Here is a 121896-nt window from a genome sequence, read left to right on the forward strand (position 1 = left end):
AGCTCCTGTGCATAAAGCCAAGGCAAGGAGCTGCAGTTGCTTAGGCAAATTCTTCCATATGTATCCTGCTCAGCCATTTATGCATGTGCAGATAAGCCTGGAACTTGCCTGCTGACCTCAACATAGCTCCTTCCTCAATATGGGGCTAGTCCATTTCAAAAAAGATACTGATTTTCATGAAAATCAAAGCATCACTTTTTTAGTACCTCAGGGCACTGCTAAATTTGGTTTAAATGGACTGATGGGTTGAAAAGCCAAACACAGCTCACTGAAGCCTCTTTCTTTAGAAAGCCTGTTTAAAATAGACAACCTGTCTGATGATTAGTTCAAAACTTTTTCACCCTCTTGCTGGGCTTCATCAGTGAGACACTGTCCCAAAGTTCTGTGGTATCTGCCCTGATCCTATGGAGGAGATTAGGTGTTTCACGATTGCTTGCATTAGCATCAAGAAGGCTTCTTCTAACCACTCATGGAACCCCACAATGAAGTTCTCAAGTGATAACCAGGAAAAAAGATCCAAAGCCACTGGAGCAGAACGCGCATTGTTTCATACTCCTAAATGCATGGGGGTGCCCTTCTTCAGGGACACCCTACCCTCAGTCATAGCCTAATGCCTCAAACTTGTTACATTTCCCATCAAAAAGCACCCTCCCTTGATTTTAGGAAAGCAGAGATGACATTTCCACCTTTTTTGGTTTCAGACATTCCCCTGTGCTCTCGGCTTCAGCCGTGTGCCATTGGTTGTCACAATCCCCATGCACACACCAAACTGACAGCTAAAAGAGGCAGGAGCAGCAACTTAGTCTTTCTTTCCTATCATCTATAGAAGTGAAAATAAAGAACCCCTTCCTTCTACATGTTTGTATCTCACTGCCAGGAGACCTTAGAGCCAAAGTGATTCTTGTCCTAGTTTACACTCCTGCTGCCCTCACACAATGCTCCTTCATTGAAGCAAGCAGCTCCAGCTATCTGGGCCAGCAAAAGCATTAGGGACACCACACAAGAAACTTTTGTGACTCATCTAAAGCCACTGAACCCAGCAGAACCCACAGCAGATGTGCAATGATAGGAAAAGTCACTATAAGTACCAGACACAATCTATGGAAAACATACATGCCTATAGGCTCATCCAATTTTCCTGACAACCTGCTTGAAGTAATAAAGGGGCAAATTGCCCTTTTCCCCTAGTTTCAGGAAAAAGCTAAATTGCTCCAATTGTAGTTTTCACTACACCAAAACTGAGTAAAGAGAGGATGAAATAGAAGAAAGGTAGAATATAGAGACAAAGGATTAAAAAAATTAGCCTGAACAAGACATTTTAAGCAACTAAATGGTTGATTTTACACTGTGACGTACCAGGAAACTTAACTAGTAGATAACTTGTTTCTGTATTTTAGACAGGTGCTATGTAAAACAGGGACTTGATTATGCTAGCATGTGAGGACAGCAATCCTTGCTCCCTATGTGGAAAGACACTGATTTGGAGAAACTGAAAAAAATCATACTGTTCCCATGGAATGTTATAACTCTGGAATGCAAAAGAACTATTTTGGTCCAAGGGTATTTGAGGCTCAAGTTGGATTTCTACTTAGAATCCCCATTGAAAAAAACATGGCAACACAAATGGCCTATACACATAGCTGGGGATGGATGTGACCTCCTCAGATCTAGTCCAGCCCTCCTGCAGCAGAGTGCCCAGGGCAACGGCACAGGTTGTCCAGCCAGGTTTTGAGTAACTCCACAGTCTCAATGGGAAACGTGCTAGTGTTTGACCAGTGTTCTACAGTACAAAAAAAAAAAAAAAAAAACCACAAAAACAAAAAACCACCAAAAAAACCCACCAGAATTTCATGGTTTTTAACATGTACCCATTGCTTCTCACGCAGCCAGCTGGCACTACTGAGAAAAATCTGACTCTCTCTATTATTCCCTCCCATCAGGCATTTAGAAACTAGGATAAGAATGCTCTTGAACCTTCTCCCTTCCAGGCTGAATAGTCCCATCTCTCTCAGCCTCTCCATGTATGTGAGATCCTCTATTTCCGTACTCATCTTTGTGGTCCTATCTGATGATCTGGACCAAGATTCCATATTAAATATCTTATGCATGACAGATGAAGGTGATTAAACTCCAATGATCTGTCATGACACTTAGGGTCTCCATGGGAAAACTCCATGGACTTGTTTTTCTTTGCCACTGAATGATGGATATCAATGCAAGACAGCTCCAGTATCACACAAGAACAAAGTCAAGTGTTCTGCAGGACACATTATCTTGTATTACAGCGCTGTAAAGGATTCCTCAATCCAATTGGGAATTTAAAATTGTCTTCTTTTCAGAGAGAGCTGAAACAAATTTTTATATTAAAAAAAAGAAAAAAGACAAACAAAACCTCCTTAAGAATTACTAAGAGGCCTATGCAAAAAATGTGATAACAAAGACTAAAAAAGTTCACCAGGATAAAAAAAGTTTTTTTACAGGTGGGTCTAGTACCATACTGTGCCATTAAAAGGTTGCTATGTATGGGACTAGCTGTAAAGTGTTATGAAGTAAGTGTTGGAGAGTAAATAAACTGCAAAGTTCACTTTTGACACATAACTGCTCATTCACCACAGAATTTACAGCAAACCAACTTGTCAACCACAGGTTTTAAGGAGAAGTGATCATATGTACAGAATGAACCAAAATAATCAGTTCTATAATCTTCCTTTAAGGCATTTTGGAAGAAAGATGGAGGTACTTTAACCACAAAGACATTTAAATGGTCCCAAGCATAGTAAGTTATAATCTTCAATGTAAAATAATCAGCAACGTAATGAGTGAGCCCATATATTCAAAAGCTTTCTGCAAGTATTCTGAATACAAGCTGCTCTCCTTCCCAAAACCAGACTCTTTTACCCCAAGCTGCTACAACATTGCTCTCCCAAGTATGATTGCACAGGACTTCACCACAAAGCTTTTCCAGGAGCTTCTAATGATAGTGTGCCTCTATCCACAAGGCTTTTAATAATTTTATTCCCACCGGCACGAGGGACACAGCAAACATCTGTAGCGAACAAAATCTTAACATTGAGCTTTACTTAGCATGGAAAGAACAACTGATGTGTGATCCAAACCTGATTTACCAAAAAATAAAGCTAAAATTATATAGAGAGATTATAGCTCTTACTAAAAAGGGTGATTTGCTTAAGGGTGATTTTGCTAAATCCCTTAAATGAATGTATTTGATTTTCCCTGTGGGTATAAATTTTACCCTTGAGAAATCCTGCAGTAAAAGCCACCCAAGTCCTAGAATGACAAGGGATCACTACAGATGTTTTTTCTTCAGAAGGTTACCTAGCATGAGCCAGCATGCACACAGAATCCCAAGACAGGAACAGAACAGTTCAAATATCTTTTGACTCTAAATTGATATTAAAAGACTGTGTACAAATGCATGGCAAGATTTCCTCAAGAAACTCTAATTAGTTCAGGAAGAAATTGCCCTTACCCGAAACCACCATTACAAAATAAAAACAGTCTCCACAAGGTTCAACCCAAACTTAGGTAGCCTGATGAAAGCTATTTAAACTAAAACCTCACCTTGTATAATGTCCAAGCAGAAGAACAGAAAGAACAGCTGCAGACAATTACTTCACCTCAATTTGAAGACATCTGATAACAGCTTCTTCACATTAGCTTTTTAACAACCTTTTTAAAGCTGGCAGGAAGTTGAAATGAAATTTATTATAAACCATGCAAGCTGAAATAAGAAGAATACCATTTATACAAATAATGTCAAAAAACCTATCTTAGTAAGAAATACAGGTCTTTTATGCTGTTAGCTATCTTTATATCACTGGATTCTACATGGGAAAGAAGCCTCAGCTGATCAATTAAAACACCTTTTTTGATCTGCACATGGGATCTCTGCAGAGCAACCAAAGAGAGATTGAGCAACAGGGATTTATGTGGAAACAATGACAGAAAAATAAGTCAGTAACCCTTCTTTGGCTTTCAGCTAAGAGACAAATAAACAAAGTATGATACAAAGAAAAGTGTCATGAATTCCCATTTGGTTTACTTTAGGGTAAAAATAAAAGCAATCTCATAATAAGAAGAAATTGGCTTTCAGGAATAATGTTAGCTGATGTTCAGAAAGTTCTCTAAAGAGTGTAGCACATTTGTTTGCTTATATTTAATCACAGGGCAGTAAATCATCAGTAAGATTCCAGCACTAGCTGTTGAACTGTTATAGAAATTTGTGCAACTATTTTGAAGGACTTAGAAGGTGGAAGGAACATTAGATTCATCAGCTAGTACAAACTATAAGACAGATCTGTATCTGACTTTCAGAGGCACCCGTTATATTTTAGCAAGTACATTATGTCTAGACCCACTTGAAGGCTCTTTTCAGCTTGAAATACCTTTGATACAGGAGGTATTTTTATCACATCTTAGTAAGGAACTTTTGTTCCTTAGAGTGCAAAGACTTACTATTGTTATTCAGAGGTTAATACATAAAATATTTTATTTAACAAAAATCTTTGTTCTGATTTTCAAAAAGGTAGGGTTTTTTTTCTCAAGTATTTTAATGTTCTTACTCTTGGACAATGAGAGGGTTTTTTTCATCTTTTTTTTTGAAGTGTAAAATTGATCAGTAGTCTCTCTAGTCACGCCAGTGTAAGATGCTGTCAATATTTGCTGAAAATCTTAAGTTAATCTTAAAAAGGCTTCTAATTGGTTTTAAAAATTTGTATTTTGCTGTAATTGCTGGATTGAGTGATACAGCCTCCTCAAAATATCAACTTAACTTAAGGCTTAAGCCCAAAAAAACCAGCTCACCTCAATTCATAGGTTGTCAGAAATTATTTTTATGCTCCCAAATATGTTTGAGAGAGGGGTGGGGAGCAGGCAAGGAGAGGTAACATAAAGCAGATGTCCAGACATGCACGTAGGCAGAAAACAAGTCACACTGGTGATACCAGCACAAAACAAAGAGCATTTGATTGGTCTCAAGATTTCCGTTTTCTTTTAGGTAACCACTACTTGCACCATCTCTCTGTCTCTGGCAAACCAAGAGTCAATACAGAGTGTTCACGTTATGATGTGCTATAAGGTACGTGACAGCTGAGCTCCTCTTTTCCCCAAGTTCCTTTTGCCATGCAGCAACTTCCACAGATAATAAAAAACAGCTGAGATCCAGAGTTCAATGGTTAAAGTTGAAAGTACAGAACAAACTGCTATTGCACTCCAGAGATTTAATGCTGATGATACCCAAAGCAGATATTTTGCATCTCAAACCCTTCAGAGTACAAGACCAGAGAAAGAAATAGTTTGAAACTATTCCAGACTAAAGGCTCTAGCAAGAACCTATCAATCAAGAAAAGACAACTTTAAGCTGAAAAATTAATTTGGATTTTATTATGGTTGATGCATTTTCATTATTAAAAAGCTGAAAGAATTATAACTACTACAGAGAAATCTGTTTTTTTTCTTCCCTAGGTAGGATTGCTGCTGTCAGAAGATGAAGCCTTTGCCAAAATGAAGGCTTTAAAAACTTAGAGCTTATCAGCAGAAAAGCAGAGTGGACATTCCCAGAGATGAAGGCCAAGTACAGCAGAGTGTTCCAGTATTCATTTACTAGATTTTTATATGAAGAACCAAAACCTTCTGTTTTTAAAAGCAGAAATTAACAAAAAAAAAAAAAATCTGAATGGTGGGTTTGCCACAGTGGCAACTTATTATTTTATAGTAAGATAGTTCAAGACAAACTATGATATCTGTGTTTGGATGTTCTTTGTTCATTTGTCCAAACAAGGAACAAGACAAGGCTCTGCAGACCAACCATGTGCTTCAACCACAAAACAACACGATGCAGGGTTAGATCATCAGCTGACATAAATCACCATAACTCCATTAGCTTCACTGACCATTAAAGACTCAGATGAAATATGGACTAAAAGCTGACCCTACTTGACCTATTACACATCTATTTTAGCTCTGTATGAGAAAAAGTCATTCTACTGCATGTTTTAATGTATTTTTCTTCCCTAGAAAGGTAGGAATATAAAAGAAAATATTAAAAAGAAAATAAAAAATCACTGCTAAAAAATCTGTGAACTAAACAAAACCACACAGATTCCTTCATAAATATACTTAGTTCATCAACCGTACAATAATTACGCATTAATACTAAGTGTTTGTGGAATAATATTAATAATAAACCATGATAATTTGCTCTGAGTCTCTTGTTTACCTTCCCTTTCACTTCTACCAATCATGATAACATATATGACTTTATTAATATTTTCACATAGTTTCTCCCCAATGAACTATGAAATGTCAACTCTAGCAGTACAAATTTCTTTCAGGCAACACTGATTGAACAAGGATGTGGAAGGGTTTGTTTTTTTTTAAAAAGACAAACTTATTCATTCAGCTTCTCTAACTTCCAGGACTTAGTTTCCATAACACAACCCCTTGGATATATCAATTTTAAAAATAGCCTTATCTTTGTGGTATGATCCATTCAGGCATTAAGCAACACAACTGGGATCTGGTACATGTTCATCATCCTACCTTTCTTAATAGGCAAAAGGCCTGTGATGTTAAGTTTGCTAAGGTTGGAATTAAAAAAATAACATTCTGGTATTTTTGTTATTGGCTAATGCTGTTTATAGTGGAAGAAAGACTGTCAAAGCAACAGTCCTTGCACTTCAGGTAGAAACTGTTCAAGACAAAATCATTCCCCAATTTTGGGGCAAGCTGACTGCAGCCCTTTGAGACTAAGAGGAAGTTCCTTTATTTTACACGTACAACTACTGATGCAAGTGTTTCAAAAATACTTTGCCTAGGTAGATTACAGATTTGGAGGCTCTGTCTGCTTTCCCTCCACTGTGGGACCAAACAATAATCCTGAGTGCAGACAAATCAATCAGACAGGATTTGTCCAGTTGCTGTGGGTTTATCTGTAGTTGTAAAATACTTTTTCCTGACCTCTATAGTGTAGTCTGTAAGGAAGCAAAGAATTATTACAGTAACATATATTAAAAAATCATATAGGTGACAAGGACCTCTAGCACTCCTACATTAAACATCCTGCTGAAAGCAAGTATAATGAGAGAAAGCTACACAGCTGAGTTTGTAGTATCTACTACTCTGGGAAACCTATTCCAGTGTTTTACCACTCCTATGGGGTTTTTTCCCTATGTACCATCAACATTTTCCATATTTTTATGTGTCTGTTGTCCATCATCCTTCCACTGTATAACTCTGAGAAGATTTTGGCTTAATCTTTCTGTAATTTAGAGAGTCACAGAGAGCAGCACCACCTCTGCCTGTTCTTCTACAGGTTGAACAAACCCATCTGGTTCTCTCAGCCACTTCTTGTACCCTATAAGCTTCCTACTGGCTTCCTGCTGGACTCATTCCAATATTTCAACATCTGTCTGGTACTTAGGAGCCCAAAAGTAGGTGTTGTGCTCCAGCAGCAGTCTCTGAAGTGCTGGACACAGGGGAAGAATTACTTCCCTCAACCTGCTGCACTGTCCTTCTTAGACTCAGCCTGGTACAGCATCCATCACTGGGTAACTTCTCCTTATGAATGGAATGCACAACTTGCCAACTATGCTGATTTTGAAACGCTTTTGTTCTGCCAAGAAACAATGAAACCTGAGAAGAAGCCAAGAAGTGTCTCAATATTCGTCTCTTCTTCTTTATTACCTAAGTTAAGCATCACTCTATGCCTAATAGAACAGTTTATGTTCAGCAGCACTATAATGCTGCTCTAAGACAAAAGCTTGCTAGGTGCAGGACATAAATGTGTCTGCCAGTGACAGCACACTGATTTATGAGTGCTGAAAAATCAGTAATTTGAGTACAAGTTAGGCATGGATCAGCAACCATTTATGGCCATCTATAAAGGCCATGTAGCAATAAGTGCATTATGGCAGCCATGGGAATAGGTGATTAGGAATTTCCTGTGGAAGTAGCATTTTTATTTTCCACAGTAAGAATTCCCACTTAGCTGCTATGACATTGTTTGGACTCTAGAGAGTTTCCTGCACAGGTGCTCCATGACCACTGGAAGGAACTGCAAAAATGTTTGTGCAGCTAAAAAGCACACAAACATGCTCTGTCAACCATATGAAATCACAATTTAAAAAATATCTCACTACACATGATGAAGACACATGGCCAGAAAACAGTAACCTAATAACTGAATCTCGAGTTTCCCACTAATTTGTTGTGCAAGCCCCATTAGGCTATTTCACTACATGCACCTCTGGGTACCTAACACCTATTAGCTCCATTTGCACACTGGACTACCACTAAGCCTTAAATCAAGAGGCTTTTTTTTGCTTTTTTTTTGCTTTTTTTTTTGCTTTTTTTTTCTTTTTTTTCTGGCAGCTTTTATGTTTTCATGGGCCTTCATAACTCACACTTCCTTGCTCACATAATGTCAAAAATACCTGGCAGTGTTTCCACAAAGTACCTCCTAGTGAAAAGAGACAAAAATCAGAATTATCAGTAAAGGGCAGCAATCCTACACTGGCAGGAATTTCACCATAGGAGACTAAACAGTAACACCTATAATAATCTCTGTAATTTGTAATCTCTGATAGGCTTTCCCTTCTCAGACAACAGAATTTATTCTGTTACAGTAATAATGTTGCGTCAATGATTATCTTTTCCATTGGTTTTCAAATTACTTCAATAAAAAAGATTTTATTTTCACATTACAAAGGAGGTAATGCATAACACAGCTGTAAGACCTGCTGTCCCAGTGAGTTATCACAGATTTGCACACCACTTGCTAGTGCAGTTTGGCTTCCCTGTGAGACAGTGATGTTACAGCCCTGGTACTTCATTCCATAAATAAATGCCTGGTGAAATAAATGAAATTGATGGAATAAATTCCATAAATAATGCCAGATGCAGGATTTGGACTTCCAGCAAGGACTGGTGAACTGAGGCTTATCAAGCAAATGAAAGGAATTATTGCAGTAAGATTTAGAGTACTAAGCCTTGGATGATCATATTGCCTGAATGAAGAAATCGAGCCACTTCCGAAGCACAACTCCAAATCCCAAGGCCCGCATTCCTTTTGGTAGGAAAAAAAATCCTTTTTATTGTGTCATTCTTTGATAAAACTTGACACATTTCATAATACAGGAACTTGATCTGGTATCATTACTATATATATCTGGGTCAGTTTAGCTGAGGATGGGGCTCTATAGCCTGGAGAAGAGGAGGCTCTGGATAGGGAAAGGGTTGGATTTCATCCATGCACACATACACTAGAAGAGAGGCAGTAAAGGTGCTACAGCATGTCCAGCAAAGGGCAGAAGGGCTTGTGAAAGGACTAGAGAATGTGTCTTGTGAGGAACATCTGAGGGAGCTGAGTTTGTACAGTCTTGAGGAGGTTCAGGTTCATCACTCTTGACAGCTCTCTGGGGTTTTGGTGAGGTAGGGGCTGATCCCTTCTACTGTGCCTGCAGTGAGAGGAGCAGTGGAAACAGCCTTAAGCTGGGACAGCAGAGATTCAGATGAGTATAAGAACTTTTTTTTCCCATTGTTCAGGTGGTCAGGCATTAGAATAGGTTGCCCACAGAGGTGATGGAGCCACCATTCCTGGAGATGTCCAAGAGCTGTGTGAATCTGGGTGATGGTTTAGTGGTGCAGGGGTTACAGTGGTGGTGCTGGGTTGATGGTTGGACTTCATGACCTTAAAGGTCTCTTTCAACCTAGATAATTCTATTTGAAAGCAGAGAGAACTGGCTCTTTTTGGTGGCACCCAGTGCCAGGACCAGAGGCAATGGGCACGAACTGAAACAGAGGAGGCTGCTCCTGAACATCAGGAAACACTTTTTCACTTTGAGCTTGACCTAGCACTGGCACACCTCACCCAGAGAGATGGCTGTCCTTAGAGATATTCAAGAGTCATCTGAAGAGTCATCCTGGGCAACCAGCTCTTGAGCCCCCTGGACGGGGGTGGAACACATGACTTCCAGAGATCCTTCCCATATCAGTCCTGTTCTGTGGTTCTCTTTGGACTGCCAGGCTCACAGGGTTCTGATCACTGGCACAAAGTCTGGGGTAGAGGTGAGCTTATAGGGATGTATATGGAGCTGGTACTGGATCTAATACTTCATTAATAATCTGGATTATGGGATAGACTGCATCCTCAGCAGATTTTCATAAGATATAAAACCAGGAGGAGTAGTGGATATGTAAGATTATTGTGCTGCTATTCAGAGGCACCTCAACAAAAAAAGAACCCGTGAAGTTCCCACAAGAGAGAATGTGAAGTCCTGCAGAGAGAATGTGAAGTCCTGCACCATGGAAGCATCAGCAAGCACTGGCAGCCAGCAAGATAGAATGTAGTTTTGCAGAGAAGGCCCTGGGGGTTCTGAAGGACAACGTTAACATGAGCCAACAATATGCCATAGTCCCATGGATAAGACCAGCATAGAGCAATGGAAAAATGTAAGAGACGGCAAAAGAAAAGTAAGGAGCAGCAGAAGGAAACTGCTATACACTGATCCAAACTACCTCTGCCACCCACTACCTCACAAAAGGGACTGGGAGCAACCCTCAGTGACAATGAGGGGAGTGAAGACTGGGAAGATGGAAGAAATGGTATCTGGAGTGAACTTTAACCTCAGAAAAGTGAAATAAAGGTGTTTTGCCCAAGTCTTTCAATACTTGTCTTCTTTCTCAATACTCAAATCAGTCATTAAATGTTTTTGGCAATTAATTCTCCCACTGGAGTCTGCTCATAATAGCCCTCAGTCTCAGCACATGCATAGGTAGTGGGCATATCACTCCACAAGCCTGCCCTTGACATTTCTCCCTGCATGCATACACACAGCAGCTGCCCCCAGAGGCATAGGAGTCTCACCACGTTTTTTCTTACAGATCCTCAAAACTTCCCTTCATCTGCACCCAGACTGCACCAGCATCCCAACAGTGATGAATCCACCACAAATCTATGGCATCAGCAGTGCCCCCAATATCAAACACTATCCCAATCTCTCTAGTCACATCTGCAATTTAGTCTCAGATTGTTGTTCAAAGTGGTAAAAGTGGCTGTCTTATCTCTGTCTTGTTTCACCCCAGTGCTGCCTTTTAGCTGGTGTGGCCTGTCCTGAATTTAGCTCCAAAGAGCTGGGGCAGGGCTATTCCTACAGATTATAGCTCCTTCACTGTTGTGATCCTCCCTGTTTTCTCTCTCTCCCACAAAAGAAAGCAGAATCAATAAGACATCTGCAAACTACCAAATGCCAAATACATCTGCTCTGATTTTAACCCAGAATTTAGCCATGAAAACAGCTGCACTTATGCAAGCCAAAACCTACAGGTTCTGCTCAGGTATTGGCACGGTACCTGACAAACAAAAACAGGACATCTGCTGTGTGATTAAACAGTATGTCACCTAACTGAACAATTCCCCAATCTAAAGCAGCTAGAGAAAGAGAATTTTGTGAAGCAACTTTACCATGAGAAAAATCAGCCTTCAGAATAAAGTGCAATGTCTGGTGTTTTCCCCTGGAATTGCATGTGCAGAAGAACATGCAATTGTTGAGGATCCAAAGAACAAAAATATATGTGAGATCTAACTTATTTCACAGCAAAAAAAAAAAAAAATCCATTATGTATACAGCAGGGAGTCAGTAATCTGATAGAAATCAATCAGAGACTACATAGGAGTGACTGAAACAAGGAAATGTCTGAAAGACAAAGTGCTGTCTAACTGCTTGAAAACACCCCAGTTGGTTCCTTTAGTGAGCTTAGGACACCTGAGGCAAGATAAAAATCCATCCCATTTTTTTTCTAGAATCTTCTTAGAATCTTCTGCCAGAGATCAGATGCCTGGACAGGATCCTGGACATCTGGCTCTGGGTTTTCCTGTCCAGGAGGACACTCTGGACCCAAGGCCATGCAGAAGTCCCTTCCAAGCCCAGCTGTTCTGTGATTCTATGGAATTGCCATTGCAGCAACTCATCATGATGACCAACCCTGCTTTGCCTTTTCAGTCTTTAAAAACTCGCAGATAGAAACCTCTGGCTAGGAGTATGAAAACATGGCATGTCAAGAGTACAGAGACATATATGTTCTCAGGTCCCTTACCAGCCTTAGCAACCGTGCTGTGACTCCCAGGGCTCACTCCATGCTGCCCATTGGGCCAGGAACCCATGTCATCCCCCAGGGCTCCCCTCACCCTGCTCCAGATGTGCAGCCGTGTCCGGGCCAGCTGTTGTCTGTCTCTGCCCAGACAAGGGTGAGATGGGTTTGCTCCTGTCGGGCTTCAAAGGACGAGGCTGGACTCTCAGGTTCGGTCTTCAAGGTTGTTTATTATTTCTTATCTACAAAGTTTTCTTTTTGCTCTGCCTGCCCAGAGGGCAGTCCCATCCTTTTATAACAAACACTACGTAAATCATGTGTATCTTTTGTCCCCAATACTTATCATGTTTATTAGCAAGTGTACCTTCACTAAGAACCTATCAAAAATATCTGCGTCACACAGAAAATGGAAGACAAGAAGAAGGAATAAGAGCCACGAGGTGGGCCCCAACTCCCTCCATCTTGTCTCCACAACCCTCCTGTACCAAAATCTTAAAATCTGTGTTTTGCCCAGTAATTATACTATTTCTATATCCTTTAAACCCCAGTGATTCTCATATCCCCATATACAGGTGGTACATCTCTCGAAGGGTCAAAATCAAGCCAGCAGGTACTTTCGGCAACATTCCAAAGCTCCCGAGCCCCCCAAGGGCTCTCTTGGTAGCTCTGGACATCAGGAGCAATGTGCTGAGTTCCCACTCAACAGGACAGGTCTCCAGCTTCCCCCAGCCCTGCTCTGCCTGGCCATGGGCTTCCCAGAGCCAGGCACAGCCATGAATTGATGACCCAGCCTGGCCTTTGCACGGTCCCATTACCATGGCACTGCCCAGCCACGTCTGACCCTTCACATAGCATCCATCCACCCATCACCATATGTGCAAGTACTTTCCTAAATACATTAAGGATTAAATTTATCCTTGAATGCATAATTATCATCACCAGAGTTAAAATTTCAGCGTTCATCTAAGTGTTTACAGTCATCGCCTTCAGGACAAAACATGACAATATATAACCTGTGTGAGAATAACTTAAGAGTATTTATTAAAACTAATAATTAGGGAGGTTTTAGGCATTAGTAAAATACTTTTTTGCAGACATCTTAGGGTTCCAGAGATTTGGCCATGATTTTTGCCTATGTAGCTCACAAATACATATCCTGAGGATATTTCTAGGAGAGAAGTTAAATTCAACTCCAGCATTAAATTATGTTGGATAATTTAAAACTAAATAAATTGGTCTATACAGTAGCATTATAAAAGTGTGGTCTATATTTTCACAGAGTTATTCTGAATATGTTCATTTTTAATTTGATGGAGCTTTTTGTTTGGTTTGGATTTGGGTTGTGTGTGGAGGCAAATATATTTTCTTTCACAGAATCACAGAATGGCTGAGGTAGGAAAAGAACTCCAGAGGTCATCTGATCCAACATGCCCACTCACACAGGGCCCCCTAAAAGCTGGTTGCCCAAGACCACACCCAGATGGCTTTAGAATATCTCCAAAGAGGGTGATTCCACAAACCCGTTGGACACAACCTGTGCCAGTGTTCAGTCATTCTCACAGTGATTTTCCTATGATGAGTAGCAGAAGAATTATCTCTCTAACTGGGTACAGTTCTGGTACTAAACATCCTTTCTTTGCCCTGTGATTTATCAGCTAACGGGCAAACAGCCCTTCTGATAGTTCAATTACTTTTAGGCTTATTGAAAGATTTGAATATGACTCCCTTGTATACAAAAAAAAAAAACTCCTTGAAAAAAAAAGGCAGAAGCTGATTGCTTCTAATGGCACTAGAGAGTGATAAAAAAGTAGCTTTGAAGCAGAAATTATAATGATCACCACTATGGTTTGCAAACCTAAAAATACATGAGAACTATCAAAAATGTTCATGAGGAACATTTGAGTAAATCACAGAAGAAGTTGAGTCATATTGTAGGACATGACTGGAGGAACAAGAGATCATTGATATGCCACTGGAAAATATGTCTTAAATGCAGTCAATCCACTGCCAATCTTGTAATACTGTTGTAGCAACTGTAATTAGGACAGAATAACATTTAAGAGCATCTAAAGTATTAAAACAAGTGAAGTGGTGATGGTGCCCCTCTCTGGTCATTAGTTATGTATCAGATGCTGTTTGATTACATTTTTCATGGCTTCCAGACTGATTTACATGTGTAGGAAATTAACCCACATTTTAGATATCAATCATCACAGCTCTTCAAAATGTATTTTAACACCATTTGATTTCCCAGTAGAGGAGCAGACACATGCAGTATTTTTAGGTCTTCCAGTGATGTCTAGACTGGGAAATGAACCATCTATTTTAAAAATGTGTTTGTTTTGGTCATATTTCCAAAATAATGACTAAAACATTTTAAATAACTAAATAACAATAAGCTTTTTTAAAAATTTTTTTCTCACCAAAAAAAGCAGTCTCTGAGTTGTGTACAGATGCAAATTAATAACAGCAAGAGTTGAAAAGCAAATAAGGACAGACATGCAGATAAGAAAATAAAACTGCACAAATCTCATTTGCATATTCACCAGAGAATATGGATTTTTATCTGTGATATTGAATTAAGCTTTTAAGTCCACACTCTTCCTTACATATAGCAGTCATGTTTTCAACATCACTGCAAAATTAAATCTGAGATCACATCCTTTCCTCTAATTTATTTTCTTTTTAAATAACTAGGCCAGAGAGCCCTTATTAAGAGTGAAAATGCACGGGAGCTGCAGTGGCTGCTTTCAGATTCTACAGGGTGTGCAGGACCAGGCTGGCCATGGAGCTAATTAACAAGCCAACGTTTTAGCTATTGCTGAGCAGTGCTTGCACAGGGTCAAGGCTTTCTCTGTTCCTCTCTGGACCACAAGCAAGCAGGCTGGGGGTGGGCAAGATGCTGGGAGAGGACACAATCTGGGCAAAGGGACGTTCCTTGCCATCTAATGACATGAGCAGCAACAAAACTGGAGGGTAGTCCTAGGAAAAAGTCAAGATAATATTTCTCATGTGAAAAGTCTGAAAAAAATTGGGGTTAGAGGGCTGGCAAGTATTCAATTTTCCATCATTAATAAAGGAGAAAATTGTATAATTCCCCAGTACTTTTGATTACCCTACATCTTATAAGCATTTCATTAGTCGGGTTTGGGTTTTCCTGATTAAAATTTCAAACGAGAAAAACTAGTAATGTAAGTCTTATAAATGTATGATTTCTAACAGTAATCTTTTGGTAGAAAAATGCATCAGGAAAAAGAAAGAGAAGACTCCAAGGGAAACAAACCACTAAAAACAGAGGAAGCCAAACAACCTATTAAAAAACTGGGTTTTAATTGTAGGTGCTCACTATATTTAATAAGTTTTAATCATCCTTTTCAACATGTACCTTTAATTATTTCAAAGTCACCAAGAAAAGCATCAGGCTAGAATTAAGGAGGAAGTTTTTCACAGAAAGAGTGGTCAAATACTGGAATCAACTGCCCAGGGGGGTGGTGGATTCACCATCTCTGGATGTGTTTAAAAAAAGACTGGATGTGGCACTTGGTGCCATGATCTAGTTGAGGTGTTAGAACATGGATTGGACTCGATGATCTTAAAGGTCTCTTCCAACCTAAAAATTCTGTGATTCTGATTCTGTGAAAAGAGAAAGAACACAAAGAGCAGTTCATTGTTGTATACTTTAAATTTAATCTACTCTCTCCTAAGATTGTTTACAAGAATAATAAAATCAACATTTCTTGGAAAAGGCTGGCATTCTAGTGGGTGTTGGATCCCAAGTTGTTTTTTTTTTTCCTTTGAACTGCTTCCTTAGTATTCTGAAATTATCCCCTGGAAAATTAAGAAACAATGAAGATTTGTATCAGGAAAAGCAGTGTTTTTACCCCATGTGCTGGATTGCTAGCCATTAACAGTAAAAGGAGAATGCAGGGAACACAATGTATATGAAAAATTTCTTTGGTAGCCAAATCAAGGACTCTTTTACCTTCACATCTGTTCCTAAAGGAAGCCTACAAGAGATCTGAAGAGGAACTTTTTACAAGGGCATGGGGAACAAGGGCGAATGGTCTTAAGCTAAAAGATGGCAAATTTAGATTAGATATTAGAAAGAATTTGTTCACTGTGAGGGTGGTGAGGCGCTGGAACAGGTTGCCCAGAGAAGCCATGGATGCCCATTCCTGGAAGTGTTTGAGGACAGGCTGGATGTGGCATTGGAAGGGTAGGGAGTTGGAACTACATGATCTCAAAGGTTTTTTGTTGCCAGCACATGCCATTCTATGATTCCATGATTGAGGCAAGGATTCATTCATCCCATACTTATCATTTACCCATTACACCAACAAAATAATTAGACATTATCCACCAAGTCATAAAACTCCAGACTGGGCACCTAGCAGCACTGCCAGACTCAGCAACTTTATAGCCATTACATGCACCTGTAAGCATATAATAAATACTGTGTGACATGAGCCCCTTACATAGTTTGGTGCCTTCTGAGTACTCTGAGTACAACTTCTCTTAGCTCAACTGAAAGGAGTTCAAATTTACACCACAAATCACAATCGAACAGGCAGAGATTGATTTGTGATGCAGCTTTAAAACACTATTCACTTTCAGACACAGCAACAGAAAAAATCCTCATGCTCAGAAAGGCACACACACATATCTCTATAGTTGAAAAGGCTCTCCTCAGAAAGCAAAACCATCCTTTCCCACATAACTACTGTAGAGGTTTTTCCTTTTTCCAGTCATTTCACTGAGTCTAATCAAATATATTATCTTTCTCTTCAATCATTGCTTCATAATAGGCTTGGCAATCATGAATGCAACAGTTATTAAGAGTATGGCATCATGAGGCTTTGGTCTTACTCCTTTGCTGTTCTTGTTTCCAACTGAACAAACACAGGATTGGTCTTGGCTTCTTTTGGTTATTTTTCTGTTCTTTTCTCTTGCTCAATGTATCTTTTCCATATACAGAAACCATGAGAAAAATAAAACTGTCACCTCAACACATTCACCCCCAGATACTAATTTCTTTACTCACTTCAAATAGGAACTACTTAGAAAAGTTTTTGGTTTTTTGGAACATGGTTCATCCATTCTACTTATATTGTCAATAGTGATTAGGAGAATGATTTCTATCAACAGTCTGTAGATTAAAGTACATGTCTCAAACAATACAATATCCTATTGCTTCTATTTCTATCTGATTTTCATAAGGACTCCTTATATTGACTTATTTCTCCTTATTTAATTCCACTTACTAAATATCACTTGAACAGTTATTGAGGAAAAAGGAAAAGAAGTAAGTGTCATACATAATTTACAGTTTCTTTTGATTAATCATCTTCTGTTGGCAGAACTGTTCATCTTTCATGTAAATGGCTTGGGAACATTCAATAGTTCTACTGGACTAACACTATATAAAAGCTACTGCTCAATTATTCATACACAGATTAAAATGAATTAAAAGTGTAGTCTTGGAACATCAGGAAAATATTAAATTACCAAGAATTACTAATATAGAAACCTTCAAAGAAGTTATAGAAGTCAAATTCTCAGCTACAAACTACTGTTATCTTTTCGGTCCAAAAATCAAAGGAAAACTTCTTTTCTTGGCTTTTTTTTTTAATATGGTCATTATTTTTTTCACAGTTTCAATTAATTGTGTTAAAGATTTCAGAGACTTTTGTTGTTACTAAAGATCATTTCTAAGGCTAAATTACAGGAGTACTTCACAGAATTTATATGATTTTATGGTGACCTCAATGCAGTCCTCTTACAACTAAAAGGACAAGCTGGAGCTGAACACTTCCTTCCCTGCTCATGATGTCTACAAGCTGTAACATTAATGCCTTCAGATTTATCACCTGTTTGGGGAGAAAAAAGGAAAAAAATGAACTTAGCATTGTGGAGCAATATCATTCTGTAATAAGAGTTCCAGAGAGTTGTCAAAGAGTCCAATCATGCCTTTCCCAATAAATTTTGGCACTCATTTTGGGAAGGTCAAGGATATCATTCAGAAAACCCAGGTGATGTACTGCCTGTCTCATACCTTGTTTTGAGCAAAAAGTTGCCGGTCTGTTATGATCCCAGTAAGAAAGCACTTGGACTCTGTAAGGTATCATTTAAAATTCTACTTATTAGAGATAACACTATAAGGAGAGAAAAAGTAAAGATAATTTTATGTCCTGTTTGCTGCTGGCAACTCTGAATGTTCAGCATTGAATTATTCCCTGATGCACATGTAACACATCCTGAAGACAACATCCACAGAATTTTGGTAACTTGGGCTATTATAGGATTTTATTGCAAGAAAACAACTCCATTCATCATTTCAAACAGAGAGGATGTTCACATGAGAACTCAGTGTGCCTTTAGATAAAGGCAAGGCCACACAGGTGGTGTAATCTCTGGTACGTGGTGGGAGTTGCCTGCAGGCTCTTTTTTCACAGGGACTGGGCTGAGTCTGTCCTGGAGCCAAGGGACAAAGGCAGCACAGCACCAGGCTGAAGGCAAAGCTGCACATGCAGCCCAGCTCAGGCTGGCTTCTGTGATGTAATGATATATATAATATAACATTATAATGATATATAATGATATAATGTGGTCTTCTGGTCAGGATCACTGCACGCATCCTTCAGCCAGTTTCCCCTAGAGCTAATGCTGTATTTTTCACAGAGGGACACTGAAAGGTGTTTACATTTCTCCCCAGAAGATATACATAGCCATCCTGAAAGCTCCCACTCTCACAACTGCTGTCCTATTGCAGAGAGAGCACAGGTCTCCTTATGAAGCTCACATACATCTACCAAAAAAAATTCTACTTCCACCATCCCTTCTTCTTTCCCATAACTGTGTGCCATTAAATACCTCATGCAGAAATTAGCATTAAGTTAATCCAATTGCACAAGCACAGCTAATTTTCCCCCCACATACTTGTTCAGTTGCACTCAATGCTTGCAGTTCCTGTGACTTTTTGCTAATTTTTAATCTCTTCATTTGCTCCTTTCTCAAGGAGAACGTGCTCCTTATTTCTACCACTCAGATCTACTTGCATTCACCTCTGCTCATCCCAGCCATGAAGAAGCAGTGGCTTGCATGCATGCACACTTCACATGCCCCCTGTGTGAACACCCATCCTTCTTCCCTTCTCTGTGCAAGACAAAGCAGAGCAAGGGAATATGAGTGAGTGTGAGTGGGTGTGTCTGTGTGCTTTGGTGTTTATTTGTTTATTTATTTGGTGTTTATTTACATGCACTTGGCCGGCTCCTGGAGTAGAAGAGGATGCAAGCAAGCTCAATGGGACACAAACCTACATCCCTGCAGGAAGTGAAAGAAACAGAGTTATTTGTCTGCAAGCAGTGACATGTGGAATCTCTATCACTGCAGCTCTCAGGACTGAGCAGAGCTCAAACTCAAGGATCAATTATACCTTCAAACAGCATAATCAAACTCTGAAAATAAGGCTAAGGCCCTGCACCCAGAACTCCCTGTACCTGATTCCTGGAGAGCGTGAATTTGATATCCTGCCTGTACGAGTCGCTGCTTTCTGTACTAATGTTCAAATTGTGGTGCACCAGAAGCAGCCATAGACAATAAACACTGCTCCCCTCTAAACTGCACATATAAACAATGGGGCCACTCTGCTGCTTGCTCTGCATGGGCTGCTGTGGCATCCACACAGGTTAAACTGGCCACTGCACAGGGCAGCTCCTGGTCAGTGCACACACTGATGTTGTTGCAAAGGCTAAGGTTAGGAACCTCTGGTGGGCATCTATAGAAATGTTTCCACTCTTGTTCTAACTGAAGGTAGACTTCAAGCCTAATGTGTGACAAATGAGGTGTGACTTCTGCCATGGGAAAGAAGAGTGACAGGATCACACAAAAATACCTACTACATCTGTGAAATGCTTAAAAGACCACTTGCCACTTTGGCTTAAATCTGTAGTTTCATTTGTTCACTAGCTACATAATATCCAGAACATCAACTTTTATTAGGAAAGAAAAATTTCAATTAATATGCAGAATTTAAATAATTCAATCAGAAAGATATACTGAATTTTTATCCTCACATCAGGTGCATCTTTTTCATCACCACCTCATTGCACAGCCAGTGTACTATTGTCACCAGCACAGGTGATTTTATCACTAATTAATGAACTGCTGTAATCAGAAATATAGCACAGCAAGCCTTTGGGTCTAAATGAGAAATTATAATGAGATTTAAATCATTTGTTCCAGTTACTCCAATGGTCTTTGTATTCATGGTTTTTTTTAATATTATGAGACAATCCGTGTCAAAAATGCTGTTACCCAAGAACAAAACTGCATGTACTGTAGGCACTTATCAGTTGACTAATTCTATCTTAAGTCTTGAAGCAGCTGTTGGGTTTGTTTTGATAATTTCTTTTCACTAATTTTCACAGGGTTTAATTCACTGTATTTATTTGAGGTTTATATCATTATGGCCACAGCACCTTTAGTATCATGATTACTTTCTAAATCCAGTTTGCTTCAAATTTCAATAATTATACAGAACTTGTAGATGTGAAAATAGGAAACAAATATAAAAAACAGATTTCAACATCAGAAGACAAAGTTCACCTAAAATTACAGTAAATAAAATAATTTTTCCGACTTGACTCCAAATTATTTTTTTAAATACCAAAAGCGAATGATGCTGGGGACCAACATACTTAATCTGACGTTTTGGGTGCTGTTTTTCAGAAAGCTGCAGTGAAATGCGTCTGCATTCCTCTTGCTGTGTACTGCCCTCTCGTGGATTTATCAAAGAAGAAACCCAGAAAAAGAAATCAGACTGAGAATATACAGACACCCAGGGGATTGCTTTCCCAAGCCCTGTAAAGCCTCTGCACATGCCTGACTTTGGTCACAGAAGTGGGTCCACAGGAATTCACACCCAGAAATTTGCATAAGCATTTACAGAACTGATGTCTAATCAGGGAATAAATATATTAACAACACTTTGCTTTCAAATTACAGCTCTTCGTGTATTCAAAAAACCTATTTATGGTTTTTACATGAAAATAACTTATAGATTGGAATTTGATCGTTTTAGCTACAAAATGTTCTTTTTATATCAAATATAATTGAAAAACACTTTAATTAATGAAAGTCTTAAGCTGCTTTAGAATCAAGCCAAGTGTTTTTAAATGAAGCCAAAGTCTGCAGCACTTTTAATAGGCATTTACAAGTAATGTAAATAGTTTAGAACTCATGCAAATTTATGTTACACATATTTTCAGGTCAAGACTGGTAAAACACCCAGATTTTGACTACCAGAAGGAACATTTTATGCAAGCTACAGAAAAGAGAGACTTCAATACAGCTGGCACATTGAGCAAGAGAGATTTGCAAGTATTCTCAAAAAAATCCTTTGAGCATCAACACTGTTGTTTGTTCTGTGTGAAAATATGAGTTTCTCTGCAATTCAGTCTGCTCCCAAAATTCACAAATTCCTGGGTTTTTTTTTAGTCTTCAAAGCTGGGTATATAATTTATCTCTGAATGTGAGATAGTCTGCTGCATTTTTTTAATGGCAAAACTGGATTGATTCAAAGGCATGCCACAGGAAGGGTGCTTTGGTCTCTACAGTGTATAACTAAAAGTGTGTGTCAATAACCTCATTCAACCCAGTCCAAAAACCCACATTCCCTTCCACCTCCTTCCCCAATTAATTGATTTCAACTAATTTTGAGAGGAAAAAGATCAGAAGCCTTCAATTAGCATGGTTTACTACAGCTTGATGAAACAAGCTCTGCTACTGATCAAGGAACATAATACATCCGTTGTTTCCATCCTATTTTAAATTAAGACTTCAGAACAGGGTAAATTATACTTTATTTCCTCTGTATCCAAAAAAATGTGCATTTCAGAGTTCTTTCACAAAAAGCAGATGGACATTTGATGGGAAAATCAAATCCTGATAGTCTAGGATTTTAATCATGTTGTCAACTCTGTTGTCACTCAAATCAAGGTGTCTTGGACCATAACTTTGACAGGAAATAAAAGTATTGGAGATGAACTGTTACAATGCATGACCACCTCCTGACATAATGAGGAAAACACAGTTCTGAATTCAATTCTGTAGTGAAACTGAACATTCAGCTCACAATCTGAATTCATTGCTGGCACGTAGGGGCAAATCAAGGATATGGATTTCTCCATGCCAACAGCAGGGAAAAGTCTCCACCACAGCCCTTCTGCTACCCAGCTGAGTCTGTGCTCCTTTCTTCTGACTCCCAGGAACCAGAATATGCACTGCTTTTCCCTTGCTTCAGTCAGGATTTAGCTTTTGTGGTATCACCCATTTTAAAATTCATGTTGGGAAACAGATGGATAGGATGACAAATTTTGCATGTCTATGCAATGCAATTCCTTATGGAACAAGCTGCCAGATTTTAGTATTTCCAATTTACAAGAACTTTTTATACCTTTTATCAGCATCAGACACTGCAGCTCACTTTCTGAAGCAGCTAGAAGTAAATAGCTATAGATTTTAGAATGGATAGAAAAGGAATGCACTTCAGGGAATTTTAAATTCAATAGAAGTCTATTTGAGTGTTCAGTTCTTTTATCTGGGCACCTTTTAGAGCCAACTGGGAATGCTACAGAATGAGCACAGGAAAGTTTTCCCTCTCTGGTCATCCAATCAAACTGAGTAGGTCAGCTTTAGAAAGGGAAGTGTTCTTCTATTTCCCTTTGAGACTCTTATTCATGCATTGATGTGATATTCTGGTTTGTGCCTGTTCTCTACTATTCCATTAATACAAGAGGACCCAGGCTCAAGAATACTGGTGGTTTTGTTTGATCTCTCTTGCAGTAGTAAAATCAGAGCAAAAGCAGGATTCAGGAGAAGAAAGGGTCCGTAAAGAGCCTTGGAGACTTGTGGATTCCAGCGATTTCCATGGCAGTAGCAGAAAACAAGATTGGCCTCATTCAATTTCCTTTAGTGGTGCATTGCTTTGTTCCTATGGTAGATGGCACTAACGGTAGTTATTATCAAGTTTACCACTTTTCACCTAAAATGTTGAGTTTAATTATTTATATTTTTTCCAAGTACCAGTAGTTTGCCCTTAGATTTTGTTTCCAGGCTAAGTATCATGTCAGCTTGAGATCTGGCAATGAGGGACAAGAGAAAGAGAAGAACATATTTTAAAAAAAATACTTCAGCTGTGCAGTCAGAATTGGTTGATTTTTTTTTTCCTATATTAAGAAGAATGTAATTTTACTTTGCTGAAATTCTAGCAATTTGATTTTTGAAGTAGGGACTTGAATTTCAGGTGGCCAAGGATGGGAAGGGGGGAGTGCCAACCAAGCACCGTATCAAGAATATGGCTTTTTCATCCTTTTGAAACTGTAAGTCCCACTGGGGTGAAAATATGGCAGGGCAAGAATAACTTCATGAGTAAATCAGTACCTATAAAAGATAATCTGGGAAGTGAAAGGTATTCAAAGGGGATATTTCACAAAAGTGCTGGAATACTAATCAGAATAGCATGTGGTGTTCCCAGGAGTTTTGGGGAAAGCAGGCTGTGACAAAAATCTTGAGTGCTTTGTACAGATGAGAGCTCCAAGCAATTTGCAAAGTGACAACCAAAATATGGAAAACAGTCACTGAGTTATTTAATGTGAAAGGAAAAAGAAATGTAAAAGAGAAATGAGATGAACAGATTCACTGAGGCTCTCTGCATTGCTGATCCTGTTTCATTTTATAGGCAGTTCTGTTTGCTCTGCAGTGTTAAATGGAAGGTAATTTAGCAGCATTGTTAAATTATTATATCATACTGATGGCTTTTGAAAGGCAGGTAAACCATGCAAGTCATCTGCTGACAGGTTCTCAGAATCACAGGACGGTTGAGTTTGGAAGGACCCATGGAGGGCATCATGTCCAACCTCCCTGCTCAGGCAGCATCACATAGTGCCCAGGACCATGTCCAGGAAGCTTTTGAACATGTCCAAGGATGGAGACCCACAACCTCCCTGGGCAGTCTTGCCAGCCCTTGGTCCCTATCACAGTGAAAAAGTGTTTCTTGGTGTTCAGAAAATGTTCCTTGTGGTTTGGTTTGTGCCCATTGCCTCTGGTTGTGGCACTGGGCACCGCTGGCTTCTGGGTTCTGTCCTCATTGCACCTTCCCTTCAGGTATTTTAATATTTGAACAGTTTTTCCCTGAGCCTTCTCTTCTCCAAGCTGAACAGTCCCAGCTCTCCAAGCCTGTCCTCACAGGAGAGATGCTGCAGTCCCTTCATCCTCTTTGTGGCCCTTCACTGTACTCTCTCCAGTACATCCATGTCTCTCTCTGTTTCTTTGGAGCCCAGAACTGGAACCAAGCCTTCCCAGTCCTAAGCCAGCACCTCCATTGTCTCTTGGCCCAAGAGAGCCCCATGTCTCCCTGCCTGCTGCTACAGCTTAGCTGTGAAGCAGCCTTCATCCCCAGATTTGCCCAGCCATGCTGCATGTTATTCATCCAAACCTAATTCAGTCTGCACCCCACAAGGATTTCTGCTAAAGACAGCTGCCACAGATGTGTATCACAAAATCACAGAATGATTGAGGTAGCTGAGTGTAAGACAGCTAACACTTTAAGTTTCTTCCTAATGTTGATAATTCATTTATAAATCTTGGCAAAATTAGAGGGAGAGAACGAGCAAAAAAACTATGTAAAAATTTGGCTTTGTAACTCAGCTTCAGTTGAGAAAAGAAAAAATTGTGATTACAAATATTTATATTTTTTTAACATTTTGAGCAGGGTGCACAAGTAAAACCTAGTGAGATATGGAAATTCAAATTAAAAAACAGCGTGATGTACAATTTGCACATATTCTGTGGGGATTTAGATTCTACACAACCCAGAGATACCAGTGACTCAGCACACAGTGTGAATTAAAAATAGGACTTTACCCAAAACAAATAAATATTTGTTACAAAGATCACTGTGCTTCAGTACATACCCCATCTTTTACTGTACAGCTCCAGGCACTTAGGTCTACAAGGTCAATGATTCAGCTACATTGCCAGAAGCCTCCCTTGTGACAAGTCACCTTGTTGCCATGTGGTTATGAAACAAGAGCATTGACACTCTGTCAGAGATCTGTTGGAATTTTTTTTCCTCTCTCTTCATCTTTAGTCAAGTTAGAGCTACACAAAAGTGTGTGAATGACAGCCCTGGTGTGACCGTATTCTTTTGTAAAACCACAAAAGTGTTCAGCCTGAGCAGAACTGACACCAACCTCCCAGCAATATCTTATCAGGCCATCAGCCCTGGCCTCCAGTGACCTCTTCCAGCAGTGAGCTTCACTCAAACCCAGTTTAGACAGAAGTTTCCCTGGTGGAAAAGGTTCACAATGCTGGCAGCCCTCTTCAGACCTTGGCTCAGGCTGACTGAACCAAGATCACCACCACATTTCACATAGTTGTCCAAAGAGCACATAGATGGCAATTGTTGGTCACTATCCAGCCTGGAATGTGTTATTAACTGATTTTTATGTCCATAATGATGGTTATTTGCATATGTATTAGCATCTTTTTAAAGACAGCTTGGGAGCCTATTGCTAGCAAGATTATCGGTAGGTAAATTCATAATGTAATCAAAACTTTGCAAACTGCAGTAATAAATCCAAAGGGATTGCCTAAACCCAAAAATTATCCTGCAAAGACTATGCTTTCCAAGCTCCCTCACTTCTCAGAGTGAAAGAAAGTTTTCTGGGGCACAGAAACTTAAACCAACTTGAGTCACCCTACATCCTCCTCTAGAAAAGTCCCACAGGAAGCCCAGGGTTATGTGTTTTGTGAGGCTGAAGTTAACAGGATGTAAAAGACCCTATATGTGGCACTATGTACAGTAAGAAGAATAACAGGAACTTGTGGAATATTTTTATTTGTTTTTTACTTTATTTTTGACTGATCAAAATATTCTTTAGCTATGCATTTAATTCTCAATGAAAAGCAGCATCAAATTGCTTAGAGCAGAGACTTGTAAGGAAAGTTGTTATTTTTTATTGGCTGTACCTCAGGGTATGATGTCTCTGTGACCTCCTCTGTGATTTTTTTAGTTTCCCAGGCCTAGCTGACAACAGCTGCCTTTTCAGCCTGATAGCTCAACACACCTGCAGAGAAATATAACAACAAGACCTGGAGAAACAGGTAACACCTATTTTGATGTGATTAACATATCTAAAAAAAAAAGGTTCTGGGTATATGAGGTGTATAACTAGATAAATTTAAGTCTAGTGTGGGGAACAAAGGAAAGGAGGAAGGAAAAGCACCCCCTATTTGCATCCACTAATCCCACAGTTATACTGCAGACAGTGGTGGGATCCCCTGTTGCAGAACTCATTCCCAGCTTCCTTTGCTTTGTAGCAGCTTACTACTGGTTTACTTATTGGTTTACACTGTTCCACTCTGCCACTGCTACAATGAACCTCCTATTAAACTGCAATGGCTTAGTCATTACCATATTTTGACTCAAGTAGCATAACAAAATAACACCAGTAAAATTAATATTCTGGGACTTATTCACGGTCATAGCATGGGAATTCCCATATGTTTTGAGGAGGAAAATAATTTAGAAGTTTTCAGTTTGATATCATGATGGTAAAGAAGCTGTATGGTCTATAAAAACCTTTTAATAAAATGCTTTACTCTGCTAGAGTGAAATGTGCTCATTAAACCTCTTAGTGGCCATTTCATGAGTGGGTGTATATATTATTCATAATGTTTTTATTATGGTAAGTACCCAAGATACATTCCCCAAACCTTAAAGTATTTTTTTAATATTATGAAACTGTATTTTTCTACTGCAAGTGCCTATAGGTAAGGAAATTAAGCAGCTTAAAGAACGCAAAATGAATATACTGATTTTGAAACACAGGCACTTCTGATGGATAAGTGACAAAACTGGATGGAAACATTTACAGTAATCTGGTTAATCATTGGATGAAATATAGCAGACCAGGTCCTGATCCCACATATATCACCCACAGGAGCTGACCCATGCAAGCCTAAATGGCATGCTAGCAAATCCATATGCTCCAAACCATGCACTCACATCCTAAGGTACCTTCAACACTTCCCATGAAGGAATTTGATGTGACAGAGAATCAAAATAGCCCTTATTGCAAAGTAAGCAATGCACATTTTTATACCTCTTGTGTTAGTTCTCTGTGGAATGTAAGAATTTTTAGACATGGTCTGAGTGATTTTATGATAATAGCAGAGGTACTTGCAAGAATACCTACATTCATGGGATTGCCTTAAAATATTTCCATGATGCTTAGAATCTCTAATACCATTGCAGTGTTCTCCACAGCCATACCAGAATGCAAAGCAAATGGCACACCTTTGACAATATTTTCTCTTTTGAGTTCCTACTTCTACTAGTCAGGCAATAAGTGGATTCCTAAGATCTCTTAATACATTGATTGCTAATTTTTTTCTTTCTGACAGGCTCTCAGCATGTGATAACATCTGCCTGCTTGTTACCTTGTTCTCCTTTTAAGATCCCTCAAACAGATTAAACAGCTTAGCAAACTGACTCTTCATCATGTTCAAAGCTGAAACCTGCTCCATCACTTTCCATCAAAGAAGATAAGATTACAAAGGAGTCAACACATTAGTGACCCCTGAAAAATCTCTATCATTTCTACTTTCTCTGCTATTACATTTCTCTACCAACCCCTTAACTTCAGTGCTAGTGCCATTTCTTCTGGGAAAAAGCAACCAATTATACAGACTAAAGTGATTCTAAGAAACACTATGCCATTTCAAAAGCATCTGGTGGTCCTGTTCAAATATCACTGATATTTCTTAAGTTAGAATTTCAAGGTCCACAATTCCTGTAGAAGTCTTACTGAAGTAACCCAAATAGCCTGTTTAGTTATAATAAATTATATTTCCCATAAAAAGCTTTGGGATTAATGCAACCATTCTTTGGCAAAGCTTTTTAAGATAAAAAATTAATTTCACAGATACCAGTGAGGTATAAAAGCAGCATGATGTTGCTCCCTCCTCAGTACATTATCTTAGGTTCCTAGAGCAGCTGACAATGTGGTCTCCAAAGCAATTTTGATATTTTCTTTCTTTTGGTTTTGAGGATTTTCCTTCAAAATGGTTGCCAGTGACAATTATTGCAGTTCCAGAAAAACTTTTTACCAACTTATTTCTCCTGTGCTAAAATGTGAATTTCACAAATAAATTGCATGAATGCATACATAGAACTGAAACCAGTCTTCTTAAAATTAATCAAGGACCTATTTACACCCAGGCTAAATGAGCTGCTCATTTGCCATCATTTTAATTTAAGGGAAATATTTATGTGTATGTGCTTGGAAATTAACCAAAGGTTCCGTGGTGCCTTGTCAGAAGCTCACTATGCCTTTTCCATGGAATCCAAGAGGCATATCCTGTTTCTGAATGCCAAGCGTTATTTACATAACTAATAGGGCACTGTGAGTTTTACTTCAAGTAAACAAGTTGGCCAAAAAAGTATCAGTCTGCCTGCTGCTAGGCTGAGGGAATGGACTAATGGAGAGCTCATCCTACGTCCATTTTCAATGGACTTTGTGATTTTGAAGTTTAGTTTTAACACAAACATTTATCCATTTTGCATCTCAGTTTAAAAAAATCCATGCGACAAGTGGAAAACAAAGAGCAGTTTAAAAAGTCACAGACTAGAAGTGTCACTCAGCAGTGATCTTGGGTTTTTCTTCAGTGCTGCTCCTCATCAGTCTTTAGACAGGCTTGAGAAATGAGATGAACGTGAAATACATTGTCCAACTGCAGTCTGGAAAAGACTCTGTGGCTCAGTCTAGACACAAACTTCTTCCAATTTCCTCTTGCTGGAGGAGAAGAATAATTTGTGGGTGATCTTTGCCTGTTACATGTTCCTTCCATCACAAGTGTTGGGAAGATTCGTGACTCTATTAATTCTCTAATTTCCTTCCCACAAAGCCTCCTTGACACAAAAGCACATTGACATGTGCTTACTCATCACAGGAGTCTTACTGACTGGCATAAGTGTTACAACCTACTCTTAATATAGATATTTATCTCTTTGTGCATATAAACCTGCGAAGTTCAAAGGCAGGTAAATTTTTAAGGGAAGTAAACTATATGTTATTTTCCAAATATCTAGGGTTGGAGGAGCTCGTCAGTGCAATAATTCTGTGTCAGTGGGAGTCTGTCAGATCACCTTGCCCCAGAATTAAAATATATTCTTCAATATTATTTTGTGTTTTGACCTCGGACTCTCTGACCTGAAATAAGAGTGAAACAGCGGCAACAAACTTGAAAGGACTGTCAATCCAAAGTTTAGTAAGTACACAAGGAAGGAGCATCCTGGACTATGTTAACAGGCATGTAGTAGTAGATTGAGGACAGTCATTATTCCCCTTGGCACTTGCTATCTTGAATACTGTGTCCAGTTTTAGGGCCCTGACACAGAAAATGCAATAATTAAACCAGTGCACATCCAGGGAAGGGCCAGCACAATGCTGAAGGGCTGGAACATTCCTGTGAGAAGAGACTGAGAAATCTGGACCTTCTGCCTTGAGAAGGAAAGATTTGAAGGAGAGGGAATAATCCCCTGCCAGTAACTATGAGATTACTGAAAAGACAGAGACAGGCTAATACAGCAGTGCATGGTGGGAACACAAGAAACAACAGATAGATGGGCACAAGAGAAGTTCAAACATAGAAATTAAATCTTCCTCACTATCAGGACAGTGACAGTGAAAGAGGTTGCCCAGAGAGGAAGCACAGTATCTGTTCTTAAAGATTTTCAAGATGTGACTGGAAAAAGCCCTGGTGTCACCTCATGTATATGCCCCTTTTTAGCAGAAGGTTAGATTAGGAACCTCCTGAAATCCAACACTCTTAAGAGAAGGGAGTATTCTCTGTGTGCTCTTATCAGGACATCAATTTTTTGCTGCTAAACTTCATGTCATTAATCAGTTTCCTTACTGAGGGATATGGACATGTTATCACACGTACAACTGCCATGACCATACTGTAGAGTTTTAGTGCTGCACAGACATACTAGCAGTAATTTAATTCAACTGTTGCAGGTAATAGTCACACTCTGGCTCAAACCTGCTCCTGCCAGGGCTGGCAGTGGGAATAAGGAGCTTGGAAAACACTCAGTTTGAAAAGATGATGGCAAGACAGTAACTGTACATACAAATATAGTGGGGATAATTCAGATGGTTCCATGGATGATTTTTTCCCCAACAACTTTCTTAATATAACCCGTAAATTTTTACACAATTAAAATTATAAATCCTTATACAATTCATCTGTGTTCAATCTTACTCTCTTTACTTTAATGCATTACTTGCACAAATGGGCCCAGACATGAGGAATACCCATCACACTAACAACTGTATCAACAAATGTTAAAATAAAGAAGTCTAGGGAAGGAAAAGAGTGGAAAACATTATCATTCCCGTATTATTATCTCCCCATGGTTTTCCATTACAATCTTATGTTGAACACTCCCCCACACACTCCCAGTTAATAACTTCCTTGCACAGACATTAATGGGTTTGGATGGAGCCTTAAACTGAACAACAAACCCCTCCTCTCCAAGAAAAGGAGTAAGACAGTTGAATTGCCATTTATCACTGAGACATTGGAAATTGCTGTGTTGAATGGAATGTAATCACCTGAGGTTGAGAGTTCAGGAGGCAATTGGAAAAGCCAGCTAGGATAAAAGAGAGAGAAGCTTGAAAGGAATCTGCAAAGGATTCACTCACTGCAAAGAGTGAGGAAGAAGAGATGTAGTGACAGATAACTAGAGGACCTGAGAACTAATGGACAGTTAGAGGGAAGGAATACACTGAGGGGGGGGAAATTCTAGCAGGATGCACTTTGCACTAAAGGAAGCACTGGCCACACTGAAGGGCTCAGGAGTTTCCTGCCTGCCTCTCTCCCTTTCTGGAGTGCCAGTCCTTCACTGAGGAAGCCAGTCTGCTAGGAGATGATGTAGAAACCTTCCAAAACCTTCATCCAGGCTGCTGCTACAGCCAAGTGTCTCAAGACACCACCAAGACAGTTAAGAAGCTAGCAAAGTACATTTTACTGAGCACTGGTTAATATATTTCAGATTAACCCCCAAAACATACACAAAAATATGCATGCTTTCTTTATTGACCATAGAGGTTTTCTTAAACTATGCCTTGCTCAGACACAAACCTGCACCCAGTTTCAATGCCAAACAGATCCCAAAGACTGAAGCATGGGTTTAGTGCATGATTTGGAATCAATAAATAGAGAAAAGATATTTTCTCATATATGCAAATATATATATATATAAACATACATGGATTTTTATCATGCTAACATGCTAAACACAGACAGAAATTTACTCAGGATATTTTCTAATTTTTGCAATGTACAATTTAAAGCTGTTGGAAGTGCAAATGTTTATTTCTGACACTAGATGGCAGGAGATTGAAGTAAATCGTTTCTGTGGGTAAGAGCAGCCTCAAAAAATCATTTAAAAAAACAAACTCCTGACATTTTGTTTATCAGGTGATCAAATCAAATTGAGATATATAGAGAGGATTTGGAAATAAAGCAGAACAGATTTTTTAATTTTTTAAAGCTAAAATATTTCTCAGAGAATGACTCAGTCATTAAATGGAGTTCACAAAGGGTTAAAAAAAATGGTGGAACTGATTCTACAAATGTCTAACCCCAGTGAATTTCTTCCAGGTGCGCTTAGAAGCTATTTGAGTCTCACTTTTACATTCATCAAGTGCTCTGTTGGTCTCTTTCTTTATCAGAATTACATTTCAGAGCAGTTCCAGCTGCATCCATCGCACAGGGATGTGGTTAGGATAATACAGAGCCAGTAAGGCGAGCTGGCACTGTTCGTTAAGTGCCCTTTAAAAATGGTGAGTATGTCTATACCTCTTTTCTAGACCGAGAAACTTAGGCTGAGGAAGATGATGCAATTTGTGTAGGATCACCATAGGGCTAGCTGCAAGGTCCAGTCAAAACCCCTCAGATTCTTGGCCTCTGGTTCTAACCCCTGCCTTCCAACAGCATGGTTGGAAAAAATATTCTGGCGTCTTTCGTCACCTAGTAATTTTTCTTTCATATCGATATTTTATATGCAAGGGGTGATCATCACAAGCTTCCAGTATCTGAAGGGAACCTGCAGGGAAGCCAGAGAGGGATTCTTCATCAGGCATTGTAGTGATAGGTCAAGGAACAATGAGTGCAAATTGAAAGACAGGGAATTTCGGTTGGACATTGGGAAGGAACTTTTCACTGTGAGGGTGGTTACACTGGGACAGATTGCACAGGAAGGTGTTGGATAACCAAACCCTGGTGGTCTTCAAAGTCAGGCTGGATAAGGCCTTGAGCAACTTGGTCTAGTGGGAGTCCCTGCTTATGGCCAGAGGGGTTGGGACTAGGTCATCTCTAAGATCCTCTTCAGCTCCTGATTCAATGATTGGGAATTCAAGCAGCCTCTGGTAATGGGAACAGGACTAAACCCAATCTCCTACTAAACCAGCTGATGGTTCCTTCCATATTTATTATGGATCCTAGCAAACAGAGGACACTTGTCCTAGATGTTATAAATTATCCATTTACAGGTATCACATTGAGCTGTATCCACCCAAATGATTCTCTTTAATTCATTATTCCTGTGCTTTCTGCACTGGTTCAGTTTAGTGATCAGACTTAATACATATATCTGTGGAGCCTTGCTAAGATGGTTCCCATTAATTTCAATTTTCTGATAACCCCAATTTCCTTTGTTCACCTGTTAAGTAGTCTCTTAACCTGTGAGTTTGCCCTTTAGTGATATTGCATACAACTATTCTTGATCTGTGCTATTCAGAAAATGTGAGCAATATGAAATGGTGTATTGTACTTCTAAAAAGCTGGAATATATTGCACCTACGTGGCAATCAACCCAGCTCCCAGAAGGGTAGCTTATGTTTGTGAACAAGTGTCAAATATACTTGATTTAAATCTTTTGATGTACTGTTTTCCACCATCCATACCGAGATCCTTTCTTTTTACTTCCACTCCAATCCTCAGATTTTTTCTAATTGCACCCCATGTAAACTACTCCTCTGTCTTCCCTAGGACCTGTCAGACCAACAACCTTACCTGGATCAGCTACTCTGCCTTTGTAATACATAATATGGAACAGTGTTTGACTTTTCCATAAACTTTGCAGAGACCCATTGTTTACCTAAAATCATGAAAGTTCAGGATACATCTTCTCTGGCAAGGATGATTAATATTTTCTTTCTCCCTCATTAGATTGTTCACGGTCCTCCTTGATCACTGCTCAAATTATTCCCAGTTCTCTTGAGGTATTAGGTTATAATGTTGCTTCTTACAAATACAGAACAGATTTTGCTATTGAACACTTCTGCTAATTCTGCATTATTATTAATGATTTAACCATCAAGCAGCACCTCTTTGCCACAGCTAGGATTTACACTGTACTCAATGTATTTAAATCCTTTTGTTCTTAGGCTTGCCAGTCGTCATTAATTTCTTCCTGATGGTTTTAAATCCTCTTACAACTAAGAATTTATGAAATATATATGTATCCAGAGTATATATTTGTCTTTTTTTCTTGTTACATATTGCTTTTTCCTTTTTAATCACTGCACCTATTTCACTACTGAACCAGGATGAAGTTTTAGGCAGTACAGTCCTATTTCCTGGGAAATAGAAATCAATGAATGATGTCTTCAGGCCATAAAATAAATTATTCTCAAATTATTCAATTCAATACAGTTTTTATTTTCTTTTATTAGAGATTAATTTAGGAAATAACATTTATTTTTCATTTGATCCTTAATAAATCCTAATCAGTGTCCTTCCTGTGCTTTATTGATATACTATTCCACAAATATTCAAGACTCTGTGATTCTTTTTTAATCAGCTTTCAGACAGGTAATGGTGTGTCTATTGTGAAAGGCCTTGTTGATTTATGCTTTTTACTCACTCTACCCTCACTAGATGAGTCAAAAGTAGTTTTTCTACAGAAGAGTAACAGGTTTTTTGAGGCATTACAGAGGAAGACTCTATTATGACATCAATTATCTGCATTTCTGGCAGGTTGCTGAAGATACTGGCAGAATGTGCCACTGCCTTTAAACACCTGTTGGCATTTGGGACGTCAAAGATGTGTGAAATGCAAGGAAGCATTGTGGCACTTCTCTCCCTCTTGAGGGGAAGAATCCAGCAGTGGGATGGTACCACCTTCAGAGAGCAGGGTGGCAATTTCCTCATAAGTATTGACCTTTCTAGCTGCTAGAGAAAGCTCTAGATTATCAGTTTAAATCCTTGGATTTAATCCAGGAGAACAGTCTCTGAGGCAAGAGATTTTTTGCTATGGAAACAGTTTCCATGGTGCATGGGGAGTCTAATTCTATCAGATATGTCAACCAATTTGACAAAATTTGACCAAAGTATATGCAGATCAATTTTATATTTTCTTTGAAACAACAATACTCTCAGATGCAGTCACTGTTTCTATCCAGTGATAGCTGCATGCCAGAATACAAAATGGTATAACACCAAAATACTTGCATGTTAATGAAGATGTTACTTTGAAAAAGTATACTTGGCAGTTCATATGGATCTTCACTACTAAGTTTTGCATTAATAGAGGGCAGAAAATTGTAATTCATTTCCAGGGAAAAGATCCCAAAGCTCCATTTGGTCTTAGAATAAGGAAAGTTTTTGCTCTATGCATCCCAGATTCAAAAATGTTAATTGCTTGTCTGGTATGTCAGGCACAAGTTGTGGGCAGGAAAGCAGGACACTATCTGGGCTGGAAAAACAAACACACAAACATTTAGACTTTAGCAAGATAATTAATAATTTATAATAGAATAATTGAACTGATAATGAATCTGAATTTATTTTTTTCAATTCAGAACTTACCTACTATACTTTAGCTGCACATATACCTGAGCTAAATGCTACCACAAATGATTATCCCCTTTCTACAGTCAGAGATTGGAGGATGATGTGTAAAACATTTTTAATAGTGTTAAGAAACAACAGAGAAAGTCATCTCTTGGTTAACAAGTTGACATCTGATGACTGACTACTCAGGGAAGAAATACAGTAACAGGCTCCTAGGGGGTAAAGGTATTTTCTGCTTGTCTGCTCCTGCTCTGTTTTCATGTGCTAACCTCTTAGGACAGTAACACAGCAGCTGAAACACCTTTTTTCTTCCCAATATATTGCTTCCATATTGGGGTTTTTTGTTTCTCCAAGAGTGGAACAGCCTATCAAGAGATAAGGACATTTTTACACTGGCAGGGGGTGAGTGGGGTGTGTCATTAGCTTATGAAGGGAATTCTAATCAGTCCAAAGAAAAATAAAGCAAAAGAAAATTGCATATCTTTGTCTCAGCCACTGCTGTCATGCCTGAAATCACCAGATTTAAGAGAGCAATGAGTGAAGACTATGTGCTACCTGAGTTATAAAACACTTGGTACCTGTTCTAAAAGGAAAAAGAGGTACTGCATTCAGATCATGTTCTTTAAGGACTAGCTTGGACGTCACATTCAGATAATTCTGCCTACCAATGACAAAGAGAAAGAGTTAAACTGTAGCCTAAAATGTTCTTTAACTGCATCATGTGTCCTTCCTGCTCTGTCATGCTCTGTGAAACAGCATTACCAACATGGATATCAGGTGAAAACAATGCTTGGTGTGCCTTGGATGAAAACATTAATGGCCATCTTCAGCAATTTTTTCTTTCTTTAAAGAAATTTTCCATACTTCTTCTTCATTAAGAGTTTCATGGGTTGCTCTTTAAAATGGCTAAATTAAATAAGTGTGTCTAAAGGATCACATTTAAAGAAAGAACCCCCCCAAAACATTACAAGAGATGACCTTTCAGTGAAAATATATGTATCCCACAACTTCCATCAGATGATGAAATTACAAAATGATGAAATTCTCATTATGAAATTCTTTCCTGAATCAAAATTCTGTAAAGTCAACTAATGTTAATTTGGTATAATATTGGTCAAAACAACTCAGTGGGTATAAAACTCAAGTGAGGGGTTAATCACAAAAATGTTTTCATTAAATATCCTTTTGGGACTCCCCTTGTTTTCCTCTTCTGGCATATTTCACCAGACCTAGATTTTATTCCTTGGCTTTTTAATGTTTCAGGACTGACAGAATTCTGTCATGCCAGTACTTTTCACCATTCATATTTTCCAGTCTTTTCAGCATTTTTCAGCATTCAAGTTGCATAAAGCTCTGAAGTACATACTACCTAATTATATCATTTCAAGCTATTGAAGCATCCAAATTTGAAGGAGGACAATCAAAATATCATTCCAGGCACAGATGGTAAAATGACCTGATAATTATGAGGCAACGTTAAGGGTGAGAAAGAGAGGAGGAGGAAAGACACTTTTCATGCCAGTGCAGCTGACAGATAAATCAACAACTCCGTAGTTTCTGCTTCACCTACCTCCAGTACAATACTCCACGTAACGTTGCCTTTCCTCCCAGAAGATATAATAATAGTTCAGTGCAGAATGTCTGCAGCCAGGACTTGTCTGGGGAGTCACACAAATCACCATTGGACTGAATGTACTCTTTCAGAAGTACCCTTTCCTTCTCAATATTTTCACTCATATATATATGGCAAATGCTAATTGTTAGAAATAAATATTGGGCACCTGCCATCTTTTGTGGGCAGCAGCTGCTATAGAGAAGTGCTGATTGGGAAGATTTCTAGCAGTGTTTCAAAATAAATATTGTTATCATTTTTCTTTCTTCTCAGCATTGTAAAAACTAATTACTGGGTCTCCAATTATTGCAAATAATGTGTATTTTAAACTAGATATTAAACCTACAATGGAGTTGGAAGTGCTCAGCTAATGGTTGGACTTGTTGATCTTTTCCAACCTCAATGGTCTTTTCCAACCTCAATGATTCTATGATTTTATGATTTTATGACATAAAGTCTTTCATTGGCAATATGTCACCTATCCTTGGAGCAAAAGAAGTGAGATTGTATTTAAGCCCAAGTACACTAAGACGAGCTTGAGACTCTGGGAACTAAAATGTTTGCCTTTTAAATTAGAAGTACAATCAAATACAAATTCACAAATTCCATATGTTTTAGTGGTTATAGTCATGAAATCCATATGCTAGACTTAGAGTAGCTAAAGACTTGCCCTTACTCTTGGGACAAATTATCCAGCCTCCCTATATCTTAGCATGCCCACCTGCAAAACCACTCCAGAATACTGGTTACATAAAGTTAGAGGAAAACTCAGGTCTTCAACTACTGTAAAGTACAGAAGTTCAGAGAAGGATAGAGAAATGTGCAATGTGTTACTACACACAAATCATTTGTACAGAAAGTAAATACACTTGATTTGTGTAGGAGGGACAAGAAATTTTAAAATTGCCATTCTCATATTTCCCAAGCATGAAATTTTCAGCAGAACAGAAAAGACAGAGGAGTCTCTTGCCTAATAAAAAGGCTGGATTTTCACTCAAATAAAAATCCTGTAAGTTCAATATAGGGCGTATTCTTATATTGCTTCTTTAAGTGTGTTAGCAGGGGTAGAGACATCTGAGAAAAAGTCTAGACACTGGAATTTGTTTATCCAGTTATATACATTTCTTATTTGTCATGAGCAATGTTTTTTTTTTTTCAGAATGCTTGGCCAAAAAGATTGAAACCATGTTGCCACATGTGTCTTAAGGCAGAGTCTCAAGACAGAACAAGCTTTTCCTCACATGGGTGCCTGCTGCAGAGCCTTTAAAGATTTTTTTTTCTCCTATGGTTAGCTCTAAAAATTCCATACATATAAAGAAGCAAATGAACAAAAGTATAGCAGTCTTTCCAAGACTAAAACTGTACTAAGGAATGGACTTATCAGGTTTGTAATACTGTGCTCTGATGTTATTTATCAGTATGGTTCCTATGGAGGGTTGATCTGTTGATGAATTGTCTGTTATACACTTATATTCCTTTAGCTGCTTCTAAAGCAAAGCCATATTAAAATGTCCCTCAATTCTACAAAACAAAAAAGGAATATTTAACCTGCATTCCTGTCCTCCTGCAGAATAACAGAATAATAGCAGAAGACAGAAATTCGCTAAGTGCAATTGTTCCATTCTTTCACTTAAGTTAACCGCTTTATAAAAGTTCAGTGCCATTGACACAAATTCAAATAAAATTTTTCAGTTATGGTAATGCAGCATCCCCAAGTAAGCTGAAGACAGAATGTCAAGATTCTTAATTGCAAGTCCATCCCTTCTAAAGATACTTGTACTTCATTTTAGTAAGAAAATTACATCTGAATACCCTCCAAGGTAATGTGAAGCACCAGTTCATTGCAACAAAACTGTCTCAGGTACCAACACAAGCCTGTCTCATAGTGCAAAGCCCAGCACAACCTATATAACCAACTCCTAGCTGTGGGAAATTCTCAGGTTATCAGCTCTCTGTTGCTACTGTAACACTCCTGACTACACAGAGTGGTTAGTTAAGGCTAACCAGCCATGGCATTCATGCATGGATTCTATCACGTTCATTCTTTCAGACCACAAACCTAATCTAGAACATAACCAAGAGGGCCACTTTCACTGTCCTTCATCTGACAAGTTCTCTGTGGGAGTTAAAAGAAATGGAGAGCAGATCTTGAAAAGGACATTGCACTCAATCCACTTCAATATTTTTTAATGAGTTATAACAGAGAAAATGCCAGCATGAATGCGCTTAGTCTAGTTGATCATTAATGAGTGATTTACAGTAGAACATGTATTCCTCTTTTAAAACTCCTGTTTCTGAACTGTTATGTCTCTAACAAATGTGCAGCAAGGTTTGTTTATTCAAGCCAATGCAACCTTCTCATGAAGGTGAGAGTTGGGACAACTCAAAGGTATAAAACATGCTTATAAGAAGCTAAAACATGCTTATAAGAAGCTAATGCCCTTTTTCTGTTCTTCCCAATAAGTGGCATGTTCTAAAGTCTAGGTACCAAATGTAGGCTGCCCGCCCACTAACTTTAAATGAAGCCTTTCTTGTTTCCACACTGTGTAGAATTGCCTGTTTCAGCAGCCTGTGTTCCTTGTAAAGTGTAGGACGCTGTGATAAATCCCACCACTTGATTCATTAAGAGGGAAACCATATCTCAGTTTGCTCTCTTCTGTTCCATCCAAAGCTGTCATCCCTACCAAGCTGCCCTTGGTGTTAGCAATTTCTCTTTTCTGTTCCAAGAGAAGGGAAAGAAACTCTGATTTCTTTGTCTCAAATCCTTTGCTTAGCTGGGTGCAAGTTTGATAGCCCCATTTTGTCAGGAAAGCAGACTTACCACATGTGTAACTTCCAGGCTCGACTGCAGTGTTTCAGTCCTTCCCTAGGTGCCAGCATGACAGAATTCCAGCCCTCCCTCCAGTGTGCCCTGTGACATAGTACAATTTTAACTGATGGATCAAAGAGACAGCAATGTACCTGTATCCACCTCACTATCCCTACCTCCCTTAAAGCCCTTTTCAGCTGTTTTTATCTCCAGCTTCTCCACAGCTCTAAAAGTGTGCTTTAAAATTATATTTTAAATGTATTTTAAACTGCCAGAAGTAGTACATATTAGCAAAGGTAGCTGCAACTTTTTTGAGTCTTTCTTTCCCATTTTCTTACTTTCCTTCACTGTTTGGTTTTGGTGTCGAAATTCCCTTTCCATCTCATACCTGCTTGCATTTTACTTTCAGAGAATGTTGCAGAAAGGCAGGATTTAAGACTGAAATCTAGAGCCACAGAAGCCATAATTACATTCTCCCTAATAAAAATAGAGCCAAGTTTTCTTCTTGAAAGCAAAGCTTTTAGAATAATAGCCAAAGTATTCTACAATCAGATGCCAAAAATAAAATTCTTACTAACTCCAATAGAGTCAGGTTTTCATCTGGAAAGCAAATACTTTAGAATCATAGCCAAACTACATTTTTTAAACATTTAAATAAATCACTGTGCACTTCAGGTGTAGCAAGGTCACACAGTAAGAAAAGTAAATATGTAATAAAGCAGTGGGTTTTGCTTTAATATCATACTCATGCCCTCCAAAAGTCAGTCGCTCAACTCTACCTTTGAAGTCAGTACTGAACAGAGAGCAGAGCTTTTATGAAATAGATGTTTGTAAAGTTGAAATTGCATTTATTATAAGACTGAAGATTCACAGAGCAGATCTGGGGGCTTGCCTATAGTTAATGGAAAGTGTTTTCAACAAGACATGTACAGCATGTAAGCACACACACATTCACCTCTGCATATTCTCACCAGAAATAAATTTGGGATTTTAAGTGGGGCATGTAATGGGGGGAATGGAAAGCTCAAGAACGACAACACCAATACCCAGACCAAAGAGAGTAATCCTGCCTTGGACAAAGTCTTTTCCACCTCCAGACTCTATCACACAACTACTGTCAGATTTGCTGCCAGTATGAAAAAGAGACAAAGGAAAACGCTTGTTTGCCTTTCAGCCAGAGAATACAAAGTGTGTGTGGTTTAATACAGTCCTTTTTCAAAAGGCTCCCTGTGTTTCTGAAACATTAACAGGGATTTAGAGTAGTTCTCACACGTTCAAATGTCAGCTGGTTTTATTTGTCTACAGCCCACATGTTCATTTTGTTCTCAGAGAGGCTGAGAATCAGTTGGGTTCGAAACACTTTTGCTCCTTTTTAGTAAATTCAACATAAAGATATCAAAGGGGCTATCCATTTATTCCATATTGGCATTATATTTTCACCCATATTTTCTTTTATAGCAACTCCATGTGTTTTCTACAAACTACAGTTATTTGCAGCAAAATTCTCCCCATAATCCTTGTTATTCTCAGTGCTCCAATGGCTTATCTTTACAAGGATCTTTCATCCTCACCACTGTGGAAGAGATAGCAAAAATCCAGTTTTAAGAACATGCTGGGTTTTTAATTCATTCTCCTGTATCAGCGTCTCTTCCATTCTCACTACTCAGACACAAGATTTTGACCACACCAGTAAACTGAAATCCCACCTTTCCCTGCCTTTACGGCTCCTAACGGTCTCTCTACCACTCTTTGTTTCATGGAAGTGTGTTCCTGCCTTCTCATCAGCCTCAGCTCTTGCCCGGCCGGGGAAACCATCGATAATCCCCCGATGCCCTGACCGCGCGTTGAGCGGCCCTTGCCCGCCCCGCCGCACCTGCAGCCGAACCCTCCCCGCCGCATCCCTCGTCCCGCGGCCCCGACGGAGCCGCCGCGCCCGCGGGGGCTGCTCGCCACCTCCCGGCCCTTGCCGGCCCCCGGGCTCCCCCCGGGCAGGGCCGAGCACCCCCCGCACCCCCGGCCCTCCCCGGCGGGCGGGCGGGCGCCTCCCCGCCCAGTCCCGTCCCAGTCCCGTCCCCATCCCCATCCCCGTGCCCGGGCGCGGCCGACGGGCGTCCTCCCGCGGCTTTCTGCCCTCGCCGCTGGCGACCAGCGACACGTCCGAGCGCCCCGCTCCTCCCGGCTCCGGGCCCGGCTTTGTGTGCGCGGCACCAGCCGCCACCTGGGGCGGGCGCGGCGGCGGTGCCGGTGCCGGTGTCGGGGGTGGCGGTGCCGGCGGTGGCGGTGCCGGCGGTGACGGTGCCGGCGACGACGGCGCGGCCCCGCACGATGCCGCTCCGCGGGCTCCTGCCCCTTTGTCTGCTCTGCCTCCAGGCTGCGCTACCGCTCCGCGGCCACCGCGGCCGCTACGCCGGGTAAGTCCGCCCCGCCCGGGGCACGGAACCGCGGGCGCGCTCCCTCCGCTCCGCTCCTCCGGCCAGAGCCGGCTGGGGTCGGCGTGTCCGGACGCCCCTCCCGCCGCCGACCTGGTCGTGAGCTTGTTTGCTGGCGGTTGTAGCGTGTAGTTCTTGATAAAGGTGCTGCGAGTCTCTGCTAGCCAAAGGAAGGATGCTACGCTGGGGGAAAAGAAAAAAAGTTTAAGTGTCCTTGTGGGAAAGGGAATTGGCGATTATACAGGGGGGAAATACAAGGTTTTGAGGTTCCACCGTGCTCTGAAATGAATGAAGATCTGTATTTCCTTTAGGATACAATAATACGGGAGCCTAAAATTGTTTCTAAAAAGTTGAGCAGTGTGCTCTCAGAGAATGCATAAGAAGCTCAAGCAATAAGGGGACTCAACTTTACTGTAAGCACTGTAAGCAAGTGGGGACTAAAACTTTCACGTGCATTTCAAACTAGACTTTTCCTTTTTGTTCCAAGGGCAGTTCAAATTTGTGTTAGAAAGGGAAAGATTGAACTAAGTAGTAGTAAAAAGTGAACTTGCCTTCAAAGTGTATGTTCTTTGCCAGTTAAAAGACTTTCTTTTTAGTAAGTATTTAACATAGTAAGTTTGTGATGCAATTGAAAAGGCAGTTAAATATAGGAGCATTAGAAGCCAGTGGCATGTGTCAATGTACCATATAAAATTCTTTCAAAGTGACCAGCAAATTCATCAGGAAAAGCACACCTCTCTGTGGAAGTAAGAGCTGTATTATTCGTTTTATTTTATCGGATTAGCCAAGCCAAGCATAGGAATTCCCCTTCTAAAATTGAAGTTTAAAAAGCATTCCCTAAGCTTCAAGGATTTGGTAATGTGATATGAAGCCATTCACCCCTGAGTCACTATTAGTGATAGAAAATAGTTAAATACTTGACAGCTGTTTTGCCATCTCTGTTCAGTCCCTCACGTTCCAGTATCTGTCTGCGCTGGGAAATCAAACAGGCCACCACAGTCAGGAATGCTCCTGACAGTGCCAAAAAGCAGCAGGACAGAAAACTAAACTGTTCTTTAAAGCCAGGGTCCCGCTGGAAGTTTTGTGCAACAGCTCTGTTCTCTCTGTCTGGAGCCCATAGCACAGGCATGGTCTCCATGGTCTTGAATTTAAATTCAAGATAGCATTCAGTTTGTTTCCAGATGACATAGAGATGAATAACACATTGTCAGGGCTGGTGCTTAAATTTTTCTGAATATTAATCACATAAGTTATCTACTACCTTTTTCTAAATGTCAAAACACTCATTTTACTATCCTCTGGGTTTAAGTGACATCATCAACTATAATCAAGTTGGTTCAAATAGAATAACATGCATAAAAATTCAAATATTGTATCTCTGCTCATTATTGTAACTCAACGCTTGTGTTCAAAGTTTTAAAAATAAAACTTTTCTTGTTTCAGAATTTCATATTCACAAGGTGACATGTAAAAGACCTGTCCAAATTCTCCTTTGTGCATCTCTGTTTTAGAAGATTTTGCACAGACTCTAGTCCAAAAAAATGAGACTTCTCATCAGTTTCCAAAAGTTGGACAAGAAAATCACTGCCCAGAAAAAAAAAAAAAAGGCAAAAAAAAAAAGCTAGAGTTAATTATAAGAACTCTTAGTCAATAGGCAATTGTAGTAGATACATTTACAAGCCTTGCTGAAAATGTGGTCAATATTTGAAACAGAAACCAGAATGTGTACCACATGTGTAACACAAACTGGAAAAACAAGCTAATATTTTTCCTACTCGACTAATATTTTCCCCCCTCTACTAATATTTTCCATTTCTACTATCCTGGCATTATTTGTGTAAATAAAAGATGACGGAAGGTAATTTGAAATGGCACGGAGGTTTCTACAGAATTACAAATTTATCTTGTCCATCTGTCATCATCACAGTGTCCTCAGCAGGATAATTTAAATTCTTCTCTGTGTGCCATTGATTAGAATCAGTTGAGCAAGTATTGCCATTACTACTGAACCTGACTTTCACTCAAGGGGAAAAAAATTTGGTAGGGTTTTTTGGGAATGCCAATTAGGAGGTGAAAAATTTGCTAATGTTTACCATGAAAAGGGGTATCCCAACAAACTGACTTCTTTCTGTGCCAAGAAACATCTTTGAATCCTAGTAATTTCTATTGTGTCTGAAGCTGTACCATAAAGGGAAAAGGCATTAGTATAATTAGGGCAAAAGAATGAGAGGGAAAAAAAAAAGCAATGGAAATGTTGCTCATAAACTTAGGTCAGCACTTGGAGGCACACATAATTGTAACTCTTTAGTTGAGGGCTCAGACCCAAGACAGTGACTAACTGGAAGTGTGCTTGTTTCTCCAAACTATGTCAAGCAGACCAGGTATGCCATATAGGCACATCTTTAAGTAAATGTGCTCCAGATACCTTTGGGAAGTCAGCAAATGTTTGGGGAGTCTCAGCAAAGAGGAAGAAGCACTCAGAGCTCTTGGAAATATTGAGGGACAGTTTTATTTGCCTTCTGCCTCACACATTAAGCAGGAGTTCAGCCTGAAGGAACTCAAGAGGAGCTCTGTAGAAGTCACTGCTAATCAGCCGCCCAACAGCAAATTCAAAACTACACTCACACATATTTTTTTCCTTCCTGCATTTGTATGTTCTGTCCAAAGGTTCCAGGGGAAGTGGATAAGTGGGGGACAAACACACATATCAGGGATTGGACAGAGTAGGTGTGGAATATTCAAGAGGATTTTTCTAGAGGCAATTACCAGAAGTTCACACCGGAGCAACAAGGATACCCAAATACATGGGAATGGTTTAAGTTCCTGAAATAACCAAGTAAACTAGAACTCTTTGGTCTCCAGTAGAAACAATTTAGGCTCTAAGAGATGTCTATAAACTTTGAGTCACATGGACTTAATAGATAGAGATAAGTTATTCACTGTTTCTTCCAGTTGCAGGAAGCAGGAGACATAAAATGAATCTAGTCGGAACCTTTTGATAGTTTACAGAGCAGGGTGCTGGAACAGATGGAGTTTTGTGAGGGTTTTTATCAAATGCACCAATCTTCCTACTCTTGGGAATCGTATGAAGAAGGAGATGGCTTTCCATTAGCAGGTCAAGATTTCTTAGAATAGAAAATCTCTCTCTCATTTGTTCTTTAAAAATCACTACTATGATCTTTTTACTTCAGTTCATCGGCCTTCACTTGTACATGGTGGCTCAGCATGTTGCCTCCGATTTCTCCTCCATTTTTTGTTCTTCCAAAGCCTTTTTAGAAGTTTTCCTCATCTCACCTCTTCTCTCACTTGCAAATGACCAAGTGCAGGCAAAGGCTGAAATAACTTGTACAGTTTTTCTCTGAGGTTTTCGTTGCAAGATTTGGGTCTTTTAAAATACTGGATCAAGATGTTAACTCTTCCAAAATGTTATTGCTGAGTGGGCTGCAGTACTGTAGATAATTATCATTTCTCTTGGTCAGATGAAGGCTATGGTACATGCTTACTGTGTAACAACCACATAAAATAACCTGGGAGTCATGTGGAGGTGGATAGCAAGGAAACAGAGAACAGTAAAGGAATGTGCTGTAATTCAAGATATAATGTGCTGTAGCTACTGGGATATGACATCCAGAAAATTGCATAAACCAACTGTTCACGTAGATAAGGACAGATATCAAATCTGAGAGCATTCAGCAAATTCCAGGTATTTTAATGCCCATTAATACCCCTGCATACCATAACTAAGTACCTCTGATCCCACAGTACCTTGCACACAATGGCTGGCAATTGTTCTGTCTCATGGAAAAAACACATGGGAGTGCGACGAAAATGAGTTGCTGAGGGAATTGAGAAGTGGAAAGGAACTCCTCCTGTGCTATTCCCTCTGCAGATTTTTTCCAAATGTTTTAATCAGGGACTAAAAGCTCTGCTATTTAAAAAAGGTTCTTTCTCCCTGCTGCTCGGCTCTCCCTCCCCACCCCCAAGTAGAAGTAAAATGTCATGAACACAACTGGCAAAAAAAATTTGGAAAGCACACCAACAGCATGAGAGGGAAGGTAATTATATTCATTCAGATGAAAACCAAACTTAGTGCATCTGTGGATGGTGTCAGGGAGCTTCTAAGAGGTGAAAAGCTGTGAGCTCTCTAGCAAAAATAATTTAAGTATCCTTTTTTTAAAATAACCAAAAATTCTGTAGTCAGACACCAGTGATTCCTAAAACCAGCACAGATCAGTGAAATCCACAACAGCTTTGGGACCACTTTCCTATTCTTGTCCCAACACCTCAGCTCTAATGATGTACTTTCTCATTACCTGATATTCCCCCTGCACAATAATATTTATGTTGTCCTATAGGAAAAAATCAATTTTTGATTATTTTTCTCCTTTATGTCCAAGCCTGATAAATTTACCTTTAAAAGTTTTTCTGCTCTCCTCATTATAAGTGAAAAATACGAAGTGTTTCAGTTGCTCCTTCTTTCCCTCTTTTAATTTCTTTTTCAAAATAATTGGAACAGTATGCATATCCTCACTACCTCGGTAAAGTGCATGCCAGGCAAGGAGGCTCCCAATTTATTATGGCTGTGTCTGAACTGGCACACAGGCTCATGTCACCATGTGAGCCTGGTTCCCATGCTTATCCAAACTGGGACACCATTGCCTAGTGCTGTGGCTTCTCTGCAGCTGGAGGAGATGGGGGAAGAAAAGCATGGAAAGCAAGTCAAGATATAAAATATCAAGACATGAGCAAAGCTTGCACCCATCCTTAGGAGCTTTGAACCTGTCCTAGGTTTCATAACTTATATGCAACCTATGGCCTTTCAGTAAGAATGATTTTCTGGAAGTGTGAAAGAAATTCCAGTAAACACACTTTCCTCATTTTTAGAAGTGCATATGTTACAAATGGGAATGTAGTCTATTATTAAAGAAAATTATGTCCAGGGTGCAGTCAACAATCATGTTCTAAAAAAAAAAAACAACTGGGATCCATCTAAGAGGTACTTAGAAAAAGATACTTTTAAAAATAAGGAATTCACATAGAAAATCTGCTTAGACCCTCAGTCTGAAACATCCCCTTTGGATACACCAGCTTCACTGTCTCATGAAACTGAGCAGGAAAAGAAATACAGCTTTTCCCAGAGCTTCTGGTAGTAGTTGCAGTGAACTCCAATGCTCCCAGTTCTACACTATACTCACTTGCAGATGCTGCTCCTGCGAGTTCACACTCATAGGCTACTTAAAATGAAGTTCTCAAATCTGAATGTTTTGTACAGGACTTAGCAAGCACTTAACAGGGGACAGACACTATATAAATTACATATATATTGGGTTTTTTTTTTTAATTAAAGAAAAAAGGAATCTAAAGTATGTGAGCAATTCACATAAGAGACAGTGGAACCTACTTTTAGTCCAGAAGGAAACTCACAGTTCTGAAAGGAGTGATTTTGAAAAAGGGAGATTAAAAATCTGCTTTTCTTGAATACACTGCTGATATTTTATAGGGAACCATTCGCTTCATGCACTGCATAGGACTGTATCCCACAGTGCACAATAAACAGGATCCCAAAGTCTTGTCTCCTGAAATTCTAGTATCTGTAAAAATGTCATCCACACGTCTGAAATGCCTTACATGGTCAAAATGCTGTAGGAAACATTTATTGTTGTATCCAGCTGAAGGTGAATGGACACCATCAATCATCTCTCACTATCTCCTGGAGGTAAACTCTGTCATCTGTTTTGCAGAACGGCTCTTCACTTCTGTTTCCTCCTTAATTTTACTTCTGAATACATAACAGAAACTGTACTCACTCTTGTGTAGTAAAACAAAGTATTTAAGAGGGCACTGTGTGAATAATGTTAATGCAAAATTCAAGAAATAAGCAGTTATATTCATCATATATTGGGCATCTCTTTGGGCATGCATATAGCACTAAAAACTGAGAACAGCAGTGTAGGTCAACATTTCAAGTCAGTATTTTTACTGCTCAGACAATATGATTTGTTTTGCTCTCAGGCAGGAGATGAAAAGAATTTTTCTCAATACAAATAAAAATAGAAAATCATTTAAAAGAAACAGGGTTTTTACTGCCCCCTGTCCACATAACTTACATATTTATGTTGTCAGTATTGTTTTTCATGCACAAAACAAGTGAAATCCATGCTCTCCATCCTATTTACCATAAGCAGGTTTAGTTGGAAAATGAGAACCAGTAATTATGGTTATGAATTAGATCTCTCTCTGAAAACTTGGCTGTGGGTAAAATACCCACATTTTTTGCTGGTTTCAGATTTGCAAGAAAAATCCACAGTCAGCAAAATTCTGAAGACAATTAAGCCTAATTCTAATTTTTTTTTCAGTTAATTATGATTCTGATTTAAAGGCTTTGTTCACATGACTGTACATATGGGTACAAAGTTATGGTTCTGATTTGATGTTGGTATTACAGCAAAATGTGCATGAATTTCAAGGGTGCTACTAATTTGCACCTCAGTATATCAGATCAGAATCAGACCTTAAACAGACAGTGATTTTCAGGAAAATATCTGCAAAGAAACCTCCAAAACTGCATTTTGTGGAAGGCACCTGAGGATAGGTAAGCCAAAGTACTCTGAAATAGACTAACAAGTGGATGGGGACAATAAATTCCATTTTTTAAAAATTATTTTGTACCTTGAACTTGCCAAATTAGGAGAATGGGATGGGAGCTGGAATCCAGCAGGGGATAGGGAGCATGAACTCTCTGCTTCTGTGTCTGCCTGTGCAGGCTGAATGCTCTGGAGAACAACTCTGGGCTCTGCTAAGCCCTCTCTTCCTCTGGGGAACAATGGGACCTGAAGTGTATTTACTTAAAGAGAATCCACACCATAGAGTGACCACACAAAACAATACACAGAACAGCATTTTCCAAAGAGATGTTCTAGGTTGCTTAAATACAGCCGTGGAAAGAACAGATGTATCCTACCAAATCAAAACAGTTTTTCTTTTCTTTAAGTTCTGCAGCTCAGGCAAGGCTGTGATACAGGGGAGACTACCACAGCAGGACCTTGAAAATTAGTTTGTAGGGGGTTTACTAATTTTAGTAAAATTATGGTAAGAAAAAATTATTGTTTCTTATACTGTATTTGAAATATCTTCAGAATAGTAATGATACAGTTAGCAGCACCTCATGGTTAACTCAGAGATAAACAAAGAAGCTCTTTTTAATTGAGATTAAAAATAATCTCTGGGCATTCACAGCCCAGAAAGCCAATCATATCCTGGGCTGCACCAACAGCAGTATGGCCAGCAGGTCAAGGGAGGTGATTCTGCCCATCTACTCCAGACTCATGAGAGCCCACCTGGAGTGCTCCAGTGCATCCATCCTGCTCTGGGGACCCCAGCGTAAGAAGGACATGGACCTGTTGGAACAAGTCCAGAGGAGGGTCACGAAAATGGTCAGAGGACTGGAGCCCCTCTCCTGTGAAGAAAGGCTGTGGGAGCTGGGGTTGTTCAGCCTGGAGAAGAGAAGACTCCAAGGAGACCCCGTTGGCACCTCTCAGTACTTAGAGGGAGCTTATAAGAAAGATGGGGACAAACATTTAGCAGGGCCTGTAGTGATAGGACAATTGGAATTGGTTTTAAACTAAAAGAGGGTTGATTTAGACAAGATAGATGAAAGAAGTCTTCTACAATGAGAGCACTGAAACATTAGAACAATGTAGTGGAACAGCTCTGGCTGCCCAGAACTCCATCTAACCTGACCTTGAAGGATTCCAGAGATGGATCATCTACCACCTCTCTGGGCAACCTGAACTAGTGGAAGACGTCCCTCTGGGGACGTTGAAGAAGATGGCTTTTAAAGTTTCCTTCCAACCCAAACAATTCTAAATTACTTTAGCAGGCCTAATGAAAAACTCTGATTTATTCCACTGTACTCCTACCAAGATTACCACCAGATGCTACTCTGAGGCTGCAGTGCAGTCATACAGCCAAACCCTGCTGTGGCCACGCTAGTGGCCACCTGCTGCCACGGCAGTCAGTTGTGCTTCTGCTCATCCAGATGTGCAGCCTCTGCCAAGGAATGGCACGTCTCTGCCACAGCAAGACAATTCTAGGAGCACAGAGGGGAAAAAAACCCCACTTCTTCATTGTTTTTTCCTCTGGAACAAATTGACAGCTTATCGGGTTGTGATTTGGCTGCTGCAGAGCCTCTGCAGCACAGGGAAGAGGAAGGAATGGCTGGTACCTGCCTATGTACTTCGAGTTTTTGGTACCTGCCTATGTACCTCAAGTCTGTTGTCTCCCTGTGCACTGGGAGAAGTTGTCTGAAAAGTTTATCCCAGGTGTGTATTTCAAGGAGCACACCATGGGTTTTCCTCAGCAGAATTTGGCATCTCAATCAGTCCCGACTGCCAGATTCCTCTCCAGACGTATATCAATGAAACAATCACAAATGAGTATTTCAGACTCAAAGAGAGAATAAAATAATGCTTATTTTCAAATAAGTACTTTTATGAAATTGCAAAACCAAAGAAAAATTTACCCTTGGTACTAACTATTATCCTATGCGGCTTTTAAGCAAAGGGATTTCATTATGCTTAATGTCTGAAGAAGCTGTAAGTCCCTCTTTACCTAATGAACAACACTGGCATGATAGGGCCCACAAAAAAAATAGCCTCTAGTCATTAAATAGGTTGGTGTCAGCGATGGAGAGAGATGGGGAGACTGACTTGGTGATCAGAATCTGCTTTTATTGTGGGATACAAGCACTTATATACTATTTTAGGGAGACTAGTAAAGTGTACTACAATGATTTGGTTAAAATCACATACACAAACTTATGCATATAAAAAAACATCTCTTGCTTGCAGAGTTTAATAGGATTTTCTTTTTCTGGTAAACTGGTCTGATTAAATCTTCTTGCTATCTAGATCTAATTTTCAAAGTTCCATTTGCTTTGCCAAGGCATTTTGTCTATCAAATCTCTTATGCTAACAAGGTCCAAAGTACTCTCTGTCTCGTGCACCCCAACAGGTTGGTGTTAGGCAAACAATACATGGCAAGAAAGCAGGGAAGACATTTAATTAAGTACATTTTATTAATAGCTCTGTCTTTTTTGTCACAGCACAGTTCCATATTTTAAGGGAAATAAACCTTTTTCACCTTGCAGGGAAATAATTCTTGAACTGTATAGCCCAGGCAGCCAAAAACACGCTCTGCCCAAAATTTACCCCAAATAACAGAGTCACTGTGCAAGCACAATGCCAGGTCTGGGCTGGTAACTCAGATCTCTCTGCAGAATGAGCTTGTGTCCTTGCCAGTAACACACAGCGTAGACATACCCAGCGGCACAAAGACAGCACAGCGTGTCCCCATCCTGCTCCCTTATCAACAGGCTGGATCCCTGATCCATCTGCCTGTGGTAGCAACAATGGGAAAAAATGTAAATGGAGATCATTAATAGAACACAAAATCTAAGTAATTTGCTTTTCCATGTGAAAAATCAAATAGCTTCACCTTCAGTTTGTTCAGCCGAGGTTCTTTTATTTTGCTTTTACCAGAAGCAGCTTAGTTTTGAAATAGCCAAACATGTAGTCATGTTTTGACATGGCCAAAAGAAAGCTTCAGAGGAAATCAAAGCATTTGTGTATAAATCTTTTGTAAAAGATAAATAAATGTAAAAGGATAAAATCTTTTGTATTCGTTATCCAGCAGCGTTAAAATAATTCCTGATGTATTTTCAGAGGCCTAGCCTAGAATACAAATGAAATATTTAATTATGCAGGTTTTGATCACTACTGGAAGGGTTTTTTCTGTTCAACACTAAGTTGTCCTGGAGAAAGTGGCGATTCTCCCTCTGAAGCAGCTGTGAGGAGCAGGAAAAACAGGAACAGAGGGCTCCTGTGTCCAGAGCAGGTCTTGGGAGGAGCCCTGTCTGCTTGCTGTGCAGTGTCTGAGCACATTTTGTGTATCATATCTCTCAGAGGCCCCAGGCAAAGGGACATTGTCTGGTCAGGGAATCATAGAACCATAGAATTGTTTCATTTCTGAAAGACCTTGATGATCACTGAGTCCAACTGGTGACCTAACACAGCAGAGTCCACGACTGAGCCATGTTCCTAAGCACCACATCCATATGTCTTTTAAAGACCCCCAGGAATGGCTGAGAATGATGATTCAACCATGTCTGTGGACAGCCTGTTCCAATGCTTGACAACCCTCTCAGTGAAGTTTGTTTATCAATCTCTGTCAGACAGACACATGACTAAGTTGCTGATCTACTCTTGCTAGGTGATTCTGGGCCAACACAGAGACAGAAATCTGGGTATTTCAGGCTCAAAATGGGTGAAGGAGGATGGGGGGTCTTCAGCCTTTCCTCTTGTCTCCAGCATATGCTGTTTGCCATATGAACTAGTTATATTTTTCAAGGCCTCCCATCTAGCCTTACCTGCCAAAAAATCTCTATCAAATTAGAAAGTAGGTGCCCAGTGAGTTCAGGTGCTTTTGCAGTTCAGAAGCAGCTTAGGAGGTGTCACAGACCTGAGCACTACAAGACCATCAGCGCCCCTGCTAGCATCCACTCCCTCTCTTCTTAGTTCTTAGCCAGTGGGTGGCATGCCACCCACCAGTGTGTTATTTTTCCTATGTTCATCACTTTTCACTGGACCTATCCCCCCTTTTTCATAAAATAACTGGTGGTTTTCTTACTTATGAATGATGGACAAAAAGGCACTTCAAAAGTCTGGTAGTCAGCACAAGCTGGCCCTGCCTGACCAAGGTGCAGGACAGTTTGTAATGATTAGCATGTATCACCCACAAACATGAGAAAACAGTATAGAACCATTAAAAAATTGGTTATCTTAAGCCCCTGGGAGAGTATGGAAAAGCGGAGTAAAGTCATTGTCGTACATGTTAAGGAGTCAGGACAGAGTAGTGCTCAGGATGAGTTAAACCCTCATGTCTCTCTTTTAAGAGGGGCAACCTCCCCAAATCCTACGAAAGGTCCACAGAGGAATGGTAAGTGAAGGGCTCCATGGACCAGGAAAACCTGATTTTTTGCTTCTGCTGAACGAAACTACAAAAGTGAGAGCAAAACCCAGAGATTTCACATTGTCACATGAGATCAGTCCTCACAGTCTGCGGCCAGCGAGGCAGCGCCATGAACCAGTTTAGGGTACAGAATAGCAGAGAATGACAGATGAACACTTTGCTCTGTGAAATCTGATCTTTCTGCATTGTTTGCCTTTAATCCAGCAACCATTATCTCTACTGAAAAAATACATGTGAGCTTTTATGTGTGACAACTGCACTCGGGGTGGTCTTTGAATTAGAAGGCATTGGGTCACAGAGCCTGCAGCAAGTCACGCCACTGCAGCCTGCACAGTTATAACAGGAAAAAAGAAGCATGCAGGAGAGGAAAAGCCTTCTCCTGGGTGGTTAAAGGGGACAGGTCTGTCAAAACTGTGGGAAGAGCTTCCTAATATTCAGGTGCATTTACTGTGAAGTGACATTAGCTGAGGGAAGAGACACATTTTAAATGTTTGTGCCACAAGTAATGGATCCGCCAGAATTCAGTAATCTTGTTAGAGCTAATGAAATACAGTCTTAATGGAGTAGCTAATAGCTGGCCAAGAAGAAGGCAAAATAACAATTCTGTTGAAATAGAAAATAATTTGAACTAACAAAAAAAAAGACTAGGCAGAAAGGGAACACAAGGATCTTACTGGGAGGACCAGTTTTACAGCACCCAATGGAAAAATTAGCTGTTAGGGTGGATGTATCCACAAAAGTCCCTCTGGCTCACTGGAAAATATTACTTTTTTCAGGAGAAAAAAAAAATAGCACAAATTTCAAGCAAACGAAGGAACAATTTTTAAATTAGTTGTTGTATAAAGAACTTTGCTTCTTACAAGACTAAATAAATGGGTGAATTTAAGGTTATATTTCTAAAGTTATAAAATTGCAGAGAGAGTATTTATTTCTAAACTGCATGGCTGTAAAACACCAGATGCCATACAATGAAGTAATCTCAGAACAAGACTGGAATCTGTTGCCTGTGAGGAGCACACAGATGCTTGTTTTAGCAGTGACGTCTTGCTCATAAAACAGGAACACCACACAATCTTCACTGCATCCTCAACTTGTGTCCCCATTGCGTGTGGGATTTTGTTGTTTTAAGATTAATCATTACTCATGTGAAACTCCCCCAAGAAGGGGGAGTTTTAAATTACAGTTTATGAAGAGAGAAGTAAGAGTTGTCTTATGTTATGTTAAGGATTAACTGAAGGAAATGTTGCCTCTTGGTTGAGCTTGGCAGCCAAAGAGGCCTCTGCTGTTTTGGCCACACATTATCCTGATGTATGGCTTAGGTCACTCCTCTCTATTTCACAAAAGCAAAAATGGAAGCACAACAAAGAGATATGTTTTTCATTTGAGACAGAAAAAACCAAAATTCCACCATAAACACAAAGTATCACCTCATATATTGTGCTGCTTCTTGCATAATATGAGAGTTTGGCAGCTTGTTCTTAGCCGTGGACATGCCAACTCCATTTTCCATGAAACTCGATGTAATGATAGATGGTCACAAAAAAAGTAGAATAAGAAAGAAGCTGCAGAAATACGGAGCCAACAATTAAAGGGGTTTTTAAAGCTCTACATTTGTGTGGTATTAATGGACATAGCATATCAAGTGTAGCTCAAAATGCAAATATTTTGCCCATTGCAGCTTTATAGACTGCAATAATTGCAAATGGAAATGAATTCACCCTATGAATTTATCCCAGTGTACAGTGTAAAAAACACAATTTAAATTGAAAGCATATAACAACAGAGAATGTGATATTAGCTGGATTTAAAAAAATAAAATCAAAAATAAACCCAACTCTCCATCTGGATTCTGTATTTAGTGTTTAATGGACATCTTGTTGCTAATTTAAAAAAAAACCTTTTGTTTGCATTTTTGATAAATCCCATCAAAGCAGCTGTCCTTTTCTAGGAGAAAATGTAGAGCAAAGCAGAAGTTCAATACTGATCACAGGTTTCATAATTCATGCATTCAAGACAGCATAAAACAATACAAACATATTGTATTTTTTTTCATCTGAGATTTCATCTCACTCTTTGAGACCATTTCAGTCAAATTGAGACACATCCCATTTACCTGCCAAAAACACAGCAAAATCAAATAGACCAACCAACCTTTCCTAGCTCAGCATTTCACCTTTAGATGGGAGTGAGCACATACAAGCTCTGTTCCATAAAAACACTGGGTGCTACAGCAGCAGCAGGAGATTTTTTTTGTGGAAATGCTGCTTGGGGGACATATCTTGGCAAGCAGCAGCTCCCTGATGGAAATAGCATTTGGCATCAAAAAGTTCTTTCACAGAAGCCCTGTGTACTTAGTTTCTCAGCTGTCTTTTTTCAAAGAACCTTTCCTTTTGCTGGCTGTGCAGGTGCTGAGCTGAGATTACAGCTTGCTGTGTAGAAAGCTGCCCCTTTTCCTCATACCTGCCTCTCAGTTCTCACCTCTCTTGTACTTCACTGTCCTCATCCGTCCTCATAAACATCCTGCAGCACCATTCTGGGTAGGGATTGAGGCATTTTACTACCCGCTGGCTCAGCACAAAATTCCTGATATTTGCTGTTCTGTGACTGCAGTGTAATTAGGCAATAGCAGTTTCAGCTGTGAAACAGCTCTTTTGGACAGTGGCCCCAGCCAGTTTGATAAACAGCTATCTTATCAGGTGAAAATAAGCTCAACAATTTTTTGCTATTACGAATGTTTCCAATTTAGGGATTTGGTTTCAGTTGGACAGAAGGGAAGAAATGCTGATGGGATGATTTGTTTAAGGAGCTAGCAGCTCTCTTCAGCATTTCATTAATTTTTGTGAGTTATTTTATCAAGAGATCTTAAATCATACTTAGGAAATTTTCATCAAGTATCATCAGACAAAGCTCTGTTTTGTAATATGTTGAGTAGATGCGAGCAATGCTGAGAAATAACTGATACCTGAGCACCAGACTCCACTGACACCCTCTGAACTTGGTATCCTGTTCTGCTGGATCCCTCTGGATTTTGTTGGTGTCTTTCCTTGGGTTTAGTAGTTTTTTCTGTGTGGGAGTTGAAAATAGGGAGCAAAAAAGAGGAGGAAGCAAGAGGTCATAAACAATAGCTCTGAGAGATATAATCTACCCTGATCATTTCAGTCCAGTGTAACACATCCTGGATGAAGTTTCTAGCAATGTCCCTTTTCACTAAAAGTCACAAGTATATTTTTATCCCTTCACACAAATACATGCATCACTCTCCATGATACCTCCAAACCTGGTAAGTCAAAGCAACACACACAAAGGTAACTGTCTTTCATACAGAAAGTATGAACAGCATGATGTCATGCAGTCAGGTAGACTAAACAATCTGTCTTTTTCAGATAAAAACTATAAAACCTTAAGAAACATTTACTGTATCAGGTATGTGATGAAAATTACAGCAATAAATCTGGCATGATTTAGAAACTGTGTTCCCAGGACAATTACAGAATGCCCTAGGCATTTGCTGTCTGCCTGCTCTTAGGCAGAACATGTTTACACCATGTTTCATAAATCCAACTTCTGCAGCATGGGGTGGTTTATTCTGAGAGCACAGCAGTGAATTCTCTAAACAAATTGAATGATGTAAACCTCAAAGGGCAAGTTTGGTATCTCAGTGACAAAGGCACAATACTTAAAGGAGATCTCTGCATTTGTGGCTTGTTGTAGTTTAGCAAATTAGGTTCCAGATTGATGTTAAACAAATAATCAGTGTGGTAATGCTTTTTAACAATCAAGTAATAAAGAAATGTAATAGCATGTCTCAAGAAATCAACTGTAAGCTGTTTTAACAATGCATAAAACATCTGCTCATTACCACAGATCTCCAGCATGGAGAGTGGCACTGCTGGAACTTGCTGTGTGTTGTCAGTGCCCTGAGTCTGTCCTAGCAGCCCCTTGGCCACCCTCCAGGAGAAGAGCCAAAGTCATCCTGTCACATTCAGTGGCTGTGCAGGGACTGTTCCGAGCCATGACTCGCTTGTAGCCACACCTTGAACTTTGAAAACACAGAGTCACTGCTGTGCCAGTCAAGAGTTTTGGGAGAGCAGCCAAGGTACTGCAGGGAGGTTTTGATGGAATTACAACAACAAAATCAGAATCCAGCCAGACATTAATGCTCCTTAATTTGAGGAAAAGGTGATTATTGGGCAAATAGGTGAAATTTTCGCAAGTTTCAGTTTAGAGCATTAAGCCTTTTTTTATCTCTGTGGAGGTAAAAACCTTACCATCTAATAACAGCTCTGGATTTCTGTTTAGCAGAGCTCCCCAAAAGTCAATTATGTTTCTTTTCTTGGTAGCATAAAGGATTCCCAAACCCTAGGGGCTTATTTCTCTGCTTAAAGAATATTTTTCAAGTCATACTTTTCCTTCAGGCTTATAGCTTTGTTGTCCCTTTAGATAAAATAAATAACACTGCCTGATTTTCTGGTATTTTATTTACCTATTGAATTTCTGGGAAAAAACCCAGACCTTAATGCAGGAACCTGCATCATTCTGGGCAGATTGGCTAAGAAAATTCATGTGTTGAACAGATGATAAATTTTTTTCTCCAGAAGTTAGTAAATTCTCCAAAGTGAATGAAACTGTAATGCATGTTAATTCATCTTAATTCATATTGTGATGAGAATTTCCTAACCTCATTCCACATTTCTACGCAAATATTTGTATTATTTAGCTGTAAACGGAGATCATTAAATGAAATAAGGAAATAAGACACTCTGTACTCCATTTTACAAACAATTCTCCATAAGCTAAGTCATATTGGTAGCAGATTTTGAGCCCAGCTAAGTCCAAAACACTAGAAATAGTAAGATAAACTATTTAGGGTCACTTTTTGTGTGTTTTAAATTGGCAAGAAGTAACTTCAGCCTTTTGTTTAAAAAAAAAAAAAAAAAGAAAAAAAAACAATTTAGGTATGTTGGTGATCACAATACCACCCATTAAACTGTAAATGTTTTATGCTGTACTTTTGGGATATCAATCACAGGACCCATAAGCAAAGAGTCAGTGAAGGAAAGAGAGTCTTCCAGGCGTGACACATCTGGTTCTTTGGCAGTCTGAACAGACTTTATATTGCCAGCTTTAAATTGGGCCTTTGAGTTTGCCACATGCTTTATCTGGTGATGGGCTGTCTGGACTGCCATGTGTTCCTGCTTGCAGCAGCTTTAGCATTTAATATTTAGGTTTATTCCCCTCCCTTCTCTCTCTTCAGATGATCTCCATGCAGGAAAGCTTCACACTCAATCCATGTGCTTAGGGCTTGTGGCCTTGCTCTTCTCAGCCTCTAAATATGCATTTCTCATCAGGACTGGGACAAATATGCAGTACTACAAGAGTTGTGATCCTGCATAGCCAACAATTCTACACTCAAAGACATTCAAAAGCAGCAATTAAAAGATTTCCATCTGTACAAGATTCTTGATGTGTCCATTTTGACTGGTCAGAAACTTCTAAATTGCTTTCTTTACTAAACTAAGGCTCTATTATCAAAACTCTAGTACTAGAGGAAGTCACCTGTAAACTGCATTTGTCAGTTACGAAAATGAATCTAAAATAAACTGGGTATGTCATCACAGATTGTAAATGGGCCCATTTGTGTGTACCTTGATTTAATGTGTTCTGCAGAGAAGCACCTTACTGCTTTGAGAAGTAGATGGAATCTGCTGTTAGGGAAAAAGAGCCTTGGTTATCTCCTGGATGTTGAGTCCTAATAAAACAAAAAATTGCTTGAAAGGAGTATCTGTAGTTTCCAAATTAGGTGAAATAGGAAATAGAGGAATTTAAATCGTTCACTGTTGGTCTATTCCATTTCTGGATTGTTACAGCATCCTGGTACACTTGCCCCTACATCTGACTCTTCAATCTGTATATAAAATACTTCTGAAGTTATGGGGTCAGTTATATTAATGCTAATCTTAAGAATTACCTTTTTTTTTTCTACTCAGACCATGAGATCAAAAATATCAGAAATATCATGGAAAATAAGTTTCCTCTGTGAATCTATATACTCAAAGCCAGCAGGTGAATAGGCTAATGCTTTTGGTTTTCAGTATCCATAATTTCTTAAACTTCTCTTAGAGTCTGCACAAACTGAACACTCAAAGTCAGCAGTGACTGGGAAAACAGAGGATTGCAGATGTCACCCCTCACTGACTCCATGTGCTACTTGTCACAGGTGCCACTGACTGCACCAGTGTGTTATGCTGAGTGACAGTCAAGTGTTTTCCTACAAATGTCTTCTAACAGCCTTTCCCCTCACTGCCTCCATCTTCTTCATGCACTCCCTGTTCCTGTGATAATGGTGCTCCCACTTCTCTTCCAATTTAGTGCTTGTTTAGAAATTGTTACTGCCATCAAACCTCACACCAGCAGTGGGCACAGAATGGATTATCAGTCTTCCATAATCCAATATAAACAGTCATTGTAGTGTGGAATTACTAAGTATGCTGTTAAACTAATTTGAAATTTAATAAAATAGTTTCACTTATGACATTGGTATCAGAGAACATAAATAAGAGAGTTCTGCTTCTTCCCTGTTCTCCACTGTGAGTAGTAACATGACAAGGGAACTCAGCAGCTACTCTGCTCTTCAGAGGGTTCCCAAAGGCAAGTTTTAGGTGTCACTCCTTAAGTGTGACCATAAAGGAGAATTATAGAATCAGGAATCTTTTCACTTTCACGTCCTAAGTGATAGCAAATGGCAAGCTATCAGCCACCCTGACCTGCTCCCTGAGCCAGCCATGGATCTGGGGTATTTCTGCATTATACTGGATTTATCTGATCATGTGTGGACATGGTCATTTACAACAGGGACAACTCTGACAACAGTGCACCGGGATGCCCCTTACCGCTGTGGCAGCTGTATCAAACTCCAGCAGATTAACAGGCTTCCTGTAGGCAAATAGCACCCAAAATACTCATCTACCCAGGGAATTAGGCATCTGTTAACTTTATCTGATCGTTTCTTTGTTAGACAGTTCATTCTCTTGGCAATTGACCTTCAAAGTAAATGTGAAATGCAAACTTCAGAGCAGGAAAATGAGCTCCTAACATCTATCAAATCACTTAGTGAAATGCATCACTGTTGGCTCGGACAGAATGCTTCCTAATTTAAGACTGACATTTATGTTACTCTAAAATAGCTAAACATGAATACTGAAGAGACAAAAGAAGGTAGAAACATCAGAATTAGTAGTTAAACTTTTACATCCCTTAATTTTAAAAGTTAGGTTCATGGCATGAGGTTCTAAAATCTGTAAGAACAGGGGATTTATGGGTTTGCAAAAGACCTTTAGAAAGATATGCACATGTATAAATGAAGCATTAAAATATTTTATGGAGAGGTTTTGAAGAAGAGTGCTTTAGTATCATTGACACTTGCTTAAAACTGTAATATTCCACATAAGAGTCTAATGTGGAACTGAGAAAGATTATTTTACACATTTAGGTGTGTGCTGACTTTGATAGCATTCAGATATCAATGCTTGTGTAACATAGTGCCCTTGTAGGCAGAAAACATGTGTCAAGTAGAGCTGATAAAAACAAAAGTTACTCTCAGTGTTTTTTGATTAAACGGGCCTTTGACAGAATAGAAATTTCTGTGAGGCTTTTTTCATGCTTGTGCTGATGAAAAAAAAAATAGAAGTAGTCAAGCTATTTAAAGTATATTTTAATAATTTTTTTCTGGAAGCTAAATAGATTAACTTTTTTTCTTACAGCATCTCTGGGAATAAATAAATTTCATGAGTAATTATTGACAAATTAGAATTTCTGTCAATAATGACAAACGTTTGAGGGTGAAATGTCTCTCTCCAGAAGACAGAATGATTTGTAGCTCATGTGTTAATGACATGGATTTGAATGGGGAAAATTGTTTTCCACAAGCAGTGATGGAGGATATCCATCCATCCTCTCAAACACATGGTCTTCTGTAGGAAAAATGGCCCTCCAGGAATTTACCTTTGGTAAATTTAAAGTACTTTTGGTTAAATTTTAACCTGAGGCCTACTCATAAGGTCTTTGAGTCAGAATAACCACCCTTGCAGGTTCTGTGTGAGCAGCCAGTGCTGTGCAAACATTCTGGTCAGGCTGCACCACCTGGCGCTGAGGAGCAGACATTCTCTACATTACATGGATCTGCTTGGGTTTTGCTTTGGTCTGGCTGATCTCATCCCACAGACTAAAAACTGATTTGTGTTTGGGATGCATTGTATGTACCCCAAGAGCATCCCTCAGTTTATGTTCAGTCAAGTCCATGCACCCCCAGAGCGGTCCAAGGTCTGTGTCACAGTGAGAACCACATGTGTGTGGGAAGGGACTCTCAGGTTCCCTTCAGAAGGGCCCTTCTGATCTGAATTAAAAGGTTTATGTAGCTTCTATCCCTCTCCCAATACTAGCACCTAAAGAACAAGGTGTCTGAAATACTGCAGCTGTTAAACAGCATGTCTGCAGCAAAGGTTTCTTCCTAATCTCCATCACTTCTCATTGATAAAGATACTGAGATTCTCTTGGAAGAGAATATGGAACTGCTGCATTGGTGATGCCTTGTTTTTGTAATTTGTGGGTATAAACAGGGAGTAGTTCCATCCAGAGCAATCCATGATTCCTTTCTTTGCACATTTTTGCAAGTTTTACTCAGCCATTGGCTCCTTTTTCAGAAGAATGCTTTCACATTGTAATCAGATTTGTATTGCCTAAAAATGAAGTAATTACACCACACCCAACACAAAAATAGAAAAGCAGGAGCTCTCAGTATCGATTTCTTCCTTTAATTCATTTGCAAAGGTGTCTTTTGAACCCCTCCTTTATGGAAACCAGATGTCAATAACTAGAAATGCAAATTCTCCAATAACAAGAGTGGTTAATACCAGGCTTTCACTTATGAAATTACTATAAAGGGAGTCATATTACCATGAGTGGGTTTCAGAAATGCAGGGCAAGTCCCAGCAGCCCAAGAGAGTTTTCTGAGACTGAGCTGAAGATTTAAGAGGAGGCACCTGCTTGTCTGTCTGTGGCAGCTTCCCTTGCAGTAAACTGAGCACAGCTGTCACAGCCTCTTGCTCCAGGGCAGAGGGGAAACCATCCCCTTCCACACCACACCGTGTTAATCTCCACACTACCTTGGCTCTCTGGTTTACTGAAAAAAGGTGAACAGAATCAGTGAGAACAATTTCAAATGTTTCAGCAGCACACTGCTCTTCCTTGTGCAGGTGACACTGCCCAGCCAAGTATTCAGCTGGCTGTCACCTACCACAGGTAGGTCTGGCTGACTCTGGGTGAGGAGGCTGTTCCAAAATAGAAGTGCTCTGATGAAGATGCTTTGATTAAGGTAACCACCTTTTGACACATTCTAGCATTCAGAGAATCTCAAAGCAATTTTATATTGCATATGCTATCTGGAAGCACATCAAGAGGTATTTAAGGAATTTAAAGTGCTTGAGGCACGAAGCAAAGGCAAAGGGAATTGTCTTGCTCTAGGCATCATGACAAAAACAGTTGCTGGAGGCAGGAAACTGTCTCTGGTCAGGGCAAGTGTGATCACTGCAGATATCTGAGGCTCCTGCAGTGCAGCCCTTCATCCAGCACCACTGAACGCTTTGTTAACTCTGTAATGCTGTTGTTCATTTAATCCTCATTTGTACTGTGTGTTTCTTACTGTTCAAAACTGTGCTCCTTGAGCTAAAATGCTACCTCAGACTTTTCTGTTTACAAAAACAAGCAAAAAATGCACTGATTTTCTCCTTTTTCTTTAACATTGTTCAATGGTTCCTTGTTGTGCTGGAACTGCCTTACCCAAGCTTCTACTTGACATCATTTTGCTGTGAATATTTTAATCTGCTGCTTGGGCGCATTTACTGGGCTGTTTCCCAGTTGAGTAGTAGTTTGGGAAAAAAGTTTGGAAATCTATTACTAAAGAAATATTTCATTATTATTTATTTTATATTTACATTGTCTCTAATTATAATATTAGTAAGATTTATTAACACCAACTTTGCTGCTTCTGTAAAAAAAATATTAAAAGCAGATTATCTAGCATATCTATGTAATTTATTTTTCTGTACAGCTGGCAAAGATTTAGAAAAGACTAGCTTAACTTCCACTATTTTTCCAAAATCAAAATGTGATAGATGAGCTAAATATAGATGAGCTAAATATGAATGGTGAGATCAGAAAGTGACCTTGTTTTTTCTCCAGCAAACAGACAGACCTGAGCAGTTCTAATTGTAGTGCTCACTACAAGCAGTTTATGCCTGTATTAACAGGCTACATATTATATGTAATTGCCATGTTAAGCACAGCAATATGAATCTGCTAGGATTGGACTACAAATTTGGATTATTCCAACATTCAGAGTGTAACCTAATAATTGCTAACCATCACTGGTCTTGCTACAGTCTCTTTTATGAGAAGTCAGAATACCATCACTCATTTCATGCAGACCACATTACTGTGGTTGATTCCAACTCTAGAGCCCCTTTCTGCCATAGAGGAAGAGAAGTTTTGAAATACAACAGACCAGTGAAAACAAAAAAAAAAATCCTTAAAATACACTGTATTAAGGATGTTTAGGTGTTGCAGTAAACTCCCTTCACTCTGCCATTAAGCCCAGACAGGAGATTTCACATGCTGCCTGAGTTATCTCCATGATAATTTGGGCTACTGACTCTTGCTGTTGGGTTTACCATTGGGTGGTTTGCATTAGAAGGGACCTTAAGGATCATCTGGTGCTGACCAGAAACATTTTACTTTTCTCTCCATGCAGAATGGGAAAGTTTTCAGAGTGTCTCATAATTTTCACTTGTCCACATTGCTGTCATTGTCCAGCTGTGTTTCAGGTGTAGATTTTACTGCAAAGTGCTCATCTCAGCAAGCCTTGTGGTACAATGGGGAGAACTTTGATATTGGCAGCTTTTTTGGGTGTTACACCAACTCACCCTACAGTCAGGATATTTAAAAAAAAAAAAAGAAAGAAAGCCATCAAGATTAAAAATGTTGCTGTGAGGATTCTACTGCAGAAAGATTTATTTGTCCATATGCCCATGAAGGTAGGTATATTTTAAACAGATACCAATAATGATCTTTGGATTTACGGGTAATAAACATCCTGCAATGAACATTTGGCCCCAACATCTGCAGAGCACAAATGTCAGCAGATAAGAAAATTCATGATCAGTTTATGCAAGCAGGTGGAACTCTGTTGACTTGAATAAAACAAAGTGTATTAACACCAACAAAAAAAAAAAAAAAAAAAGAATGCCAAATGCTTTTGAAAGGTATTTTAAAGAATAGTTTATTATTTAAATATTTAATATAAATCTTTCTCTTTCCAGTCATAAACACAGATTGCCTTGAAGTTAAATATCAGCCTCTCAACACAGCTATAATTTATGGACAGCATTTATTCCTTGGTGAAGTATTTTACCTCTCTTTAGTTACATAAATAACCTCTCCAAGACCTGTTAATTTATTCATTGCCTGTTAATCCTTATTTGTCACCCTTATTTTAAAAATATACATTTATCTTCTGCTAATGAGAAACAGGAATAAAAGTCATTCTCAGTTGGTTCAAGGAAGCATCAGAATGTGCAGAGTGGTTAGGTTAGTGTGCAAAGCTCAAAATAAAGTGCTCAAAGCAGTCATAGCCCTGGAATCAGAGAACAGCATATATATACCTTATATATATTAAGGCTGTCTGTTTTCTTGCCTTTTTCTTCTTTTGGGAGGAAAAAGGGAAGAAAACAGAGAGCCTTAATATATATAAGGTAATAATATAAAATATAAATAATAGACTATAAAATGGAATAGGATATGGAATAGAATATATAGTATATAGAGAGAGAATGTAAAACAGCTTAACTGCATTGTGCTCTGCACTGCACTGGTCCTTACAGAAATATTTCACTGTATAGATGATGAAGAGGGTTTCTAGGAGGTGATTTGTGTCTTTATCAGGCTGAATAGTCTTTGGATGCCCATCTCTCCCTGTGGGCTGTGTCAGGTGAGGTGGCCTGGCACCACAGGTGATGCAAGCACCTGCTGAAGACAGCTGCTCACGTGCTTTGCCAAGGCCCTTGTGGTCGTCATTTTTACAAAGTGCTCCCTCTCAGCCCTTTTTGGTTTTGTGCCTGGTCTATTAATGAACTCATGTTGGTAGAAAGGACAGTGTTTTCTTGTGTGCCCACAAACATCATCTCCCATGTGTCTTCAGACTGCCATAATACAACAGAATCATTCTGGGAATTCACAGCACCCTGGTAGAAGGTGTGGGAGGGTTGCAGCACTGCTCAGGGAAGACCTGTGGAATTGGCCTCCTTTTCAACTGGTTTGAAATTCTGGCAAGCTCAGTAGGTGCAGTTAAACTAAACATTATTCTCCTAACCAAAAGCAGAATTTCCACTATTTTTGCTTAGAGAATTCTTACTGTGGCATGCTGCAAGGTCAGGGTGTTAGCAAGCTAAGAGGCACAGAAGTTTCTGTAGAATTCCAAGTTGTCCCACAAAAATAACTATTACCACAATAAAGAAGTAAATCACAAGCTTGCATTTCCAGATTTACTCAACATGTATCTCCAGCATCCCTGAAGTCAGAAGTGATTTTGTAGAGAACTGACACAGCTTTAATCTAGTGGAAAAAATTATTTCTCAAGCAGCTTATAAAAATGGGAAAATGTAATTGCCTTAATGGCTGGTGCAGCTGCGTTACAGGAGCTGTCTTCAGAGAATAAATAATTTCATTGCCACTAAAATATTTATATCCCTCTCCAAGCCTTCAGTTTGATTTTGTTTTTCAAATAGTATTCTGCATTTGGTGTGCTTTTGTTTTCTTCAGCACTATAGGTATCAATTTTCAATGATAGGATAGCAGGTCAGTTTTGTGTAAGATATTCAGGACTTGTTTGAAGAACAAGAGGTAAAGAATTTGTTTTAGAAAATCCAGGTCAAAGGAGAGTCTGGTTGCATATATGCATACCACGACTAAGTTCAAAGATTCAGATCCATCAAATTATGCACAGCTCTCCAGTTTGTACGTGTGGATGTGTTAAACTCTTCCTTCCCATCCATTCCTTGCTGTTAAGTGAGACTGCAAACTTGCCATTGAGTATAAACATGTTTAAATGTAGTATCCTGACATTTTTTATCAAGATGTGTAGCTGAGTGAGTGCAAGAGCTGTGATGTATGTATTACACCATCGTTGGGGATTAAGGCTGTCCTTAATCTGCCCCTGAGAAACCTTGTGCCAGGTTGGAACCTAAATTTAAGGCTATGAAAATGCAGAAGGACCAAATGTAATATCCTGATGGGCCATACAAATGCAAAGGCATTGGGAGTCTTGCACAGCCTTTGTGAAGAGAGCCCAATGTCCAGCAAACTGAGTTTGGTTGGCTTTTGCAACCCAGCTCCTAAATACAGCTGACCATGGGTGTATCTGAGAGGCCCCTCATAATACATAAAGCCACTTCACTTTTAAAATAATGGGGAAAAAGACCCAACAACAAACCCTCCACTTTGTCACATCCCTGAAAAATAACTGAACAAAATTCAATGTGTTCAAGATGGAGATTTCCAAAGCAAAAGCACTTCTACATACCTATTGTGCTGATGTTCCCAGCCTTTAAAATCAGTAATGAAGAAGTTCACTGCGGTGATCACATCAAATTTTTTTGGCTGGTTTTTTTTCAGTTTCCTGATAAATACAAATGTCCCCCCCATGTAATTCCAGTACAGTAATTCCTACAGGGAATTACTGTACTGTTAATTGTACTGACGTGTAAGGTGACTTGTATATTCACCTGCAGGTCCTAGATGTGATTCCACATATCTTTGCTGTCTTTATTCTTATCTGTGCTTTGACAAAATATTGATAGAAGAGCTGCAAGCAATCATCTGAAGAGCTGCTGGTCTGTGAGCAGAGAGTGTCCAGGGAGGGCTGGGAGCACACACCCAAGCTGGCAGCATGGGCTCTCCAGAGGGGCTGGGTTCTCCCTTTGGGTAGTTTATCAAGGAATTCTATGGTATGAGAAACAAATGGATATAACCTCTGTTTTTCCAAACAAAAAGGCCCAAAAAACAGTTTAAATATATCTATTATCAGAGCCTGAAAACAGTTTAAATATATCTATTATCAAAAAAATTATAAATAGCATCCATAAAGCTGCTTGGAGCAGCTGTTTAAGTGTTTTCCTTTTTGTGTGCTAAAATTGTCCCACCACAGAAGGTTTCTATACCTTGATTCTATAAATCCATCACCATGGAAAAGTGGTTCTTAGGAGAGAACAGTCTGTGAGTCATCATAAGCTTTCTTGTTGTAGTACTACATCTAGCTCCAAAGGGTTGTTTTGAACTCTCATATAAAAAAACCAAAACAAAACAAAAAGCTACTGGCCTTTATCTCAAAATCATAAAAATATGAATATTAAAAATCTGTTATACTTAGTAAAATCAAACTCTTTATTGCAGGCACATGTACACTTAATTTGTTTACACCTAACAGGAAATTGGATTGATATCTGTAAGGAAAGATGGATCAGTAAATACACTGCAATTTTAAGTATATGGGGTGTAGAATTGTAGCTGCACTTTTCAGTGCATAATTCTTAAAAGTGAAAACAAAAAAGTTTTCATGGAAATTACTTTTCTCTCCTTCTGCTTCACACATTTGGTTCCCATGTTCACTGAAAATGTAATTAAACAGTTTTATTTTCAGATTTATTCCAAAAGATTTTTTGAAAGTTGATTTAAATAAAACCCACTGCATAACTAAGCATCCAAAAACACCTCCAATTTTTTCTAAACAAGTTACTGTACAACACCTGACAGTGCTAAAAAGCAAAGTACATTTGTTAATATTTGCTACCCAACAGTGTAGGTTGCTTCCAGAGAACACCCAGTCACTCCTCAGCAGTGTGCACCTTGCATCCTTTCTCAGGCAAAGATGCTTGGACACGGGGCAGTAGAGTCACACAGGATTCAGCTGGAAGCCAAGCTACATCCAGGTTGTGCATTAAACTGGGAAATACCCCCAGGTGCAGCTGTGCCTTTGCAGACTCACTGCTAGGTTTGTTTCATTGGTCTCTTTATTCAGTGCAGATGGTGGAAAGCAAAAATGACACAATGTGCCAGGGGTCATGGAGACCAACCATGCAGCATTTTTAATTCAAAGGCTCTACCATACATCTCTGCTTCATATATATTTAATCTGTTCCTTTCCTGCAGTGGGAAGATCTCCTGTTTGAAGAGAAATTAGCAAATACCATTTGACCTCAGCCTAGGTGTGCAAGGTGTCCCTTTGCTGAGGGACTCTCCTCATTGCTGTCTCTAGAGATGCTCCACCTGGACCAAGTTATAGCATCTCAAGTCAGCACTGTCACCTTGCTCGTGTCCCTGGGGGGGAAATAAGAGAGCTCCCTGTGAGACTCAGAGTTGTGGCAGTATTTAGCATGCAGCATCATGTGCAATTGTTTCTGGGCTTAGTGCGTGCAGATTTACAACTTCTTCTTCAAAATAGCATCTTAAGTTGATAAAGAGTTCAGCACCCACATCTCTGTTATGCTTATCTGAGACCCAGGAATAGCTCATTGTCCTGTAATGGAAAAAAATTAAAAAAGCCTGCCTTTTTTCTTTCTTAACCTAGCAAGGCTTCATGGAAGTCAATGGAATTATGCCAGCCTATTGCAGTAACACCAGCAAAAAGAGAATTTCCTTACAGGATTTTCCTCATTTTTTTCAGCAAATTTCCTGTATTCCCCAACTTTGAAACCTGCAGATCCTGTGTTTTTGCAAAATTGTGGAGAGGCATTGTCCTTTATTTGAATAGTGACACTAAAAGTGTCCTTTCCATGAATTAAAATATATAATCATTATGTGGAAGCAGACTAGGCAAGAAGTGATGATAGAATAGTTTGGGGAAACTTAGCATGCTACAGACATCTCATGCAGCAGTATTTCACACCATAACATTTTTTACTCCATAAATATTTTCATCTTTCTTGCTGTAACTTGCATAAATGAATAAATGCATAGAAAACACTAATGATAAGCCCTAAATTAAATCTAAGCTCACCATCTTGACATTTACTTTTTAAAATATGTATGAATCAATTCCTCTGATCTTTTTTTTATACACTTACAAACACATGCTTACAAGTTATTTGTGTTTCAGGGCCAAGTACAGTAATGAGTTAAGGCTTCCTCCTCCTATTGCTGAAAGACTTTGTACAGTCATGAGGGCTTGAGGACAAAGGTTTTAAATTGAGCTCAAGAGGTTGCCTCTCAGGAATAACCAAATCCTTCCAAACTTGCTCCCATTCAGCAGCAGGAATTGCTACATGCCCTTAAACCTCATTCTCTATGCTTTGAATGATCATTACCTACAAAAAATACAGAGTTTTTCTTTATTTACAGTTATTGTATGAAGCTATTTATTCAAGAAAGATTCAAGTCATGTTAGGAAAACTTGATGGACTTAATGGCTGAATCAAAAGAATGGGGTGAAATGCAATAGTTCAAGTTTAAGATCATACATACAGGAATTTCTCCTTATTACTGCAAATCCTTCGATTGGATCAAGGAGAAAAACCAGCAATGTAGTATTCAGCTACAGGATGAATACTACAGTGTGTTAGGACCATAAAATTGAGTTTGTATGAGAATCTTCAAAGGAGTAACAGAGCTTACACAGTGCTTTTGGTCCATGTTCAGAAGCAGAAAACCAGGAACAGGTGCAGAGAAGAGCTACAGGGACATCTGATGAAATGATCTCCAGATAGCTCATCAACCAAAATTCTTCTCTTACTCTATTAAATTATTTCTCCAAAGATGGAAATAATTTTGGATTGAATATATTACGAGCATTAGACGTATTATAATAAGAGGAACAGAGTACAATTAGAAAAGACCCGCTGCTCATAAGGTCTTCCTCTTTGCTGCTAAAGGAAATTATGTAATAAATTTGGCTAGGTTTTTTTTTTTTTTTTCTGGGCCACCTATAAACATTCTGTTTAAATTAGAGGAGAAAAGAAATAAATTTGAAATAAACCCAAATTTTAGTGAAGAACGCAACTTATGAAAATAAAAGTAAGATTTCTTCTTTGTTTTTCAAAGATAGAAATATTGTCTGATCCTTGAAAAGAAGTCATCAAGGCAGATAAATTGCGTGCCCCGTTCAGTGGTTTTCACACAGCTGGAAATGTGCAGGTATTTGACTGCTGTGGCAAGTAAAGGTCAAGTAAAACCATAACTTATAAAAAGTGGAGTCCAGATAGTTTATGTTCTATAAATTAAGGATTTTCTATGAACTTCAGACATTCGAAAGGAAGGGTTTAAAGCTTACACAGGTATATAGTAAGCTATTTATTAGTATCAGAAAAATAGCTATTTTGCTTATTTCTGGGTATATGGGATTTTTAATATAAGCACACTTTTAAAAATATCAGTTTTAATGTGTTTTGTTCTTGGTAGCGCATACTGAACTGGGGCAATTTTATCAGAATATCACCAGTTTAAAATTTTCATTAAAGACTGTAGAAGACTGCTTCCATTGAAAATATACTTTATATTTTCCAGGTTAGTAGCTTGCCTGGACAACCAAAAGTGGGGGTTATTTCCAACCTTTGAGCATATTTCAAAATTCCCCAGCTGTCTCCAAAGCAAGAGAGCATGGACACCTCTTGTTTGAACTCTTTGCTGTTATTCTACAAACATCAATACACCGAAAAAATCAGAGATGTAGAAAATATTATATTATTTGAAAAGAAAAGGGTTTTTTTTTTTCAACATCATTGAGGGCTGTGGAGTAAATGCAGAATGTTTCAAGGCTTAGGAAGAGTTGTAGAATTTTGTTCTGTGAGAGCTGTATATAGTGCCTTGCTGCCCTTACCATGGCCAACAGGAAGCTTAAAAGCCATGGGTTTATTTACATCCCCATCCTCTCACAAGTTTGAAGGATGAGATCACCCCTGTTTATAGGGGTGGGGAGCTGAACCATGCCTGCAGTGCCAGCTCTGCAGCCCAGCCTGTCCATCAGGCTTTGCAGGCAGCTGTGTGCCCGGTCTCAGAGTCAGGCTGAGTGCCAGGCTTTGGCAAGTCCCTGTGCTTCAAGCACACCCACCACGACAGAGCCCAGGGTCTCACTGCACACAAACCAATCCACCATCAAATGTCTCCAACCAAATACAGGGTCTGTGGTTTTTACACATGAATGGATACAAAGCATATGGAGCTCAGTACAAGGAGCCTTCTGGCACTGAATCTCGCTGGAAATGACCTGTGGTTGTTTGTTCGAGGTCTTAAAGGAAGTCTGGGTAGAAAAATGCAGTTCTCTACCATTGAGCCCTTCTCCCTTCACCCTTCCACTCTTGGTATCTAAATTCTGTAGCAACCTTCTGACAGATTTGGTGTTCTTTCTTTCACTGAGGCCAAGAGCAAATCTGCTGCACAGAGTCCTGAGATACTTAATTTGGAAATAGTTCCTGCAGTTGTCTCAAAATATACACAGGGCTTGGAATGAACTGAAGCAACTCTGGAGCTCAGAAAAGCCAGTGAGCTTCTGTGTGGACTCCACAATGATGGCAGCTGCAGGAATGTGCAGGCTCTGGCCTGAGCTTAAGCTAAGTGATTAAGACATGGATAAATGATGGGACATAAGAGATTGATGAATATGACAATATGAAAAGCTGACAAAAAATTCAGAGAGCACTGTCAAGTACAGCTGGTTCTTACAGAAGATAAAGGAGGAGGTAGTTGAGAAAAGGTTGAATTTCACAGGCAATTGAAAGGGAATTTTTTGGGCAACAATACCTGGGTAAGCCCGTCAGTGATACCACGTGAAGCTGAGATTACCTAGAAATGCCAGATTTGGTACTGATACAGCAAAGCTGGGACCAGTTGGGGAAAAGTAATTAGGGATGGCTTGTTTATTTGAGAGGAGGTAGTGAAAGCAAGGTGGAAGTGTGTTGAAAGGGAGGATGAAGAACAGGAAAAAAATGTATGAAGCTGATGTAATCAGATCTGCTCAGGACACTGGCTGGGGAGTAATTGTTTGCTACAGTCTAATCAGGACATTAAATCAAGTTTGTCTGGCCCCACCACACAAGTTCAACATGCCTCTGCAGGATGAAAAGGGGAAGCTTTCCTCTTTGGGCAGAGTAGCACCCAGATGGACAGATAAACTTTCTGGTCCTGCCAGGCCTGACAGCATCACCATCTACTCCTTGCTTCCTTACAAGGCACAGATCAATTCACTTTATTGCCATAAGCCATGGCAATAAAGAAGTAGATGGGGTTATAGCAGAAGCTCCTTTCAATAATATGTTACCAGAATGATGATTATCCTTTCTTTAAAAGTAGCAGTAGTTCAAATAATATGTCATTGGAAGGATTGTATCCAAGTTAAACAATCATCAGCTGTTTCATGCAAATATGTTATTACAGTATGTTTCTCAGGAAATTAATATGAATGAGTATACATGCTGTTACATTTAAGCAGATTACTGCAGCCTCCCCCCTGGATCTTAATCCTGCACAGTTAGCACAATATTTCCTTGTCATCTGGTTGCTTAATTTGGTCTGTTTGTTTAAGTGTTTACGGGTCTTGTTACTTATTTTATTTTCTGCCCCGAATCATTGCCTTCTTTCTCTCTTCTTTTGCACATGACTGGATGACACTTGATGAAAGCAAGACAGCATTCATTACCATACACAGTTCATTTTTCTTTTTTGAGGCAGAGACATGCACTGAAGCAATTGGTTCCCACTTCTTGTGTTTAAGCTAGGTGGCCCTATAGCCAGTGCTTATGAGACATGGGAGGCCAGTTTTTATTGGAAAAGCTTTGTTCCTTCGTTGGAATGGAAACTGAAATGTTTGCAGATACTAACATTCCCCTACCATATGTCTCTGAAATGAAGCTGTGCAGAGGAAGAGTGCTAGTAATATAGCATTGCTTTAGTCTGTAAAGTTTCCTGCTGGGTAAAGAAACTCTTTTTGCACCTGAAAAACATCTATGAAACTCAGATATTCCATGCTCAGATATTCCATGTAAGTTCAGATCCCCAAGAAGTCATCTGTGCTATGCTGATAAATATAATACAAAAACATACTTTGCTTCCTCAGCATTTCTGCCTACATTACCCAAGCACCTATTTTTTGTCAAAAATTATAAATTAGCCAGCTCTTTCTTATACTAGGAATGGTCTCAGTTTTCCTGCCTTAATAGCTAAAAGGCAGAAAATATATACATTGCTATTTAGACAATACAAATGGCGTTCTCTTCTGTTTGGATCAGCATCTGCTGTAATACAGAAAACCATAAGGAGGGGCTCCGGAAGTTTTGTAAATTTTCCTTTCCAGATGTACCCACCAGGTCTCAGGAAGAAGCCCAGCCTTATTTGTCTATCTTGATTTTGTAGCACTATTGAATCACAGTTAAAACTCTTCATCCCAGTAACAGAGAGAGAGAAAAGCATTAATGTTTTATTATTTCTTAACCTCTTGACTATCAGAATTTAGTGGAGAAAAGGGAATGAAGCAATTGATCTTTCATCACAAATGAGATCTGGTGGCATATTGGGAGTTGACAAGAGGCTTTCATACTGTAGATCCTTTCAGATGTGTCATTCAGCCTTGATGAAACTCTAAAGTGCAGCAACTATGGCAGCTTGTTCTCAAGAACTGTAATCCCTCCTCTACTATTAGGAATGGGTGCCTTTAAGTGGGGATTTATTTTCTTTCCTATTTTTCTATACGTATTTGATTCATAGCATATCACTTCTTAAACTGTGTTTAAAATACTTGTAAGGCCTTTGCAAACATGCTTTTATTAAATTCCTTGGGAGAGCAGAGATCTGATTAAGGTTCACATTAGTCAGGAGAATAAAACAATAAAAAGGATTTTCCTGGAGGAAATGAGGAATTTACATAAATGCAGTTCATGCCATGTGACTTCATCAGGAAAGTTTCATGAGAGAGAACTGCTAATTCCATCAGTAAAGAAGTCATAGATGTGCTGCAAAATAGTTTCTTTGGATCCATCTGGTCTGTTCATAGATGAGTAAAACTATGAATTAACTGGGAAAAAAAGTAAATGAAAAAGCCAAAGAAATAAACCAAGAATTTCAGTCCCCACTGGCATCAGGAACTATTGCCCTTCCCAGGGCCACGTAGCATATTCTGGGTTTCCAAAGCAGCTGTGTCATTTCTCATGCTGTTCCTGAAAAATATAAGGGGGTGATGAAGGAAAAAAGAGAAGTGACTGCATGTCAGTGCTGGCCAACAGCTGGTCACCCGTTTTGCTCAGACATGAGGCTGTCCCTGGGGACATCAGCCGTCTGGCCCTGCTCTGCTCACCACACTCATTCAGTCCGTTCATTTACTGAAGCTTGTGTTCTGCTCTTGGCAAAGGCTTTCAACACAATTTTGTGTTTACACAAAATTCGAAAGATCTCACTAAATCCTGGCTTTGAATTCCATTAGCCTAATTGCTAGGGGTAAATTGAAAGTTTGTCATGGTGGATATAAACTTCTACACTAATTTATACAAAATATATCTCATCTTGCTGTTTGTTTAGAATTTTTTTTAAAAAAGGTTTAAAAAAAAATGATTTAGAGGCATCATGGTTAGAAAAATAACCTTACCTGCATAAATCAGCAGACTGCTGACATAAGTCTGCAGGCAGCAAAACTTTCTTTAGATAGATATATGTATGATTACTTGTTTATTTCTCCTCAACAGCTCAACATAAAGGATGGCAGGGGACCTTGCCAGGGGATGGTCCTGAGTGTTTGGGGTGCACCTGCCATTTATCAACCACATCAGTACACAATTAGATAGATTTTGTTGGCTTTTAAATAGTGGGTAGGTTACTGAATTTCTACCCTAAGTTCAGTGGGTATTACATAGCATTTAAGGTAATAATTAGATTTCTTTAATGGGAAATGTAACCAGAAAAACTGTAAAGCTAAAAAGTGACCTTAGGACTATGGGTTTTGACTGTAGATATCTGAAGTAAAGCTAGATTTCCTATCTGTGCTTTGTTAAGGATGCATAATGATTATGCACTGACTAGCCAGCCTACAGAAGTGGGTGTTAGCAGATAGTTCTCAGGAATCCAGTGTATTCCCATAGCTCGCATGCACAAAAATTGAAAGGGCTTTGCCATAATGGCTTAACCATCTTTTAATAAAATACTGAAATTACCATGCTGAACTGCTAAACTGATTGCTGTGCTCTAGCAGCAGACTGGGCCACAGCTTGAAGCATTTCCCAACAATGTGTCAAGTGATCAATCTGTCACAGCACCAATACTTTCCTCTCCAGGGCAGGTTTTTGATCACATTGGGAAGGACAGAGTTGCTGAGCTAATCGAAGGCAGTTTACAGTATGAATTCAAGACCATACCTCAGTGATATCCGCTCCTTCCAAATTCCATTACAGCTGTGTAACACATGCTTAGCTACTTATTTCATTAAAATCTGGTATTTATATGCTGGTTGTAGCAATCCTTCCAGAAATGTCTGATGGATCTTTATTAGCTACATCAACTTCCTGGGCAATCATTACTTCTTTATTACTTTTTCATTATTTTTTTCTTAACAGCAATTTAGTACTTAGACGTGAGTAATGGAAAAGAATATTACTCTTGTATGTATTATCAATTAAAAGCATCTCTTTTCCTTAAAAGATGAAGCAGTTGTAGTACTCTAAGAGATTTATTCCCCTCTGTGCAAGCTCCAAAGCAGGAGGCTTGGAAGCATAGTAATTTCTCCTAAATTTTTTGGGCTGCCAAGATATAAGAGGGCTTTCAGAAATCTTTTATTCCTTAGGCATAAACTATTTGTCCAGTGAGGTCAACAGCAGGCAAGGCAAATGGACTGGGGGCCACACCTGTGGGTACATCAGTGTTACTGCAGCAGTAGCCTGGAGTCTAACTGGACCAAAAACTTTAATGCCATGTGGGAGTTGGAAGGCTTGGGACCTGTCAGCAGGGGTGAGAACTAAAACTAGAGAGCTGAGACAAAAAGAAGGATCAGTGGCAAACCAAGGGGAGCAAATGTTGACTGGAAAGAAAAGATTAAAAAAATAGGGGTCGAGGGAAAATTATTTCCAGAAACAGGTAAGCCACTTGAGAATTCAGAATTTATTAGTAGTGCTTTCTCCTGAACTGGAGGTTTTTAATGCTTACCTATGTATGCATTAAGGATTCTTGCTACAAAGGTGAGTCCTGCCAGAGCTGTGGCTGCAGCTCACCTGAGGCAGGACCTGGTGCCTGAGAACAGCAGCAGCTTGGGAGCCTTCCTACAGCAGTGAGCCAGGAAGGGCACACTCAGCAGTGCCGTTTCTAGTCGGCCAAATACCTTCTCAGCAGACTCAGAACCTTCAGCAAAGTAGGAGAGTTCACGAGATATTTAAGGGTCAAACCTCTAAATATCAAAGGAAATTCTACTGTTTAAAATTGCCAGATAATATAGAAACTGTAGATAAAGAAATTGTTTAAAAGGCATTCTTGCTAGTAGACGGAATTGTAGAAATAAAGACATGCATGACTGCCAAGATCTCTTGGAAGAAAAGTACTGATTATCCACAGTATAAATTAAAAACTCAAAATGTAGGAAAATGCCAGAATTCACATTGGCCACTTAAATTTATTTCATTCTTCTTGTGTATGGCTGATATTTTAGTTACATGATCATCCCCTCTATTTTCTGTGGTCTCCAGTGTTCCATAGGTCATGACAGATTGTGGTCATTGAAGGGTCATTCAGTTTTTTGTTTCCTGTTGGCAAAATTATGTCCATTGAGATCATAAATCATAGAATGGCTTGAGTTGGAAGGGACCTTGAAGGTCATCTAGTTCCAGCCCCCCCTGCCACGGGCAGGGACACCTTCCACCTGAACAGGTTGTTCAGAGCCTCATCCAGCGTGGCCTTGAACACTTCCAAGGATGAGGAATCCAAAGCTTCTCTGGGCAATCAGTTCTTGTGCTCCTCACAGCAAATAACTTCTTGCTTGTATCTTACCTAAGCTTACTCTATTTCAGTTTCTGTTAAAGAAAGTGAATAAAGTCAGCTACAATTATCTAGAACCTTCTGAGCATGTATGAGCAGCTATTTACTTCACAAAATTTGTGTAAGTTTTAATGGGTAAAGCAAAAGGCATGCCCCAATATGAAGATCACCTCTTTTCTCAAGTCAGCTCCCCTTTTGAATGCATGAGAACAATGAACTTTTCAAAGTCCATTAAAGGTTTAAACATGAAAAAGCAATGTATTTTACTTAATCTCATCCTCGGAAACAGATCAATCATTTTGGAAAAAGATTTTTTTTGTTGTTCTGAGGCAGATGTTCAGTATGGAAGATGTCATCATGAATGGTTTAACTTAATAGGAATGAACAAAACATTTGGATGTAAATGGAAGGTCAAGCTGACACTGATCTGTAAAGAGCAAATCATTTCTATGGAAGTGCATAATCCAGCAGCAAGTTTAGAAGCAGAGCTCCAGCTAACCCAACATTTTCCAGGTGCTGAAAAAGAGCACAATTACAGTAGCTATCTGAACCTAATTACTGTCCCTTTGTACTGCTGCAAGGAGTCTTAAAGTGCCAATTCAATTTTCTGTTATTGGCAGTGATAAAGTCATACGAGTTGTTCCTGAGAGCGAGAGAGAAACACAGATCCTAAGGGCTGCATTCAACAGGATTAAGGTGAGTTTGATTATTTTCATCGTCTTTTCTGAACTTTTTTGAAGACTGTAGTGGATTCACTGACTTGCCTTTATTTGGCACTTCAAATTATTTTATTATCTGGAAAGAAGTCTTTGCCCAATCAATTCCTAATTTACCAATAAAATAGCATAGGTATTAGATTCATCATGCCTGACAAATTTAACAACACTTACTTCCTTAAAGTGATACAGGTGCCATACTTGTAAATTTGCTTTCTTTTCTCTTCCACTTGCTAGCCTACATAATTGTTTCATTATTTGCTCAATCATTATTTAAAACACTGAGTTAGTTCAAGTTGTGAACACACAGAGGAATATGAAAAAAGCTTCAGTTTAAGAATCTCTCTGGCAGAATAATTTTCTAGAGGCAGATGACAGAGTGTGTAGGACAGGGAGCCAAACTCTTTCTTCCCTGGCCTTTCCCTGCAGAGGTAAATGAAAGGCAGCAGTGCCACTGCAGCAGTGCAGCACTCTGCAGCATGCTGCTTTGCTGGCACAGCTTACCAAGGCAGAGGCAGCATTTCCACAGCAGCCTGGCCCACTGTCCCTGAGCATGGGGACTGCCTGTCAGCCAGGTCTGTAGTCCTGAAAAATGGACTGTGCCATGCACATGCACTGCCCCCAGGCACTGTGGGAAAAGGATAAACTTCTTTAATAGTCACCGAAACAGCCTAACCCGAGCGGAATCAGGGAAGTAACAACTTGATCAGTGTTGAGTGCCACAGCATTTGGAGCATGTGCAAAAGCTTTGGGCTGCTCACTGCCTTCAACTGCAGCAAACTGTGAGGCAGTCTGTGATGTAATTCTGCCTCTGTTGTTGAAGCTTACATAAATGATTGTGTTCTCAGTGAGGAGCAAATGAAGGTGCATATCATTTTCTAGTCCAATAGTTAACATCTGGGATACAAGCAAATCAAGTCTCTGTCTGCATACCAAATAAAACAAAACTAAGGTGTTAGAAGAGCTCTTACACCCTTCCATCTTTCAGTTGTGTTGAAGCTATTTTGCTAGTGTTTTTTAAAGAAAGAGGACTGATCTACCTTAGGTACCTTAGCCCAGGAGAAGGCTTACTGCTGTGAATACTCCAGCGGTCAGGACGTTGGCACCTTACTGGCTTTAAGTAGGAAAGCTGAGGCTGTCTTCATCATATCTGTACTTCTTAACGCAGTGTTTGGTCAGTTCCCTGTTCAACATGCTGTGCTTTGCAACCCCCATTCTCAAGACATCCAGCCTGTGCACATGTTTCATGAAAATTTTCAATGTTGAACAGTGGCAGTGTCATGATGCCATGGATTGGACACTTTGCCCTGTAATGCCCGGCTCTCCTAAAGAATATTGTCTCACATTTGTTCCTGCGCTGCTTACTAAGAGCCTGACCTTCACCTGTGAATGTTACTGTAACACCCCAAAAAGGATACTTGTTTTACTCCCAATTAGGAAAAAACCTAACCATAAACCTGAGCAATACATGTGGAAGCTGGTTTTTGCATTAATTTCTCCCCCCTGGATGTTGGAACATAAAGAGGGAGCACATGTGTTTTTTTCCTTTCCCCTCATATTGTAAAGCCTGCGAAGCAAAGGGGTTACTCACCTTCCTGTAACTGTTTCTCATTACAGAGCTCCCTTAGGCTCCCAGAAAGAGATTCCTTCAAATCAAAGTGGGAGCGGTAGAAACTTGAATAAATAATTGCATTCTGTAACTCTGAGAGCAGGATAATAAAATTTTGGCAAACTTCAGCAGAATCTGACTAGTTAATTAGAAAATGATTGATTCAGATGAGAAACTAAGCTGAGGAGGTTGAAAGGATGACTCAAAAAAGAGAGAGTGTAGTGACACCCAGTTTCATGAGCACAGGCTGGGTTTGGCTGCATGTCAGCTCTTAGGGCTCTTCCACCTGCAGCTGCTTCACTGCCCATCTGCATGGGGTGGAAGAAACACCCAAGAGGATAACAAGTAATATATATGTTTAACATTAATTTATCATATTTCCACCCTGCAAACAAAACCCCTCAAGTTATTCCCTCATGAAGAAGTGGATCAATAATGACAATCCTCAGAAATGCCCAGTCCTTACAATACCAGCAGAATTTCAGTTGTGGCTGCAAGTCACCAGCCACCACCACTGGAGAACCATGCATTTGGAGTTGTGCAGTTTTTAAGTCTCCATGTCAATTCTCCCCTGTCCTTCTCTCACCCCCAGACTTCCAGAGTTGAAATTCAATGTACAGTGGATTTATGTTCTGTTTTTCAAATACGAGCCTTTAAGCACAATGCTGATTATATGCTCTGGAGAAAATGGAAGACAGTGCACAAAAAACCCCAAAAACCTCAGTAGTGCAAAATAAGCTGCAAGCAAACCCCAGATATAGCCCTGTTGCCATCTTAACACAATATGCCTGACAAACAGCAGAAATATGAGCAGGAGTGTCAACAGAGATGTATGAATTGCTATAATTACAAAGACTGCACTTTGGATTTTTTCAGTTTGGAGTTAGAAAATCAGAACTAGTTTAAAGACACATCTCCTTTGAATTTATTTTGGTTTGAGCAGTAAATTAATACCAACCTGTTACATTACTCATACATTCTGTTCCTCAAGGGGGAAATAAAGATGGAACTAGGATCTTTTCAAGACATTACTGTTTTCTTATGTTACTCAGTGTTGTGCAAAATTCAGTTTTCAACCTGAGTTATGATGTGGCCAGATAGTATTCTCTACCATTGTCAGTATTATAAGATTAAGAAAAGTCAATAAAAATAAAACTTATACCATTTTTGTTGGTGAATTGAGAAGAGTACATGCACTTGGGTTTCAATTCAGACGTGTTTCTCTATCCTGGAAAGTCAGTCTATTAGAGATGAGGTATATTTCAGAGGTCCAAAACTTACACTCTCTAGAAATGTCAGGATTAGTCCCCATTAGTCAAACAGGAACTGGGGTGCAAAAGTCATTTGGGGAGCCCAGTTTACCCCGCTGTGATCCATGCACAACATAAATATTTTGAATAAATTCCCAGGACAGTGCAAGCACAGAATAGATTCTGCACAAATGGATTGTATGCCTGCTGCAGGATTTCCTTGCACAGAACAGACCATCTGTGGTAATAAGGCCAAGGGAACATAATCCCTCCTGTCCCAGGCTTCCTCCTTGCTGTGTCTGGTGGAGGGAGGTTTTCTACAGACTTGTGGTGTTCTGTGCTCATTCCAGCCATCCTTTAAATTGACACTTGTATGGCAGAGTGATTTAGCCTTTTCTTCTGGCATACATCTCATAATCCAAAGAATTATTAAAAAACTCCTTTCTGTTCAGTTCATATGACACTATCCCTCTGAAGGGCATTATCACAAAGAAGCTTGAAAAAATGATCCTGATGATCCTATTGCAAGGGCAATGTATTTTGGTGTCAGGCAGAGAAAAAAGCAAATGCAAAAATACCCCTCCTTATTGTCTACTGATTTGGACAAAGGGAAAAGAACCAAGAAGAAAATAAACCAGCAGTGAAAGAACAGCAATGTGTCATAAATAAAATTTCACTAATTTTATCTGCCAGCTTCTTAATTACTGTCCTTACCACTGATTTTTCCTGAGTAGATTTTGTCATTTACAGTCTGTTCTAACGCCAGGCCAGTGGTGAAGGAAGTGGTGAGAGCTCTGCCTTTTGCCATGCTGAAGCCATAAAGGTCAGCAAGGTCAATCCCTTTTGGGAGAAGCACCAGACACCAAAGGAATACTTTCTGAATGGGCATTTACAGAAACCTACACTGAGACATCCTTGAGGGATCATCTGGGAACTGGCTATACATCTCGATGTATTTGAAGTATCTTAAAGTGTGTCCCCAGTGATTAACTTGGACAGTGGCAGTGGAGCTAAAACAACCCCCAAAATTCATCCAAGAATTTCAAGGACTACTGAGGGTTCTTAGTCCACATGGAAACCTCTTGATGTCAAGCAGGACTGCTCTTCTACCAATACCTGAGCTGTAAGGTTAATTTATGCATTTTTACAGCAGTTGTAGTCCCCAAGAACATCTGAAGCCTAGCATCTGGAGCTCCTCAGGAGGGATATTTGCCTCTCTTTTTTAAGGGAAAAAGTAAAAAAGTCCATATAATACTTGGTGTAACAAATCCCTGAATTCTACCCAAATTGTCCAGGCTCTGCTACCGTATGAATGCCACTGCCTATAGTGAGTGACTAATGGATAATGAATGTTTCATTCCACACATTTTACTTTTGTTCATGAATTGCCCAGTGGCAAATCACATTAGTCATAATCACTTGCTAAGTAATTTCCACAAATTAGTTTTGGTCTGTAGCTCCATTGCCCACAGTACTTTGTTATTAATCATTATTATAAATTGATTCCTTCATAGGCTGGTTCTGTTAACTTTAAGGTGACAGAATATTGCTTTTTTTCCCTGGTGGGGTGAACATAGCATGTCAATCTACACTGCCAGTAAAAATAGCCAGCTGTACGGATAAAAATTTTTCTGCTGTGAGTTCTGTAAAATTGCCTGAACGTGCATGTATTCAACCAATAAACTCAGCTACAGGAAAGGCTAAATATAGAAGCCTAAATATAATGAGTCAGATCAGCTCAAAGCAGAAAGAGGGGGCTCTGGCCCAGACCACTCTTGTCTCAGCCAGGCTGAGCAGAGCTCCCTGTGCCTCCCCACCAGCCCCTCACTGTAGGACTGCATCTCTCCAGAACAAGTTCTCAGGAACTTGTCAAGAACAAGAACAGTTCTCAGGAAACTCTTGTGCACCATGCACTGCTGGGTATGCACGTGTTTCTTAGGGTAATATGTGTCTGAGGTCAGAAGAAATGAGCAGGTGGGGAACAGAGAGCCGTGCTCTTTGTTGAGGCAGGAGATGGCATTTTCTGTTTTTCAATGAGTGGCAGAGATAGTAGCAGCTGGCAGATGCCATCAGTATGTGTACAGCAGTATCTCTTGTCTCCAGCATGTTCCTACATCGTTTTTGTCAGTCTCTGTGGGGAAGAAAACTAAGACCCTGGTAATGGTGCTTCCTTCCAGCAGCACCACCCCACATCCTTGGACACGTTTGGCACAGATCTTGTGCCAAAGCCCACTGGGGTAGATGTGACAGTGAGTATGACAGGGGTAAATGATGCTGGAGCTCCTGCCTTGACTTTCATAAAAGATGTATAGTATGCAACTACACTATACATGTATGACAAGTATATAGCATAGCAGTGCTGAGGAACATTTTCATAGGGTTGTTATGGACTAAAATGCAGCAAATACTTTGACAATTCAAGTGCAAACTCAGGGAATTATTTCTTCTCCTAGTTGTACATCACTGTCCAGCTTTTAGATTGGCTGCTGCTGTCATGCCATCACAGGTGCCAGTCTTGAATTTGTTATAAATAATTTCTCTTTTTACATATATGGTACAAATATTTAATCCTGACTTAGTGTTTAATACCAGAAATATATTTTTGCAGGTTCACTGTTCCACTCAAATAATTTCCAAATTATTTCAGTAAGCAACAAATGAAATACAAATACTTAGGATGATAGTACCACAGTAACATGAATATCACTGCCCATTCTCTGTCCCCCAGGACTCCTCTTGTCCATCTGCTGTCCCTCTGCTTTGTACATCTCTCCAATGAATGCCTGTTTTCTCCTGCTCTTTCTTGTTCAGAAGACAATTTGAGGAGCCTGTTGCTGATTTATGAGCCATTTCATGCTTTTAATTCTGTTGGACCTGAATGACAGAAACAAATGTCACATTCCCAAGTGCTTTGCAAAGAAACAAACGGGGATTTTCTTGGGTCCTCAGATGCAGCAGATTCTGTTTATCTGCTCTGGAATTTTCCTTTGTAAGCAATATTTTTGAAGTAGCACTTCATTTGAGCTGTGAGTGATAACTTCTACTCCATCAGTGGTCTACAAGCTCTTTTTATCACATAACGCCTGCCTGACTGGGATCGGGACTGTTTGTATAGGTAGCAAAGAAGCAACTGCTCTGTGAACATTCCTGGCATAATAGAGTTAGACCCCTCATTCTTCAGTAGTTTTTATAAAAGAAATTCCTGGGCACAGCCAGGCACTTCTTCAACTTTGGGAGGAGCCAGCCTAGCAGTCCTTGAAGCCAGAACTCCATGCCCTTTTGTTTGTTTTCTAGCCCATACAGCAGCTGCTTATCCATTGTAATCCCTGAATTGATCCTGTCATTGCAGTTCAGGGAATCAGAAAAAATGTCTCATAGAGGAAAAGGATCACTTGGCTATAAATCTGATAGTTTACACCTCCACAGGAAAATGCTTTAAAAGGCTTCAGAGGACAAAAGCCTGTTTGAAAATGCAGTAAGAAAGCCTGTCAGCCCAAGTGGAGCTATTCTTATTTGCAAAAGCAAAGAACTAGCTCAGCAGCCAGGGCTGCCTGCATTTTACTTTGCACCTACAGCAAATGATGCTTTAGATCCTTTAGTTTTCAGTCTAGATTTTACCCTAGCTCATGCTTAGGGTTCCAGTCAGAATATTTCAGATACACAAAGAACATCAGGTGACAACAGAGGGTATTCATCGATATATCAAAATACATGTTTGGAAACCACTTGCCAGGCTCAGAAGGAAAATGTTGTTGCAGAAAAACTTTAGTGGGAAAATACAAGATAGAGCAGAATAGCCCAGGTAATGAAAGTATTTTTCTCACAAGACACAGATAGCATGGGCTTTCTGAGATGGAAGGAATCTGCTTCCTCTGAGGAAGCCTGAGCCTGAGCTCAACAAAGTCAGCAGCACACTCCCAGTCGAAGCAGAATCAAATCCAGGGCTTACTATTCCATTTCCCATGCAGTGCAGCAACAACTGCAATTTGAACCAAGATATAAATAGCTTAACAATAAACAAAAGAAGGGTTTGGCCATTTTTTTAATGAGTCTGTTAAAGACTTTTTCACATCTTTCAAATATACTTAGCCCAGTGGCATCTGTACTTGTAAGAACAGATATTCAGTTACTATATAATTGGGTATGAGTTTTATCTCAGTGACTCTCTTGAGGAATAGCCTACAGGTTCTTTTCAATGTAGAGCCATGTGTAAAATTATACCAGTGTAAATAGAGTGGGAAGACCATTACTTCATTATAGTTCCACAAAGATTTGCAAAACTCAAAACTTCAATCTGTGCATTGTTCACGTTCTGCTCCTGCCAGGTTGTTGCAATCCCATGAATCATTCCCGATTTATTGGCACAATTACTCTTACCAGCCTCACTGAAAAGCAAATAAATACTGAAAAGTTAGAGCCAGTAAAATGTCTAGTGCACTCAATCAGAAACCTAAATTACTTTGCACTGGGACTGCCTAGTAAGTCCTTTTAGAAAGCACAGGGAATTCCACACTGGATTGCCACTGGACCATTTTGCAGCACATAAAGGGTAGCTGAAGCTGATTGGCAATCAGAACTGTCAATTAAGTTTCCTTAATTGGCAGGAGCAAGTGAGGATGAAATCAGTCCTGGTCGTGAAAACATTTGCAAGGGTGAAGACATTTGAGAGGAGCAGTTCTGCACTTTCCAGGTGAACCACAGCACTGCTGTAATTATGCAGCAGTGTCAGAGGGAACAGGAGTCATTCCTGCATGCTTCTTTCTTTTCAGATGTACCAACAGAAGTCTGAAATTCTGTGGCACACTGTACACGTGTGTGTGAGGAGTGTTTGTGTGCATACGTGTAAGTGGCTGTGTTTCCCGTGTATTATGGGATAAAAACTCAGGTGCTCAGACCTCTGATGACACCAGTAAGATTAAAGCAGTTTCTACTTCTACTCTCTGCCTTCTACAATTGGATTTATAATTGAAAACTTATCTAATGACTTTCATGACTGCTTAGGGTTTTGTTTTTATGTGTCTGTCCATGAGTACATGGATATAAATGGGAAACCCACGTTTCCTGAAAGAGCCCATGAGCAAAGAGCACCCCTGTTTTCATTATTGACTGCACTTTCCCTTTTACAAGAGACTCAGAAATGCCAAGCCATTTCAACTGACAGCATCATAACAATAATTATATTCTGAACTTTGCAGTTGACAGCATTTCTCAAAGAAATCCATTCATGGTGATGTTAAGGACAAGGTCAGCTTTAGCACATGTATTGCTGGACACAACTCAGTAGGAATAAAAACTGGAGTTGCTAGGTAATAAAACATATAACAAAATTACTGTCTTCATGGGGAATAGCACAGATAAATCATAAACTATTTTTCCAGGTACTAAATGTAAGTTATGGCAAAGTTATTGTAGTTATATTCATGACAAACATCAATCATCTCTTTTGATTGATACATAATTGCAGACCTGATGAGAGCTTTGAGCATCTTCCTTTCAGACTAAGTGGAAGAAGAAATTAAACATCTGCTTATGAAAAGGCAGCGAGGGACAACTGGAGGTCACTGCCCAAGAAAATGGCTTTAATTTCAAAGACCAACCTAAACCCCATGGGTTGAAGAAGCTGGGGATTTATTTCTGTGACTTGAATTTAAAAAAAGACTGTAGGATTTATGCAGCCATGAGAGTCTTTGTGGGGAAAAACAGTGAGACTCTTTTCTTCCCAAGCTTCCTTTCCATGGGCATGGAATGAGCTGGAGGAAAACTGAACTAGTGAATAAAAATCTTCCTGTTCTGTTTTCTGTCTTGGCAGAGCAAAAGAGTTTTCTGTACACCATTTGTGATATGTAGGATTATACTAACAAAGCGTTTGTATTCTTGGAAAATTATTTGCATAATTTTAACTTTGGAAGAAATTCTGACTCCATTAGTTAAGCACCCAAATCTATTTAAAATATTTGTCCTTTTGCTTTGTCTTGACTTTTCATCGCTCTACTGACCAAAACCTAGAGACATGAGTGATGAATTCAGGGTTGCTATACCTTGGAAGGTGTCCAGGTAAGAGCTGATAGATTTATTTGAGCTGTCTTTAACACCTCAGTTTAAAGAGAAACTGCCTACAAAGAAACCTGGCTTTCCTAAGAAAATATTGAACCACAGGGACATTAATGGGACAAGTGAGGTTGAAAAAAGAACAGACAGTTAAAAAAGACTAATTTTAATGTAGTTAAAGTTAATAATCTCTAACACTTTCTTTGTTAAATAAAGCAATAACGTGTTTAAATGCTTTGGAAAAAGAGACCTGCCTGTGTGCTCTTACATACAATTTTTTCCTCATAGAAAGCAACAGGATGCTCATGCCTCCAGCGAGATTCTGGGAAAGAGCATTCCCTGTGCATCTGGGGAGCCACAGGGAATGAGAACAGGTACTCATGGTGACACTTGAGTGGCAGGTGCTGAGTAATTGGTCTCCTGGTCCAAACTCTGAACTTGCTGAAAAATCTTGCCTGGGCTCTGCTTATTATCCAGAGGCTTTAAGCATCCCAACACCTTTTAAAGGCAACCTGCTGCTTGAAAGACAAGAAAAGATGTGCAAATAAGAGTGTTCTGCAAAGGAAATGAGAATATTTAGGTTTGCAGACGTGCTTTAAAGCATATTGCTTTTCCTCTAGCCTCAAGATACCAGGTGAATTTTGAGGTTCAAATATTTGGCTGTACACTCAGGGAGTTTTGTAGGATTTCTGCACCAGTTTTTTGGGGTTTTTTTTTTGTAGCTGAAGAATCTTCCTCCCATCTAGAAAATCCTACCACCTATACAGCAAATAGAAATCTTTTGGCACTGACTGGTACTCCATAATAGTCTATAAAGGCTCATGTGTAGTAGTGGGTGTAACAATACCCCATCACAGAGAGGGCAGAGGGTAGGACAGCAATTTGTTTCACTGCCACTCACTAGCCAGCAGAGCCCAGCATGGAAATCCAAGGCATATTTGTGAGAGGAATGATGCTGAAATAAGAGTAATGACTTCAATAAGACCCTCAGTATCCATGGGAGATGCAATGATGAAGTGTCCTGAAGATGACAGTGAGTAGAGGATAGTGGCACTTGCTCAGTCCAAACATGCTTGCTCTGAAACCCATCTTCTGTTTGTCAGTTTTTATGTGCTTGTCACACCAAGGACAAGCTGACAGCTGCAATATATATAAGATGTCTGCTGGAGAGACATGTTCCTTGTTAAATGCTTTGTAAGGCAAAATCCAGCCAGTGACTGAAGTGGTACTCTGGACAGCACAGGTAACATCTCCCAGAGAATCACTGACTGCTTTGTTTACATTGGAAAGGATGAGAAGTGGGAGTCAAAGGAGCCAAATTACCCAAACAGGGAACTGAGATGAAGCAGAATGATTTGCACTCTAAATATGGGATTTTTTTGTCTCACTTCCAGGACAATGCCAGGAGTGAAATATTGCATTTTCACTGAAAGAGGATAGTGGCAATATGCCACAGATTTCATTAGTTAAAAGAAGATTGCTTCTGCTTTTGATATTCACTTACAGGCAATAATGTGAGGAACACTTAGAATACCTCAGATCTTAAAGAGTCTGGTGATGTTATAACTAATAGTGTGACTTTTGGTTGGTTTATCACCTCCATGGTGATGGAAAGTTCCACCAAAATAAATCCTGAGTAACTGTCAAGAACAAAGATATATTTCAGGTGTAGATCAGTTGTGATTTGTTGCAGTTTTTTTCTATTTCAGTTTTGTGTGCTTAGATATTGCAGCTGGCCAGGAGACACTTCAGTTGTTCTTAGCTTGTATGTAACAATTTGTTTTTATTTTTATGAAGATGGCTCAAGCTGAGCTGATTGATAGACTGTTACTCTAAGAGCAACAAAATTACCCTTTCTGATGTATATTTTTTAGGAATAAATCTTAAAAGTCAAATACACATATGGCATGCTATTTGTAAAAGTCAAACACACATATTATAACCATGTGTGAAATTACCCATGTTGAAATAGAGGGGAATTTCACTGGGGGCCTATAATTTATCAAAATATGAAAGCCAGATAAAATAAACTAACAAACATAGGGTGTTAGTGCAGTGAGATGATCTTTATTGGTAAGCAGCATTTAGCACCATTTAATTCATGACTTTGGTTTCTACTGACCATCTGTCATAGCTGCTGTCAGCTTCACAAGCCTCATGAACTTTGCCAGTCTTGTTAGACTTCAATAGATGCTGCACCCAGCCACCACCAGGACTTGGATCCAGAGACCATATCGTGGCAGCATGAAACAAAGTGTGGTTTTGGCAAGAATGTGAAGAGGCTGGCCCCGTGTTTCAGCTCTGCTCCTTCTGAAGTAGCAGGCTTTTAATTGGATTTACTGAGCTGAGGTCACCATTGCTTGAAGAGGCAGCACCAGGTTCAGCATTGGGTGCCTTCTTAGGATACTCTGACTCAGGGTCATTTGAGAAACGGCGAGAACTAAACCTGCCTCCCTGTAATCTCCCTGTTGCAAGACTGTACTCCACTTGCAAATGAGGTCCATAGCAAGACCAGGTAAATGCCTTTGATGTTTTCAAATAGCTTCTATGGCATAAAAGAAGGGAGAAGATTTTAAAGTATAAATTATAAAAATCTTTTAAGATATCTGGAGCGCAGTAGACACTCATGAGCTGTATCAAGAGTTTATCAGTGCAGTCTGGCACAGCTGATTGCAACAAAACAGAAAATACAAGGCAAAAAACCAAAAGACACTCATCAAGCATTAATCCTTTTTAGGTTCTCTTTAAGAAATGTGTGGACATGTAGTCAGTATCAATTTCCTTCCTTGTATTCAGCTCCCAAATGCATTTTTAAGGCCTGTGGATCTTGGCATGCCTCTTTGTCGCGTTGATACAGAGATTGTTGCTGAAACTCCTATTTTTAATCTCCTATGAATATCCAGAAGCTCTGGAAAGAGTTTTGTTGACTTGTGTTCTTTCCACTGTCCTCACACTGGCTGAGGAGAAACTGTGCTCACTTCTGTTGAAGAGTATGTGCTAGTACACTATTTTTTTACAAGGTGCAGAACACTGAGTTTCAAATCCCTTTGAAAAAGGGATTTGCAAATTTTCTTGTTTTCTTGAAAATTCATGCCCTAAAATTTCCAAGTGTATTTCAGATTTGGCAACAAAAGAAAGTAAAAATGGACAAGAAACATCCCTTACATATGTGCATATACAGATAGCGCAATAACAATAGTGGTTTGGTAGCTATTATTTTTTACAAGATTGTAATAATCTGATTATCTTAGTCCTGTTATTTTGACGTTTAGTATAAAATTATTGTGTATTCATTTTGTTGGTGGCCTCTGATCAGCTTTATCCAGAATAAAGCTCTAGTATATTTCACAAAAACAGTGGCAGGCGCTATGCTTTCTATATTTCTTTAGCATTTTTTATTGCTTTAGTGAACACAGAAAATGTTTCTATAGCTCTTTAGCATTTTTTATTGCTTTAGTGAACACAGAAAATGCCTTGCAAAGTGAAAAAGAATCACGGACTGCATAGGAGTTGGGAATGTATAGCAGTCTGAGGAGGTGCATGAAGTTGGAAGTAGCTTTTGTTTTGATCTGTTTGAGGAGGCATATTCTGAAGACTGTTCTCTGTTCCCACTGGCAAATCTCCCAGGAGAGTGTTGTGGTAAGCTGGACACAATCAACCCTCAAAATCCGCTCCGTTAGCACAGGCGGCGAGCTGGACCAGCTGATGCAGTTCTGTCGTCTCTACCATGCCTAGAGGGTTGGCCCTACCTTCAAGCACGCTTTCTCCTGGGCTTCCCCACCTACACTGAATGCATGTGAATTACAGGTTGGTTCCTGCACTACAGGTGGACTTGTGGCAGCCCAGCAGCCCCTTCCACATCGTCGAAGGCGCGGTCGCTGACGTGCGAGTCCCGCAGAACGCGACGCGGAGCCTGCTGCCCTTCCTCCAGCAAGCAAACATCCAGTACACGTAAGCCCACGCTCCACTTCCCGTGCCTCACTCCAGAGAGCTGGCCTTGGGGCAGGTCTGCACCTACCACGCCAAGAGTGCTCGAAAATACCTTCCACATCACAGCAATTAGGCTGGCAGACAGCTCGGCATTGCCCAGAGAACAACCGCTTTAATGGCAGAGCTGCAAATCTCCCACAGGCAGCAGCTTTAATTAAATGTCCTCCTTTGGAGTCAAGCTGAAGTGTTTTCAATGTATGTGAAATCACATCTGTTATGGGAGGGTTGGTAATTACTAATTCTGCAGCCTGCTTTGCCTCTTTCTTTATTTAGCACAGGCAAGGTTTATTTACAAGTGAGCTGCAAATGCAGAGGCAAAACTTTTGCATCAATTATACAGGAACTACTTCTATTATTCTCCATTCCTAGTGACCAGTGCAAGTCATACAGTACAAATGCAGTACTTCTAGTTTCACATATCATTTATAATGCTCCTTAAAAATTCAAGGTAATTTTGGAGTATACTTATCCTTTCATATTTATCCATATGATGTACGGGATAAGAGTAATGATCTTGTTTTAAAGCCTTCTCAATGGCATGCCTAAGCATCTGAATAATCAGCTCATGAGTTCTCAAACATTTGCTGAATAAAGACCTACATGAGGTTATTTATACTTATTTCTCAGTGATAAAAGGATGGTGTAAATCATAATGTAGATTAATGTATACATATGTAAAGTACTCATCAGAATCACGTTTTTATTATAACAATGCTCTCTTCTTAATTAGTTGTTCTAAAAATACAGAAACAAACATAAGGAAATTAAGTACACAAGCTCCATAGCTGCAGTTCAGAGTGACTTTCATGTGGGTTCAGCACTGCTTTGGTTTTGTTTATGTTTAAAACTGAGATGGGGCTTTTTCTAATTGTTTTCCTGTGCTTATAAAAAAATGTTCCCTAATTACTGTGACCCAGCAGTTGTATTCATGTCTGCTGCTGTTCCTGCTCACAGTAATCACCTTCAATGAAATGACAGAAGGACATTTTATATGTGTTATAAACACTCTCTGTACTCGAAGACCTCTGCTTGGGTTGCAAAGCAATGTGCAAGCACAAGATCTGCCAGAGCAAAAGGTCTCTGCAGTTTACCTCAAAAAACATGCTACAAACACTGGATTAATCTTCCACAGAGAAAATCTCTCTGACTTTTGGCACACAAGCTGTGTGTACTTGGAGGGAAACTGAGCAGCATTTTACCAGGTCCAGACTTGTCCTTTGCTCTCCCTCTTATTCTCCTCATCGCCTGTTTTGGATGGTCCCAGCCATTAGGAACAAAACCCTGTAAAGCATGTGCTTGTCCTGACAAGCCTGCTGAGATCTGTAACTCCACAAAAGCCGGGAGGATTCACCCTGAGAGCAATAACAACCATAGTCAGGGAGCAGCAGGAGCAGGCTGGCCAAGCACAACCATGCCCACAGCACAGCTGGGGTGGGAACCACAGCCCTGAGCTGGAGTGCAGCTCCACAGCCAAGACTTTGTACAGCTCCTTTCACATAGCTGATTTTCACTTTGTTTTAAAAATTATTTTTTTCCCCCACATACAACGGAGTCAAATTTCTACATCCCTTTTGGAACTGAGCCAAAAGTCTGAGCCAAACTCCAGGTAAAATTTCAGTTTGATGCCCTGATGCTTCCCTAAATTCAAACACATTTACAAAATCAGGAAGCATTTCAACATCCTTAATAACGACCAGCACTTGCCTGTAAAACAGGCTCATCTCTCTTAGGGTTTGACTTCCTGACAAGATGGCCATGAAAACAAGCCAGGCATCAGAAAAACTCTCTTCACCAAGTTTCCTCGGTTGTTTTTTTAGTAAAGAAGCCACTTACGCTGCATTCAGACCTGAGGGACTTAAGAGCCTTTGTGTTAAAAGCACACACACAATACATAATCATTTAGAAGTAAAAAAAAAATTATCAAATCTCATTCAGAGTACAAGATGCATAAGTTAACAGAATGAGCTTGATTCTGGTAGGTGCTTATACTAATCAGAATTCTTTGAAACAGTCCAGCATTTTTTTAAACTATCAGATGCCCTAATGACTTGAAAAAAATCACACCTTTAATCAGCTTTACAGTATGGGTCTTATAGCACATAGAGCACCTTACAAGTCAAGACTATAATCCTTTAGTTTGCTTAATGAATGTTGCTGATGTAGAACAATGTAATTCCTAATTATACAACTACTTCACTCTTGCATTGGAAGATGGGAATAACCTTTACTTTGATTCTATATGCAGATAGACCTATTACCTTTGAGGCATTGGCTGCAGAGCTGAGTTAGGAGCAGAGTAAATGCCATTTCTTTCCATCTTTTTCCAATCACAGAAGCTAATGCCTATAAAAATGTAAAAGGTTGAATGTGACTGTCTTTTTATGGGAGTGGTGAATTAGTGGCATGGTGATTGCACATTGCCATGCTTTAGGAGAAGAGGGCATACAAGGATGACTCTCAGTTTTACACTAGTGTTGTTACAGATATCTGTGGCAGTGTTCCCAGCTTCTGCTACTCTCTGGTGGGATGGATGGATGCTTCAGCTTCTTCATTATAATTATTTTTAGATGTTTTCTATATTATAATTTTGTATTTGTGGCATTTTTTATTTTTGCCATAAAACAGAAAAGTTTCAGCTTACACAATTTTTCCTGCATTTTATTCTTAATGCAAAGAACCTCTCACTTTTTATGCAAGTATATTTAAATTTCACTTAGCACTTTTCATATTTTTCCTGAGTTATTTTAACAAAACTGGCAAACAACTACAGCAGAGTAAATAATGTAAACAACAAAGCCCAGTTTAGATTTTTTGCTTGCTGTTTTTTTCTTGTTTCAGACAGAATGATAATGCTACCAAGTTTTTAATTTTTTGTTTTGCCTCCACAACTTGTAGATATATGTAATGTTCCATGACACTCCCAAGAGAAAGTGTGTCCATGTTTCCTAAGCTTACAAAGATTTTTGAAATGGTTTGAAATCAGTTTTTGAAGATCCAGGATCACATAGTATGATTGGATTATAAAACAAGACAGTAAATGTTGCTCCATAAACAAATGAAAGTGGGTGCTTCTTCACATTGGCTACATTATTTACATCATTCTGTTTCAGTCATTTAACAAGCTTATTGTGTTTTTGAAGGCACTGCTACATTTCAAAGCAGCTCGAGTATTCATTTGGCAGCTTTTATTCAAGCGAGCCTGAAGCGCTCTATTGTCAGAATGTAACAGATGAAGTAAAGTCAGGATGGTTTAACTTCTGCTATATTTCTTCTAAACATGATTTGTTGTTCTGATTTAGATTGTGTGTTCTTCTAGTTTTTCAATAATACCACTATCTTTTTTTAGGATTCTCATATCAGACCTACAGCAAGCAATAGAAAACCAAACTGGAGGGAGGTCCCATAGGAATCGAAGGTCCCTCCCTGAGTATAACTATGAAGTGTACCACTCCCTGGAAGAGGTGAATTAAAATTCATATTGTACCTCTTATCTACTACAATGTTGTGTTTAGTAAGGCTAAGGTTTCATTCTCCCTACAAGTTCTGGTTACCTGTCCGTCTTCAGGAATGTTCTGTGTTTTTTCTTTGAAAATAGGCACTTCCTTGAAAAAAAAAATCTATTTAATATTTGTATTCAAGGTTTTTTTTTACATGAAACTGTCTTTCAGAGCATCTGAGTTTTGTTTTTAAAGTAGGTCTTCTTCTCTGGTTGAATAAGAGATTTCAATGAGTGATTGGTCACACTAAGTCATTTAATTAAGCAATACAAGTAAATGCTTAAGTATTTGCGCAGGAGGTACAAGTATGTAAAAACACTTAGATACAAACTCATTTCTGGGGAATACTACCCTGGATGATGGCTGGGTAAATAATTCCTGTTGATTTTACTGTGCTCACATATACAGTTTTAGTCTGCACAAAAGCAAAGTCACTAGGCTGAGCATGGAGAGTGCTGCATCACAAGATCTGGTGCCCACTAAACAAATACTGCAGGTAGCACAGAGTCCTGCATGGAAATCTGTTTGCCATTGTGTTCTGGCAGGAAGAAACATGGACCTTCTTTCTTCCTGCCATTAATATTTAGTGGCAATGGTGGATTAGCCACACTCCCATATTTTCGACGGAGAACTTATGTATTCCAGTCATACCCAACAATGAAATGGAAAAAAAATCCCATGTGAAGGCTGCATCCAGCCTCTGGCTGTAGAGCTATGAGTGCCAAATAAAAGTGTGGTTAAAGTGTGAAAACAAAAAAAGACACGACAAAAATAAAAACTATAAAAAATAAAAAAAGAGAGAGAGGATGGAGAGCTGAGCCAAATAAATGTATTGCAGCTTCTTCCCAAGAAATGCAAAGATTGAATGATTTTATTTTTGTGTTTGCAGATCGAGGACTGGATGCATTATCTGAATAGAACTTATTCAGATCTTGTTCACATGTTCTCTGTCGGAAAATCCTATGAAGGGAGACCACTGTATGTACTCAAGGTAAAGATTAAATAGTCATTAATGAGACCAAAATCTGGAATCAGGAACAGACACTGTTATTTATGTTACAGCATATACACCAGAGACACAGCTTAACAGTGTTTCCTAAGGATGAGTTGCTAAAATCTAAGTATCTCTCTGAATGTCATCTTTAATGAAAAATGGGAAAAAACCCTGGAAAACTAATAGCTAAATCCTATTTACCTGGATTGGATATGCATGGAGAAAGGTAACAGGACAAGTTCCATTAGCAGGATTTGGATTTAAGTGGATTGGAAAGCTTTTTGTTTATAGACAACTCGGAGAGCAGTTATGCTGCAGAGGGATCCCAGAGGACTGTGGAGCCCTTCTCAGCATGTGCCACAAATGCTGCTTGTTTACCTACTGACAAAATTTCAGGGCTGTGTGCTCTCAAGTCACATGATTAGGACCATAAATTAGAGTGTGTCAGCAAGATGCAAGAAAATCTTACTTTCAATGTATTTTCTTTTCATCTTCTATTGAAGAGTTCTGAAAATTTGATTCACCATCATGCAATTCATGTAGTGTCATTGTTCCTCACCCTACTCCATGTATAATCATTCCTCATAAAAGAGGAACTTACAGATCTCACTTCTGCTGCAATTTTTTCCCTAAGTCAGCCTCATTATCATGGCACACCCGCCTAACATTGTCATACCTTTTAAAACAGTAAATTTTGTTCCCTTATATGAGGAAATTCAAAATGGTTTAGCCTCTCTCATATTCTACTATTTTCTCATTATTGTGTTTTCACTCATGTGATGCAATCTATTGGTGTTTTGTGAATATTCACACTTCAAGTTAGGTAAAAGATCACGGCCCTACAAGAAAGCTGTCTGGATAGACTGTGGGATTCATGCAAGAGAGTGGATTGGCCCAGCCTTTTGCCAGTGGTTTGTGAAGGAAGTAAGTGTTTAAAATTTACAGTCATACACTTCTTGCTGTTAAGTAAACTTTGCATTTTTGCTGTAGTGGATCTAACACACTACTAATATGGAAACTAACTAGCTATTACACCTCTCTTTTTTAGAATTATTTGTGGAATACTTAAGTGCCTAATAAACAAAGCTGTTAGTGACAGCTAGACGCAGCTAGGCTCAGGACAAAAATGTGCCAGACACATACTGGCAGAGATATGAAGTAGGACTTAATTCCAAGACCTTAAAGTGTGAAGGTTTTCAGTAATTTTGGGGATTGCCCAGGTAAATCAGTGCCAGTGTGTACTGCTTCAGACCAGTTCAGCAGTATCTTTGCTTTAAGGACTTAGTTTAAAAGAGATATTTCTCTTTTGTGTATTTCCATAGGAATAGAAAGCTAAAGTCACAGAATCACAAATTAGAATCACAGAATTGTTTAGGTTCGAAAAGACCTTAAAGATCATCAAGTCCAACTGTTAACCTAACACTGCCAAGTCCACCACTAGGCTGTCACCCCAAATGCCACATCTACTCATCGTTCAAATGCCTCCAGGGATGATGACAAGCATTTCACGGGACAGCCCGTTCCAGTATTTGGCAACCCTGTCAGTGAAGAAACTTTTCCAAGCCTCCCTGGCTCAGCTAAAGGCCATTTTCTCTTGTCCTACCACTTGTTACTTGAGATGAGAGGCTGGCTCCCACCTGGCTACAGCCTCCTCTCAGGTAGTTGTAGAGAGCAATAAGGAGCCTCCTGAGCCTCCTTTTCTCTAAAGACCCTTAGATCCCTCAGCTGCTCCTGATAACATTTGTTCTCTTGACCTTCACCAGCTTCAATTCCCTTCTCTGAACTCACTCCAGAACCTCAATGCCTTTTTTGTAGTGAGGGGCCCAAAACTGGACACAGGATTCGAGGTGTGGCCTCACCACTGCTGAGTACAGGGTGACAATCACTGTCCTGGTCCTGCTGGCCACACTATTCCTGATACAGGCCAGGTGCCATTGGCCTTCTTGGCCACCTGGGCACACACTGGCTCATGTTCAGCTGCTGTCAACCAGCACCCCAGGTCTTTTTCCAATGGGCATCTTTCCAACCACTCTTCCTCAGCCAGTAGCACTTCATGGACTCTTTGTGACTCAAGTGCATGATGTGGCACTTGGCCTTTCTGAACAGTCAGTCTCAATCTGTCAAGAATTCATCTACCATGCTTCCATGATGGCAATTGTCACAGTTTTTCTGCTGTGCAATGGCTTCCAGCTCCTGTTTGTTACCCATCCTGTGTGTATTATAGGTGTGCTCCAGCTGGGTACTGATCCAAATGCCCTCTGCAGGGAAGAAACCCTAATTCCTACACAACCAGTTTCAGGCACTTCTGTGGTTTCTAACACATCAATACCCTTCTGTCTTTGCTGCCACATGGGTCTCCATCCCCAGCCTACACTTGATGGCAGACTGAAGGATCTGTCTAGAACAACATCCCTCAAACATCCCTGTGGCGCTCCCAAGTTTATCAAGCCTGGTTTTATCCTCTTCAACCTTCAAATCCAGTTTAAAGCTTTTCAATGAGACATCTTAACCTATGATCAAAGATTGTTTTCCCCCTTTGAGACAGGTACACCCTATCTCACTGGGAAGCCTGCTGTTGTGTAAACCAACCCGTGGTCAAAACCTCCAGAATTCTGCCAGTGACCCCAGTCTCAGAGCCAGGGATTGATCTGATGGCTGTTCTTCTTCATAGATGGATTCCACCTGAAATTATGAATTTCATATTACCTGAAAAGCAAGTGATCCTAATGTTTCTTTGATTCTATCTTATTTGATTTATTCTCCCTTTATTTTTGATGTCCAATGTTTAATCTCCATACTTACCCATTTGCAGTTTTCAAATGAGAGGTGAAGTCAAATGGAATTGGAATTTTGCTTCCAAATTGTCTGGTTCTATTTTGGTTCTGGTTTGTTGGTTTTCTGGGATTTTGGGGTTTTGTTTTGTTTTTCATTTGTTTGTTTGGTTTTTTTTTTAATATCAACACTTAAACTCTTCTAATTTGGGACTCATTACAGATGCATTATATGTTTACAAGGTTTTTCCATTTCCCCTAGCTAACAAACTTTTGTTCCAGATGAGACATTAGCTGCACAATGGAGACTGCCTTGCAATGTGATTGGCAGAAGTCAAAAGTGGCTTAAAAATACCCCCACAGATGTGCTTTGAGTACTTTGCATGCCATATTTTTGCACAAAATAAGGGTTGCAATACACTTTTACAAGTTTTTTCCTATAAACACACAATTTTATCACTTTTCTTCCCACCCACCTCTGTGTAATTCTACAATGTATTAATACCTTCTCTAATTCTGTGAGAGTAAACTTCTGCATCATCAACACCCTGAATGATCATATAAGCACGTGTGGCCTTCCCTTGGGAATCCCAACAGTGCATAGGAAAGGTACAGAAATAATGAGGCCACTACAGTTTGGATGAGCCTGTCACCAAAAATAGGCTAAATGAGATGCAGGAGCTGGTCTCTAAATTTTGGTGTGCAGCAGTTGTCTGTCATCTTGTTAAGACTTCTGTTAAAGTGAAGATGAACTAACTTGCAATTTCTGAGCAGCTTTCCTAGCCAGGAGAATATGCTGCAGCAAGGAGGGAAGCTGGGGCAGAAAGGCACTGGTGGGAAGCCTATTGTTTAAATTCCTCTTTCTTACCAAAGTTTTCCATTAAGCAATACAATGTGGCAGTAGGGTAAAAAAATCACAAGACTTCTCTGCAGACCTTATAGCGTAATATAGGCTATGGGTGTGTATATAAAAACTTTCTGGTTGTTATTTGAGATCTTCAGAGAGTAGCTTGTAAGGCTGCTTCTCTAATTATATAAAAACATTTTCCTGGATTAAAAGTAGTCTCCACAGAGCTCCTTCAGACTACAAGAATGTACCACCTTTGTCTGCCCATCCCTTCTCAGAGCAGTATTTCAATCCAGCATTAGAGCAAAAAGCATCAGGAAGAGAATACATTATGCTCATAGTGTCCAGCATCATATTAAAAATTACTGATTAAGGAGGAGAGACAAGATTATTAGATTCCTTGGTTTAGGATATTACTTTTCTCATTCTATGAATTAGAAATTTTTAGTAAGATCTCTGGGAAAAACTGAACATCTTTCTATGCTTCAAACTCTGCAATTCTCTTTTGCTGGCAAACTCCTCCCTTAAGCACCTCTGCAGCCTGGCTGCCCAGTTTTCCATCCTCCCTGGTACTTATGGGCAGTTCTGAGAAAGGGCTGTCAGCTTGGAAACAGATTTTTCCTGGCATATTTTTTGACTGTAAGGAATAGCACCAGAAGTCCATTGATTTAAGGCAAGCAAGAAGTACTGCTGGATTTACATGATGTTGGCTTCTTTTCTAACAGCAACAGCATACATGCATTCCTTTACTATGCAGGCAGCCTGAAATGTCTTAGATGGCTTTCACTTCACCCTGTGATCTCTGACACTTATTTTGATTGAAGTACATCCATGTTCCTGTGTACAAGAAGGCTTTTCAGGCAATTTAGCTTAGGGAGAAAACCCTCTATGCATGAATGTCACTTACCAGTCGTGCCTCAGACTGGGTGCCTCAAACTTCACCAAATACTCCAATTCAGTTTGGGAACCCTCAGTGTCTGGTTTGCACCTCTAGAAGTGGCAGTTTCTGGGTGACAGTGGATTTGCTGCCAGCAACAGGAGAGCACCTCCAAAGGGTGGAGGTGTGCTGCTGAGCAGCTGCTTTTTCTGGGCATGGCAGCAGTTCTCTGTCTACAGAGAACCTGGAATTGTTCAGCTAAGCTGGACCTGGCTCCCACCTACTTAGAAATGCAAAACAGACTAAAGCAGATCAGACTTGGGAAGTGAGGAGGTAAGGCTGGAGCATGGGTAGGCAAGAGGCTGCTTGCTGTGCAGAACTTGTTCTGTATTTGGGCAATTACAATAATTAGAAAAAAAGAAAATAATAACTAGAGAAAAAAATATAGAGAAGCTACATATTTAAAAGGGAAAGAGAATGCAACAGGATATTTTATTATAATAAATATCAAAAATATATTTCAAAGTACAAAAGCAGCCTACTCACATTTTGAAACAAACGAAAGGATAGCAAAGACTATGGTTTGGGGAGTTGTGGGTTTTGTTTATTTTTCTGTGTGTTGTTTTGGTTTTTTTTTTCCTTATAATCTACTCCAGAATGAGCTCTAGCCTTGGCTCTGTGTTCCATAAGTCTGATGTTAATAACAGCATCACAGTTTGTTTCTGTGGAAAGCGCCCCTAAAAGTCTGTAGTCTCTCAGCTAAAGATAATCAGATGTTCTGTCAGGATTAGCTGTACTGCTGGCCTCTGGCAAACCCCACCTCATTGTCATTGAATTGCAAGTCAAGAAAGGGGACACCCTGCACACAGGACCAGAATTTTAGGTACCTGCTAATGAGCCACAGAGAAGTGTCTGCACCTGTACTGTAGAGAAATAGCAGTGAGGTTCCAGCAGAAATCCCACCCAATTCAAGCCTTACTCAGCTGGAAAGTGATGGAAAAAGGGCTCTGAAAGTGGAAACATTACAAGACCTGTGGTGGAGTCTGGAAGCAAGACAAACTGTAAAAGGAAACAGAACTGATTACATGTGGGCTGCTTTGAAGGCAATCTGCAAAGATAAATGAACCCAGAACTTGTGTTCACAGCAAGAGATTCAGCAAAAAAAAAAAAAGAAGAAAAGTTTGTTAGCCTAGAATTTTAAAAAGGGTACATGGGATCTAATACATTAATATGTGTTAGTAAATATTATGAACTGAAAGACACTCTAATATGTGTAACTACTTTGTAGAAAGCAGTAGACTTTAGAAAAAAAATTCAGATATATAATGTATTTATCCAAAATTAAATAGCCCTCACAGAAACAAAGGCATAATACCTATAGCCATTTTGGAAAAATACAAATATATATGTACACATGTTAAGTAAGAACATTTAACTCCTGTTCATTGAAAGAGGAGAAGTAGAATTCAGTTATCAAATTATCCCAACCTCAAATTTAGGATTTTACAATTCCATTAAAAGTCTGAAATATGGTTCACAGGCTGCTATTCAAATTAACATCAAAACTAGATTCTGTTTCAGTTTTAGTGAAAGCAGATGAGGATTCCCATTACATCTGGTTTGACTTTCTTCCCTCTAATAAATGCTGCCATTTGATCCATTTCCATGATGTATAACCTTGAGATGTCTTTCATACAATATTTTCAGAAAACAGCATAGTTGAGATGTGACTTTGAGTTGTGTTATTCTTTATTTCTGATGCAGGAATTTTTATTTCAAGATTAGAAAATTCAAGAAATGTAATTAAAAATCTTCAAGAAGCATGCACTGATTGTTCTTCTTGACAAAATGTTTTAAGAACCCAGTGTCACCTGTAACATCTATTAAGATCAAATGCATGTCCCTAAAGGAGTGACCTCATCAGGGCTCCAAATGGAGGTGAAAATAGTCTCACACTTTGGAAATGCAGTGACCTTCACCACCTTCTTCTCCCATCCTCAACAATGGTCACAATTATTTGAGTGCCCAAATTATTCAAGATTATGCGTTTGGACTTCATCATGCTCCCAAGGAGCAAGCATGTAGCCCCAGAAAAAGAAATAAAAAGGCTGAGGGCAGTTCTCAGAGGTATTTTGTTGTTTGTTGGGGGTTTTTTTCATGCTGACATGGGTATTGATTTATTCCAAAACCAGGCTAGAAACTCATCTTTTCACTCCATAATAATGAGCCAAGAGAGACACACACAGACTGTCTAAGAAGCAAAGTGGCAACATCTGCCCCCACTATTCTCAGCCTGAGCCTGATTTATGAGTCACCTCGTGGGATGCATATGGGATGCATACTGCCAATTAGCCAGCCATTAGGCTTGTGGACCAGGCCCCAGAGAGCAGTCTTTACCAGGAATTTTGCAGCATTCAAGACCTCAGATTCTTCCTCAAGAATGTTTATGAAGTGTTTGAGTGCAGCCAGCGAAAGGAGCAGCACATAGCCAGAGCTCAGTCAGGACAGCAGTGCGCTCAGATGCAGGGCCAAGCAGGAGACACAGACAGTGTTAAAAAGGGTTGGCTCTTCTTCTGCACTGCTCAGGCCATGTGCTCAGGAGGCAATAAAGCTGTAAGTATTCTTACTTTAAGATCTGCTGAAAGCCAGTGTAGCACTTATACTCATTCTACAAAATTCCACAGTCCATGTCCTGATGGACAAAACATCTGCAATATCCTGCATCGACAGTCAGAGCAGCACTCAGTCATTCATTCCAGTGCTGAAGCCCACACTGTCAGGAAAACAGCTTCACATTCTGGATCATTGCTGGGTCTTGCTGAGCTCCATCAAAACCAGCAGTCCTTTAGGATGTAGAAAATTTCTTTCCCTGTGTTATCTGTAACTACCAGAGCCTTGAAATGCTGCCTAATTATCAAATTCAAATATCAGTTTTTTCACCCACTTCAGAAATAGTCTGATCTTGGGGTGTGCAAGATAATTATGTGAAGCAACACAATAATGTTTCCTAAAGATTATACACTTGATCTATCACTTGTCAACCAACTAAAGTCTTTTGAACAGGTACAACTGAAATGCTGTGTTCCCACATCCCAGGGTTTCAGACTAAGATTAATTCAAAGGATGCTCATTACACCTAAATTTAGTTATTCTTTGGGAAAATGTGTTCCACCCACTGTGACAGGCTTTCCATCTCCATTTTTTGGAGTTCTCCAAAGGGAAATTTTGAGCCATAGAGGAAAGAAAGCAAGGACCTGACTGCCTCTCTATATAAATCAGACATTTGTGCCAGTCCTTTCCTGGGTACAGGTATGCCACTGATCCTAAAGTATCTTTGACTGATGGTCCTCAAATATCTGGAGAGCTTTTGAAAAAAGTTTAAATATTCCAAAGTGAATGAGAGGCATGCAAGGCCAAAACAAACATTATACCTGTAGCTTTTTCCTTTCACCCTTTAGCTGGATGTTCTTTCCCTTCAGCTAAAGCTCTTTAGCTGATGTTGGCTTGATGTGAAATCTTTGTTGCTCTTTAAATAATTGCATCTTCTTACTCTGTGAAATCTTCCTATCTGGGTTTTTTTCCAGTTGATCAATTTCTAGTTTACCCTTGGTTTAGGAGAGGCAGAAACTTCCCAGGGCTGTTTTACCCCCCTGCAGCCTCTTTCACAGGTGCCAGTGGTGGTGGCACCACAAAAACTGGGCTTTTTTCACCTTAAAGGACCAGTCACCTGGTGATGATCTCTCCATGAATATCTGCAGCTCTTTCAGTAAACACAATTCAATGATTGGAGCCTAATTTTTATTGTTTACCAGATTCTAGTCTCCCCAGCTGTCTTTTTAGCTGCCTAATTTCAGAAGAAAAAAAAAGGACTTTTCTGAGTGCTCCCTCTATATTCATTATCTGGAGGAAAAAATCCATCTGTTTCATCCTGCCATATCTATATTAGAAACACTCAGCCTTACTTGTCTTTAGCTAATTCATCCTTCTCTGCCAGGAGCTTCTGCCTGAAACACTGTTTGTTTTTTCTCCATCAGAGAGATCACCTCTTCCAGCCTCTTCACTCAGCACTTCATTCATCAGCCTCTCAGCAGCAAGAGGCACTGGTACCAATGCAGAATTTGTTTTATCCTCATGATTTTTTTCCATCCTGCAAATGCTGTTCCTGCCTTTTGAAGTTCATGTGCAGTGTTCACACCTACGTGTAGTAGTTTCTGCTTCTACTCAACGTCTCCCTTCCATTCCACAGCTGTTTCAGTTCTGAATGTGTTTCCTTTTTTTGGCAGCCATCCTATACACCACTTCTCTCTGAGTATCTGCATCTCTCTAGCACATGCTTGCTACTGAAAATCTGCACAAGTTCTGAGAGGAAGGAAATTAAAGTAGCAGTGAACACTATCAACAAGAGTTTCCTGATCTGGGGCCTCAGTTGTGATGCCTTTTTTTTTTTTTAATGGATAAAATCGAAGCCAATGCCAAAAAGATGGAGTGCAGTACCATGGTATCACCACAACGAGGCATGTGATGCATTGTTTTAAAGGCAACTGTGGCAAACCATTTTTATGCTGTGAAGTATCTCTGTCTCTTTTGATCTGTGGTGGAATTGCCCAGGTTTTATCCAACAGTAAGACAGTTTAGGGAAGGTTCTTTCCTTTGCTGTTACACCTTCATGATAACAAATTTAAAAACCAGTCAAAATTGGTTTTAGTTTTCCAAAAGAAAGTACTGTGTTATTTTTTGTGCACACTTTCAGCTACTCAGCTGCATCTTTCTGCCTACCCATGACCTTTAGAAGGTAAAAAGTGCTTTAATTTTGCTTGCAGATATTAATTTTTCACAATGTAAGTAGATCTTGATAAAAGTAACACTGCAGCTGTGTTGTGCCTGTAATAGGAATTCCTCAATGACACTTGCTCCTATAAATTCTTATTTTATTCATCACTAGGACATTCAGATTCTACCCCCTGAAGGCTTTTAGGCTGTTGGGTATGTTCTTCTTCAAGACATGAAAAGAATTCACATTGTTGTTCCAACACATTAGTTGCCCTAAGGAAGAAATTCTGCTCTGTATTTTAGCAGTCCACTCCTGTATGATGGTACTGAGTAATTAGGGTCTCAGTAAAACTGCTGATATGCAGAAAGACTACTGAGCATGAAAAAGGACTGTGAAAGATAATTCCATATGTTGGACAATTTATTTGTTCCAGAAATGGAATTACAAGCAATTGTTTATATCTTAAGTATTTAATTTGGTCTCAAAAATTTAATTGAAGCATGTATTCAAGTGAGTTCTCTTGAGTTTCTCTCAATATGTACTACCATGGAGCAACTCAATTAGGATGCAAAATTCAATTATTACATTTTTCAGAGGCCTATATCTTGGTGGGCACTAATTTCATACAATTACTAGTAAAGAAATCTGTGTTGCTCCTTTTAAAGCATTCACAGTGCTTCAGAATAACTCAGGCCTTTTTTTTCCCAGATAGGCAGTCCTTGACTTGTTTGGCATCTAAGAGGTTTTTCTTTTTCCTTTTGTACTACCTCTCTGAGTGGCACCAAGAAGTTGTCTCTCCAGTTTCTATTAAGATCTGTGCAATTATGCATCTTCTTTCCCACAAGATCCTGCCCTTGCTTGAGTGGTCCCAGCCTTGCACAAGATTCCTGGAATGGCTGTTTGCTTCTCTAGCATATCAATCCCACCATCATCCCTCCGCCTCTTCTCTGCCTCAGCATCTTTTCCATTTGCGTCCTTAAGGAGCTACACAGTCAAGTCTTTGGGACTCTGCAGATCCTTCTTGTCAGACTCTTTTTATGGGTGTTAAGGAGTGTTGCAGCACACTCCTCTTTCTCAGTTGTTTCTGGGTTTCTCCTGTGGTAAATGCCTTCAAAGAGGAAGGAAGGTTTTGCATTGTATTAAACAAAAAGGATAAATCAGACCCAGTTCAAGCTTCAGCCTTGAAAATTTGACCTTTTGTTTTAAGCCATTTGTTTTTAAATACTCAGCTGTATCTTAGCATTAATAATGGGCTTAGCACTCTGCTTGTGATTTGAATGCCAAAGCAGGACACTAGCAGCAAAAGGGAAAACAGAGATAAAAAGCTGCACTGTTTCCAAGAGCGGTGACAGAGCTAATTACTAACTTGCCAAACTGATAAAGTGGCAGTGAAGGCCAGAATGGCAGATCATAGCATCAGCCTGCTAAAGTGTAACATGTGCAGATAAAAGTAAAATATTATGTATTTCTGTCAGAAAAGGTGTTTTAACTGATATCTTAATAATGGCACGGAAGGGTTAATCCTGTTTTGCCAGAAGCAGTTTTGTGCGATTTCTGGCAGAGCAGTAAATGGAGTCAGTTCTTTGAGCTAAAATAGTAACTGTTTAATTCAGTATGGTTGTTTAATTCAAAATCAGAAAGAGTAAAAGCTGATTGTTACCTTAAATTTAATAATAATTAATTGTGGGATAGCAAATCCTTATTAAGCTCAGTTGGGATTTCAGAGTTTCTCCCAACCCTGTCTCCTTGCTTTGTCCTTCTCACTCAATCCCCTGATTTTATAAAAAGCCTAACTGCATCCTAAATCCATTTTGCACTCTCGCCTTTATTGCCTTGGCAGTTTACAATATAACTCTTTTGTTTACTTCGTCCCCTAAATTAAATTTCCTCTGGACCATATCCTCAGCCAGCATAAGCTGCTGTAGCTCTATCAGCAACCACCACTCAGCTGATCCAGATGATGGAGCCCCATCCTATTAATCCCTGGTGCTCTCCCCACCTCCAGGCAGATTGCCTGCACGGTGCTGGCAGCATTCCTCTATCATCTGTTCGCTCACTAATAACACAATTCAGCGTTTATTGGGCTGCTCTGGCTCTCAGCACATTCAGCAGCAAAGCTGCTATTGATTGCATGATGGGGAAGCAGAACCAACCCATATTCTGAGAGCTCTCTGCAAACTACAATGCAGTTAATTCACTAATGGCTCCTATTTGTGTCACAGCAGAGAGAAAACCTTTCAGCACGGCCGGGGCCGGGGCTGGGGGAGGTTGGGAGAACTCAAGAGTCACATCACAAAAAGCAAGTTGTGGGCTTTGCTCCAGCAAGGACACACCTTGGTAACTGTAAGGCTCATTGCCAAAGATTATACTGTCTGTGCTGCCTGATTACATGCATCAAATAAAAATACCAGATAAAAGCCGTGCGAAAGACAAAGTATTTTCAGCAGAAAGAGTGAATATGATCTCACACTATCTGCTGGCTTTCAAAGTAGAAAGCCACTCTAGATCCAACTATATTTTTAATGAAATACTACTCTAAAAGGGTGACAAAGTTATTTTTAAACCCCATATATTCTTTAAAGAACAGAACTGAATAACATATTTGGCTCTAAACCAACATTAAGACTTTCAATTTTAAGGATTATTACTGGGGACTATAATGCTTTCCAAAGTCTCTTCTAGTATTTTGTCAATGACAACAGGCATTAAAATAACATAAAGTCACTATAAAACTTGGCATTTTGCTGCCTATATTGTTTAGGTTTCTAAATGGTAGTGCTTTCACCTAGCAAGGAAAAGATATTCTTCACAGGATTTAAAACATATTGTATACTAAAAAATCTTAATTCAAATATTTTAATTGTGCCACTTTTTGCAAATTTGTAAAGGTTCAGGAAAATATTCAAAATTCATTAATGCATTTTTAAGCAGTGTATTAACTTACATTAATTAACTATCTGTAGTTATTTTAAGGAGATGATTTTAAAAGTGTTTTAAAGATTTTAGTCTTGCAGCATTGCAGTTTCAAACACAGCATATAGCCCAGTGTAACAAAATGCATAATTACCAATGTAACTGACAGCACACAAAAAACAGATACAAACACATATACAAATTTCATCATCATCATCACTGGTATGTAAATACCCACCGTGGCTACACAACCTGAGCTTAATTTGCTAAAACTGTCTAAAAATAGAAAAGCAGTGAAAGGAAGTGGTGTGTGGTGCTTTATTTCCTCCTCAGCTAAACTACTTCTCCCTATTACTACTTCTGAAATAAGCAAGACAAAAATGTTCATTTTTTTTAACTCACAATTTGGAGCATGGGTTGGTTCTGTTTCCAGCTGTAAGAACAGTTTTGCCAGTTTAACTTCCATACTTACCACATAGGCTCCTAATCCTGTCCAGATTTAAGTGCAGGGCCAGCCTAATGTACACAGTAGCCCTGTTTACTTCAATACGTGTCATCTGCATGTGAAATAGCAATAACACACAGTCCTTTTTTTCATGGTCATTGTTTTTGACTAACCACTGATTTGAGAAATCAATGTTTTGACAAAACTGATTTTTTTGAAGTTCCCTTAACACCAATTTTTTTTACCCAAACCCATTTGAAGACTTGATATGGCTTTTTAATACAAGTAAATCAATTTTAAATGCAAGACCAGCTATGAATTTTTGGGGAATTTCTGGCAAATGGACCAGGAACCTATGACCTCTTCATTGACTGGGGCTTTCTCCTGGGCAGTCCATGAAGATTCCCTTCAAAAGCACACTATCATCTCTTCTCTCCTCCAAACAAGCTCTCTTTCAGGACCTCATCCTAAGGTGCAATGCTCCACACCACCCTGTCCCATTTCATTCTGTGCTTTGCCTTGCCTTCTGTTTCTCACTGTCCCCTCCTCTTGCCTGGCTGGAGCAGAGGAGCTCAGTGTGGAGTAGCACTGGGTGTCTTGGCTGTTCACAAGGATCATGTGCTGCTTTGGATCTGACACTGAGGCTGAAGGACTTGCACGTGCAGAGCACTTTGGGAGGCTGAGATGAAGCTGGGCAAGGAGAAAGTGCAGCACAACAGAGGGACGGTTAATGAACCACATAGGAGAAGTATTTAGAAGTCCCACTAATCCCCTCAGTAAAGAAAAAAAAGTCATACTCCTCCATGAGTAAATTTCAGCCCCAGAGTTGTCCAAATGTATGGTTATTTCTTACAGATATTCCACAAAAAGCATCCATCAGCTCCCATGGCAGCTTCAGCAATTCAAACAGCTGCATCATCAGGAGCCCAGAAGTATTGAATTCCTGTACTTCACACTGTTCCTAAGCATTTGTCAATTGAAAAGCATTTAGCTTAGTTTATTTCAGAGCAAATGTTTCCCTTTGCTCCCCAAACACATGCTACTCTTCAGATCTGAAGGGCCAGAAGTACTGCAGAGCAGAAGGCTGTAATCACAGCAGCAGGAGGAGAGGAGCCAAGCTCAGGCATGCCTCTCAACCCAGCATCAGTGTGATATGCTTTCCACCTGCCACATGAAGCACTGGATTCCTCACCTTATAAAATCAGGACTTAAACTTCAAAGGATGCAGATTTGATGCCCAGCTATGTCAAGGCACAGTATTTGCAAGAGAATAAGTGGAGTATAAGCTTCCTGGAACTGGTAAAGGACCATCTCTGGCACTAGCAATAGACCTGCTGAGGAGCCTCTAGTTTTGCTGCATTTTTCTAAGATGCAGAATGGATAAAAAACCAAAAAACTTTCCCTACCTAGACTTCTTTTACTAACCTATATACTAAAGGTTCTCCAAAAATAGAGGGGCGCCTAAATTGTAAGGGAATAAAATAGTGAGCTACTTTGAATACAAACAAAAGCTGTGTTGTTAATCTGAGCCTTAACTGCCTCAAGACCTTATCAAATCACCTAGTGGAAACAACAGGGCTGCACTGTCTTACAGGAGCTAAGTTCACTTCTTCAACTAAGAAAGTATTCCACTGACTCACAGCTCTTACTTCAAGAAAAACTTTGCATGCATTTTCTTTTCTGTAATATGAGTTGTATTTTCTTGAGTATTGAAAGCAACTGAGAAGCAGGGAGAATAGGGTCTTTAGGACACCTTTCTCACATGTTCACACACTGTCTGAATCACATTTGCAGGAAGATGTCAGCCCTTCAGGCACAGCTAGAAGGATGTCTGTGCTGCCATGAGAGCAGACCTCTGTACTGCCAAATGCCTCGTGACTGTCATAGTCCACCACAATACTTAATTGGGAAATTATTTTTATTATGGAAACTATTTTCTTTGGCTTTTCTGCTTTAGGCTCTTCAGACATACCAGACTGATCCTGACATGAGAAAGATGCTAACTCAGTTGTATTTCTATATCATGCCTGTATTTAATGTGGATGGATATCATTTCAGCTGGACAAATGTAAGTAATGGCAGTAGTATTATTTGAAAAACTATTCAGACAAGAAAGAGCAAATAGTTATTACATTATTCAAAGGTGACTCTGCATAAATCTGGTCCATCACTTTGTGCCTTGGAAATAAATTATTCCATTTAAAACAGAATACTGAATATGTTTACCAGGGTTGATTTGTTATGTGTACAAATAGATTTTTGCCAAAATAGAGTAATATTGCTATTTAAATATTTTGTTACTTATGCTAGGATCGATTTTGGAGAAAAACAAGATCAAAGAACATGAGGTTTCACTGTCATGGTGTTGATGCTAATCGCAACTGGAAAGTGAAATGGTGTGGTAAGTATGGAGATACTTTGGTCCCCCAGTTCAGATTACCCTGTATTTACTTATTCAGCAGAGGTAATTATCCAAGTAGGTTAGATCACATCTGTTGTGAAGTGTTCTCTTTTCCATAGTTGAAGATTTTTTTCACATAAAGCCATAAGCCAAGGCTCAAATCTTTCTAATAACTTCTTAAAAAATAAAAGTTCTCAAACCTGGAAAAACAGAGCTTATCGTCAGCAAAACCTTGTCATGGAGAATGTGGCAAAATTTTTTAAATCATACATACAGCTATTCTGTATTTTGGCAATCATATAAATAATTTGAAGCATAACATTGAGAATGAACCATGACTTTTCAAGATCTACCTGTAAATCTTACCTTTTAACTGTAGCTTCAGGGAACATTTCAAGCTTCATTTTATTCAATTTGCCATTTCTCTGAAATGATTTAACTTTGGAAATGTCAGACTGACTTTGCTGGCCTCAGTGTCCTTAAGGCCATTATTATCAGTGAGTTAATAAAGAAAGAAGGTGCTTCTAAATTCATGGAGATACAATTTTAAGCTTCCAGCAGTTCTGTAAGTACTTCATAAAAATTGGCGTGAATTTTGCATAGAGAACGCAGCGGTAATGAAGTGACTACCAGAAGGTTTGGAATGGATCCACCAAGAAAAAATGGTATTTTCTTAAATCTTACCTAAAGATTGAGCAATTCACACAGGGGTAAGCAGCCCCTAAAGGTTCTAGTGTAAGGAAGTAACAACACTTAAATACAGTAATATATACCTGCTGACCTGCTGTCCCATCTTAAGGCACTTCCTTTAGCTCTCTGTGCAGCTGTTGCTTCAGCCAGCATTAGCCCACCTTCCTTATTTATATTACAAGCTTGTAAAGACAAGAAATTGTGTTTGTGTAGTACAAGGGCCCTGCCTTCAGCCCATCCCCTCTTCCTCTACATGTTTCCACTATACTCTTGCAGTATGGATGAGCACTGTACACTCTGGCTGGAAACAGCTGGGTTCTTTAAGTAGGGCTTTGAAAACTGTAAAGATAAAAGTGATTGTGGACAGATGCATACATCCAATCCAGGATGGACCTGTGAAATTTACTTCAAATTGTTTTCAACTCTACCTGCTCTAAGGAGAGGGCTGAGACAGAAGCATTTACAGAAAGCCTGTGTTAGTTGAGAAACCTTCTTTACAGAAGACAAGCCCAGGGCTACTATCACAATCTTTAAGGCAATTTTATGCTGCAGGAATAACATAAAAATGAATGAGTCCTGCATCACTGTTACCATGGTTTACTTAAGTGTGTAAGCCACAACTGCAAGTATTTTCTGGGGACACCCACTTACTGTTCAGAAAATAGCCACTGGTATAACTGGAATGATCAGTTCTCTTATAATGTGTTGAGAGATGTTAGGTGCCTATCAGTGCAAAATTAATACAGAGTGCATTTTCTTTCTAATTCTAATTAATTTTTTTTTTGATTCCTCCTCCCTCTTCCTGCTCCCTAGCCACTGTATCAAAACACATTTTTTATTCAGTCCTAAAAATGTTTGCTTAGTTTTAATTCAAAAAACTGTTTTTTCTAGGCTTCATGAAACTGTAACAATACTCACATATGTTGTGCGCTATAATCCCCTACTTGTTGCATTTCTCCCCTGCACTTACATGAAAGACAGGTCCCCATCCAAGTTTAAAAAATAAAAATTCTTTCAAGTCTGCTTCTCATCCCAAAAAGCACATGCTCAGCTTCCTGCTTTGGACCCCAAAGTCTGTCTAATTGTCTATTTTAATGGAGAATAAAAAGGTCTTTCATGAACTGGGCTGACTGGTACTCTGATGACCCTGACCAATCACCTGGCATTCTCATTAATATCTGATATTAGATGAGTCAGAGAAGAATATGGATCATATCACACTTTGAGGCTTGTGTAATCATGGTGAGTTTAACATTTAAAACTGCATATGCTTGTAAAAACATTTCCATTCAGTTCAGTTGCACTTAAGAGTTTTCTGACAGGCTTGAACTTCACGGTGGGGCTTCCAGGCAGGTGTGCTGTGGCAGATTCCAGCCTCAGCAAAGCCACCAAATGCTATCAGCAGTGAGCTAGTCAGTGCTGATAACACAGCATCCCATCTGCTTTCCTCTTCCTTTCTAGTGTTGGACTTTGATGTGAGTTTTATGACTCTCTAGGGACCAAGCCAAGAGCCATATCGCTGCTAGATTTCATGTTGCAGCAACCTGTACTCAAAAGAGTGCACACACATTGCACACAGGCCCACATGAATACTGGCAGCAAGAACTCTGGGTAGAAATGCTCCTTGCAATGCACATATATGTGCAATAAGTGGTTTAATGATAATGAAATAATAGCAACTTTTAAGGAAATAATCAGGTACTTATAATTAATTAAAGTGGGCAAATCTAGTTAAAGCAGGTGCATCCAAATCCCCAAGAGAGCAATAGCAGGAGTTAAAATTTCCAGCACATCCCAATTTCCAGTGCACCCCACTGCTCACTGAGGACAATATCCCATCCTGGCAGAAGTGGGTGCAAGGAAGTTTGAAAATCAAGCTCCAGCTTGAATGAGCTCTGGCTCATTCATCCTCTCACTCTTCCTTCTGTACCAGAGCACTGGCTTTATCAGTCTTGGCACACATTTCCTCTGTTCATTTGCTCTCATGATGGATGTTGAATCCTTGTCCTCCCCTGGTATGCTATCAGGTACAAAAACAAGGCAGCATGGTAACATTTTACACAATTCCATTTGCTTCTCATGACTGTAACTTAGAAATGTCCAACTCTTTTTTCATTCTTGGGTTACTTAAAGAACTTCCAGTATGAAAATTGAGCATACCCTTACATTATCCAAGGCCACCATGGAAACCTCCTCTTTTTATCAACAGTTAGCTTCACTTAAGGTAGAGCACTAACTATCTCTGGGATGGTACATGGCTCACCATAGGCTGAACAGTTTAGAGAGGCTTTTTCCTTCCCTGGAAGTCTCTAAACTGAGCCATATTTTGCCACTGGGTAATTTTATCATTAGCTTGTAGGGATCCACTGTTTATTAACATTATTATCCATTGCCATGATTTAGTATACAACACTGAAACAGGAGATGAAGTATCCAAAAAAAAAAAAAAAAGGCAAAGGCTCTGGAGACTGTTCAATAGCTCTCCTGCAGCTATATTATCTGATAAGAAATCGAGGCAGAGTGCTCTTGGGATTTGGATGACTTGGTGGCCATCTGTTCTGCATGGAGAAGACCATCTGCCCTCTCTATAACCCTTCCATATCCACTGCAATCCAAGCACTAATACCTTTGAAATCCCCACCTGTGGCCATTGAGTGGTAGCTGGTAGCCTCAATTTTTATCTTACAAATAAAACTGCAGCATGAAATTCTTCCATTTCTTTCTTTTTTTTTTTTTTTGACATTAGGCTGATTGCATAATCCTGTTTTAGTTGATAGCATTATGCCTTCTCACACACAGCTCTTTTCATATTAATTGAAGGTGGCAGTACTTACTATACAAAGTAAAGCTAATAAAACACTGTTGTTGTAAGTCCCTGATGGCTCCAGGGAAGTTTGCAAGCAAACCATTATTATTCTGCAGGTCAATGTAAAATGTGCAGTATTTTGAAATTGCAGCAGATAAAAGATCAGAGTAGATTTGCATAAATATTGTTCTTTTAGGCCCAGGCCCTAAACTGTAAATGAGACAATGGCTTAGATCCAGAATTGCTAAATTATAAAGGAGCCACCACCACATCTCCTTTCCTAAGTTTCATCTTTCAGTACCTCATGGCATATTATATGTAGGTTACTCTTGTGCAGCTTGCTGCCACCTGAGCAGGTTGACACAAAGATATCCTCAAAACTGAACCCCTGCCCCAGACTTGAAGTAAAGTTAGGCCCTGTGCAAACTGAGGTGATTAAACTGAGGGGATTTCTATTTTAGCTGACTGAGCAGTCATCCCATGTGGCTTCTCTTTTTTTTGGTTTGTTTTTTTTTTTCTTCCATGAGGTTTGCAGGGGTGAAAATAGGCAGTAATCAGGAGCTATTATCATATTTTTAAGATAATTCCTGTTGAGGTTGTCTGCCTACCATTGTAACCACCACTGTCATAGGTAATACAGTAAAAGCTGTAAAAGGCTAGATTTGTCCTGAGAGTGACCAATGAAAGAGGTACAGCTCTCTGATTACAAATAGACCAACTGAGACCCATCAATAGTTTTAACACTGCAACGCTGATGCAAAAAGCCAGGAAGAAAATGCAACGAAGTCAGGTTCTCCTTTTTCATTTGGAAAGAATGTATCCTCTGGGGATAATCACCTGTAGCTGGCTGATTGGGAGCTTGGTGTGTCTATGAGATGAACAAGCAGATTGCTGCACTGAAGTCCCCCAGGCTCATGCCCATCAGGCACAAGAAAGCAATTTAATTTGTTTATTGCTTTTCACGCTTTTGCACGTGGACCAAAAGAGGCTGAGCCAGAAGCTGGAATTTCTCTGTGATTGTTCACCACCAACTTTCTCTTTCAACCTCTAGATGAAGGAGCTTCCCTACACCCATGTGATGACACTTACTGTGGTCCTTTTCCCGAGTCTGAGCCTGAAGTAAAGGCTGTTGCTCACTTTCTCCGCAAGCACCGGAAGCAAATAAAAGCCTATTTGTCCTTCCATGCCTATGCACAGATGCTGCTGTACCCTTACTCATACAAATATGCAACCATTCCAAACTTCAACTGTGTGGTAAGTACATTAAAGCTTGGAGAATGTGCTCCAAAGTGTATATTTTTGTCTTGAAAGGAGACTTGTTTCTTCAATACTTTGCACATATATAATATTGAGCAGTGTTTACTCTGGATCCACTTGCAATCACATTTCTGGTTATATAACCTTCACTCACCACGAGTCAGTGGTGATTTGATTAAAATGGCATCATGCCTTTCATCCATCAGTCCCTTTAAATTACTTTATAGGATAAATCCCTAATTTTAATTATAGTTATTATAATTTTATTTAATTAACTGTAATGGGAATTACATAGGTCCTTGGGTATCTAGCTGAAATTCTGTCTCTTCATGCTCAGAACTTAAACACTAGGAGCACAAAGAAGATCATCTTCAATGTTATGAACAAAATAAAATTGAAACTGTTTATGTTTATCAATTCAAGGAGGAATCTCTTTGATTTTACCAAAATTAAAGCTTCAATTGCACTATGTATCATTCAGGTCAGACATAGTGTTTTTAACCCTTTCAGACAAGCAGGTAATTAAAATCAGGAGCTTCTCTATATTAGAAAAATAAATTAAAAATAATTTTTGATGTAAGCTTATTGATTCACAGATGAGTACATTTCATGTATTCCAGGCTCATCCAAATGCAGAGCTATTCCCTCTGCTTGCAGTCTGAGGTCTGTTTTAGCCAGCCTCCTGTTCATAAAACCCCCCTTATGGCTTATTCTCTGAGGGACACGTGGCTAAGCTTTGCTCTCTGTTTGCTCCTGCTCACAGACCCACATTGCACCAACCAGTTCCAAGCCTCTTTCTTTCCCCCTCAATCCTGAATAAAATTACATATTCCATTTATCTCCCATTTTGACCTTGAAAGTTGCAATGACTTTTAACTTGCTGGTTTAAGCTAGTTTTCTCCAAAGGAGCTTAACTGCACCTTGGATTTATTCTGAGCAGAATGAATGATGTTGTCAGTCCCTGGGGCTTCACTCAAGTTTCACTCAACTGTTCCCTCAGGAGGCTGAGCAGCCAGGACTCCACAAACTAAACTCTCTTTGTAGGTTTATTTCTGTTGAGACACTTAATTTCAGTAGCTATTAAACATTCTTCTGTCTGATGCCATTCCTATGAAACAGAGCAAATTACAAGTTAACTAAGCAGCCAGAGGAGCTAAAAATATGAGACTTGTGGGGACTATTCACCAAACCCTGTAATGACTGCGGGTAAATTTACGGTTTATTTTTTATTCTACCTTCACATTCTTTTTGGTAATGACAAGGAGAAAGGAATTCCCCAAGTGAATTGATGACTATTTAGTTAGCAAAAAAATCAGACTGGGAATTTAAAATCAGAGGTTCTCATTCCTTTGAAGATCAGCAGGTGCAAGTATATTTTTTTTAGGAACAAGCAACAGAGAAGAAGGTAAAGACGCAGTGTTAAGAAGAATCAGCAGCTTCTCTGCAAGTACATGATTACTGGGTATCTGACTAAAATGTCCAGAGTAATGTAAGGCAGGAGCAGATGCTATAGATGGAAAATTCTTTGTAATGAGAAGGAAGATTTATCTGAGAGTTTTCATGCACACCAGTATATATTGTTGTTCTTGTTGCTTAAGGGATAATTCTATTCTGAGATTGGGCATATCTGCCCCTCAGCTCGTACACATTCTGCCTTTCCACCCATTGCTTTTAGACCAAAGGATCCCAATTTTTGATGTTTAGAAGGTTTTGATGTTCCTGAGGTTTGCAAGACCTTAGATCAGGCTTCTCATCAGAGGGAGTGGAGCACAGACCTAAAGGAAAAAAAAAGACACTATTTTAAACAATTCCCATGGACAAATGAAAACCAAATACCAATTCTAAATATCTTGTCAGTATTGGAACTTCATACTTCTTTTCATTGTGGTAGGTCAAAAACAAAAGAGGTTGAAATAGAAAATTGAAGTAATTTCCTGTTATTTATAAAGGTCATTATAGGGATCATAGTGAAAATTAAGGGAATATTTGTTGATTATTTATTTGTGTGTTTTAACACTTGCCTACAGCCAAAGGCTCCATCACCTGGTGGCTCACAAATATATGGTTTTTAAGTCCCAAAAAACTTAGGCTGAGGTTTTGGATTCTCCAGTTCTCTTGGAAATTGCAGTGAGCTGGAAAGTGATAGATCTCTGTTTCCTGACACTGATGGAATAAGCATTGCTGGTCTATGTGGGCGGTGTGCAGTGGAAAACAGTAAGACCCCACATGCATAGCGGATAAATAGCTTTTGGTGCTAACAGTGGGCTACGATTAATTTTGAGCAGAAGAAAGGCTGTTTCTGTCTGGGTCAGATCATTCTAGTGAGCTGTCAGTTACCATTTCAATTAAAGTGTTCAATTATTCAGAGCTGCTTTGAAACTGGAGAGCTGTGTACTGATCACAACATGCATATTCTGTTCTAATTTAGGCACAACTTTCTTATTAGCACTCTCCTGAAATCTGCTCTTTTAAGATGCTTAAAATGAAAGTTCTCTTTTAGATTGAAAAAAACACCAGCAGAAACACACATCCATCTCAAGGGTTTTAAATTTCACCTGATTTTCATCCTTTTTCTTCCTGTACTGTCATTTGCCTTAGTGTTTGCAGGGAACTTATATGGCATGACTGAGTTTGTGTACATCTCTGCAAAAATCTGGTAATTTTATGTGGCATTTTCTCCTCGAGGGTGTTCAAAGACTGGTTGCCTGGATTTATTCAGGATCCAACCTGCACAGTATGATGCAGTTGAAAACTGTCCCTTGTTGGGGCACATGGGTCTAACAGTGGAAGCCAGCTGCATTCCTCAAGGCTAAGAGCTTCAAGTTCACAGTGCCCAGGGACGTGTGCCCACGTGGTGAACATGGACTTGGGATGCTCCTGGTCTGACCTCCAGATAGTTTCTGCCTCTGCAGAGAACCCATTACTGTTGTGCTGACTTTAAATGGGCATTGCCAAACTACGTCTTTGAAAGATTTCAACGGGATTACCTGTTGTCTCATTACTGTACAGTGCGTAACTCATGCACAGGGAGTCTTCTCATTTGTGGCTATGATCTACTTGCCATGGTGCATTTATCAGGACTTTGTTCTCCAGCCTTCTCAGCTCTCCCAGCTGAGCACAGTCTCCTGTTGGCATTGAGCCTCTTGTCAGGCCATCCCAGCTCCTCACCAAGACCCTGAGATGGTAAGCACAGCTGCTTGCAGATTTTGGTTGAGCAACAGTCTCATGCTTGGGACAGTGCAGACACCAGACAACAGCTCCTGGCCGTAGCTGGAGTTCCCCTTCCCGGGCCCTGAGCAGCCACAGCCACCATGGTGACCTCACACTGCCACCCCACCACCTTCACAGGGTCCAGCAACTCCAACCCCATCGTGGGTCTTGTGTGTCACAACTCAGAAGTCAAGGCATCTGGAGGAAGAGTGGCAAGTGACAGCACTTCTCCCCTCTCCCACAGGACAGGGCCTTCTCATCTTTGATGTTAGGGTGAATCAGAGGTTACCCCTTACACCGGCTGGCAACCACATCCCAGCCCTGCAGAAATTCCAGCAACACTGAGTTAAGCAGTCTTTGCTTCCACACACTCTCCAGTGGAGGTGGTAAGAGGTCAAGCTGAAAAGGGCAGAGTCTCCAGCACCATCGTCTTTCTGCTCAAAAACCAAAAATTCTGTTTGTGCCTAACTAATGTTTGCAATGGAGTAAAAATGTTCTTTTTCATTTGCTAAGAGGAGTTACTGTGTAAAATAAACTCACCAAAGCCCTACCTGCACATCAGGAAGTGAAAATGAACTTATTTTTGTTTCTGGAATGACATTTAAAGCAGTTTTCTCTGGCTTCTCTACTTGGGCAGACAAAGCCTTCATGGGTCAGACCAAGGATTAAGTCAGAATCCCAACTCCTGATGAGGGCAAACAAGTGGAAGGTTAGGAGAAACATATCAATGGGAAGGCAAGTAGAGGGTACTCCTTCCCCAGTGTATTCAGTTATTGCCTGATGAATAACAAGGTAAGGACTGAGTTTACGAAAACTTGCACAAACCAAACAAACCTGCTCAAGGAAATAAAACAACTAAAACAACCATTGCAGCTTCATGCAGTGGTTCAAAGTCCAGCATTTCTAGCTCCAAAGATAATAATTTCCTGTTCTCTATAAAGAGATGACTGTGTTTTCCCAGCCTTCACTGTATATTTGCCAATATCCTTTTTTGGGGGGTAATATTCCTTTTCCTTTCTGTGTGTTTTGATGCCCTATCCATGTGTGACTCAGAATTTTCCATGGGCCAGGCCTTTTGCACACAGTTTCACAGGACAAACCAGGAACCTCCTAAACAGCCTTTCAGCTGCAAGCTGTTGCAACGTAGGCACTGATTTTACCTCTACAGGACTGAAATCACATTTCTGAAATAGTGGAAAGAGTTCTCCAAGACTACATCATCAGGCCCCAGAGAAAGTTAAACCAGCAGTGAACATTTACCTGCTGATCAGAGATTCAGAAGTGGAACTTTTCTCCTTCCTTCTTCCCATCTGCTCACTGAACCACTGTGAGTGTCAACAAGACATCATTTCTCCTTCACTGGCCCGGCAGAGACAAGGTTTAGTGAACTGGGAAATTCATCTTCACTAAATGCACGCAGGCTTTTAAACTGCATTTAAAAGATTATTTCATCTCATGGTCTTACATGTCATCTAAATTTGTTGTGTTGCTAAATTGACATATATACCTATCATTACAAACACTTAATGTCTGATCATTCATGGTGCAGAGAGCTCTTTTATACAATACAAAATCAAGTTTTTCAGGGAATTGCTGTCATTAAAAATAAATAATGCATTTATCCTTTACAATAATTTTAACTTAGCTGCCACAGACTCGTGGAACACAGCACTGTGCCAGAGGTCAATGATCCATTGACTCAGGTTCCAACCACAATACAGTATTTAATTCAAAGTCTAATTTATGTATTTGATTTTCTTCTTCTCCCCAGGAATCAGCAGCCTATAATGCTGTTAATGCTCTTCAGTCAGCCTACGGTGTAAGATACAGATATGGCCCTGCATCCAGCACTTTGTGTAAGTTTCCGTCTGCAGGTTTGTGACTTTAACCTTCCTACAGTAAGAAGGAGAAAACCCTTATTATAACAAAGAATGCAAACACTATTTAAACTGAACTTTGTTCCGGTTTTGGGTTGTGAGGAAGGCAGAAGAAAGTTTTGCAACTGATTCAGTCAGTCGATTGCAGTAAGATTAACTCAACTGATGCAATAAAAGAGATTAAAATGCACTTGAGAGTCAAAAGCCAGCAAATAACATATTCATATCATAGAAAACTGTGGGGTTTTTTAAAAAGAAAAACCAAGATCTTAAAAACCATATCTTTAGCAGATACTGCAAATGCACTAAGTTGTAACAGGTAAAAGAAAAAGAAGTTCAACAGGTTTTAACAAGACACTTTTTTTCTTAACTGAAACCTTGAGGTCTGAATGCTGTGGCTAATGATAACAGACATTGAAAAAAGTGAAAAGCTAAAGACTTTTCACAAGTAACCTCCTGCATCTCCTCTGCCATTGCTGTGTTTCAGCTACTGTTCCACTTATCATGGGTCTCCATCTCACAGCATAGTCATCATCTTGTGCTCATTACACTGCAGTCACTGTGTCAAAGGAAAAGCAGTGTGTATTGATGCCAAAATTGCACAGATTACAGCAGGTCACATGAGAGATTTATCTGTATAAAAAAATGTGTCTTGGATAATCAACATATGGAGATAACGAAAGCATAAGCCGCACACTTCCTCAGGAAGGTTTGTTTAAGACATCACCTATGCAAACGCTCTCATTCTGTGGGGAAATGGTGAGAAAGTAAGACAAATGAAAATAACTTTTAAAGCATTTTAAAAAGAAGATGGCAGATTACCAATTTTCCTCCTTCTCACTGCAAATGAATTGCCTAAAAAAGCCAATTTAAGGCTAGGAGCAGCAGAACTCTCCAGTCCAGCTGGGAGATCTTTGTGGAAAGAAAGCTTCAGACTGTGTTCACATGGGGAGACAGTAACAGTTTGAGGCTTTATTCTAGATATTCACTTTAATTAAAGTTTTGCTTTACACAAAACAGTTATAATATTTTTCCCTATGAAAATGAAGGGACTAGTCCATATTATGCTAAGCACATTTCACCAGGTGCTGAGTTTTCATGCTATTCTCTGAAGAGTGTTCAGGATCAGGGCAAGCAACAGCTGGAGCTGCAAGAATACTCACTGGGTTCCAGAGACAAAATGCCACAAGAACCCTCTGATGACTTCAGCATGACCTGCATTTAACATTTTTTAATGCTTTCTCTGAATTGTCTCTTTCAGATGTGAGTTCTGGCAGCTCTATGGACTGGGCTTACAAAAATGGCATCCCATATGCATTTGCATTTGAGCTGCGTGACACTGGCCATTTTGGATTTTTGCTTCCTGAAATGCTGATCAAACCAACCTGCACAGAGACCATGCTTGCAGTTAAAAATATAACTCTTCACTTGCTGAAGAAATGTCATTGAGATGGATTTTTAGGAGCTGGAAGTAAACATTTTACTCCTAGTGTTGATGCCTTTCAGTGTGTTCAGTTGCCATTCTAAGTTTGGCCACTTGAGAATTCAAGAAGCTAATGGGAAATGTGATATTGTTTCTGCCAAATTAACTTAGTGGAAAATGGAAAAAAAATCATTCAATATGCGTTCTTCTAAAGTCCATAAAGTGGATATACTAACTTAGTTACCACTTTGGTGCAGAATATTTTTGCAATAAAACCTTTATTCTGAAATTTCCGTGAGGCCGGTCCTAAAATAAAGTGCCACTTCCAGGCAGTTCCAGACTCTACACCTTTCCCTAATATGAAGACCTCCCAGGGGGTCTCTCAAACCAAGGAATAAAGTTTACATTCATGTAAATATACCCTGTGACCCAACACAGGCCTGTATCTACAGCAATAAATGCCTTATAGTGGTAGCTGACTGCACTGCAAGTGGCAGTGTGGCTTCCTTCTGCGTGTATACATACATACATACATATATGCACTTTTGTGATT

The 121896-nt window shown here is 39.5% G+C and overlaps 1 protein-coding gene across 1 annotated transcript; it reads left to right on the forward strand.

The window, feature by feature from the left end:
* Positions 1–41780: 41780 nt before the first annotated feature.
* CPA6 (carboxypeptidase A6) lies at positions 41781–121369 on the forward strand (the record flags this gene model as incomplete). The annotated part of the gene is made up of 11 exons (XM_084216783.1): positions 41781–41866; positions 77572–77647; positions 90401–90525; positions 93911–94025; positions 94951–95052; positions 95875–95979; positions 109637–109747; positions 109990–110080; positions 114628–114830; positions 119815–119899; positions 121182–121369. 11 exons carry the CDS (start codon positions 41781–41783, stop codon positions 121367–121369), a joined length of 1287 nt encoding a protein of 428 aa, XP_084072909.1.
* Positions 121370–121896: the final 527 nt, after the last annotated feature.

This window comes from Fringilla coelebs (assembly GCF_963513975.1).
Source record: "Fringilla coelebs genome assembly, chromosome: 1".
Taxonomy (NCBI): domain Eukaryota; kingdom Metazoa; phylum Chordata; class Aves; order Passeriformes; family Fringillidae; genus Fringilla; species Fringilla coelebs.